The sequence below is a fragment of the Macrotis lagotis genome, chromosome 6, assembly GCF_037893015.1.
Source record: "Macrotis lagotis isolate mMagLag1 chromosome 6, bilby.v1.9.chrom.fasta, whole genome shotgun sequence".
Lineage (NCBI taxonomy): Eukaryota > Metazoa > Chordata > Mammalia > Peramelemorphia > Peramelidae > Macrotis > Macrotis lagotis.
Genome location: NC_133663.1, coordinates 185850087 through 185971558, shown reverse-complemented (window position 1 = coordinate 185971558; position 121472 = coordinate 185850087). Strand labels below are relative to the sequence as shown.

Genomic DNA, 121472 nt, shown 5'->3' with positions numbered 1-121472 from the left:
CTATTAATTTTGTGTGTGTGTGTGTGTGTGTGTGTGTGTGTGTGTGTGTGTGTGTGTATGTGTGTTGGATACCAAACTCATATGAGTGAAATTTGAAACAAAGATTTTCCCCCCCATTCAACCACTTTTCTTCTTATCCTGGATGCTTTCATTTTGGTCTGTGCAGAAGCTTTTCAGTTTTCAAGAGATCAAAATTATCTGTTTTATCTTTTGTAATTGCCTTTTATCTCTTGTTTGGTTAAGAATACATTTCTTTCCCCATTTCTGTGAAAGGTACATGATCTATTTTTCTTTTTTTATAGTATGATCTTTATATTAAAGGCATGTATCCATTTAGAAGATATTGTGAAATGTGGTCCAAGACTAATTTCTGTCAAATTGTTTTCCAGTTTTCCTAGCAGTTTTGATCACACTGGAAGGTTTTCCTGAGTTAACTTATGGTTTTTACTTTATCAAACACTGAGTAATTGAGTTCTGCTTGTTCCATTGATCTATCTCCCTATTCTTTAGTAAATACTAGAGGTTTTTGATGACTGCTGCTTTATGATATAGTTTGGAAGTGCTATTCCTTCTTTTTCCTGTACTTCCTTCATTGTCTCTCTTGACATTTTACATCTTTTTTTTTCCTTAATGAAATTTGTTATTATTTTATCAAGCTTTGTAAAATATTCTCTAGATAATTTGATTATTATATGATTAAAAGTATAAATTAATTTTGGTAGTATCTTTTTATTATATTGGCATGGATTACTGAATATTCTTCCAGCTATTTAGGTTGTTTTTTATTTCTTTAAGAATCATCACTTTGCAGGGGCAGCTAGGTGACCCAGTGGATACAGCACAGCCCTGGAGTTAGGAATTCAAATATGACCTTGGACATTGAATGATTGCCTAGCTATATGACCTTAGGCAAGTCACTTAACCCCATTGCATTAAAAAGGGAATTACTTTGTAAATGAATCTATACAAGTGTTTGTGTGTTTTGGGAAGTTGATCTCCAGAAATTTTATACATCTTTTAGTTATTTGGAATGGGATTTTCTTTTATATTATAGCTTTTTGTGTTTTGTTATTATTGAATTAAAATAGTTGATTTTTTGAGGGTTTTGTAGTCTGCAACTTTGCTGATAGTATTTCTCAGTATGTTTGCTAAGTCCCTGGGGTTTTCCAAGTAATCCATCATGTCATCAGCACATAAGGATAGTTTTATTTTCCCTTTAACCTTTCTTTATTCCTTTATTTCCATTCTTTTGCTTTATTGCTATTTCCAACATTTCCAGAACTGTATCAAAAAATAGTGAGGAAAGTGGGCATCCTTGCTTCATTCTTGTATTTTTGGAAAAGGTTCTCATCTATTTCCATTGCACATAATACTTGCTTTTGGCTTTAAATAGATGCTTTTTATAATATTAAAATAAGGTCCCACTCTGCTTATAACTTTGTGGGGATTTTAGCATAAAGAAGTATTATATTTTTTCAAAGGTTCTTTCTGTATTTATTGATATTATGTGATTTTGGATGTTTTGGTTTTTAATGTGATTATCTTGATTACTTTCCTAATGTTGAACCATCAGTGCTTTCCTGGTATAAAAGCCATTTGGTTATAATAAGTGATTTCTTGGATAAAACACTATAATCTATTTGATGACATTCTATTTTCAAGTGAAAATTTATTAATGATACTGACCTATAGTTTTCTTTTTTGTGTTTTATTTTTCTGTAGTTTAAATATAAAGACTATATTTGTATCATAAAAGAACTCTGTTAGGATTATTATTTTCTCTATTTTTGATAATCAGTTGTAAAGTATGAGTACTGACATTTCTTTAAAAGTTTGGTAGAATTCTCCTGTGAATCTATCAAGTCTGAAGTTTTGGGGGTTTTTTCTTCACAGTTTGATTTTTTTAATCTAATATAGGATTATTAAGATCTTTATTTGATCTTCTAATAGTCTGGATATTTTATATTTTTGAAGATATTCCTATTTTTCTTGAGTTCTTAGTTTTGTTATCATATAACAGTACAAAATATGTTCTGCTTTTTTTGTATCTTTTGATTTCTTTCTTGCTCATTTGCTATTTTATCAATTTGTTTTTAGCCTTCTTTTTAATTATATTTGCTAAGGTTTATCAATTTTTAAAGAACCAACTTTTAGTTTTATTTTTTATTTCTATTGGTTTTTGGTTTTCAATTTATTTCCCCCTCTAATTTTTAATATCTCTTCTTTTATATTTATTTTAGGTTTATTTACTTGTTGATTTTATAATGTTTCTAAATGTATATTCAGTTCATTAATTTTCTCTTTTTCAGTTTTGTTAATGCATTATTGCAGGGATGTGATTTTACCCCCCGAGGACTGCTTTAGCTGCATCCAGAAATTTTGGTATGCTGCTTCATCATTGTCATTTTCTTTTACAAGGGAACATTGTTATTAATGGATTTTGACATGCAGTAAAGATGTTCCATCCATTGAATTATTCCATCAGTTCATAAATCCAACATAAACATCCTTGAGTTGGACATTGAATTTATTCCATAATTGAAAAGAATGGTGTAATTTATTCTTAAAAATAAAAAAAAATCTCATAAATGTGACATTTCAATTACCAAAAAAAGATTTAAGGTTGCAGGGTGGGTTTTATAAGAGCCTTTTTTTCTTGACTTCAATAAAATTCAAAAAAGTACTTGCTTTTTGAGGCAGAATGGTCACAACCAGATGTTTTGGAGAGAAACTCTGGGAGATTATGGGTAGTTACTATGATTACTTTACAGAGCATTCTAGAAAAAAACAAGATGGAAGAGGCTCTGAGTTCATTCCAGGGCAGAAGTTCATTCCTCCAAGGCTCAGAGGCTTTGAGCAGAGAGGAAGGCATGGATGAACTGTTCCTCTATTTATGCAGAATATTTCTTCCTTTAAATGAAGACCAAAGATTATTATCTTTAATTTTTTTTTAAAAAGTCATTTTATGGATTACATTATTTTGCTATCTCTAATATTTTCTTTTTTCTTTAAGGCCATGTTTTTTCTCTCAACACATTCAATTTTGATATATGCATATCATGGAAACAAATGTAAAGACTATCAGACTGCCTTCTGTCAGAGAGGGGAGAGGGAAGGAGGGGGAAATTTTGTAAAATTCAAAACCTTGCAAAAAATTATTGGTAGAAACTACTATTGTATATAATTGGAAAACAAATAAAATATTTATATTAATATAAAAGAATGTTTTTTCCAGCTCCATAGAGTCAGAGAATCACTGACCATTCTCATTGTTCTTTCTGTGGTGATCAGGTCCTACATCCACTGAAGGATGTCACATGCCAGTCCTGAATATATGATCACTTAAAGAGCACTGGAAATAGAGGGAGGTAGAGTTAGTCTGAAATAAACATAATAGATTATTTTTCACTGATCTTAGCATAGAATCCAGGTGATAGAGGAAATGCTTCTGAGGGGCTACCTCACCAGAAATAAATTTGGCCTGCCTCAGAGGACCACTTTCTAAAGCAGCATAGAGGCCAACTCCCTATAGCCAGCTGACAGATTTCATGGTCTTTTTAAATGCAAACGTGGAGAAGGAAACAGGTTGACCCATATATTTCTATTCTTCAAAATGGAGAAGAAGCTTGTTCCTCTTTATCTCCATGCCTTTTCCTCCTTCTTCCATAAAAACTCACTAAATCAATCCTGTCATGTCCCCTCCTGGATTTTCTCTCCATAACATTCAGGGTTGTGCAGAATAGGATTGCCATGCCTTTCAAGACAAGATTATATAGTTATTAAATGACTATTAAGAACTAAACACTCTGATGGACACTGAGGATACAAAGACAAGAACTAAACAGTTCCTGCCCTCAAGGAGTTTACATACTACTTGGAGAAACAAAATTACATATATAAATATAAAATATTAATAAAGGAAATACAAAGTATTTCTAATAGGAAGGGAGAGAACTAACAGTAAATGTGGATCAGGAAGCCCTTCTTGAGAGATGTTTCATTGGAGCTAAATCTTGAAGAGAAGCAAAAGCTGTGTGAGAAATAGATATGAGGAAGCAGAACGTCTCAGGCATAGGGACAAGCACTTGGTTTTTTTGAGGGTTTTTGCAAGGCAATGGGGTTAAGTGGCTTGCCCAAGGCCACACAGCTAGGTCATTATTAAGTGTCTGAGGTCGGATTTGAACCCAGGTACTCCTGACTCCAGGGCCAGTGCTCTATCCATTGCGCCACCTAGCTGCCCCAAGGGACAAGCACTTGTAAGGGCAAAAAATCAAGTGATGGAATGCCATATATGGGTAAAATCAAGTATTCCAGTTTGAAAAAAGCAGGAAGGTTGTAGAAATGAGGGGTTGGCATCAGTTTGAGAACAGATTTAAATGCCTAACAGAGGAATTTGAATTTTATCCAAGAGGCATTAGAAAGCCATGGAAACTTTTTAAACAAGGGAACAGTATTGCCAGTTCTAGGGATATCCATTCGGCAGGTAAGTGGTTGGATTGGAAAGGGTAGATTAAAGGCAAGGAAACCCATGAAAAGGTTATGGTAACAGTTAATGTCAGAGTTGAAGAAAGCCTTAACTAGGGTAGAAGACTGCGAGAGTAGAGAGAAGCTGATAGATTTTTTAAAGAGGTTAAATCTGCTAGTCTTAACATCAGATTGAAGGTACTAAATGGTGGTGAGTGAGGGAGAATGAAAGTTGAGCATGACTCCAAGGTGATGAAGCTGGGTGACTATGGCACTTGTTAGGGGAATAGAAAGCACATAATAAGCTTTGTTTTGGACAAGTTGAATTTGAGATACCTTTGGAAAATCAAAATGGAGATGTTTAATATAGGATTGAAAAAGACAGCAGTACATGATGATTTAGGAGTTGTGCAGAGAGATGATAATTGAATCCATCGAAACTGATAAGATAATCAAAAGAGTATAAAGAGAGAAAAGGTGCGTGCCTAGGACAAATATCTGTGGGATACGGAGGGTGATCTTTAAAAAGGAGACTGAGAAGGACAAGACACACAGGAGGAAAACCTGAGGAGAAAGAGTGTCACTAAAACTCAAGGAGAAGAGTATGTCCAAAAAGGACTGAGAAAAGGTCATTTGATTTAGCAGTACAGAGATATGCTGGAGACAGGACATTTTGTAACACTGGAGAAAGTCAAGTGGTAGGGAGATACACAGTAATAGATGGAAGCCAAACAGATGTTATTTGACTTTCAATAGAAAAGGTCCTAGTCAACCAAAGGCTCCTCAGAGGAACTGGTTAAGGAAATTACTTTTTTAAGTAGCACTGTAGATTTCAAACTGCATCATAAATACTTGACAACAAAATGTCTAAGGCAAATAAATAGTTATCAATGGCATCAGATGTTGAAGAGTCAAGAATAAAATGTTGGGTTTAAGTCAGATAATCATTGATAATCTTAGAGAAAGTACTTTTAGTCAATTGGCAAGATTGGAAGCTTGGTTGCAAAGGAATAAGAACGGAGTGTGAGGTAAGAAATGTAAACCAGTTTTCTGGGAATGTGACTGGAAGAAAGAAGGAATATAGGACAATAGCTTGTGAATAGGTCAGTATCAAAATTTTAAGGATGAGAAAGGCCGGGGCATGTTTGTAGGAAGTTGGGGGTGAGTGGGGAAAAAAAAGGTCAAGTTGAAAAGTATAGGAGGTGATGGAATGAAGATTAGAATGAACCTTGACAAAGAGAAGGTACATCTTTTTCTCCAAGGTGAGAGCAAAAGAGGAAAGAATGAACATGATTGAAATGGAATTATTGAACTGTTTAATTATATGGTCATTTGAAGTGAAAGAAGGGAGTCTTTCCTTCTTCTAAAGTCCTGATTTTTATTTTATTTTTTATTTTTAATTGATTATTTTATCTTATTTTTTTCAATTACATGATATGGTAGTTTTTCAGTATTCATCCATTTGCAAATTCATAAGTTACACATTTTCTACCACCCTCCCTTCCCTCCCCCCCCTCCTTGGCAGCAAACAGTGTGGTAAAAATTGGACATATACATTTGTGTTTACATTTACATATTAGTCATTTTGTATAAGAATTAGGACTAAGGGAAAAGAAAGAAAACCATGCATTATGGGCAGCTAGGTGGTGCAGTGGATACAGTACCAGCCTTGGAGTCAGGAGGGCCTGAGTTCAAATTTGGTCTCGGATACTTAATAATTGCCTAGTTATGGGACCCTGGGCAAGTCACTTAATCCCTTTGCCTTAAATAGATACAAATTTTTAAAAATAGAATTAAAAAGAAAACCATGAGAGAACATACTATAAATATTCAGGTTCCATTTTTTTTTCCCCTTCTGGATGTGGATGGCATTGTTCTTTTTTTTTTTTTTGCAAGGCAAACGGGGCACAGCTAGGTAATTATTAAGTGTCTGAGGCCGGATTTGAACTCAGGTACTCCTGACTCCAGGGCCAGTGCTCTATCCACTGTGCCACCTAGCTGCCCCGATGGCATTGTTCATAATAGGTCTCCTAGGGTTGTTCTTGAGAAGAGCTGCATCCATTATAGTTGATCAAGTCACAATGTTGTTAATATTTTTTTGGTTCTACTCTCTTGATTTGGCATTAGTCCATGCTTCTCTAAAGTCCAACCATTCATGGTTTTTTATAGAACAATACTCCATAACATTTATAACTAGTTCAGCCTTTCCTCAATTGATAGGCATCCCCTCAATTTCCCATTGCCACTACATAAAGAGCTGCTATATTTTTGAATATGTGGGACTTTTCCCAATTTTTTTTATAATTTCTTTTGGATATAGGCCTAGTATTGATATTACTGGGTCAAAGGGTATGATTAGTTTTATTGCTCTTTGGGCATAATTTCAGGTTGCTCTCCAGAATGACTGGATCAATTCACAATTCCACCAACAATACATTAATGTCCCAATTTTCTCACATCCTCTCTAATATTGAGCTTCCTTTTTTGTCATCTTAGCCAATCTGCTAGGTGTGAGGTGGTACCTCATAGTTATTTTTAATTTTCACTTCTCTAATCAGTAATGATATGGAGCATCTTTTCATTATGACTATAGCTTTAATTTCTTCATTTGAAAACTGCCATTTATCATTTGGGGAATGATAAAGACCAGATTTTTAAAAGTTCTATCTCTTGAAGGGCATTGCTGATAATGAGATTGGACCTTTTTTTTTAGGTTTTTGTAAGGCAGTGGGGTTAAGTGGCTTGCCCAAGGCCACACAGCTAGGTAATTATTAGGTGTCTGGGGCCAGATTTGAACTCAGGTATTTTAAAAGTTTAAGATGTCAAGAGTGGCTTTCAGGACAGCAACAAAACCTGCAAGAAGTCAACCTCACCTTCACTCATCACAGCTTGGCAATGAATAGAGTGAAGTATGCAAACAACAACAATGACCAAAGACAATAACATCAACAATCACTGGCACCATAATGATGATGACAATAATGACAGACTCAGCAAGAATAATGAGCACAAGATAGTTCACAGTATGAACTATCAATTTAGGCATGAATCCTAGTAGAAGGGCTAAAACTCAAACTTTTTTTTTTAAATGAAACAATCTCTATTCCTTTTTTTTTTTTTTTTTTTTTTAGTTTTTTGCAAGGCAATGGGGTTAAGTGGCTTGCCCAAGGCCACACAGCTAGGTAATTATTAAGTGTCTGAGACTGGATTTGAACTCAGGTACTCCTGATTCCAGGGCTGGTGCTCTATCCACTGAGCAACCTAGCCACCCCATAAAACTCAAACTTTCCATGGTTCATGCAACATCCAAGTAGACTCCAGTATTTTTCTTATTTTTATACATCTCCTACATTTCCCAAACCACAGTATTTTGCCTTCCATCGGGCCTAGTCAGATCAATTATCATAAATACCCTATGCCTGAGCTGTTCTTTCTCAAGGATCAAATTTAAAATGCCATTTTTACTATTATAATTAAAAAAGAAAAAGTTTAATATTTCTCTAAGACATTGTTTTAAATGTCTAATAGATACACAGGTGATTCTTCACTGAATATATGAGACAAAGCAGACAGTAATAAAACTATTTGTTAAATTTATTATAAACATAAAAATGTGCTGTATATAAGAAACAAATTTGTTTCATGCACAAATCTACTTTCTATTCTGCATTTCTGAATGTGAAAATGTTCACATTTATTGGTGCTTATTAGGTTCAAAATAAAAAAATTAACTTTAAAAAAGCATTCCTACTTCTTTGGTTGGCTTACTGCTTTGCAGGACTCGAGAGGAGTAGTGAGTACTAGAGAGCATGGACTCTAGAATGTCTAGAATGTGGGCTGGGTATGGACACCTCATTTTAGGCATACCGATGCTGGAGAGGTTGACCAGGGATTTGGTTTCTGTGGTTGCTACTAGATGAAAAGAATGTTAAGAGTGTGAAAAGTTGTTAACAATAGATAAGGGATTCTTGAAGGGGAATTAGAATAAGAGTGGTTGGAGAAGGGGTCATACTAAAGTAGTCAGGGATAAAAACACTCACTCAGAGAGCAAGGAGTGAGAGATTTTTGCTTCAAATAGAAGGAATCTTAGGAAAGGAGCTGGAGATTTGTGTGACCTATATCAGGGACCAATCAACTGATGAGGCATCCCTGCCCTCAATGGTTCTGCCCTAAAAGAGCAAGTGAGGAGTCAGTGAGGGTTCTAACCACCTCTGTTTACCCATGGGCCAAGAGCTAAGTTTCTAAGTGGTAGATGAAAAATGTAAGATGGTAAATATTTAACACCACTACTAGGTTTACTTCCAACGGTGATTAGGGAAAAAGGAAAAGAACCTATATGAGTTTTTTTTTTTGTACTTAAAGATTTTATTTATTTTGAATTTTACAATTTTTCCCTTAATCTTACTTCCCTCCCCCCACCCCCCACCCTCACAGAAGGCAATTTGCCAGTCTTTACATTATTTTCCATGGTACACATTGATCCAAATTGAATGTGATGAGAGAGAAATCATATCCTTAAGGAGGAAACATAAAGTATAAGAGATAAAAAAAAGAGATAACAAGATCAGACAATAAGATATCAGTTTTTTTCCCCCTAAATTTAAGGTAATAGTCCTTGGTCTTTGTTCAAACTCCCCAGTTCTTTCTCTGGATACAGATAGTATTCTCCATTGCAGACGGCCCAAAATTGTTCCTGATTGTTGCACTGATGGAATGAGTGAGTCTATCAAGTTTGATCATCACTCCCATGTTGCTGTTAGGGTGTAGTATTTTTCTGGTTCTGCTCATCTCACTCAGCATCAGTTCATGCAAATCCTTCCAGGCTCCCCTGAATTCCCATCCCTCCTGGTTTCTAATAGAACAATAGTGTTCCATGACATACATATACCACAGTTTGCTAAGCCATTCCCCAATTGAAGGACATTTATTTGATTTCCAATTCTTTGCCACCACAAACAGGGCCGCTATGAATATTTTTGTACAAGTGATGTTTTTACCCTTTTTCATCACCTCTTCAGGGTATAGACTCAGTAGTGGTATTGCTAGGTCAAAGGGTATGCACATTTTTGTTGCCCTTTGGGAGTAAGGAACCTATATGTTCTAAAATGTTTATAGCAGCTTTCTTCGTAATGGCAAGACTAGAAATTGCAGGGATGCCCATCAAAGACTGAATAAATTGTGCTATAAGATTGTGATGGAATACTATGATGCCACAAGAATTTATGAGCTCAATGATCTTAGGAAAATATGGAAAGACTTGCATGAAATAAAGAGCAAAATGAACAGAACAAAGAGAATATTGTATACAGGAACAGCAATATTGTTTTAAGAATGACTTTGACAATTCTAAAGATTTGTTATGGAAAATACCATCCATATCCAGAAAAGGAACTATGAAGTTTAAATGCAGACCAAAGTTTAATATCTTCAATTTTTAAAAGTTGTCTTATGTTTTTTCTATATTTTGATTTGATTCTTCTCTCACAACATAACTAACATGGATCTGTGTTTAGCATGATTATACATGTAGGGTCTATGCTGTATTGCTTTCTGTCAGGGGCAAGGGGGAAAGGAGGGAGGGAGAAAAATGTAAAACTCAAAATCTCAATGGATAAATGATTGTTGAAAGCTACCATTTCATAAGGGGCAGCTAGGTGGTGCAGTGGATAGAACACTGATCTTAGAGTCAGGTGAAGGGGAGTTCAAATTTGACCTCAGACTCTTGACATTTACTAGCTGTGTGACCTTGGGCAGGTTACAACCCTGATTGCTTCACATTCACGGTCACCTGGCCAGTGGACCCAGATGGCCCTGGAGCATAAAGTGAGGCTGGTAACTAAGCATAGCAACCTCTCTCTCAATCCAATTTACATTCATGATATCATCTCCCTGACATCATGGTCTTCTTCAAGGACAAACATCATCATTTCATGCATTTGGAAAAATAAAGACAAACTATTTTTACTAATATAAATACCCAAATTAACTATAAAGAACATATGAAGAAAGACACTATCAGTAGTCAGAGAAGAAATGATAGCTTTATAGGAAAAATATATGTGTGTGTGTGTGTGTTGTGTGTATGAGTGTGTGTATATATATATATACATACATGTTTATATACATACAACATGTTTGATCTAATGGTGGCCATCTCTAGGGAGAAGGGGGAAAGGGAAGAAAGAAGAAAGAATAAAAAGAAAAATGAAGTTTACATAACTATTGTATATTTAAAAAGGAATAGCAAATTGTACATAGAGCTACAGTTTCACATGCAATTATTTTTTAAAATTATATTAGGAAATGCTTTATTCTATAAATTTAGAAAAATTTTAAAAAATGGAAAGGTATCCCTGGGAGTTGGGATGCCTGGGGCACAAATCAATTATAGGAAAAATCCCAATATTTCAGGTGATGAGAAACAAATAAGAAATACCTATTTACACATAATATAGGCAGTCACCTGAGTTCTCAGGAGCAAAGGTTCCCATGACACCTTAGAATTGCTGTGATTAAGGACCTAGGATGGCTCAGAATACCTTTCAGAGCAAGAATTCTGCTATCTTGAGGCTGAGGCCTGAGGACAGGAGATCCCTGCAGGGCCACTTCTGGTGTTCATCCTTTGTTTTTGAAGAGGACCAATGATGTGAGAATGTTGTCTGGACTCATGAGTGAATAGGATTTAAGTGAGGAAAAATTGCAGTCATCAGCCTCTCTCACCCAGTCATCAGAGTCCAGTGGAAAGATGAGAGTCAAGACAATGACTCAGGATTTCTTAGATTCTAGCAGAGGGGACAACAAAATTATAGGTACCTGGGGGATTCCCTGAGTAGCTCCCAACTGATTATTATTAATTTTAGTTATTCTCTGAAACTTGTCAGAGAACATAAGCATAGCAGTTAAGAGTTACTTCTGTCATGGGAAATAAAAAATTATACTACTTAGTACTCGGGCCATTCAGTGCTCAACCAATTTTTATTTTTTAAATTATTACTTGAGAGTAAAGGGTTTTCACCCCCACTTCAATTATTGTAATCAGAAGACCCAGTCTTAATTGAGTTAATAAAAATAAAGTATGAGTAAATACATTTTAATCAACTGGAAAGAACCATAGTGACTTTGGATTTTTGGATGAAAGATGACACCAACAAAGAAATATCTTGTGACTGGCTGAAAGATTCAAACATACCTTCTTTCAGGATATCAAATGATTTAACATTTGTAAAGTACTTAGCAAAGGGCCTGGTACAGGGTATGCATATATCTATTTTTTCCCTCTCTAATCCTCTCTCCCATATGTACTACAGAAAACCAGTTGGGAATCAATATTCCAGGCAGCAAGTCAGTTGAAGGGAAGCAGGGAAGTACTCCTGAGAGGAAACTGCTCTTTGCAAGGGTCACAAATTACATTTGTAAATGTTTCTTTTTTCATACTACCCCCTCCACATGATCAAGTGGTCAGTTAGCAGCGGCTACTGGAATGACCCTAGCAATAGCCAATACCAACAGATTGGGAGCTGAGAACAAAGCTAAACACACTAAGGAAAGAAGTTTCAGGACTACAAGGGCACTGATCCTTGAAGCTCAACAGATAGCTGCACCTGAAGGGAACATCGTAAGAAATTCTCATGAAAAGGGGTAGCTAGTGGCACAGTGGTCAGAGCACCAGTCCTGGAATCAGAAAGGACTCAAATTCTGAGTTCAAATACTCAATCAGATACTGGATATACTAGCTGTGTGACTTTGGGCAAGTCACTTCATCCCATTGCCTTGCAAAAACTGAAAAATAAAAAGGAGTGAAATCTCATGAAGAGGCCTTCAGTAACCAGGATATGTGCTTTTACTCATTGGCCACATACACTTTTTCCAAGCTTAAGCCCATTATCCTTAGAGACCCTTATTTGTGCAAGAAACAAGTGCAAAAAACATTTCTTGTAAGAACTTCTTGCTATATTGGCTAAGTAAACAACCTTTCTAATGTTAGAATGTGATTTCCTTCCTAGTACAAAAGATTCATTTTTTTGTCTTTCTAGGAATGTTTCCAACATTTTTTTTTTCACTTATGGTTAGTATCAGATTTACAGAGTAGGTCATCTTGGACTTCATCTTGACTTCCTTTGATCTTTGGAATATATTACTCCATTCCTCCCTGTAATTTCTGGTGGGTGCAGAATAGTCTGTTATTTGAATCTTTCCCTTTATAGTTGTAGGTCATCTCCTGGTTACTTGCAAAATTTGCTAGTGGCAATGATAAATATTGCTATCTGCAACAAAAGTTGTTTTTTACCCCCCCTCTACAGTGATTTGTGAATTCCTTTAAAGGGCACTATTAGGACTATATTGGTGCTGTATTAAGGTTCCATTACCCTTTCATTTGCAATCTATTTTTGTACTGAGAAGGTTGCCTTAAGAGTTTAGGTTTATTTTCCTGGGACTGTTTTCTCTTCCAGATTGCCCTTCACTTTCATATATTTGGATTCCCAGTTATCCTCTTTTTTCTTTGATGAAGCATGATGATTCAAATTTTTCTAGCCTGCCAATTATTTTTACTGGGCAGGTCATAAATTATTTTTCCAATTCTTAGCTCTCTTCAGATCATCTTGGATCATCCTCCTGTGGGTTTCATGATCTCCTAGAAATTCACAGAAGCCACTTTCCCTCCTGCTATTAGACTTTTTCCTGTCAATTATGTTTTTTTTTCTTCCAAGATCTTTGGTAATTCTAGTATTTTTCCTCCATGTTTTCCCCTTTTTGCTTACTTTCTGATGGCCTTCCCTTTGAGGGCAGTTTTTCTAGGATTGAATCTCAAAAGCATCTTAGACTCTTCTCATGCCAGACAATTCCAAATTAAGCAGCATAAATTATTTTTTTGGCAAGGCAATGGGGTTAAATGACTTGCCCAAGGTCACACAGCTAGGGAATTATTAAATGTCATACTTGAACTCAGGTCCTCCTGACTCCAGGGCTAGTGTTCCATCCACTGTGCCACCTAGCTGCCCCCAAGTGACCTCTGGAGGGGACAGGACTGACCCTACCTGGATGTTGGGCTCTTTCCCTCAGGCTTAGTGGAGTGCCACATAGCCACATTCAGCCTTCTCCCCTTCTTTTCTTCCTTTCTCGGGTTGAACTCTTCCAGCACATTTTGATGCCATGCTATTAGTCTAAAAAAATTTCTGCCCTTGTCATCTTGTTAGCACTGATTGGGGCAAGTCCTGTTCCAAGTGCTGCAGGTTGGCAGTTGTGCTGCTGGGGCTTTTGTGGATGGCAGCAGAGGGGGCAAAGAATGAGCAAATAGAGGTTAGAGGTAGGAGAAACTGCTTTGTCTCTGGAATTGAATTCCTATTTTGGAGGTTTAAGATGTTGGGAAGATTGGAGAAAATGTCTAGTCTTCTGATTGCTTTGTCTTTTAATGCCTAGTACAGCAAATGACATATTAGGTTCTAAATAAATGCTTAACTGACTTAATATACTACAAAGGATAGCTATGGATTAGCAAAAGTAGTATGTTTTAGTAAATGTAAGTTGTTTTTCTCTACATTGTGGTCATTATGCAAACTGTACACTTGGTTTTTTTGCTCTATCAATTCAGACCAATCTTCCCAAATCTTCGTGAATTCCTCATATTCATTTTATAGCACATTTTGTTTGATTCATATCCACAATTTGTTTGACACTTCTCCCAAACAATTAGCGCTGAATATTGTCTTGTATTATATACTAGTGATTGCTGGGTCAGAGTAACTTTTAAAAATTTATAGTCCTAAACATTGTGCTGCCACACTGCTATTACAGTCTGCTACTTTTTCCATTTCACACTCCTTCCTTGATCTTTCATTCATTCATCATGGAGACTGAACTACCAAATATGATGGCCTCATTCAATTCCCAGGTGGCTGTTACAACTACTTGGGTATGTAAGACTCTACATGAATATAACATATATATTCTATTTCATAAATGAATGAAAAACAAGGAAGCAAAAGTCTGCCCCAAAGCAGCTTTTGATAGGGAGGACTACAAATGAAGGGGATTGGAATGAAGAGAAAAGGGAAGGGCTCTGTTAGGCTGTGCTGTGGCATTGTTTGAAAATGGTGTGGCAGGGATGGTGGGAGGAAACAGAGCTGGCAGAATGCAGAATCGTTTGGGAATAGCTAGGAAAAAAGTAGAAAACTCAGCTAATAAAGCCCAGAGTCCTAAGGGAGGAGCGGAATACCACAGTATAAGCAGCATAGCTTGGAAATGGCTAGGAAGGCACATGGCCTTGTTCTGGGCAAAATATTGATCCCTTATCCTCCAAATGTGATAATGACCATCTCATGCAGGATACTGTTTTGAGTCAAGTCTAATTTAGGTCAGGCTAGTCCAATGGTTGAGAATTGGGACAGGAATGCAATCAGGCACTTGGGGGGGGGGCATAAAATGTTTGATGAAGAGAAGTTTACTCAATCATAAAAAGGATCAATAAGGAAAAGTTGATTGAAGCGAATGGGAGCTCCCTTCTGCTTCCCCATCTGTCACATTAATGGTAACCTCCAGAGCTCTCTGGATTCTGAGAGTACTGGGAACTCTGTCAAATCTGAGTAGGATCAACATGCTTTTCAATACTGCACGAGGTCAACGAGACACACCACTTTGTTCAACTCCAAATCTTCCAGGCATGAAAAGAACTCACTTATTGCTTTAGAGAGAAAGCAATCAAGCCTACATACAACAAAATGCTGCTCCAATCACATATAAAAAAAATATCCTAAATGATGGCATATAGCAATGATGATTTCTGTTCATATGTGTGACTGTTTGAAAAAATGAAATTCATGAATACATAGTACAGATAACCTTGTTTTATCCATTTGGGCTAACCTATCATAGGTCCCAAGATCTTTAATATTTAAGAGAGGGGATTGTTTAATTTTTTTTGTCTTTTTATCCCAAGTACCTGGCATGCAGTTAATAAATCTTTGACTGATTAAAGTGAGAAGATACAAAGAGATACTAGTCTCAACTTTTACCAGATAAATCATATATGTGATTAATAATACCAAAATCATGTACAAGATCTTGAGTCCTCAAAACTATAAACATTCACACACACACACACACCCCTTATAAGCTTTATCAGGTTCTTAAAAGTGTATAGTAAAGATTTGTTTTAGAAGAGCAGAGTAGGAAAATTTGCCCCAGAGATAGATTATGGTTTAATTATTCTGTATAAAGAAAAGTCACATTTTTAAATGCACAAGAATATTTTCAAGATCTTTCTTTAAACAAATTTATTATATGTACACTCCTAGCCTCAGATAGTTCTTTTTTTAGACTTCTTTAACAAGAAATTCTACACATTAAAAAAAAAACATTTCTACATAACCTTTACAAAGGTTTATAATGACAAAATAATAGTGCCTCTAAAATTTTAATAAATTGCTTTAATGAATAAAATGGAATTCTCTGCAGTCTAAAAAGGAGTCAGTCTAAGCAAAACCTAAATTCTACTGGCATATTCATTCTAGAACAAATTAAAAAACAGAACACTGAAAAGCTTTTCCTTTTAAATAAATTAGCACAAAAATAGCACAAATGTAAAAAAATGAAAAGTCTGATGTCACATTTTCACTTCTATTAAAGTGGTTTTCACAGGCTGTGAAAGCAAATCCGAATTTGTAGAAAAGCAACACTGCAAAATGATTAAAGTACTTCCATATTTCTATTTTGTAGTTCCATTTTATAGCTAAAACTCTGAAGGAAAAAAGAACATTCTTGTCACTTTTACAAAAAAGGTGTAAATTATACTAATTATTGGGAGGAGAAGAAAAGGGTGACTATCCTTAAGTAAATTTTATATATATACAAATCTAGATTTACAATAAACATCAGCACTAGCAATTTATTTTTTAAAATAATTCTTCAGGGGCAGCTAGGTGGCGTAGTGGATAAGCACCGGCCTTGGAGTCAGGAGTACCTGGGTTCAAATCCGGTCTCAAACACTTAATAATTACCTAGCTGTGTGGCCTTGGGCAAGCCACTTAACCCCATTTGCCTTGCAAAAACCTAAAAAAAAAAATTCTTCAAAAGAAATACAATTCTTTTTAAGGGCAGGAGTCCCTAATACAATTAAAATATTTTACTTAAAAACAAAACCATACACAACTTTTTACAATTGTAGCTATTGCATAAAAGAGTTATAATTAGAAATATTATTTTAAAAAGTTGATGAGCCATAAATTACTACTAGTTCTAGCTATCTGCAAGGCTGATAAAATCTTAGGTTTCCCAAATATCACAACTGCTCATATTATTCATTCATTCTTTTAATTTTTCCTTACAGTATTTTTGCATATCAAAAAGTTTCAGGAGGTAACTAACATATGTATTTAAATGTTTGTCAACATGGCATTCTCTATAGGATTTCTCAAATTTTTTCAAACTGGTATGATACTGGTCTGGTTTCCAGATAATAGTTTCATAACTGCCAGGAGATAAAATAGCCCCAATTTGCATCACTCACATGTCACTTTAATATACCAGAAACATGAATAGAGTAGTAAAATGTAACCAAACAATAGGGTAATATTTGGAAATTTTGTCAAGTTTATTATAAACAAATGTAGATGCAATTCACTTTCTGAAATATATACATTTCTCAATTATATATTCTTCTGAATTTTAAAATTCTTATAAATTTGGTTTATCTTGTTGACACAAAACACAAGATGTTTTTATTTCTACTGCTGATTAATTTTGAATTGACATTGGCTACTAACAAAATTTTTAATTTTTTTTCCTGTAGGATAGTTTCCATTTAAAAGTGACACACCATTTAGTAAAACAAATCATTTTCTCGTAATAAAGAGAATCACCACCTAGTCTGTCAATTTGTAAATTCATACTTTTTACATTTCCTAAAACAGAGCCTAAAAAAAGAAAATTTTCTTGAATCATAGCTAGAATTTGGACATTCTAAAAAAGCAAAGCTTTAATCTGACCTCTTATAGAATAATATATGAATATGTAAATATTTAAATTAATAAAAGTGTGTAGGGATTCTCTTGGCATAAAAATTTAATTTTCAAAACAATATTTCAAAAAACCCCCCAGAGATTCAAGATAATGTACCCTGATCAAAGATCATTTTTACTAAAGAATACAGTCAAATACTCAAATGAAAGCTCAAACATATTTTTAAAAAGAACACTGTAACATTAAAACGAATATTTAAAGGAAGAATAATAAAAAGCCAACAGGCACTATAAGATAGTCACCTCTTTTTAGAATACAAATTTTGAATATTTTAAACATTAAAATTAAGTTTTCCCCAAAATCTGCAGGAAATTTACACCATTTGTTTTAATGATAAATACTGACATACAGATAACAAATCTAGAAATTAAACAGGTAAATTTAATTATTTTAACAGGGTACCACAGGCACCATAAATAAAAAATATTTTAATTTTTGTTTTCTACCAAAAAAGGTAAATAAATAGATCAATTAACAAGTAAACTTGGGAAAAAGGCACATCCAGGCAAAATAGTCAAGGCGATTTGCATGATGCATTATTTTCAAAGCAATTCTACTGTGCATAATTTAATCTAAATGAGTTATTTTAGAAGATTCTAAAACATGACAAAGCATATTTAGTAAGCTGTGCAAAAATCAAAACATTAATAATTTAATATAGTCTGTATTACTTTAAAATATATGTAAGGCTCATAAGAAGGTACATCACAAATTCCTGCAAAGAGATTTAGGTTGTTATTTTTAGAAAGTAATGTATTATTCTTAGATGAATCTTTTGCTTTCAGGTACTTAATCGTCTTTCTGGTCTTGGCAAACACTTCATAATTGCAGCTTTCCATAATGCTGGGGCAAGTAAAAGGCTTAAAGTTGTTACACTCAATATAAGAAGGTAGACCTGAAAATGAGAAATACAAAGTCATTACTTCTTTATGATTCACATAAGTAAATTAAAGAATAGCACCAAAGTAGATTCTTGGGCTAAAATAGGATGTAATTATAATTCAACACTTACAAGTATATATATATTATTTAATGAATTACAAAATAATTTTATAGACTGGAACCTTACTATGCCTCTTCCTCTGGTCTCCTTTTTAAAGCAAAATGCCTCAAGAAGTTGCCCCTTTATTATTTCTTGGTTCTCTTAGATGAGCTGAAGATGAAACTTCATTTAAACAAAATTTCATTCTAAAAGGTTAAATTTCAGTGTATAGTAATATAAAAATAGATTTACATATGTTATATATTTAAAATATATAAGGAGATGGACAACTGTGCAATATCCACAGAGTCAAAGTCATGAGCCACATTTCCAAATGGTCATGGGAAAAAAAAAAGATGATGCATTAAAAAAAAAAACCAAACCTGCTAGTTTCCAATGGTAAGCTATACCTTAGAAATAGAGGATATCACTAGGTACATTGTATCACTGAGTAAATGTATACTTGGAAGAAATGGTACAATTTTGTGATGAGAATTGAAATAAAATGAAGAGTTTAGACTGCAGGACTTTAAAAAAATTTTTTTTTTAATTATTTAAGGCAATGGGATTAGGTAACTTGTCCAAGGTCACACAGCTAGGCAATTATTAAGTGTCTGAGGCCAACTTTGAACTCAGGTCCTCCTGACCTCAGGGCTGGTGCTCTACCCACTGTGCCACCTAGCTGCCCCAGACTGCAGGACTTCTGAATTTCACTTTTAAGATCTAAATCTGGAAACAGGTCTTTAAGGAAAAATATTTGTATTTTCTTGAGCTTGAACCCATATTAAGGATTCCTGTTGTGAGGGCTATCATCATAGATGGAGAACTCCACACAAACCATGTGAAGACCAAGAGGATGAAGGCTTGGAGCACATTGTAAGCATATATTTTTTAGATTTATGACAGAATATGGACAAAAACTGTGCAGAAAGAGATGATGTGGATGGGTTACAACCTGAGTCAAGGGTCAAAAGTGAATGACTGAAGTACAAGAAAACGTTTTATTCTGATTTTATCCTGAGTTACAGTGTGTCCTGTTTGCTTCAGGAGGAACCTAACCTCCTTAGGGAGCAAGATTCTATACTCAGGTGCTAACAGTTTCCTGGGAATGATCATTTCCCATTACAAAACCTTGGGGCTTTCCTGGGTGCAGAAACCATCAAAAGGACATGACAAAAGTGCAAAAGTTGACCAGTGAGGCTTAGTTGGGAAGAAAAAAAAATGGCAGTTCTACTAGTGATTGTAGATTTAGAGCTGGGAGTAGGGAACCTGGAGGTTAACAAATCCAACCCCCTGATTTTACAAATAAGAAAAGATGCCTGGAGGAGGTAAATGACTTCCCAGGGCATATCTGAGGCAGAATTTTCTAGTGTTCTATCCACTATGTCAAATTGTCCCCACTTATTGATTGTTCTTGGAATGAGTTGAAGTTGATTTTACTTCATCCTTGACACTGCTCAATGGAGCAATGGACCTGGGGTCAGGAAGACCCGAGTTCCAGCTTCAGTTACTTATTTTGTGACCCTTCACCTGTTCGTCTCAGTTTTCTCATCTGTAAAATGAGGATAATACATACAAACACTGGGTTGGGTTGTTGGAAAAATCAATAACCTATGAAAGGCACTTTGCAAATCTTAAGGTAATCTAGAAATGCTAGCTCTTCATATAGTTCTTTCAAACTTGATGCTAATTGCAAGCTCAACATATTTCAACTAAAGGTAAGCATATTCAAAAGGACCAAAAGGCTAGGCAATTCTAAGTTAGTCTAATAATTTTACTATGGGAAATGAATAAATGTTTAGAAAGAAAAGGATTTGTAAAAATGCTAACCATTGTGAATAAAATGAATAATAGCAACTTACACATGACAAAGCCCTTTCTTAACTAAGATCCTGAAAAGAGTTTCCCAGTGCAGGTGCCTTTGTGTTACCAATGCAGTGGAGAGAACAAAACTAAGGCCAAAGGATGGAAGGGAAGAGAGGCAGATTTTGGCTCCTTTATTTAACTTTTCTAGATCTCAGTTGTTTTCTATTATCTGTATTTTTATTGTATGTATTTATAGATGTATTTAATATCTCTCTCATTAGAACGTAAAGCTCTTTGTGAGTGTGACTGTTTTGGCCTTTGTCCTTGTCTGGCATCTAGTAACACTTCATAAATCTTTGGTAACTGACTGAACCAAACAACTTCTAATGTACCTTTCAGCTCCCATGAGATAGGTATTCCAGGTTATTATAACTCTCACAACCACATATGGGCAAACCTGCCCAGACAGGTTAAAGGACTCAATATGACCACACAGCTAAGTCTCTTTTCTTTTTCTTTTAAAGAAAGATTTTATTTTTTTTTGTTTTACAATTTCCCTCCCTTCTTGCTTCCCTCCCCCCACAAAAGACATTCTGTTAGTGTTTACCTTGGTTCTATGTTATACATTGATCTCAGTTGAATGTGATGTCTCCTTTCTCTAAGTATAATATTCATTTTACTAAACCAAAATGCATCTAAGGGCAAACAGCCTAATAGCAAGAGGTGTATAAACAGTAGAATGGATTTCTGGAGATGGTTTTCCCCTCAAAAGAGGTTTCCAAGCTTTGGTTCAAGAGGAAAGGCTATGGGGGCAGCTAGGTGGCAGCAGTGGATAGAGCACTGGCCCTGAAGTTAGGAGTACCTGAATTCAAATCTGGCCTCAGACACTTAATAATTACCTAGCTGTGTGGCCTTGGGCAAGCCACTTAACCCCCTCATTGCCTTAAATTAACCCCCCCCCCAAAAAAAAACAAGAGGAGAGGCTGTGGATGTACAAGTCTCCTCTAGAAGTTTGCTCACAGTCAGCAAGGAGGAGGATAGTGACAGACTGTACCACCAAGCAGAGCAAAGGGTGTGAAAGGGTATGAGGCAGCCACACCTTTCTTGTGGAGCATGGAGAGGTCATGGTTCATCTGATCCCCACCAGGAGGAGTCAGACATGGTTCCTTAGAGCTAGCTCTCTACATACTGTTCCTTTCTGGGCCCATGAAGCTAAAAGTATAAGCAGAAGGAAAATAGTAGATAATATTTGAAGGATGATGTAAATGTAGGTTTTATAACTAATATTACAAATTCCCATTCAACTATGGGTGGGTTGGACAGAATGTGAAGTTCTTCCTGTTTGTTTTCGAATGGGCCGTGCTACAACTTTGCAAATACTACGATTCTATAATATTCCTATTTTACAGAAGAAGATGAGGAAACTTGGAGGGGCTAAATGATTTTGATTTGCCCAAAGTAAAACATAAATAAGTAAATGACTGAGAGAGAAATTAAATCAATCATCCTCATTTATCCTCCCCTCACCAGAATCATGGCCATGTGGAAACAACCCAGGTCCATATCCTTCCCTGCTATCACTTCCAAATCATGTGAAAGCAGACCTTCCTTCCCTTCTAAGTCTCTTTTATGTATCCTTTCCATTACAATGGAAGTTCCTTAAGGGCACAGACTGAAATGCTTGCATTCATATATCTATTTAAAAATAAGTCTTTTGGTATATCACCAGCTAGACACCTTACTAGCAGTTTTCCTATTCATTTATGTATAGGCTGGGGCTGAATATTCTCAGTATAGCAATGCCAAAGTGGAGCTTGTTCATTGTAGCTTGTCTGTTTTGTATATGCATCCAATACTGAAGTTAACAGTTTAGAGTTTCCTGGTCCTCTGTAGCAGGTATACAATTTAAAAGTATACCAGCATCAACAATAGAGGCTTTTTATAAGCAAATAAATTTATGTTTAAATGACTATCCAACCCACTAGTGGTTTAAAAAGTTTAAAATGAGGGGCGGCTAGGTGGCACAGTGGATAGAACACCGGCACTGGAGTCAGGAGTACCCGAGTTCAAATCTGGCCTCAGACACTTAATAATTACTTAGCTGTGGGGCCTTGGGCAAGCCACTTAACTCCATTTGCCTTGCAAAAAAAACAAAAAATAAATAAAAATCAAAAATAAAATAAAAGTTTAAAATGTATGTGATTTTTCACTGTATATTAGTGAAAAAATTTCTTGAAATAATAGTGTTAAGTTTTGTCTTTTTTAACTTCTAAAAGATTTTTTCTTTAATAAAATAACAATCAGTTAAATAACTAGGAATAATAATTATTTTTTTCTTTCTTTTTTTTTTTTGCAAGGCAATAGGTTTAAGTGTCTTGCCAAACACAGCTAGGTAATTAAGTATCTGAGGCAGAATTTGAATTCAGGTCCTCCTGACTCCAGGGCCAGTGCTCTAATCCTCTGTATCACCTATGAATAATAATTAAGATATTTAACCCAATCAAGTTTTTATTGGATGTTAAATATTTTAATCTTAAATAATTTGTTATTTTACTTTTATAATAAGGAAGGGGAAGCTTTTCTCTCTGAAGAGCCACTTCAGAAAAGCTACTTCACTTCTCTGTCATTGTGGAAGAAAGAAAAAGATGGAATAAATTACAATAATAGGAGAGAAAATATGGATTAAAGGAAAGAAACATAGATAGTTACATATAATAACAGAGAGGGAAGAGGGGAGACAAAGGGTTTCATTAGTTATATGAAAATATAGCAGGTGACAAAGGGAATAAATACAAATTAATATGCCTATAGTAGCTAACTGCAAAGCTCTTAGGAGCAAAAATCCTATACTTAGTTAAAACTATAGCTCTTTTGAGGGGGAGAGAAGGAAATTTTAAAAAGCATAGATTCTAGACAAAAGAATGATAAGTGCCATCAGTAATGTTTTAAATTTTCATCTACTTAAAATGTTTAAGTCTCAGTATTTCTAAATATTTTATTTTAAAAGGAGAAATCTAATCTACTTTAGAAAACAGGGAACATTCAGGCCTTATGGTTTTTTTATCCCCTATTTCTAGATTATAAAAGCCTAAATTATATTATCATTAAATCATATTATCTGTCACATGGGCTATGGGTTTCCTATTTTACATCTCATAGTGAACAAAAGAGGAATTTCAAATTCAAACTGATCTTAAGAGATGAAACACAACTAAATTTCCCAGAACTGCTATTATTTGGAAAACTGGAAGAAAATCTTTCAAAGAACAATCTGTTGATTCAACTTTAAAAATAAGCAGAAGTAAACTAAAAAGCAACAAAACTACTTAGAGATTGTGAAGTGTAGTCAAAACAATTCTAGATTAGTAAGTAGTCAAGGAACCTGGGTTTCAATCTGGATTCTGTCATGTTACTTGAGTGATCCTAGGCAATTCACTTATCCTCTTTGGTCTCAAGTTTACTCATCAATAAAAACAAGTTGGGACCATAAGACCTTAAATTCACTTTTAGATTTAAGCCTAAACCTGTGATCCTATTTGCAAATAGCTAGGGAGTTATTATGTCAATAGAAAATAAAGACATTCTAAGTAGGATTAACAAGTAAGTTGTATTTCAGAAACTATTTATTTATTTATTAGACAGAAAAAAAACCTTTGGTGCCAGATAAGATTCTTAACTGGAAGGAATTTTAGAATTCATCTAGTCTAACCATTTCACTTTATATATAAGAAAATAACATCTTATTATAAAAATTTAAATGATGGTAGAGCAGTGATCTAGTCAACTGGGTGAGGAGTCAAAGATGAGCTAATAAAAATTTACCTCTCGTGAGATGATTCCTGCTCTTCTTGCTCTACTTCCCAGAACAAAAGAAAACTCACTAACTTGGGCCAGTCCAGCTGAAACAATCCATTTGATGTACTGACTGTTCTTCGGTAGAATTAGAGATAAGACAAGCACTGCCAAAACAAACTTTGAGAGCAACATCTATATTATTATTTTTGAAATGTTCAAAGAAGAAACTTGCAAGTAATATGTAGAAACTACATAGGAAATATAGAAAGTCAAGTGTTTATATATATATATATATATATATATATATATATATAAATACACACACACATATATATACAGATATATATGTATGTATGTATTCCAACAATATATTTAACTAAGATTTCATCTGTAAATATACTTTACTTTCTTAAAGTAATATAAAGTCCAGTTAGTAGGATTATCAAATCTAAAAAATATATCAGTCTGGACTGACAAAATAGCACTAAAAATGTCCTTCCATCAATAGTCAAGTGTCAAGACCTATCCCTCAATCATGCCAAACTCAGTCTAATCTGGTATATGATTTTGATGATGACAACCCAAATCCAAATAGTACTGATTACTAGCCCAACAGAGTTAATTGTTTTTTTTTTTTTAAACCAACAACTAGCTTCTGTGACAAAATACAGCTACTCAAATTCTGGTTGTTGATAGCAACTAACACCTATACTTTTTAGGATAACATAAAACATTTTAATATAAAGAACCAGGGTTTTAATCTACTTTCCTCATCATACCAACCTCTGGCCTGTAGAAAAAGCAATGGCTCTAAATGGAGAGGATCTGGGTTCATATCCTTCCTTTAAAACTGACTTCACTTTATGGTATGACCTTGGACAAATCACTAACCTCCCTGGATCTCATTTTCCTCATTTGAAAGGTGAAGAGATACATCAGTATTTTCAGAGATCCCTTCTAGTTCTAGATCTATGATCCTATGATTATCACTATTATAAATCCAATGTCCATGCTGGGATTATCAGACTAATATAAAACAACATGCCAACATGGTGCTCTCTTTCTCAGACCCTCTTGGAGTCTGGGAGGCAAAGCCTTCTCTGTTCACATATGCATTGCCTACAAATGAAGAACATGAAATGTGAGAACTAAGATGTCAAAATAGTCAATAAATTAAATATAATGCTAGAAAGTTTTTGTTTTTTTTTTTCTGCCAAAAGATAACTCCAAATGCAAATATCAGTAGAGAAACTTGAATTCTAGTCCCATGCCAATAACTAGATTTGGAATCAGAGAACCTGAGTTTAAACCTTGTGCCAAATTCAGCAAAAAAATTTAAGCTTATTGTATTTCAGTTTCCTTATCTTCAAAAGTGTTAGATAATGGTGGCATTTGGGATTATTATTAGCTAGGATTATTAGACTATGATTCAATGATCTATCTCTACTTTTCTTTTTCTTAGTAGCCAGAACACCTGGATTTAAACCTAATTTACTATATTTTCCTAGATGTTATTTCTTTTCTAGAAGTCTATCTTTTAGTCTGTAAAATGGGGATAATAATATGTAATCCAACGCTTTCACATTGGTGTTGCAAGAAAAGTGATTGATAAACTATAAGCACTATGCAAATGTAAATGATTATGATTATTATCAAGAAGAAATTTAGAAGACAGAGCTTTAACAAAATGAAAGGATAGTACACATTTTGCTGGAAATGACAAAACTATTAATAAAAATACCTTCATTATCACCACTGACAAGGTAAGGAACATCAAAACAGTGAGTTCATATATTACAAAAGTGGGAAAAACATGGAGACCTGTGAGAAAAAGGAAGAACAAATTAATTTCTTAAAATTTTATATAACTAAATGGGCTACAAAAGTTTTACTTTTAAATTTCTTAATATAACTAAAACATTTTTATCTATATAAACTGTATTTAAAAGAATATCCAAAACTTTCTTTTAAACTGATAACTGCCATAAAATAAATTGAAGGTTTGAGATTTTCTTCCTATTCCCTCCTACTTGAATGACTAAGCAATCATTAAATGTTATCAACTTTACTTCCTGTGCATCCCAATTCTAACAAAAGATTTTTTTTGGTCAATGTAACTAAACCAAATTTAACTAGGAAAACGCTTGCCTTTTTTTTTTTTTAGATTTTTCAAGGCAATGGGGTTAAGTGGCTTGCCCAAGGCCACAATAATTAAGTGTCTGAGGTCGGATTTGAACCCAGGTACTCCTGACTCCAAGGCTGGTGCTCTATTCACTGCACCACCTAGCCGCCCACATTCCTTCATCTTCTGAAAAAAAATTGATTCAGATGAGAAACAAGCTCTTAGTCTAATTCTCCTTCATTAATCATTTATAATCGAAACAGAGATACTTATTAATGTCTGAAAAGAAATAGAAACCCACAAGGAAACATGAGAATCTTTTGGAGAAAACTATACTGTATCTATTGTCATACTTTCTGTATTCAATTTTTATTCATAAATTCTACAAAAAAGCAAGAAAAGTATTTGCCTTCCACTGCTCCCTTAACACACAGCCAGAATACCACAAAATCCTTCCCCCTCAATACTATTCTGCCAGAGGTTTCTCTAAGTAGAACACCTTTTTAAACAAATGAATGAGCATTCAGGGGTTGACACTGGCTGACTCAGAACTACTTAGTGCTCACTCATCTATTCCTGCCCAGTTGATTCTTTGTTCTTTATCTCTCCTTATCAGATGCATCTTCCTGCTTTCCTTAGAATGAGGACACAGGACCGACTGCTTCAATGTACCTCCTCTTCCGTCAATTTTCTTCAACAAATACTTAGTAAGTATTTGCTCAAAGTAAGGTAACATGCTGGGTTCTTACAAAGACAAAAGCAAATAGTTCTTTCCCTCAAGGAGCCTGCAGTCTCCTACAGGGAATTTACCATTTAAACAAATAACTAAATAACTTGTTCATTTCAATAGTAAGTGCTAACAACCTGGAGAAACCAGAAAAAAACTTGTGAGGGAAGTTGAATGGAGCTGTGCTTCATAGTTCTAACCATTGGAAGTGTGGAATAACTCATTTTTAGACATGTAGGGAGCACACGTGAATGGAGAGGGAATGTCCATGTGGGGAACAGAGAGGAGCCCAGTTTGACAAGAAGGGAGACTATATGAAGACAAGTGATCCAGGACTAAATAAATAGGTAGGTGGAGTATGTTTTCTTCTCAGATGCAATGTGGAGTATGGAAGATTTTTAGGAGGGTTGGATGACTATCAATTATGCATAAGAATGTATGGGAGAGGGAAAAATTTGGCAGCAGAGAGACCAAGTGGGAGCTACTGCATCAGCCTTGGTAAGAGGAGAAAGGGTCTTAATTAAGAAGACAAGTGAGTGGAAAAAAGTGGAAGGACACAAGATTTATTGTGATAGTTAAATATACTAGAGAAACTGGGAAGATATATAGGAAGACCTAGCTAGTCTTTCTTTGGAGTGAATTATAAGCCCTAAACTTGAAAGTTGAAGAGAAACTTAGCATCTTCTACATGCTTCTCTTCCAGAATTCTTGATTTCATTAAACCTTATATCTACCACAATATAAACTCCTTAAAATAGAAAACATATCTTATTATTTTCTGCACCCTCTACAGTACAGAATATAGTAGAGTAAGCACACAATATTTATATGAGTGAACAAGTGAGAAGTTTTAGAAAATCTAGATTCTAATTATTTTTGTCATAGATTAATTTGGCCATTTTCTAATCAATCTAAAGAGGCAACAATCTCAAAGATTACTGATATTTGCCAAGGGAGGTGGCTAAAAGAACTGAGATGCTTAAATATTAGAATGAAAATATATTAGAATGAAAATACCTACCAGCAGGGGAAACATGAAAGAGAAAAATGAAAACAATAAAAATAGCAATTAAAAGTAAGCTTTATAGATAAAGGAGGTTTTGACAAAGAGGGAAGTATTATCTCAATAGTGCAGAAATATAGAGACAGTTTTTGGGCTTTGGGAAAAGTAAATGATCATTCTTTTTCTGAAAAAAATTCAAGTAATTAAAAGTTATTAAGAAACTAGTTATAACAAGAAGCATATATATCACCTACTGATAAAGTATTTAAGAAAGACATAAAAACCAGTCTCCTTTATATAACTCTAAAACAGTTTTACATATCACTACACTTCCAGATTTTACTTGTAACTAATTGCTTTTAACATTGTTTTTTAGATTACAGTCTTTTTTTCTATCCTTAAGCCAAAAACATTCTAAAAGAAACTATTAAGAAATAATCATGAGGAGTGTATTTGAATCATTTAGCCCCACCAAAAGCATTGGCTTTTGGATCTAATAAACAAAAGTTGAGGGTTTTTTCCCCTATTTAATTCTACCTGCCTGATATCTAAATAAATATCACATCACTAGCAGATTAACTTAGAAAAGGGGGCGGCTAGGTGGCACAGTGAATAGAGCACCGGGCTTGGAGTCAGGAGTACCTGGGTTCAAATCCGACCTCAAGACACTTAATAATTACCTAGCTGTGTGGCCTTGGGCAAGCCACTTAACCCCACTGCCTTGAAAATTCTAAAAAAAATTAACTTAGAAAAGTCCCACTTAACCCCATTGCCTTGAAAATTCTAAAAAAAAAATTAACTTAGAAAAGTCCCTAAAATGACTTAAGCTTATTTTTGATTAACTTAACAATTGACCACAATGAGATGATTAACAATACTATCTTTTGTATAATGAGAGCTTAATAACTCAAGCAAAAATATGTAAATTGTTATTATTTTATAAGAAAGCAATATATTTTAATTCACAGAAAAAACCCTCAGATATTTAGATTTTAAAATATAGGATATTAATGGATTTTTTTTTTAAAGTAGGCAATGTCGGGGCAGCTAGGTGGTGCAGCGGATAGAGCATTGGCCCTGGAGTCAGGAGTACCTGAGTTCAAAGGCAGCCTCAGACACTTAATAATTACCCAGCTGTGTGGCCTTGGGCAAGCCACTTAACCCCATTTGCCTTACAAAAACCTAATAAAATAAAATAAAATAAAATAAAAAGTAGGCAATGTCTCCACTATTAGGAATGAAATTAATCCTGAAAAACAGGAGAACATATTTAAAAATCTTGCATAATTATATTTAGACTATAAAATTCTATGAGAAGATAGGAGTTGCTTATGCTCTTCATAAAGGCATGAATGTTTTCCCTGATTGCTAAGGTTATCAGATATAGTCCTATTTTGCTTTTCTGTTATATATAAGAAAGATTGTTATTAAATTCAAATATCTTGTTAGTCTGAATGCTAGTAGGAGACCAGAGCATTCTTTTTGTTTGGAAAGCAAAACAAGTTTGATACTGACATTTCATTTTCCATGTGCTGAGGCATGAGTCAGACTCAGTTTCTGAGAGATTTCCCCACTTCCACTCTCCAATTTATATTCATGTCTTTGGTGCAAAGGATTGGGTCTCCCCCAAAAAGGTTATACGTGTCAGAAAAATAATATGATAATAAATAATATAAAATAACAAATAATAAATTAAATTAAATTGTTTTGATGAAAATATAAGTTACCTATAGAAGCAAAGAAAATGATGGCCAAAAAGTCCCGTATAGGTTCAATATAGGACACAATTTCTTCAGTAACCATATGACCTTGAGAAGAAATCAATGCTCCAGCCAAAAAGCAACCCAATTCCATCGAAACATCAAGAAGCTCTGTAATCTGTCAAAGAAGATTGGAAACTTATCTTTTGCAGTGTACAATATAGTAATCTTTTATCCTAAGTTTTTAATTCCAAATTACAATTACAGATAAAAGAATGTCTAAATTTTAAAGTATTTCATGTAAAAAAAACCACCTTCCCTATTTGACAACTTCTTATTAATTAAAAAAAGATAAATTATATACTAACAGATATCTACTGACCAATGTATGGTAAAAAACAACTATCAAAATGGATTTTTAAAAACAATTATTTAGATAACATTTTTAGTCCATATTTTACTAGTTATAAAAAGAAACTAGCTCTTGAACTTCACAGATCAAATCTAAATAGGGAAGGCAGGCTAATACAATCTATTTGTTCTCCTGATCATTCCACATCTATTTTATTAAACAAAACAACATTATTTTCCCTTCCAAAATAACCTACATGATTGCTACCTAGTGACATGTAGTTAAAAACTATAATTTCAACTATTAAGTTTTTTCTTAGAAGTTACAGAATGCAGAATTTTAATTTAAACTGGGTTAAATCACTGCTCATTCTCAGTAATCTTTCATGCAAACTATATATAAGTAAAAGTTATGCTTTTTGAATGTAGACTTTATAGGCTATCCTGATCACTCATGAGTCAAAAGAATTAGATTTAAGGTACACATGTATTGACATTTATCCTCCAATCAATTTTTTTTTCAGATGAAGTATTTTTCACTTAAGTAGTGAAAATCTAGAAGAATAATGAAGTAAAACTTGATTAAAAAGAAAATAGTTAAATGCCCTTAAAATAACTGAAACATTATTAATATAGAATAGCATTGTGAATATTGAGAAATACTTTCCTGAATACCTTGGAAATGTTGTTAGTCCCCTTTCCTTGCCTGAAAATGCAAAACAACTTTCTTTCCCCCATTATCTTTTCCCATTAGAAAGCAGATAAGACCAATACTATTTTTACATAATGTTAAACATCTTTTGGATAGTCAACAGCAAGAGAAATGAAAAATTATCTTTTGGAAGTGTCTACTTTTGAATGAATTAGAAACAAAAAAAACCTGACTATATAAAATATTGTTACAGTTCTAATTCAAATGTTGTAATTCTAGAATTATGCTTGTGCTGTTCTAAATTTTCACTCCTCTCCAATTAAGTTTTTGGAGGTTAAAATTTCATTGGCACTTCAAACCTCTTCTCACAGAATTTTATTGGGAAGACTGATTAAAGGCATTCTTGAATCTGAGACAAATTACAACTTCTAAGAAAAAAAGCATATTGTCTAGATTGGGGATTCTTAATTATGTAGTTAGGATGCTGCTATACAATGCCAGGGTGGATCTAATTTTTTCCCTTCCAAACAGTGAACTCCCAAGAACTGTAATGTTCTTGCTTCCTCTAGAAACAGCAACCTGTAGAAAATTATATGTCGCAGTTTTGGATGGAAGATGGGACAGTTACCATCTTCACGTAATGTAAAAGCAGTAGTGTAAACTGATGAAGCATTTTTGTTTGGAATATGTGAATTGAGCAAATAAAGACCACATTGTTGAAGAAAAAAAAAAAAGAGTTGCTAAAGTCCCACCTTCTCCAAGAAGTCTTTCATGAGCCCCCCAACTACTAACGGCTATCTATTAAGTACACAGTGTTTTGCGTTTTGCTGCCATGCAGGGTCTGTGAGTCCCTAAGAACAGGGCTTGCCTTCCTTCTATCCCCAAAACATAGGACGTACATGTTTGTCAGAAAATAGGCTCTTATTAATTGCTAGTTGAATACTTATTTGAATAATTAGCCTTAGGAAGAATAGAAAAAAATATTAGCACAAGACAAAGCGAGAAAGATTTACAAGTACTAAGAACAGACGAAATAGTTCTGTGGAAAGATTTTTAGACTTAGAAACAAGAAACCTGGCTAGAAATCTCACATCTGACACAAGTCAAGTCAAGAACCATTTATTAATCATTTCCTAGGTGCTGGGCACTGTGCCAAGTCAGTCTATTTAGTCTTCAGTTTCTTCATTTATAAAATGAGGATGATAATACCTCTAAGTCCCTACCACACAAGACTGTTGTGAGAATCAAATGCGGAAAATACTTTGAAAATCTTTAAAGCTATTGTTATTTTTGGTAAGGTTTAAAAAATAAGGTGACTGTGAGAATTAATAAAAGCAAAGGAAATACATATAATCAATAGTAACAGTGTCAATAAGATTCTGTTTTTGAAAATCTAATGACTAATATTGTAATGAATCAGATATAGAACTGTAACACTGTAACTATATAAATGTTGGTCATTATTATCCCATATTTTCTAAGAACAATACAACAAAACTGGACAAAATGCAATACTCTCATTATTTCCCTAAGAAATGGATTTTCCTTATTTGTCAATGGGATTATCTTTCTAACATCTTAGCCTAATTCCTTTTTAACTCTTCTCTCCCATATATTCAGTCTTTATTTATACCCTCTCTTCTGTATAGTCTCTTCCTTCTACTTTCAATCACACTGCTACCATTCTAGTCCCTGTTACCTCAAAATCTGATCACTGTTATACTCTACTAACTGAACTTTATATTTCATAATTACTATCAGATTAATATTCCACCCCAAAGGGATTCCCAAGGCTTTTTGGATCAAATCCAAATTCTCTATCCTGGCAGTCAGAGCTCCATTTTACCTCTAAAACTTAATTTGCCACTACTTCCTCACAAGTCTATTCTACTCTTATCAAGCTGATCTTGTAACTGTGCCAATATTCTCTCCTACCATCAAAAATTTGCTAATTTTTCCCCTCTACTGTAATAACCAAAAACAACTCTGTTCCTCTGAGGGAGGGAGAGAAAAAAACAACAACTTGTACTTATTTTTAAATTCAATTTTTATTATCAATATTTTCTCCACCTAGAATTTCCTAAATCTAGAAATCAACAAAGCAATAAATCAAGTCCTGATTTGTGGCATTTGCCAATTTCCAGGGTATAAATACTCAGTGAAAATTTAACAATTGGCTTTCACAAACTAGTACAAACTGACTCCAGCACATTACCATTCTTAGCTACAAAAATACTGTCCATTCCTCAACTTCAAGGTTTTTAATTCAAAGCTTTACCCTTCAATAAAGTATTTCTCAATTACTTTGTTTCACACTGATCTCTCCCACTTTGTATTTGGTGCACAGATGAGGTCTTGTGTTCTGAGCATACCCTATCTAACTTAGACTCTAATCCCTTCAAGGTTCTACAAATAGTAGAGAGATTAGGTATTTATTATTTATTGAATTGATAATATACTACCTATAATTGCTATTGATATTTTAATTCCTTAATATTAGTGCTTTTTCCATATACATAAATGTCTATGCTTTCATTCATTAAATCTGGAGGTAGTTGGTTAAAATTTTGGGTGATGAATTGAAGGTGATCCTTTAAAATTATATAACCAAGTAGAAAAGAAATAGAATCACTTCCATTTTAGAGAAGCTAAAATTACAGGCAAAAAATACAAGTGCATAAATTCCTTAAAGAGTTCAAGTATGTGAGATTTTTCACTTATTTATGCTACTTAATAGAATTCTATTCAGAGAACTGTCCTCTCATAATTAAGAAAGAAAAGCAGGAAAACATTCTAAGACGAGAATTTCCTCTTTCCTTGGCTAGTCTTCTTGTTGAGTTGTATCTGTCTTGACAAAGATTGCCATTTCCTTCTCTAGCTCATTTTACAGATGAGGAACTGAGGCAAACAGGCTTAAGTATCTTACTCAGGGTCACACAGCTAAAAACGACTGAGGCCAGATCTGAACTTACTTACTCCATTGTGCCACCTTGATGCCTTAATCTTTAACTAAACTGAGGCTATAATGTGCGAATTTCAGTGAATTTAATATAAAGTCCATTAAAAATATCAGTACACAGAATTTTAAAAGATATGCTTATTTCTTTTAAGATATTTATATTTTCAAGTTAGTTCAGGAATAAATTCAAAAAATTGTTTATTACAAGTTATATCTTTAAATGTCAACATTTATAAAAAAACTCTAATAGCTCTAAAATTACTTTCAGCTTATTTTAAAGGAATGAAGTAAAAACTTGCTTATTTAACATGTTTACAAAATATTCATTAAAGTCCAAATAATTTGAATAGATAATTTCTTACAAAAGAAGAGAGGCTTTTCTTCCCTTAAAAAAAAAATCATTTAATTAGTGAGCTTATCAAAAAAAAACCTTAAAAAAGTTGGAGGGATTTACTTTTAGCATATAAAAACCACACTTCTACTTTTTAGTTCAAAATTATCCTGACATATATAATGATATGAATTTGTTTTTAATTACTCATTAGTTTGGTCTCTCTCTTTTTTTATATAGAAACTGTTAAATTAGCTCACCTTGTCAAAGATAAAAAAAACCTAAATTATATTTTCTTTCATGATAATTATGTCCTTACAATCTCATGAAATCTATGTTCTTTAACAAAACATTGAAGACCTCACTCATTTTAACACGGGGCTCTACATTTCTGGTTATTTATTATTTTTATTAAAGGTAATGGAAGGTTTAATTCCATTAACTATATGATCAGTCAGTAGCTGGAAATTTTTTTTTGTTAAAAAGGAGTTACCTGAAGTGGAATTTCATAAAGTACTACTTTATTTCATTGGTTTCTTATCCCAATAAAAATGTCATTGTGGTTCTATATTAACATAAAAAGGACATTTTGTTCCCTGGAGAAATTACATATTTATTACTTTTAAAAATTGAAATCTGCACTGAAGTGAATGTACTTTATCCCAAAGCTAGCATTGTAAAATTGCTTCTGTACTATGGAACTTTTATTTCAAATGTGAAATTGTCTGAGTTAAGATGAAAAAGGGACAGATTTTAAATTGAAGGTAATGTGCCTCAGTGGAGCTTTTAAAGTGTCAGGTTAATAAACAAAGTTTTAGTTAAAGCATTTAAAAGAAAAATCTCAGGATTTTTTGAGATTTGTGAACTGACTTATTTTACTCTACAAATACTACAAATAATTTCTATTAAAGAATTTAATGCAATATTAAATTCAATAACAAGAAACATATTGGTCCAAATATAAAACAAAATACTCCCAACTTCTCCCTAAAATCCGGATTGTAGAAACTCTGATAGAAGTACTATTTTTCATTATATGTACTGCACCCACCAGCAATTTATTTTTAAATTTTCAAGGAGTTGTCCTTCTCAAGGTATGGCCTAAATCTGAACCAGTATGATAATATTTAAGAATTATAGAGTGATCCTTTAACAACTAAAAATAATAAAACATTTTCTTTAAGCAGAATATATAAATCTTCTCAAATATAAGAAAAATGTTTTTTTACTATGAAAATTACCATTAACATTAGAAAGATGAAGGCTGATACTCCTAAAACAAGGATTTCTTTATTTCCTTTGCTCTCCACATGCAGTTTTCGATAATATGGGCCTATAAGATAAGTCTTTATAACAAGACATATAAGAAAAACAGTAACCAGAGACACGAGGATTTGACCAATCAGTACCAGTATTCTCAGTATTTCCAGAAAAATGCTGAAAGGAAACAAAAAAGAAAAAATGTTATTCTACCTCATTTCTCCCATTTCTAATGATATTATGTTTCAATTTTATTAACAGATTAACAAATGCATTTTGAAATTCTGAAATGTAATTCATAAAACCATACAGGGGCTTATGCCTTGATGTCTTAACTTTACATTTTATATTGTTGTTTGAATCAAATATAGGATATAGAATTCATAATAAATTATATTGTTGGGACCAAAAACCTGTGTTGAAAAGATTTTCAAATACAAATTACCTGCTTTTTGGAGCAATGTTTGACATAGCAAAATTCCTACTCAACAAAAGAATTAATATACACAAAACAAGGTTTGACTTACATCCCAGAGTTACATAATTAAAGGAACCATAGCAACAAAGCAACTAATTAAACCTCTAATAGCATAATCTTTTATTCTTTAAATCCAGAATTCTTTTATTTTCCAGTGAATTTAACATAATCATTAATCCAAACACATTGATAATACTGTTTTACTTTGTCTAATCTCCAGAGTATGAAAATTTATAAGCAATTTTTTATTACAACCCAAAGAATCTAAGAAAGGCACCCTTTATTTTTTAGATATTATAATTAAAAAGCTTTTGTTATCTTGCATATGCTGAGTAAAGAGGCACTTAGCTCCCAGTTTCTGGCTAAAGAGATATTATGATTAATGGACTAAATACAGTACATCATACTTCATCATGGGATAATAGGATAGCAATTTATTTGTACAATCAGGCTTAAAGCTGTAGAGCTGGAAATACAAACAACTAGGGCAGTAGGATAGGAGACCAAAGTCTCCCTTGAGGCAGGGACCATACAACATAGAAAGCAAGAAAGGAATCAAGGACTGATAAGAGAGAGAAGTCAATAGGAAGAAAGACAATGACTAATTATCATAAATTTTAATCTATTTACCAGATATCTTCCAGGAACTTCTAAATGGTTTTTACCTATAGCTACAGGAGTTTTAATAAGATTCAGCCTCTAGGCTCATACTAGCAAAAGTGATATAGATGTCCAATTTGAATTTCTAACTTTATCTCTATATCCATGATTCTTCTAACTAGTAAATTCATCTTTTTAACCTTCACCTTCAAAACTACTGGAATTCTAATAAACCCTATACACTAAAATAGAAAATTCAGAATTTTTTAAGCCCCAATATCTATAGTAAAAGATGGATATCTGAAACTTAAATGCATTTACCCCTTAAATTTCTTTCTTTTTTTTAAATTTAAGGCAAGTGGGAGGGGTCAAGTGATTTGCCCAAGATCAAACAGTTAGGTAATTATTAAGTGACTGAGACTGGATTTGAACTCAGGTCCTCCTGACTCCAGGGCCAGTACTCTTATCCACTGTGTCACCTAGCTGCCCCTACCCCATAAATTTCTAAATTAAACCTCAAACTATTAAAAAAAAAACAATTTCTTAGCAACTTTATCTGTTTTTTGCTTATGAATTTTTGGGAAAGATTTATTTTATTCTGTAGGCTTAATTCAATTACTTGAAATCAACAAATAACCTAATATTAGTTTCTAATTGTTACTTGGTCTCTTTGATAAGTCTGTTTATTAGATGGAAAATCTGTGGTGAGTCAAATGCTGATTTTTTTTTAGGTTTTTGCAAGGCAAATGGGGTTAAGTGGCTTGCCCAAGGCCACACAGCTAGGTAATTATTAAGTGTCTGAGGCCAGATTTGAACTCATGTACTACTGACTCCAGGGCTGGTGCTCTATCCATTGTGCCACCTAGTTGCCCCCTAAATGCTGAATTTTTAAGAAACAAAAAAGGCATAACTGAGAGGTTAACAAATGTAACTATTCAAAGTTGGAAAAGGGAGTTTCATTCACCACAGGTTCCAAAAAGTTACCCATGAGTCCTCAAGTCTATCTGATAACTGAAGCTTTTTTAGCTACTCTACTTTGTGTGAAGGAATGATCACATTCCCTCCCATATCCTCCAGCTCATTCCCACTCTCCTCTTTGGCTGGTTGCTTCCTGCTGCCTACAAGTATGTGATTCACTCATCCCCAGGAGCTATCATCCTCCATCTCTCCTGTCTTTTGTGCAGCTAGGTCGGGGTGGGGAGATAGAGAACCTGCCCTGGAGTCAGAAGGCCCTAAGTTCAAATATGACCTCAGACACTGACACCACTGACACTTCCTTGCTGTGTGACTCTGGGCAAGTCACTTGACTCACATCCAAGCCATCTCCAGTTATCCTGATTCAATCTGGTCACTGAATCCAGATGACCCTGAAGGAAAAAGTGAGGCTAGTGACTTGGCACAGCACCCCTTCACTCAAATCCAGTTCACATACATGTCAATACTCTTTTCTCTTAGCGTCTCTAGGCTTTCAGGACATTGCTGTCTCCTGGGCTTCCCTGTATCTACCTGACCACTCTTCTTATCCAGCTTTGCTAATCTTCATTTATATTATACCTACTAGCAGTGGAGTCTCCCCAAGGCTGCTATGACCCTATTCTCTTTTTCCACTATATTACTGCACTTGGTCAACTCATAAGCTTCCATGGATTCAATTTTCATCTCCACTTTAAATTTTCCTTTCATCTTTCATCTAGTTGGTTCTCAGATCCATGTCTAGCTCTATTTTCTTCTGACCTCTGGTCTTACTGTCCATTGGACAACTCAACCTGAGTACCTGATAGACATCTTAAACTTAATGGACCAAAACTAAACTTCTCATCTTCTCCCCTCAAGCCTTTCCACTTCCTAACTTCTCATACCCTCACCCAGATTCACAACGCAGATAACATCCCTAACTCCACTTCTCTCACAATCTGTTGTTGGGTCTTATTGACTCACCTTTACAGCATCTCTGTTTATGCCTCTCTCTTAAAGCTGCCTTTTCATCCCCAGGGACAGACTGGAAGAACCTGATTAGTCTCCTTGCCTTTCCAGTCTTCCTCCTTATCAGGCCCTTGCTTCCACAACTCTCCCCAAACAGGATGCTTTGACTCTCCCCAAACAGGATATTTCATCTCTTGAATGCCAGTCTTTTTATCAGTGTCTGGAATTCTCTCCCTCCTCATCTCTTTATTTTCTGGTTCCTTGGCTTCTTTCAAGACTTGGCTACAGTCAACTTTACCAGAAGTCTTTCCTAGTCCTCCTCTATTCTGAGACTTCCCTGCTTATCCTCTAATCCAGTCTGTGTGCATCTTGTCTGGTCTGTCAGATGGGCAGCTCCTTCAGAGCAGGCTTTCTCTCTCTCTCTCTCAAGCTCCCAGCCCTTGGCATGACAGCTGGCACACAGTAGGCACTTAATAAAGGATTTATGATTTGACTTTTGTGATGAACAAGATCTTTTTGAATGTTGAAGTGTTTCAGAAGTCAGTTCTTTATGTGATAGTCACACTTTCAGGGACCATGGGGCATCATATATAAGGGGCTGGCTGCCCACCTTTGGCATTCAAGTGCTGTCCTGGAATGAACTAGCATGTAAACTTTCAAGGTGCCAGACACATCTCCAAGACTATAGAGTCAACATAAAGTTTCTCACATTAATGAAACCAGAGTCCTGAATTCTGACCCCTCTCCCACTTCCACCCAAGAAGTCACACTATACATATCAATATTTTAAACTGACAGTGCTGCCTGAACCTTTAAATTTGTCTTTTAATCACTTATATTATTAAATATTATACCCATAAGATGTAGAACAATAATCAGACTCTTATGAGTATCTGGAATTGAATCAGTAGCCTGCTGTAGAGAACTCTCAGATAAATCCTAGGGAGTCACCTAGGGCCCAAAGTCCTAAGATCAGGGCTACCATTAAGACTAAGTGTGAACACAGGTTCAAGACCATCACTGGACCTTGATCCTTTTTTAAAGGAACTGCCTAGCAAAATCTGCTATGGATACTTCCTTTTGTCACCTGCCTTTTCATTTTCCATACTTTCAATATGAATTTTTTTATCCCTTTTTAATATGAATTCTAACCACTCCCCAAAGATGAAGAAACTCTAGCTTAAAGTTTGGGGATTTATTTTTACTAAGATGGAGAATGATAGAATTGCAAAAATCATAAGCTAAAACATTAGAAATATAGACATTTATACCTTGATAAGACTTTCATTTTCAATAATAATTCATGAAAAACCAATATAGTAGGAAGTATAATAAAATTTAACCTGGAATATGTATTTGCTCCTGCTTGTATAAGAGTTGGCATAATAGCTATGAATAATCCAAGTTGTACATCTTGCATTACTAGCATGCCAAGAAGCACACTGCTGTAGTCAATGTCACCTGTTTGAGAATAAAGAATAGTATTAAAAATCGGGTTTAAAGCAGCATAAAATATCTCACACATTTTAAATGCTTTCATCCTGATTTGCTTTTTAATTTTAGACTAAACATTAAAAGGTGTTTTCCCCCCATATAAAATGTAGACTTTAAAATTTATTTTTTTCAAAATAAAATAGGGCAGCTAGGTGGCCTTGAGTCAGGAGCACCTGAGTCCCAATCCAATCTCAGACACTTAATAATTTCCTAGCTGTGTGACCTTGGGTAAGTCACTTAACCTCACTGCCTTGCAAAAATTAAAAAAAAAACCACAGGAAAAAATAGCAAAAAAATCTTTTAATAAGGATGAAGTTAGGATGAAGTTAAGTTGCTTATATCATTTGCATGCCTACAACATCATCTTTTCATAAGTTAAGTAATATTACTGAGGATTATTTTTGTATTTGAATCAACAAAAAAATTTATTCAGTGTCAGAAAGGTGGATAAGCAAGCTTTCTTAATCCCTATTTTGTTCTTCAAGCTAGTCAAAATGGCCTGACCTATATCTCAGCTTTCAAATCAGTCTAAACCCCTAACTAGGCTCAAAGTCTTTTTGTGAACAATAGCAGTTTTCCCATTATAAAGCTATCATTGTTTGTACAATTGACATAAAGCAAAAAGAAATCGTGAAGAAGAGAAGGTAGATTTGAACAGTGAGTAATTCAGAAATAAAAACGAAATGCAAGGGGAAGAAGAGAGAAAATTAAAATAAAAGAATAATAAATGGTCTGCATTTTGAAAAGGACCATTCTGGTTTTGATATCTACTTTTTATTATACCATATAACCATAATTATCCTGAATTTACAAGCAGTAAATTCTATTTCACATACTTGAGTTTTATAGATTTGATAATGTAAAATACTGGCAGTAGTACCCAATTTTCAACCAAAGAATCTGACAGCCTTACTTGAAACCATTAGTTAATCAAATGTATCATCTAAATATACTTCCAAATTCATATATTTGAATAGTAGTGATTTTTTTGGGGGGGAAATGTTTTTTTTTAAGGAAGAATTTAATGTGTATTTTGCAGGAGATTATGTGTATGTAGGGATTATATTCCTAAAACTACTTTTGTGATTTATGATTCAATCCCTACTTTTTTTTTACACATACACTATCACAGCTAAAAAAAATCTCACTTAAGGTTTAGTTCTTCACATTGATATTGATTAAGAGAAAAGATAATAGATTCATCTAGTTCATCATTTTGTAGAAGAGAAGGGCATAGAGGTCGTTAAGCAGCAAAGCTCATATTTAAGCCCAAGATTTCATTCAGTAATCTTTCCACTGTATTAGGAATTCATCCCTTTCTATCACCCTCTCCAACCTCAGCTGTATTGGTTTTGGCTCCCATGGCACTCTATCACACACGGAGACACAGAGACACACACACACACACACACACACACACACACACACACACAAACACATAGAGACACACAGACACATAACACCCCCCCCAGCATCAACAGTTACCCAACTCATCTCAGATATATTTAGCCAACCCTTTAAGTTTGTTAGTTCTTTTAAAAAAGATTTTATATAAGTTAGAGTACCAAATTGAAATCTGAGGGCCTGAAACAATCCTTGTTAAAATTTAGATATCGTTTACATGATTTTTGTCATGCTCTCAAAACTCCTCATAACTACAAAAATTCACCAATCAAGTCCTGGAAACAGTTTTTAGAAATACTTTAGAAAAAATAGCATTTTTATCAGTTCTTACATAACTTAAGAATATTAAACATCAATAGTAGCAGACTTGGCATCATAAATCATATTTGCATTATATACTTTTTATAATTTAAATTTTTTTCAGGACTATGAACTGTCCAAATTTATGGAGTTATATTTTTCAAAGTTAGTAGTAGATAAGAATTAGATGAGCTTATAGATGATTAGTTAGATTTGTAATACAACCAAAACTTTATGCACTCTATTTGTAATTGAAAAAAAATTCATTTAATAGGATATCACCTACCTTCTTTATCACCTCGGGCACTACCAACAAGAAACCTGGACACCAAGGGTGTGCTTGATAAGGATAAACAAGTAGAAATAAAAACACTTTGTGTTGGTCTGATTTGTAAAAAGTGTCCCCACAATAAGCCAAATGAAATCATTAGGAATGTCATATAGCATGAGCCTTGCAAGGAGATCTTCCATACCTTAAAGAGAACAAATTTATTTAAATATTTTAATAACCTAATAGGATATCTCCTTTCCAAAGCCTGAGATGCTACACACAAATAAAACTGGACTACACATTTAAATCATGTACTTAACATAGCAGCACAATTTCCTCACCTAGCAACAAACAATAGAACACATGCTTACTAACTATGACCTGAAACAGTATGTTGGAGTTAAAAAAAAAGTAGTGAATTTGTAAATCAGGAGACCTGAGTTCAAGCACTGATTCTGCCACATACTGTCTGGGTCAACCTTTATAAGTCATTTAAACTTTTAGCCTCAGGTACATTGGGGACCCGGGTCTAGCTTATAGAATTGTTTTGTATATCAAATGAAATAATGAATGTTACAGAGCTTTGTAAATCTTAAAAGTGCTAAAACTGCATAAAGTGATCTGTAGCACTGATCCAAAGTACTCTAGGAGATAAAAAAGACTTCAATAAACATTTATTAAGGGTCTCCTATAAAGCAATGTTCTAGGTTCTTGTAGATACAAAGATAAACAATGCCACTATTCCTACCTTTAACACACTGTAGATAATAGTTTCTGACCTCAAGAAGCACTAGTCTAGTTAGAAATTCCAAACTACAGAGACTCTCCCTTTTAATTTATCCACAAATATGCTCCCTCCAATAATGCAGATAGCAACCCATTCTTGGCCACCTGTGAGAATCCTGTGCAACCATCAAACCCTTGTGGGTGGAGGTCTTCTGGCTCTCCCGACATCTCAGGAGGAAGCACCCAGGCTATCTGTCACAGAGTCCCTGCTTCTACCACTGCTATCTTCCAGGCTTACATTTCTCCTTCATGCTGTTTCTGGGCATGTTTTCATTTTTATAGAGTTCAGTTTGTACATACTATCAATTTACAAAACGTGAACAGATCACGTAATAGATAATGACTTTACATAATTATGTGTTTAATATAAATGATGAGCAGTGCTGTGACTGGGAGTTCCACTTCTCCTGATCCCCTAGCTGTGCCATACTGGACATATCACTGACTTCTCTAAGACTCTAAGGGACCCCTAATATTTCCCATTGTGCTTCATGTCATGTCCCTAATACTACTCTAGATTTTACCAATGGAAACCTGCAGGTGGCAAAGGTGGTGGGGTCGTCTAACTTCTGATAGGCACTGGCAGTATGACAACAACTAACTCAACCTCTTAGTTCCTTACAAGTTCCTGCAAGAAGCTAAATTGCAGCATAAATGACAAGGTACATTGGTAAGAGTTTCTTTTGCCTATCCTTCATAACAATGAATCATGGTTCTGGTAAAAATAATCTCTATAGATATTGTAGAAGTCATTATTGAAGTTACATACAAGCAAAGAGGCACTAGATTAAACAGGTATCAAGAATTTGAGACAAATAATAGATTCACGTGTCATACTGATTATACTAATATTTTGAAAATATTAAAATAAATCTTCCATTTTATCAAACAGATTTGCTTGGGTGGACTAATGAAAATAGGTATAGAAAAAACACAAGGGGTAGGATCTGAACTGATAATAAAGTATATTTGATTTCACTGGAACAAAAATGGCCAAAGGGAACTTTTGGCAGTGCATTTTTCACTTAAATACCCACCTAAGAAAACACAGATTCAACAAATCCCAAAGTAGCAATTTTATATTAATTCTACAAAAGAACAATAAACTGAAAAACTGTTTCTATTTTACTTTTAAAGGTTATTTTTGAATTCAAAGTTTACAATACATTATAAAGAGCTGCTTAAAATTGTACTTTTGTTTTGATTAGGAAAACAAAAAGAAATGTTTATTGATTTCCACTCTGTCCATAATCCTAGCAAAAATACAATATGACATATAAATCTTAGTCCCTGCCCACAAGGGAGTGTCCTTCTAGCTTTAAATCTATGATCCTAATTGTTAGAGAAGCTCAAAGGAAGAGAGTATTTCAGAAAAGGGAATATTTAAAAGAATTATTTTAAAAAAAGAAACTCTTCCAATTTAAAAGTAATCTGTAAGAAGATGCCTATTTAATTATTAAGTATCATATTTCACTAAAAGACTAAGATTCTCAGAACACTGAATGACCACAAGGTGGCACTAATGACTTTTGACAGTTGGGGTATAAAACAAAATGTGAAATATGAATTGCATCAGAAACTTTTGAAGTTTGCAGGACAGAATTTACTTCATCTAACCTCTCATTTGAGATAAGAAGCCCAGCAGAATGGTAAATGATGCCTGACTCTTTGCCCAGTGGTTTTCACTAACCATGAGTAGGCAACATGTGATCTAGATATGGCTGTGAGGCCAAGGAAACAAAATATGGATAAAAGTATAGAGGTTGAGAATATATAGAAACATATGTAATATACTCAAATTGATTATGGGTATTTTCAAGATTTAGAACACAGCAGTTTTCAATTCTTTATAAAGTTCATGTCACTTGAATGAAACCAAAAACCCCCAAGATCATCTAGCTAAAATTGCTTCCCTAAATAAAGTAGAATGGTTCTATTTTTGCTTAGGTAAAATGAAATGGCGTTAAGTACAAGAAGTTAATTTAATTTCACAAATATCCAGTTACTATTATTTACCAAAAAAAAGGTCTGTGTTAGAAGTAGGCATACAAGTATCTTTTAAAATGATTTTTAATTACAAGGTACTCGCAAAAGAGATAAATACTTGTGCCCTCACTCCACTGATGATTAAAAGATCATATCACCTCAAACTCCTCTGCATAATTCATGTCCATATTTTCCCATTAATCCTCCACAGAGGCAACATCCAAAAAGATGAAAAGAATCTATTTTAGAATATCAAAGACAAATCTTGCTGCAAGATACTCTACTTTAACCAGAAGAACATTGTACACTGTAACAGCAACATGGGTTTGATGATCAACCTTAATGGACTTGCTCATTTCATCAGTGCAATAATCAAGGTTTTTTTTAGGGTATCTGCCATGGAGAATACCATATGTATCCAAAGAAAGAATTGTGGTGTTTAAACAAAAACAAGACTATTACCTTCAATTAAAAAAAAAGTTTTATTATGTTATGTATTATGCAATTTTGCGCAATGTATACAGAATGAAAACAATGTAAAGACCATCAGATTGCCTTCTGTGCGGGGTAGGGGTAGGGAAGCAAGATTGGGGAAAAAAAATTGCAAAATCAAAAAAAAAAAGAGATAAATTTTACTCCTTTTTCAAGTTTTAAATATCCTTGGCAGTGGGGCAGCTAGGTGGTGCAGTGGACAAAGCACCAGCCCTGGGAGTCAGGAGTACCTCGATTCAAATCCGGTCTCAGACACTTAATAATTTTTTTTTAGGTTTTCTTTTTCCAAGGCAAACGGGGTTAAGTGGCTTGCCCAAGGCCACACAGCTAGGAGCACCTGGGTTGAAATCGGTCTCAGACACTTAATAATTACCTAAAGAGTGTCATCTGTATCCAGATAAGGAGCTGTGGAGTTTGAACAAAGTTCAAGGACTATCCCATGCAATTTAGAAAAATACAGATATTATTGTCTGATCTCTAAGGATATGACTTCTCTCTCATCACACCCAATTTGGATCAAGGTACAACATGGAAACAAAGTAAAGACTGACAGACTGCTTTCCGTGGGGGGGGGGGAGTAAGATTGGGGGGGAAATTGTAAAACCCAAATAATGTCTTTAATAAAAATTAATTTGAAGATGGCAACAAGAAGGGATGGAGTCTTAGGAGCTGTCTGATAAAACTCATCAGCTAAGGACTCTAACTAAACTTTCGAGAGACAGAACCCACAAAGGGACCCAGTGAGGCAGTTCTCCTACTCAAGGTAACCTGGAAAAGAGCAGAAAGGCTCTGCTCCCCGGGATCAGAGAGGCAGCCTGCCAGAGGGGTGGCCCACCAGAGCCAAAGAACTTCAGCCTCCCGGAAGCAGCCCCAGGGCGCTGGGAGTCTCAGCTCACAGCAGCGAGGGAGTCTCCTGAGCTGCACCCCAAGGAGCACCGGGCACAAAGTGGGGGAACAGCAGGAGACCTCTGCCCAGCCCTCGGGGCACACAGCCAGCAGCTTGGTCTTTCTGCAGCCCAGAGCCGGAAACAGAAGCAGGAGCCTCCAGGGCATGAGCCCATTGAGCTGAGGGAGGGGAGTGAAGAGAAACTGCTCAGTCCTCTGCACCTGAAACAGGACTCTGGAGCTCTGACCACATTCAGATCCTGATCACAGTCTAGGCCCACCCATAGAACAGCAGGCCCCCCCCCCCACCTCAGCCCCGTGGTAAAGAGGGGGCACATATGGTCATTCACAGACCAGGAGGGAGGACAGAGCCTCACACACTGAGACCCTTGTGGGAGTGTCCCAAAAGCTCAAGAAGCACCCCCAAACCAGGCCCAGGCTGGGAAAATGAGCAAGCAGAGAAACAAAAGGAAGACTATTGAGAAATATTTTGCAAATGAGCCCAAGAAGGATCAAAATACTCAGCCTGAAGATGAGGAAACACAAACTCCTGCATCTAAAGACTCCAAGAAAAACAGAAATTGGGCTCAGGCTATGACAGAGCTCAAAAAAAACTTTGAAAATCAAATGAGGGAGTTGGAAGAAAAACTGGGAAAAGAAAGGAGACAGAGCAGGAAAAACTTGAAAATGAAGTCAGCAGCTTAGTCAAGGAAATCCAAAAAAATGATGAAGAAAATAGCATGCTAAAAACCAGCTTAGGTCAAATGGATAAAACAGTTCAAAAAGTTATTGAGGAGAAGAATGCTTTAAAAAGCAAAATTGGCCAGATGGAAAAAGAGATAAGAAAACTCTCTGAGGAGAACAAATCCTTCAGACAAAGAATAGAATTCAGGGAGATTGATGAATTTACCAGAAATCAGGAATCAATACTTCAAAACAAAAAAAAATGAAAAATTAGAAGAAAATGTGAAATATCTCATTGAAAAAACTGATATGGAAAACAGACTTAGAAAAGATAATTTAAAAATTACTGGAATACCTGAAAGACATGATCAGGAAAAGAGCCTTGACATCATTTTCAAAGAATTACTACAGGAAAATTGCCCTGATATTCTAGAAGCAGAGGGCAAAATAGAAATGGAGAGAATCCACCGATCCCCCAGAGAAAGAGATCCCAAAAAAACAACCCCTAGGAATATTATAGCCAAGCTCCAGAACTCCCAAGTCAAAGAGAAAATATTACAAGCAGCCAGAAGGACACAGTTCAAATATAATGGAGCTGCAGTCAGGATCACACAGCACTTAGCAGCAACTACATTGGAAGCTCGTAGGACTTGGAATACAATATACAGGAAGGCAAAAGAGCTTAGAATGCAGCCAAGAATGAACTACCCAGCAAGGCTGAATGTCCTCTTCCAGGGAAAAAGATGGATTTTCAATGATCCAGGGGAATTTCAAATGTTCCTTTTGGAATAGCCAGAGCTGAACAGAAGGTTTGATCTTCAGATACAGGACTCAGGTGAAGCATGGAGATTGGAGGAGAGGGGGGAAACATGAGGGACTTAATGAGGCTGAACTGCATGTATTCCTGCATAGAAAAATGACCCTGATAATACTCATATGAACCTTCTCAGTTAATAGAGCAGGTAGAGAGAGCTTTTATAGTTGAAGCACAGGAGAAAGCTGAATTCGAAGATAAAATATGGTATAAAAATGGAGTCAATAGAAAAAAAAGGGAAATGGAATGGGAGAAAGAAAAAGGAGAGGGAATAGTCCAAGATATTTCACGTAAGATTTTTTTTTATTACAATGAGCTATTGCAATGATATGGAAGGGGGGAGGCAAGGGGGAATGAGGGAACCTTTGCTCTCATCAAAGATGGCTAGGAGAGGAAACAGCATATATACTCAATGGGGTATAGACATCTGGAGTAAGAAGGAAGGGGGAGCAGGGGGAAGGGGTGGGGATGTCAATAAAGGAGGAGAGGATGGACCATGGGGGGACAGTGGTCAGATAGAACACATTTTCTTTCTTACTTCTTGCAAGGGGCTGGGATTGGAAGGCCTGCCCAGGACCATGGGGCCAGTTGGATTCTGGGCCTAAGGGGTGGTATGGGGGCTCAGGGCTTCTTGGCCCCAGGACCAGCAATCTGTCTGCTGAGCCAGTCAGCGACCCTACAGCAGAGTCAGAGTGAAAGGAGAGAGAAAATAGAGTACATGGTAGCAGAGAACTAAGAAAGGAGGGAGTTGTGATCAGCAATGGCAAAGTTGGAAAAATATGGAAGCAACTTTTGGGATGGACTTATCATAAAGAATGAGATCCACCCATGACAGAGTTGTTGGTGTTGGAACAAAGACTCAAGCACATTTTTTGTTATTATTATTTGAGGGAGGGTGCAGGGCAGGTGGGGCTGGATGGCCTGCCTGGGGCCACATACCAGGGTGATCTTTGGGTGTCTGGGGCCAGATTTGGACCCAGGTGCTCTTGGCTCAAGGGCCAGTGCTCTGTCTGCCACCCAGCCACCCCTACTATTATTACTATTTTTATTTTATTTTAGGTCTTTTTTTTCTTTTTTCTGGTTTTTGCAGGGCAGTGGGGATCGGGTGACTTGCATGTCACATGGCTGGGTGATTGCTGGGTTTCCGAGGCTGGATATGGGCTCCGGTGCTTATGGCTCTAGGGCTGGTGCTTCGTCCATTGTGCCACCTGGCCATGCCTATAATTATTACTATTTTTTTTAATTCTAATTTTTTTTCTCTCCCCTTTACTTTTTTCGCCCAAGCAAGTCTATCTATATTCATGGGGGAGGAGGGGTATTTTGTTTACTTGTAAAAAAGATTATTTTATTAATGTAAAAAACATTTGTACAAAATGAGAATAAAAAAATAAATTTAAAAAGAAAAAGCTTAAAAAATTAATTTAAAAAAAGAAAAACATAGTGTAGACAAAAATTGAATGAGAATTCTTGGAAGAGATGAAGAAAATTTTTTTTAAAAGAGTTAAATATGTTCTTATAAATGAAATAAAAACATGATAGGGAAAAATTGAAAAAGAAATAAGAATTAAAGAACTCAAAGGGAATAAAAGAGATATAAAACCTGGTTTAAGCAAAAAATTGATAAAAAAATTAAAATGATCAATTAGAGGCCAATAACTCCATAGGATAATAATTAAAACAAAGTATTCTCCCAGTAGAAACAATTGTGGAAAAGAGATAAAAGAGAAAAAAATTAAAAACTGAACTGCCATGAAAAGAATCTAAGCATTTTATTTCAAGAAATCTTAAAAAAAGAAAATTTCCTAGATTTTTTTAGAACCAGAGAACAAAATGGAAAATAAAAATAATTCACTGGTCACACAACCTATTCAAAGAAACCTTAAAATGAAAAAACCCAAGATCCACATCTCCAAAATCCAGTGTATCCAAGTCAAAGGAAAAAAATATATAAACAGAAAGAAAGAATTCAAATACCAGGGAGCCAGTCAATCTCATACAAGAGATAGCAACCACCGATATGAAGAAGTGCAGATCTTAGAGAATCATATTCCAGAAAGCAGTCTCTCCTTTGCTTTGACTTAGATAGAAGGATCTTAAAAAAAAAACAACACTACCACCCTAAAAAGGGGGACAGGAAAGAGACAGGAAGAGGGAGGGGACTGAATGCGGGTAAATCTCATTACACCAAGAGGTACAAAAAACCCTATGGTAATAGTGGGGAAGAAGGGAGCAGAGGAGAAACACCTGAATCTTCTCATCAGACTTGGCTTAAAGTCAACCTACACATACTCAGTCAACTTAAAAAACATCTAATCTTTCAAGTATTAAAAGGGGAAAAGGGGAGGGGGGGACAGAGAAAGGGAAAGGGAGTGGGAGAAATAAGGGGAAATAACAAAAAGGAAGGGAAGTGAAAAGGGAAAAGGGAAAGGGGAAAGGGGAGGGTGTGATATAGGAGGGTAAACACACTAAAGGGGGTGGTTTTCAGAAACAAAAGACATTGCACAGAGGCCTCCTCCCAAACAAATGCAAACTACTTCTGCCTCAGGACCAGGCCTGTGAGCAGAAGAACCAGCCCAGCTGAGGAATGACCTCAGGCCAGGGTAAAGCCCACCATTGATTGAAGGCAAAAGAATTCAATAGTTTCAACTCCTGCCTTCGGGCAAAGGGAGAAGGCTTCCCAACCAAGGTCACAGACACTCCAGAGAGGAAAACCAGCACCTCCTACTGGCCAGACAGAGAAACTGCACTCAGTAAAGCCTTTAGAGATGCCAAGCCCAGGTGAGCCCTTCCCCCCCAACTCAAGGTCTTAGCATAATGAAGAAGGGCGGAAAGGTGGATCCATAAAAAAATTCCTAGAAGGGAAAGACCCCAACTCAGAGAGACCTGGATTCTGAGAAATGTAACTCTAACAGAGAGAATACACCTAGCCAGAAATGATGGACATCCATGACCTATCCATGAGAATGCTATCTAATGGGATGTAACTGGCTTTAACCTGACTTGGGAGGAAGACTCTAATAACTCTCAGGAATTTTGACTCTATCCAATAGAATATACTGAACTAGAAGGGACAGAAACTCAGAATTGTCTATGACCTAGATAGAATGATCTAAAAAAATACGCTACCTCCCTAAAAAGGGGGACAGGAAAGAGATGGGAGGAAGGAGGGGATTGAATGGGACAAATTTCATTACACTAAGAGGTACAAAAAATCTATGGTAATAGAGGGGAAGAAGGGAGCAGAGGAAAAACACCTGAATCTTCTTCTCATCAGACTTGGCTTAAAGTCAACCTACACATACTCAGTTAACTTATAAAACATCTAACCCTTCAAGTATTAAAAGGGGAAAAGGGGAGGGGGGGACAGAGAAAGGGAAAGGGAGTGGGGGAAATAAGGGGAAATGAGAAATAACAAAAGGAAGGGAAGGGAAAAGGGAAAAAAGGGAAAGGGGAAAGAGAGGGGAGGGTGTGATACAGGAGGGCAAACATACTGAAGGGGGTGGTATTCAAAAACAAAATACTGGGGAATATGGATAAGAGGGGGGGAAGGGGGAAAATACAAACAGAGGGAACATAGCACAGAGGGCAATAAAGAATTAGTAATCATAACCTTGAATGTGAATGGGATGAACTCTCCCTCAAAATGTAAGCAAATAGCAGAGTGGATTAAAAACCAGAATCCTACAATATGCTGCTTACAAGAAACTCATTTGAAGCAGAGAGATGCATATAGAGTAAACGTAAAAGGTTGCAGCAAAATATATTTTGCTTCAGCTGAAGTAAAAAAGGCAGGGGTAGCAATCCTTATCTCAGACAAAGCAGCAGCAAAAATAGATAGAGTTAAAAGAGATAAGGAAGGAAACTTTATCCTCCTAAAAGGTACCATAGACAATAAAGTCATTTCAATACTGAATGTATATGCACCCAGTGGGACAGCACCCAAATTGTTAGAGGAGAAGCTGAAAGAATTCCAGGAAGACATAGACAGCAAAACTCTACTAGCAGGAGACCTCAACCTCCCGCTATCAGATCTAGAAAATAAAATCATAAAACAAACAAGAAAGAAATTAGGGAGGTAAATAGATATATTGTTAGAAAAATTAGATATGGTAGACTTATGGAGGAAACTGAATGGGGATAGAAAAGAATATACCTTTTTCTCTGCAGTACATGGAACTTATATAAAAGTCATATGCAATACTGGGCCAAGGAGATATAGACCCAGAGCAAATTGGAAACTGAATAACCTCATTTTAAAAAATGAGTGGGCCAAAAAACAAATTATAGAAAGAATTAACCATTTTATCCTAGATAATGATAATAATGAAACAACATACCAAAACCTATGGGAATCATTCAAAGCAACTCTCAGGGGATATAATATAGCTCTAAATGCTTATATGAATAAATTGGAGAAAGCGGAAATCAATGAACTAAAAATGCAACTAAAACAATTAGAGAAAGAACAAATCAAAAATCCCCAATCAAATACCAAATTAGAAATTTTAAAAATTAAAGGAGAAATTAATAAAATTGAAAGCAAAAAAACTATTGAATTAATAAATAAAACCAAAAGTTGGTATTATGAAAAAACCAATAAAATTGATAAACCTCTGGTCAATTTGATCAAAAAAAAGAAAGAAGAAAACCAAATTGCTAGTATTATAAATGAAAAAGGTGAACTCACCACCAATGAGGAGGAAATTAAAGTAATAATTCGAAATTATTTTGTTCAAGTCTATGCCAATAAATTTGATAATCTAAGTGAAATGGATGAATATTTACAAAAATATAAGTTGCCCAGGTTAAATGAAGAAGAGATTAAATACCTAAACAACCCTATCTCAGTAAAAGAAATTCAACAAACCATTACTGAACTCCCTAAAAAAAATCTCCAGGGCCTGATGGATTCACAGGTGAATTCTACCAAACATTTAAGGAACAATTGATTCCAATCCTATATGAACTCTTTGGAAAAATAGGGCAACATGGAACTCTGCCTAACTCTTTCTATGAAACCAATATGGTACTGTTACCTAAACCAGGAAGAGTTAAAACAGAGAAAGAAAATTATAGACCTATTTCCCTGATGAATATAGATGCAAAAATCCTAAATAAAATCTTAGCAAAATGACTACAACAAGTCATCACTAGGATAGTACATTATGATCAAGTAGGATTTATTCGAGGAATGCAGGGTTAGTTCAATATTAGGAAAACTGTTAGTAAGGAGCAGCAATTACAGAAGAAAAAGAAATTAAAGGAATTAGAATTGGGAAGGAAGAGACAAAACTCTCACTCTTTGCAGATGACATGATGGTTTTTACCTAGAGAATCCCAAGAAATCATCCAAAAAACTACTGGAAACAATCAGCAATTTTAGCAAAGTTGCAGGTTATAAAATAAACCCTGATAAATCCTCAACTTTTCTATATATGTCTAGCAAGAAACAGCAGGAAGAGCTAGAAAGAGAAATCCCAAAAGTAACCTCAGACAATATAAAATATTTGGGAGTCTATTTGCCAAGACAGACTCACAATCTTTTTGAAAACAATTTTAAAACACTACTCACACAAGTTAAATTAGATTTAAATAACTGGGCAAATAGCAACTGCTCATGGATAGGTAGAGCTAATACAATAAAAATGACAATTCTACTAAAACTAAACTATCTGTTTAGTGCCCTACCAATCAAAATTCCAAAAATTACTTTTACGAGTTAGAAAAAATTGTAAGTAAATTCATATGGAGAAATAAAAAGTCAAGAATTGTCAGGAGCTTAATGAAAAAAAGTGCAAAAGAAGGTGGCTTAGCCCTACCTGATCAAAAATTATATTATAAAGCATCAGTCATCGAAACTGTTTGGTATTGGTTAAGAAATAGAGTGGTGGACCAGTGGAATAGACTAGGTGTAAAAGCAGGAGATGATTATAGTAATCTGCTGTTTGATACACCCAAAGAGTCTAGCCATTGGGATAAAAACTCCCTCTTTGATAAAAATTGCTGGGACAATTGGAAGTTAGTATGGAAGAAACTTAGATTAGACCAACACCTCACACCCATTACCAAAATAAGATCCAAATGGTTACAGGACATAGACATAAAAAACAATACTATAAGCAAATCAGAAGATCAAGGACTAGTCTGCCTGTCAGATCTATGGAAAGGGGAACAGTTTATGTCTAAGGAAGAGTTGGAGAACATCACCAAAAACCAATTAGATGATTTCGATTACATTAAATTAAAAAGTTTTTGCACAGATAAAACCAATGTAACCAAGATCAAAAGAAATGTAGTAAAGTGGGAAACAATCTTTACAACTAATGATTCTGACAAAGGACTCTTTCTAAAATATACAGAGAACTGAGTCATATTTTTAAAACAAAAAGCCATTCCCCAATTGACAAATGGTCAAAGGATATGCAAAGGCAATTTACAGATGAGGAGATCAAAGTAATATATAGCCATATGAAAAAATGCTCTAAATCATTAATTATTAGAGAAATGCAAATTAAAGCTTCTCTGAGGTACCACCTCACACCTCTCAGATTGGCCAGTATGACCAGGAAGGATAATGGTCACTGTTGGAAGGGATGTGGGAAATCTGGGACACTATTACACTGTTGGTGGAGCTGTGAACTTATCCAACCCTTCTGGAGAGCTATTTGGAACTATGCCCAAAGGGCAACAAAAATGTACATACCCTTTGACCCAGCAATACCACTACTGGGTTTATACCCTGAAGAGATGAGGAAAAAGGGTAAAAACATTACTTGTACAAAAATATTTATAGCAGCCCTGTTTGTGGTGGCAAAGAATTGGAAATCCAGTAAATGTCCTTCAATTGGGGAATGGCTTGGCAAACTGTGGTATATGTATGTCATGGAACACTATTGTTCTATTAGAAACCAGGAGGGTTGGGAATTCAGGGGAGCCTGGAAGGATTTGCATGAACTGATGCTGAGTGAGATGAGCAGAACCAATAAAACACTACACCCTAACAGCAACATGGGAGTGATGTTCAACCCTGAAGGACTTGCTCATTCCATCAGTGCAACAATCGGGAACAATTTTGGGCTGTCTGCAAAGGAGAGTACCATCTGTATCCAGATAAGGAGCTGTGGAGTTTGAACAAAGTGCAAGGACTATTCCCTTTAATTTAGAAAAAAAAAACCAGATAGCTTATTGTCTGATCTTGTTACCTCTTAGACTTCTCTTTAAGGATATGATTTCTCTCTCATCACACCAAATTTGGATCAAGGTACAACATGGAAACAAAGTAAAAACTGGGGGGAGGGGAAGCAAGATTGGGGGAAATATGTAAAACTCAAATAATATCTTTAATAAAAATAAATTTAAATTAAACACGAGTAACTTAGTGAAACTGAATATAATACTACAGAGATGGTTCTGTAACATATTACTGATGAGAAGACAAAACTTTGAAATACAAGGAAGACAAGAGAAATGTGAAAAGTTAAACAGAAGCAAGAAATTATAAAGAACTGAACAAGGATAAACTGCTTAATTCAAATAAAGGGAGATGATTCTTGTCTTTCTTGAACTTTGTCATCATCAGGGAGTCTACTTAGGGCCAGGGAGTAGTTCTGTTATGTTTTGGTGATCTTAAAGAAAGCTAGAATGGGAAGGGAAGAAGAATGAATTAGGGGAATGAAAGGAAGAGGAAAGTTATAGAGGATTATTTTACAAAGCATGAAAATAGAAGTCCACATAAACAAGGGATGGAGTGACAACTGGCACTTGGACCTACTCTCATCTGAAATGGTCAGAAAATGGAAGAATACACAGATACAAAGACTCACACGCAGAGCTGGGACGCAAAAATACATTTCACTCAACAGGGAAATGTTTGTCCTTCATTTTTGAAGAAGACCATCAAGGGGTGATGCCATGACAAGCACCTTAATGGGATTTGAGTGAGGAGGTGCTGTGCTCAGTCACCAGCCTCACTTTCTCCTCCAGAGTCACGTGGATCCAGTGGCCAGATATGAATCAGGACAACTAGAGATGGCCCTGGATGTGAGGCAGTCAAGGGCTAAGTGACTTGCCCAAGGTCACACAGCTGGTAAGTGGCAAGTGTCTGAGGCTGGATTGGAATTCTTGTCCTCCTAAATCGAAGGGCTAGTGCTCTATCTACTGAGACACCTAGCTGCCCACTCAACAGGGAAGTAGAAAGGGGAGAAAGTGTAATTAGAGGGAAAGTAGATTTGGGAAGGGATTAATCTCAAGGAAACTCTAAAGATGTTCAAAAATATTTATAATATTTTTTTTTTTAGTTTTTGCAAGGCAATGGGGTTAAGTGGCTTGCCCAAGGCCACACAGGTAGGTAATTATTAAGTGTCTGAGGCCAGATTTGAACTCAGGTACCTGACTCCAAAGCCAGTGCTCTATCTACTGTGCCACCTAGCCGCCCCTTATTTGTAACTTTTTTGCTGGGACCAAGAAGAGGAGACTGAGGAGATACCCATCAATTAGGGAACAGCTAAACAAGTGATGGAATATCATTTTGTGCTGTAACAAATGATGAAGAGTATGTTTTCAGAGATAACTGAGGAGACACATAAACTGGAGAATAATTTATGGTACAATAATACTGTAAAGATGAAACTTTGTTTTTTGTTTATTTTTGTAATGCAATGGGGTTAAGTGACTTGCCCAAGGTCACAGAACCAGGAAATTATTAAGTTTCTGAGTCCAGATTTGAACTCAGGTACTCCTGACTTCAGGGTTGGTGCTCTATCCACTCCAGCATCTAGTTGCCCCAATGATGAAAATTTGAAAAACTAAGAACTGTGTTAAGTTTAATGATCAACTGTGATTCCAGAGGACTAAGATGAAATATGCCACCTATTCTCTTTTAGAGGGAGATTAAAGAATGAATACAGAATGTAAGTTTTTTCTTTCTTTTTTAAATTTATTTACACATTACTCAAATAGCCTTTTTTATTTATTTATACGTTACTAAAATAGTCTTGTAAGACTAATAATGTAAGAGTAAGCATAAGCTCCCTGCCCTATAAAAATAGAAAAATCTCACACACAAAAAAAAAAGGAAAAGAAAGAAAAAAAAAAGATTGTACTTCAATCTGTGTTCAGATACTATCAGCACTGTCTCTGGGGTAGGTTGCATTCTTTATCATATGTCCAGCAGAGAAGTTGCTTCCAAAATTTTCCCCACAGTTGCTATTACTGATTTTATTTCCCTCCTTCCCATTTATTCTATTTTCTCTCTCTTTCACTTTGTCCCTCCTTAAAATTTTGCAGTGGGGCAGTCCAGTGGCGAGTAGACAGAACACTGGCCCTGGAGCCAGGAGGACTCAAGCCCAAATTCCACCCCTGACCACCAACAACCTCCCATCTATGTGGTCCCCAACTCCACCACCTTGCAAAAAAAACAAAGTGTGTTGTAACTGACTACTCTTTCCTTTATCACTTATAGCCCCCATCCTCTCCTCCTATTCCCTTCTCCCACCCCTTTCCTTCTCTTTCCTTTTGGGTAAGAGATTTTTATATCTTATTAACAGTATATGTTGTTTCCTCTCTGAGTCATTTTTGATGAGAATGAAGGCTCCCTCATTCCCCCTCACCTTCCCCCCTTCCACTCCATTGCAAAAGCTTTTTCATGAAATATCTTACTCCATTCTACTTCTCCTTTCCCAATTTCCCAATACAATCCCTTTTCACCCACTGACTCCATCTTTATAATATTTTGCACCTTTCATATTCAGCTCTCTCTTGTGTCCTGTCTGAATAGGCTCCTTCTTTCACTGCTTTACTAATTGAGATGGTTCATTTGAGTTATCAGTTATCTTCTTCCCATGTAGGAATACAAGCAGCTCAACATCATCAAGTCCTTCATAATTTGCCCTTCCCCTCCACTCTCTCTATGCTCACCTGAGTCCTGTACTTGGAGATCAAATTTTCTGTTCAGCTCTGGTTATTTCAACAGAAAAATAGGAAATTCCCCTATTTCATTGAACGTCCATCTTTTCTCCTAGAGGAGGATGTTCAGTTTTGCTGAGTAGTTCATTCTCAGTTGCATTCCAAGATCTTTTGCCTTCTGGAATATCATATTCCAAGTCCTAGGATCCCTTAATGTAGATGCTGCCAGATCCTGTGTAATCCTAACTGTAGTGCCATGATATTTGAATTATTTCCTCATACTGTTTGTAATATTTTCTCTTTGACTTGCGAGTTCTTGAATTTGGCTAGAATATGCCTGGGGGTTAATTTTTTTGGATCTCTTTCAGGAGGTGATCAGTGGATTCTCTCAATGTCTATTTTATCCTCTGCTTCTAGGTTATCAGGACAATTTTCCTATAGACATTCTTTAAAAATGTAGTTAAGGCTCTTTTCCTGATCATGACTTTTGGGGAGCTCAATAATTTTTAAATTATCTCTCCTGGATTTTTTTTTCTAGGTCAGTTGTTTTTCCAATGTGATAGTTCACATTTTGTTCTAGTTTTTCATTCTTTTGGTTTTGTTTTATGGTTTCTTCCAAAGAGCTTTCTTATTTCCTTTTCCATCTGTCCAATTCTGGTTTTTAAGGTAATCTCCTCATTAACTTTTTTTTTAGGTTTTTGCAAGGCAAATGGGGTTAAGTGACTTGCCCAAGGCCACACAGCTAGGTAATTATTAAGTGTCTGAAGCTGGATCTGAACTCAGGTACTCCTGACTCCAGGGCCAGTGCTTTATCCACTGCACCACCTAACTGCCCCCCTCATTAACTTTGTGGACTGCTTTTTCCATTTGACTTAAATTGGTTTTTATAACATGTTGTTTTCTTCATCATTGTTTTGTATCTCCTTGACTAAACTGCTGACTTGGTTTTCATGTTTTTCCTGCATTGCTCTCATTTCTCTTCCCAATTTTTCCTCTACCTCCCTTATTTGATTTTCAAAATCTTTTCTGAGCTCTTCCATTGCCTGAGCCCAACTCCTACTTTTGTTGGAGGCTCTGAATACAGAAGCTTAGCCTTTGTCATCTTCTAAGTATGTGTTTCGGCCCCAGCAAGTGGTCAGATTATTTTTTCTCTTTTTACTCATTCCCCTAATCCATGGTTTTGATGTGCTTCCCAAGATTTTGAGTGTTATTAATACACTCCTGCAAGGACCTCAGTTCCTTCATTGTCTTATGAGAGGCTCTGACTGCTCTCTTGCTTGTGCTCTGGTTTGTGGATGGCCACAAGCATTGCCCTCTGCCCTGGAGCTGTAAGGAAGGTCCCTGCCCTATGGCAATGGGGGACCCCAGACTGTAGCCAGGATCTGAATATGGACAAAGTCCAGCCCCAGGGATAACAGAGAGACCTTGACAGCCTCCCCTAACCCCCTTACCTTCTGTGGACTGATTAATCTGGAAACAATGGTTGGGTGGTTCCCTGCTGGGTGGCTCTGCAGGCCTGCCTCCATTACTGGAAAGGGCCTATGTTGAGGGCCATGGCTGCACTGGGGGCCACTCTGGCCTGGGTTCTATGCTCATTCTGACAGAATTTTCCCCTGCTGATTTCAAAATTGTTTGGTGATACCTGGGTTGGGAAGTCTGGATACTGCTTCTGCTGCCCCGAGCTGGTGCCCCCAGGGTCCCAGGCACCAGTGGGGTGTTCCTGGAAGACAGTTCATTCACAATGGCACAGCAGGACCCCGGCTGCACTGCTTAGCCTTCTGGCTCTGATGGAATAGAGAACAGAGCCTTCCTATGGATCTTCAAGTTACCTCCGGCTGGAGAATTGTTTCACTGGGTCTTTCTGTGGGTTCTGTCTCTCCAAAATTTAGTTAGAGTCATAATTTTAAGGTTTTTGGAATATTTTGGAAGAGAGCTTCTGATTCTCTCTTTTTTAAAAATTTTAATTTAACTTTTATTTTTGGCCATGGGGTTAAGCAACTTGTCCAAAGTCACACAACCAGGCAATTATTAAGTATTTGAGGCCAGATTTGAACTCAGGTCCTCCTGACTCCAGGACCAGTGCTCTATCTACTGTATTACCGAGCTGTCCTAGAGATTCTCAAAGAGGAAATTTGTTTTGCTTTATTATCTATGTTTGTGGGTTTTTTCCTTCTATTGGGTGGTGGGGTTGGAAGGAAGAAAAGGTAGATTCTGGAGCAATTTGTTGAGAAATAGGAGAGAATGGAATATGCATGTAGAGGACAAGGGTTTGTCTTACTAAGAAGGGCCACCTCTTCATTTGAGTCAGGGTTGAAGTAAAAGATAGTTGGGGGGAAGTCTCTGAATTATGTGAGATGAGGAGGAGGGAGAGGGAAGTGTTACTGGCAGATGGCATAAATTTTCTTCAGTGAATATGAAATATGAACAAAAATGTTCTCATTTGAAGGGTGGAGTTGGAGAACCATTAGAGGTTTGAGAAAGGATGAAACGGTTTGGAAAAGCCACTGAGAGTGGGAAAGTGAGCTAATCTGAGAGGTGTAAAAAGATTGCCTTGCAGCAATGACTTACTTGAGGTTATGCAACATAAATTGGTACAATTCAGCACAATTTCATAATTTTCTCCAGTTTCATTCAGCAGCACACACACATAGGAGGGAGGGCAGCAGTGGGAAGGAATGATACAAGGCTGAGGTTTGATAGGGTATTGTTGGTGATATGCTAAAGGGGCAAGGGACTCGAGAGAAGATTATACGAAGTTAAATTGGTTCATTACGGGGTCAAAATGATGAAGGGAAGATAGTGTAGCTAGGGCAGGGATGATAAATCTGAGAAAGAACTGAAAGGCTTAGGAACTGTGGAAATCACATGGAGAATGAAGAATAGAGTTTAGAGTTGAAAGTCAGGGCAGGTAGGTGGCGCAGCGGGATAGAGCACAAGCCCTGAAGTCAAGAGTACCTGAGTTCAAATCCGAGCTCAGACATTTAATAATTACCTAGCTGTGTGGCCTTCACCAAGCCACCATTGCCTTGCAAAAAACTTAAAAAAAAAATCTAAAAAGAAGATTGCAAAGAGTTGCACGTCAGAAGCAGATTATGACCAGATAAGGAATTTCCATTTAAGAACAAAGAAATGATGCATTTTGGGATAATGGCAAGGTCATAGTAAGACCGTCTTTGTGTGTGGCTGAGGAATGATGGAGTAGGTCATGTGAAGTGAGTAACTTCAGGAACTAAGAATTAGGATATTTGAGGGAGTCTCAATATGTATGATGAAGTCAAGAATTGAGGAGGAGAGATAGATTGTGAGTCTTACACCGAACACAGAAGAAAGAAGGGGAACGTCTGTAAGACAACAGTTAACAGAATTTTGATCAGGTGTGAGATATGTTTTGAATGAGCCATGATGAAGAAAAGATGCAATGGTAGTGGAGAAAAGACCTGGAAGTGACTATGGGAAAGAAGTAGTATTCCAACTCGTCCATCTCAACCAGTGAGGGAAAAGTATAGCTAATGCTGGAAAGGGAGGTCAGGAGGAAGCCAGGTTCAGAGAGCCAGGAGATGGAAAGAGTGGGAAGGGAAAAGAATGGGAAAGCAAATCAACTTGGCAGCATTATAGATAATTGCAATTGGATTGGAAAGAGGAAAGGCTTGATTGAGGACAGGAGATCATTTACAAAGTTATTGAAACAGTCAAGATTAAAGATGATAATGGTGGTAGTTTCAATAGAAAGTAGAGGGTGTTGCAGAAGTGAGGTATTATAGAAGTACAATCAATAAGGTAAGATAACAAATTGGATTTGGCAAGTGAGGGAACTGTGTGATGATCAGGTATTGATAGATTTAGCTACTCTGAACAATACAGTGATGAAAAATAATTCTAAAAAACTTGTGATGGGAGCCGCTAGGTAGCACAGTGGATAGAGTACTGGCCCTGGAGTCAGTAGTACCTGAGTTCAAATCTGGCCTCAGACACTTAATTACCTAGCTGTGTGGCCTTGGGCAAACCACTTAACCCCATTTGCCTTGAAAAAACCTAAAAAAAAAAACCTGTAATGGAAAATGCCATCCACATTCAAAAGAACTATGGAGTGTGAATGCAGATCAAAGCATACTATTTTCACTTAAATTTTTTGTTTTTGTTTTTGTTCTGATTTTTAGGGAGAGAAAAAAAACTCAAAACTTTACAAAAATGAATGTAGGGGGTAGCTAGATAGTGCAGTGGATAACGTACCGGCATGAGAGTCAAGAGGACCTGAGTTCAAATGTGACCTCAGACACTTATTAAGTGCCTGGCTGTGTGACCTTGGGCAAGTCACAATCCCATTGCTTTAAAAAAATAAAATTTTTTTAAAAATGAATGTTGAAAATTATTTTTATAGTTTTACTATTTTACTATTAAGAGAAAAAATGAGTTTCAAGGCAAAAAAAATTTAAACCAGGATAACTGAATGGTGGTGCTTCAACATAAATAAGAAAGTTAGGAAAGGGATGGATTATGGGATAAGGAATGAAGAAAAGAGATTAAGAGCCTTGTTCCTGATATCCTGAGTTTGAGGTACCTAAAGAAAATCATTAGAAAAACATCCAGTAGGTAGTTGATTGAGATGGGATCAAATTTCCAGGAGAGACTAGGGACTGGAAGTTATCTGGATAGAGGTGAATACTGAACCTATGGCAGCTGATGAAAGCACAGAGAATGTAAAAAAAGAGAACAGAATCCAGGTAGAACATTTTGATATATCCACAAATCCAGGGCAGAACAAAAATGGTGATACATCAAAGGAACCTGAAGAGAGACCAGACAAGCAAAGAAGAAAGAAGAGAAGTAAGGTAATAAAGATCCAGAAAGTAGAGAGTATTCAGGAGGAAAGAGCAGTCAATAATATCATATTTTGCTTCCAAAGAATTATGGCTATCTGAAAGTGATATGGAATCCCTTGGAAGGTAGTAGATTCCCCTTAATTTTATCTCGTTAAGGATTCTTGTTCAGTTACTGATTAGTCTAGATAGCCTTTGAGGTCTCATCTGATCTTGAAATTCTGTTATTGTGATTTATTCAATTTATTTATTTTACATGTAAGGAAACAAACTAAAAAATGAAACTAGCTTGCTGCAGGCCTCACAGATGTTATTAAGTGGCAAAGTCCCAATCTGAATCCTAGTATTCTATCTTCAGATTTAGTATGGTTTCCAATAAATACATCACATCACCTACAGATAGTAATAGCAATAAGATGTAGTTGAGATGAAGAAAACATTATTAGATATTAGCAGAATCAGAATGTCAGCACTTTAAAGACAAAAATACAATCTTTAAAGTAGCAGCTTTTAATTTATTGCCAACTTAATTTCATTTCCATTGCTAAAGAACACAGTACTAAAGGAATATTTCTTAGAGTGGGCTAGTTAGAAGAGAGTAATCCCTCCTTTTAAAATTTTATAACTCCTCAGATTCATAGTCTTAATTACTATTCACTTTTTAAATACTTTATGATCATGTTATATATTCTGAAATTACTCACAGGGGTATATGCCATTTAGAATTTTATTTCCATTTGTAAAATAATTTCTCAACTTTTGAAAGTTCAAATATTCAATATTGACTATATTATTGCTCAGTCACTATCTGAAGTCTGATCCATTTAAATTTCTAGATCTCATTTACATACAATTTCTTCCATTGGGATGTGATTTCCTCTCAATGTTAAGAGCTGTTTAAAGCAACTAAAACCACTTGATTATATAGTTTGAAGTATTTCACAGTTCTACAGTGAAAAGTTTTAAATAGTCAAGGGGATGAATGGTTCCAAAACACTGTCCTAAGGTATTTCAGGTACACAATATGATCTAGATAGCAAATTTTCAAATACCTTTCTCAACTTTTCTGGGGAAAATTCCAAGCCAACAAGAAACAGAGTAAAGAACACACCAAATTCTCCTAATGTCTCCACTTGCACAATAGACTGTAAGACAAAAATATAAAAATATCATATAAATTATGATAAATATATGAATATAAATATATGTACATATTTAAATATAATTAATACATGAATCACATGTGATTGTATTAACATATAATAAATGAAAATGAACCTATATTTAAAAGTTTATTACTGGTTGATCTAATGACCCTGTCATATTACTATGATAAAATATTAAGAGAGATGAAGTTCCCAGTAAAAGCAAGTCTCCCTTATTTGAGATAAATTCTTTTCAAGAACTAAAACTGTTAGTAAATATAAATATAGTAAATACATAACTGATAGCCAAGTAGTTTACTTCCAAATGTATTTTAACAAATATTAGAAATAAATTAAACATTTTGAACAAAAAGAACATAAAATACACTTTTAACTTGGGATTTCTAAAAAAAAAAATTCTTAAAATTGAAAAGCATTTTTGAAACTGCTTAGAAATATAGCTAAATAAAAATGTTTTTACAAATTCATGAATGTAATCTAAATCAAACTTATTGACATCATGAGGATTTTTATAAAGGAAAACCACTGAGATTTACATTATCACTGCAAAAGGAATTGATACTCTTTCCCTGTTTTCTCTCAATCAAGTGACACCAAAAATATAATCAGAACATAAGGTGTGCTTTTGACCAGGAAGGAATGATCAAGATTAATCCCTTTTCTACCAGGCAAACTTTCAAAACCTTGAAGGCAATTCTGTTTTTAATTGTTATCTAACAGGTCTCAATAACTAAACTCCCTCTCTCACTAAGGATTGAAAAGAGTTAAGTAAATTCATTTAATAGGTTAATTGTGACTGATATAATACACAACCCTTTTCCCCTCTATAATGATTTTTTTTATTGTTGCATGAACTTACTATTACTATAAATATATAAACAGACAAAAATATAACCAGACTATAACATATAATGTAGTATATTGTACACTTTCAGGCTGAGCAAATTTAAACAAAGTACTGGCACCAAAACTGAAGAGGAAAGGTCTATAATGGCTTGATGGGAAAAAAAGGGGGAGCAGTGTGCAAGAAGGAGAAAGCCAGACTGTGTCTATGAGCAGCCGCCAAGACAGGAAAGATGAGGGCTAGGGAAAATCCTGGGGTATTGTGGAGAAAGCATTGTGCACAAAGTAGCCTGTCTCCAGAGGCAGGAAAGAGCCATGAGATGAAGCCACATGACAAAATTCACAAGTGACAATTACAGGGGAAAAAAATGTCTTCAGTACACAACTCTACTCAGTTTGTCCCACTTGTGCAAAGACAAGGCAATCAAGCCAAGGTTTCTGGACAAAACTAAATGCATCAATGAGGATAGAGGAAAAAAAATTGCCTATTCATCGACAACACACACACACACACACACACACACACACACACAGCCACCTCCAGGAGCCAGTTATTCTGGTTTATAATTAATTTTTAAGAGGAAGGGAGGATTAAGTACTTTAATAATTAGATACTAACATCATTCATTGTTTTTTGGTTTTTTATATTTTTATTCACAGTTATAATCATTGTGTATGCTCTGTTGCTTCATTTTGAGCAACTTCAGATGAATCTTATGATGTTTCTCTTAATTCCTCATATTTTCACATCTTTTGTAGCAGGAACAATAAAATTGCATTCTTATAACAGTTTGTTCATTCCTGCATCACTGAACACAAATTTCATTTCTAGCTTTTTTGTTATCACAAGTACCACTATTGTTATAAATATTTTGGAAGGAATTGAGCAGTGATTATCTGGAATGATAATTCAAAACAGTATTTTATTTTTGTTCAAGATTCCTATGTTAACCAAAAAAGGCTCAGTGACCTATGACAGTTTGGACATATCTTGTCTCTCTAAGCCAGAAATGGCTTGAGTATTTAAAAAATGCCAAATTAAATTAATTAGCTTTTTGTATCAAGTTTCAAAGATTGCAAATCACTCTACACAAGAGATCTCATAGAATCTCCACAACAACCCTATGAGGACTGTGCTATTATTATGCCCATTTTACAGATAAGGAAACTGGAGCTAAGAGAATTTGAGTGACTTGCTAGGGTCAATATGACCACTAAGTTATAGACAGACTAAGTGTCTAAGATAGGATTCAAACTCCTGAATCATTTCCTGGCAGACTTATTCCTAAAAAAAAACAGATAATATTTTTTTTCTTATAGCTAAATATTCCTATGCCTGACAAAAAAGTCAATATAGGCCTAGGGTTACTTCTCTTCAAAAAACTTCCATGGTCATATAACTAGAAGTGAGAGAACTTTTACACCCTTATAGAAAAATTATTCAGAGCATAAAATACCTCCTAACTGAATGTCTACAGCAGCTTTGTATAGTCTATTATATATGGTAAATCTTAGTCTTATATGACTAAAGTCAGAAACAAAGTTAAATTTCAGCCCTGCCAGATCAACAGCAATCCAAGGAGGAGAAAGGATCTCTGAGAGCAAAGAAGGCTATCCTAAGACCTGTGAGCCTGGTTAGAAGGATGTTTTCCCTCCACTTATCTTAGTGTCCAAGAAGTAAACTGTATGGGACTAGTGGCCCAGTTTGTAAGAGAGGAAGGTTATTTCTTGAGAGCTGTCCTGATAATAATTAAAACAGTATGAATATTTCAAAGGAGGAAGGGAATTGGTTATGCCTTCAATGTCAGTGGATCCTTAGCAACAGGAAAAAAGCAATTTTCCAATTCATAAATATTCAAAGGATATGAACAGCAGTTTTTAGAGGAAGTCTAAACAGCAATAAAGCAATAGTCATGTGAATATAAATTATTTAAATCACTAATTAGAGAAAAATATATTAAAACAACTTTGAGGTACCACCTCCATCCATCAGTGGGGCTAACATGATAAAAAAAAGGAAAATTAGCAAGTGTTGGAGGGGTTATGGGAAAATAGGTACACTAATGCATTGTTGATGGACCTGTAAACTAGTTCAACCAATCTGGCAGATAATTTTGAATTATGCTCAAAAGGCTATTGGAACTGCATACCTGTCAGCCTGGAGATATTGCTATTAGGTCTATAATCCAAAGAGATCAAAGAAATAGGGATAGGACTCATTTGCACAAGATTATCTGTAGCAAACCAAATAACTGAAAATTGATTGGATGTCTATGGCTAAACAAGTTGTAGTATATGGTGATGGGTTTCTATTGTGATCTAAAAAATAATGTTAAGAGAGTTTCTGAAAAACTTGGGGAGACTTGTACAAACTGATGCAAAGTGACATGAGCAGAATCAGGTGAATCATTTATATAGCAGCAACAATACTGTAACCAAGTTTGAAAGACGATGATACAATGATCAACCACAATTCTGAAGGACTCATGATGAAACATTGTCCACCTCCAGATAAAGAACTGGTAGACTTGGAAGGCAAACTGAAGTTTATTTTCTTTTTTTCCTTTTTTTCTTGGGAACCTAGCTAATAGAGAAATTTGTTTTGCATGACGACACAGATTTGTATTTTGTGCTTTTTGGTTTTTCTCAATGTGAGACAGGACGAGGAGAGAATTTACATCTGAAAATAAAATTAAGGGGAAAAATAAACAAAGATAGAGAACTCTGTGCTCTAAAATAAAAAGATCATGTTCCTTGCTGTAAGGGTAGAGCTGAAATTGGACTTGCTACAAGGTCTTGCCTTAAGGGTAGAGGTGAAATCAAGGTTCTATTGGTCAGTGAGTTTTGAGAACAAATCAGTAATGCCAATAAGGTCAGTATTGAGTGTCCAACTTGGGAAAAACTGGAGGATCCTCACATTGGAGAACAGAACATAAAAAACTGTCTCAACAGCCAAGATTTCTATCTCATCCACTAGGAAAATGAATCATGCCAATTTTGGCCAAATTCTTGGACAAAAAGGACTTGGCTAAAGTTTTTTGTGTATGTGTTTTCCCCAAAGGATTCTTTCATCTTTAGCTTTCAATCTAAATTAAGACTTTACTTAATGGATTTTTGGTTGGGAATAAATATTTCTAGCAATGGAAATGTTTGTTTTCTGTGAGTCAGTATTGATACCAGTTCAATAAAAAGTGCTCATTTTTTTAATAGAGCTGAAAGTAGGTTAAAAACATTGTCTTCAGTGATCCCAAAAGTATAGAAAGAAAAAGTTCTGTAGTTTGAAGTTTCTTCAACGAAATGTTATCTAGGTTTAAGAATCATTTAAGAAGCAGGTTTTTTTCTTTTAACTTTTCATTTAAGCTTGGAAAATAATGTAGGTTGCTGAAATTGTGTCTAGCAATTAAGTAGTCACAAGGGAAACTGCTAAAATACTTTTATAACCAGATTACTATTAACCACAAAAGTAGCTGCTAAAAACCAGGGCCTTCAATACTACATTCCATTATACTTTTGCTTTTACAGACTCTTTTTTTAATTTTTATTTTTTTTTTAAGACAATGGGGTTAAGTGACTAGCCCAAAGTCACACACCTAGGCAATTATTAAGCATCTGAGGCCAGATTTGAATTCAGGTCCTCCTGACTCCAGGGCCTAGCTTTTACAGAATCTTAAGCAAAGAACAGAGTAACTCTGCGAGTAACCTCTCCCCTGACCAAACAGGAGAATGTGCCAGGGTAAAGTGATTGTGACTTTATAATAGTGTCCCTCACTGCCAGGAAAAAAACAATAATAACTGTACATTTATTCTTGATGAATACCCTTCTGAAAAGAATTATGAAAATTTAACTGAGAATGTGAGATGTATTGGGTGAAATAATCAGCTACATTTAGTGATATGTATCTTTACCTGTCACATCCTTAATATGTGGCTACAAATGTATTTAAGAAAGTGTTTCCCTGCAGTTTATGACCAAGGAAGAGATGGAGAACATCACTAAAAACAAACTAGATGATTTTGATTACATTAAATTAAAAAGATTTTGCACAGACAAAACCACTGTAACCAAAATCAAAAGAAATATAGTAAAATGGGAAACAATCTTTACAACTAGTATTTCTGATAAAGGACTCATTTCTAAAATATACAGAGAACTGACTCAAATTTTTAAAAAAAACAAGCCATTCCCCAATTGGCAAATGGTCAAAGGATATGCAAAGACAATTTACAGGTGAGGAAATCAAAACGATCCATAGTCATATGAAAAATTGCTCTAAATCATTACTTATTAGAGAAATACAAATTAAAGCTTCTCTGAGGTACTACCTCACACCTCTCAGACTGGCCAATATGACCAGAAAGAAAGGACAATGATCAATGTTAGAAGGGATGTGGGAAATCAATGTTAGAAGGGATGTGAAAATCTGGGACACTAATACATTGTTGATGGAGCTGTAAACTCATCCAACCTTTCTGGAGAGCAATTTGGAATTATGCCCAAAGGGCAACAAAAATGTGCATACCCTTTGATCCAGCAATACCACTGCTGGGTCTATACCCTGAAGAGATGATCAAAAAGGGTAGAAACATCACTTGTACAAAAACAGCAGCCCTTTTTGTGGTGGCAAAGAATTGGAAATCAAGTAAATATCCATAAATTGGGGAATGGCTTAACAAACTATGGTATATATATGTCATGGAACATTATTGTTCTATCAGACCACAGACCATATTTTAGTCCAACTTCCTCATTTTACAGATAAGGAAACTGAAGTTCAGAGAGCCTAAGGAGCTTGTATAAGGTCCTACAAGTAAGAGGCAGAGAGAGGATTTGAAATGAGGTTGTCCGACTCCCAACTTTCCACTAGACCTACTGCTCATTCACAATCACTTGTCAGACTTTTGGGCTCTCAGATCCCTAAACTTAATTCACCTCCACTCTTCTCCCTATGATGGCACAGAAAGCTCTGGTAGCCATGCCAGAGCTTTTGGAAGGGTTTCAGGATTCACTGATGGCACCATCTGCGGAATGAAAGCCCAAAGGAAGGAGGTGAAGGTGAAGAGATTAGCTATGCAATTGGTGGTAGCATGACTGTCCTTTCTGAATGTAAACAGTTCACACCTGGGTTAATTCTACATGGCAGGATATAGTGATCAGAATGGGAAGGGGTCAGGAGCCATAAGGTCAATGCTTAGGCCTTGATCTGACCCTGATGAAGGTTAAAGTCCTTTCAGCACCTCTCCTGGGTAGGTGGGGGGGGGGGGACAGGCAAAGAAGGAGGTAGAAAATCTTACAATTCATTCTGCCTAGAGATTTATAATTATCTATTTATGTAAAAATAAAAGGTGGAGGACAAGGAAACTGACTTGCTGTCAAAAGAGTAGTAATGCTGCCAAAGTGCTCTGAGGGAAAAAAAGGCTTCCCAAAGTACTGCTGTCAGTGCTTGGTAGGGATGTGGCCTTGGGCTGGCTGAACTGCCCCATGTTGGGGCATTCTACACAGCAATGGAAATCAAGGGACTGGCTCGAACTGGCAGCTGGGGAGCACTTCACTCTGCAATGGGCTTTCATGTCAATCATCTCATCACACCCTCACTATGTCCTATGAAAACACTAAACGGGAGTTGTGTGTCTAAGGTTGCAGATGCATTAGCAGAGCTGGGAATAAAACCTCATTCTTTCCCTATCCCTGGTCATGTCCAGCTTAGTGCGACTTGAGAACTCTGAGTATGCCTCCTGATGCCCATTCCTCTACTGAACACAAAAGGACTTCTCAAATGTGCTCTCATCAGGCTGTATTCAGACTGGCTCCCAAGATGGAAGTGAAGTGGGAAAAGAAAATCACTAAATAAGTTCAGTTCTGCTGAGACTCGTGTCACAGAAATGCCTTCTCAAATAGACATGCTCCCCATCTCAAAAAAATGGTGAAGAGAATTCTACTAATGGAAGATTTTGCCTCTAGGGATTTTTTTTTTTTTTTGCTTTGCATTTGAAAGTCATTTCAGATACAAGGAAGAGAGGCAGAGAAGATTGTGACACAAAGGTGGGTGGAATGCCTCCACATCCTCCTTTAACTTAAGGAAGAACCCCAATTTTCACCAGTTCCTGTTCTGAAAACAGGTGAACCCTTTCTGGAAAGTCTTCTGTGCATACTTATCTCTCGGAGAAAAGCAGGTGAATTGCTGCCCCACATTTTCCTTCTCTTCAGACTCAAAGCTGATCTCTCCCTGTTGCTATAAGGTGTTACTGTAAGCTTTTGTGATCACTTTAGCACTCTTCCTTGATCAAGACACACTTGCCCCTGATTGAAGGGGTTTTCACTAGCTGTGCTCCAGGCCTGAACTGCCTTCCTTCCTCTTCCCTGACTTCTAGCTTCCATGTCCCAGTTAAAGTCCCATTTTCTAAGAGAAGCCTTTCCTGATCTCTCTCTCTTAGTGCTAGCTCATTACTGCCAATTTACAGAGGTATTTACCTTTTTGTCTGCTCCATTAGTCTTTTTTTTTTTTTAAAGATTTTATCCTCCATTAGTCTTTGAGCTCCTTGAGAGCAGGGGCTCTCATTTGCCCTTCCTCCTATTCCTATACTTCACACAGGCTGTGGCACAAGGTATTCACTGACTGACCTTGCTCATTCCTCAGGAGTGGCCAGGCAGTTCAAAGACTCTAGAGTCCCTTCTGGCCTCTGGTCAGAAAGTCGAGCTGCTCACTAGGCACATCCATGTGAGTGGTCTCTTGAAAGTCTGAGCCTGAACTCAGGGACTCCAAGCAGTCCAACCTGTTCTGGGGGAGCCCAGTTACATCACAGTGGACTTTCTAAACTTGACAGTCATTTAGTAGCAGTATGTTCAAATTTTTAAAATGAAGAAATAGCTGTTGCAGTACAAGATTTGTTGGACTCAACAGCAACAAAAAAGAAAGCATACTCTGGAGATGAGTTATAGAAATATTGGAAGAACTGGTCTATGGATTCAAATATGCATTAACTACAGCTAAGGGGATCAGATTGCTTATTTGCCAGATGACCAACAGAATAATGTTCTTTTAAGTCTGACAGCCTTGATCCCAAGCAGCTTTGTTAATCAGCATAGCCCTCTGGGTATTTCATATGAGTAAAGGATTAGCTAGAGATTCAATTATATTTAAAAATGGGAACTTCTTCCACTGAATAGCTTTCTATACCTCAATTCAAGGAAATGATCCAACTCTGTTATGGCACTTGGCATAATTCTATAGCCTTGTCATTTCACCATTTTGCTGCATTCATCATATTAAGGCAAAAACAGAGAACTCCATATTTTGGATCAATTAAAATAATGTATTATGCTAACTAACTGATACAAAAATCAAGACCTAAAATAATCAAAGATTATACTTTGAAAAAACTGCAAATAACACAAAAAGGAGGAATTGTGTAAATATATTTAAGAAGAATTAGAATTTTAAGAATATTTTTTTAGGTTTCTTTTTTTTTTTTTGGAAGGCAAATGGGTTAAGTGGCTTGCCCAAGGCTGGACAGCTAGGTAATTATTACGTGTCTGAGGCTGGATTTGAACTCAGGTACTCCTGACTCCCGGCCAGTGCTCTATCCACTGTGCCACCTAGCCGCCCCTAATTTTAAGAATATTTTAAAGGACAAAGGAAATTCTTGTATCAATTTATGTACCCTATCCTTCTGCCATTAAAATCCACCTTTTCAGTACAAGAAATACTATTAATAAATACTATTTAAATCTAAACTATCTAATTTTGATCTTTTGTATGAGGAAACAGATTAAAGATAGAAACTGAAAACTGACCAAAGAATTTTTAGTCTTCTTTATCCTTTGAAGGTCTGCTATTCCATTCCAAAGGATTTTTTTTAAGATTTTTTTTTTGCAAGGCAAATGTGGTTAAGTGGCTTGCCCAAGGCCACACAGCTAAGTAATTATTAAATGTCTGAGACCAGATTTGAACCCAGGTACTCCTGACTCCAAGGCTGGTGCTTTATCCACTACGCCACCTTAGCTGCCCCCATTCCAAAGGATTTTATTATTCCAAGGAGATTTTTGATATTGCACTCTAGGAGGAGACCCAGGGATTTCTAGAAGGGAATGGTTTAGGAAGGAATGAAATGGTTACCTAGTTATTCAACTATTCTGCAATATCCATCCCAAATGGTATTCTTACATGTCATGATTTTCTTCTTTGAGAGTCTTTTAAAAATTTTCTAAAAGGGCAGCTAGGTGGTGCAACGAATAGAGCACCAGCCCTGAAGTCAGAGGGACTTGAGTTCAAATCTAGCCTCAGACACTTAATAATTACCTAGCTGTATGACCTTGGGCAAAGCCTTGCAAAAAAACTAAAAAACAAAACACAAAAAAATAACAGTTGTTATTGGGACAGACATTTCCATGACAGAAATGGATTATATATTAAATTAATATTAAATAATATAAAATCATTTAGTAAACTTGTGTCTACTAAAATATGAACAGGTTGTCTATTCCAAGAGAATATAAAAATAAGTACCTGGAATGTAAAGACTATTTCTTTCCTGTGTCTTTGTAAAAAAATATAATACAGAGATATTTAGCATAAGCAACAGAAGCATTTTTAGTCTATTTATTAGATAATTTAAAAAAGAACATGATTATTTTTTCTATCCTGATTTTCAATGCAATTATAATTGAGAGTTTACTTTAAATAAATGTATACTAAAAAAATAACTATTTTGAAATTTCTAAATCAGATCTAATTAAAAAAAAAAACAAACTACAGAATTGGGTGATTTGACCACTAAGAACATTAGGATGACTTCTGAATAAAACAGTAATAAAATTGTTTAAGGGAAACTACTTAATGAGTTTAAATGCAAATTCTTTTTTGGTATTTAATCATCTCTTACATATCTTTTCAAATCAATTAACTATTGAAATCAACATAAACGTTATTCTTACCTTAATACTGTTTAGTCCTGAGGGTCCCAGTAATACACCACAAATAATGTAACCAAACATTGTTGGCAATCCTATCATTGTACACAGCCATCCACATGGTAAAGATAACATTCCTATGGTTACAATGTCCTAAAAAAGAATATAATAAAAAAATTTAGTTGAAAGTATGACCCTTCTAAACACTTTCCCTGGTATTGTTCCCCTGATATTATAATACAAATATAAGGAGGCAGTTGTATATATATATTTTTTAGTTTTTAGTTTTTGCAAGGCAATGGGGTTAAGTGGCTTGCCCAAAGCCACACAGCTAAGTAATTATTAAGTGTCTGAGGCCGGATTTGAACTCAGAGACTCCTGACTCTAGGGCCGGTGCTCTATACACTGCACCACCTAGCCACCCCAAGTTTATATTTATTTAAAGTTTATTATTTCCAGTATGAGAGTTAAGAATTTAAAGAAAAAACATTTCCATCATATACCTAATGTTTCTCATACCTTCCAGTCAAATGCCTTCACCTAACAAGCAGTCAGAAGATATTCCAAATGTGGGAAACCACAGATCTTTTTCTTCTCTAACCCTCACCAAACAGCAGACTCCTCATCTCTAGTGAATGCTTCTCTACTATGCTTCCCATGATTCAACTCTCATTCTTAGATTCTCTAATCCTCTTGGTTAGTGATCATACACTCTTGTCACTGCTCCCAAATATCCTCAGAGCTTTGCCATTTGCTTACTTTCCATCTAATTTGTCCTCTTCTACACTTCCTTGAGCTCCAGTCTTGTCTTAGCATTACTCTTTTGGACATCCTAAAGTGGATACATTGTAGACATTTGGTACTTATAGGAAAAGGAGATTGGAGGGAACAGTACTTAAGTGATATAAGATAAAGAGGAAGTCCTCTTTGTGAATGAATGGCCTTAATATTTTCATTGATATAACAACTGAGTCCTTAAGAGAAGGGACATAATGGGCAACTTGAAGAGATATGAGAAGGTATGAAACAATTACTGGGATAAGTTAGAGAATGATCTGGTTAAAGAGGTATAAAGAACTGTCAATGTGAGATGAAATATTAATTTGTCATAATATAATACAAGTTATATTAAATAGTTACTCTTTCATTTACCCCAGGCATTATGCTAAGCTAATATTAAACCAAAAATAACAGAACTTATGCCTCCAATGAACTTATATTCTACTGGATATGATTGCTATCAATCTATTTTATGAATTCACAAACTTAGTAATTTGTTATAGAGCTTGAATAACACAAATGTTTTACATCTCAACTTGATTCTTAGATGATTTCAATTATCTGAGGTAAGTCAAAATTTTCAAAAAACAAAATAAATCATTCATCACTTTTTAAGGAGGAAAAGTAGGGTTCAGAAAAAGGATTAAGTATAATGCATTTAATACCTTCAAAGAAAAGTTGGGAATTACTGCTGTATCAGAATTCTCTGCAATAAGAAAATTTCTAATTTTTTTATGTATTGTCTAGATCATGAAGTCCAGCAACTCTAGTATACTTAGGCTAACAAAACTAGAAGTACACAATTGTTAAAAAAAGAAACCACACACACACGTATATAAAATCCTACCTTTATAAAGTGGTGATCTGCTCGAGGAATTGTTGAATCTTTGGGCTTAGTCAATATATACTGATTGTTTTGGGAATCAATTAGCATACTAAGACCCAAATTGTCTTCTACTTCATGTTTTGATATATTTCTTTTAGAATTTGTCTCCTCCTCTTCTACTCTCAAAACTGCCTCAAAATTGACCCCTCTTACCTATAAGAATAAATAAAAGAATGATCAGTATTGCACATTTAAAACTCCTCAGAAAACAAGTTATGATTTTTTCAGATAGAAAATTAACAAAATTGAAATTAAAAATGAAAGATTAATTCCAATATAGCTATTAAGCAAAAATTTAATTATGTTGTAGAAAAATGATTATCCCAACTTATAAGTTGAAAAATGCACCAGCATGAATATTATTAGCTTAATGATTTTTTTACTTTCAGTCTTATCAATCTTACCTTTGATTTTCTAGATTTCTAATTTGATGCTCAATTGGGGATTTTGAATTTGTCCAATTGTTCTTTTTTACCATTTTGTCGATGTATGAATTTAAAGAAATAAATTTCCCTTAAGTACTAGCTTTAGCCAAATCCATAAATTTTGGTATGCAGTCTCACTGTTGTCATTCTCTTTAATGAAATTACCAATTATTTCTATCATTTGTTCTTTGACCCACCTATTCTTTAGGATTTGATTATCTAGTTCTGAACTAATTTTTAATCTATCTTTCCACTGCCCTTTGTTTAATGTAACTCTTATTGCCATTATGATCTGAAAAGAATACATTTAATATTTCAACCTTCTTACATTTGATTTTGAGGTTTCATTACGTCATCAATTTTTTTTGTGCCATGTGTTACTGAGAAAAGGCATATTCCTTTATGTTCCCACTAAGAGAACAGAAGATCTGTCATATTTAAGTTTTCTAATATTATGTTTACCTTCTTAACTTTTTTCTTATTTTTTTGGTTGGATTTATTAAGTTATGAGAAGGTAGACATTATACCACTGGTGCATATGCTTAGTATTGATATTGCTTCACTGTTTACAGTACCTTTTAACAAGATTTAACAAGACTTTCACTCCATAGGTCTATTTTTGCTTTTACTTTGTCTGAGATCAGGATTGCTACCCTTGCTTTTTTTACTTCAATATTCTCTTCTTCTACTTCAGCCAACTACTGTGATGGATCTAGGTGATATATTCAATAAGATTAAAGCTTTTAAAATGTCGTTTTCTTCTCAACTGAAATTATTCAATTTCAAATTTTTTTGTTGCTTTTTACCTTTTCTCCTGATTTTTGCCCTTACTCAGCTAATCAATGACCACCAACATCCAACTGCAAGATTTTTATATCATACATACCTTTCAAGGTCCAAAGTCAATTTTCAGTAGCAGTTTTAGTTTTTAATTGTATCTTAGGGACACTCATGCAACTACAAAGCATGGATTCCTGCTACAGGTATTTACTGAAGCTACATCCTGAGATCTTTCTCCCTTTTTGACAGTACTCTCCCTCTTCTCCTACCCTCCCCCATCTATTCTCCATAGTTTGCTTCTCAGACTATATATATATTTTACATATGTATAATATATATTTTACATATATATATATGTGTGTGTGTGTGTGTATATATATATATATATATATACATATATATATATATATATATATGTGGAATTGAGTCATAGGTCTGATAAGACTAAATGATTAGTTAGTTCTTGTCCTAAGAAGACCAAAATGACATCTATATAAGACTGTAAAAGAAGAGTGGGAAAGAGGAAATGGTCTTTTAATATATATTTTATGATAAGTGAGGCTAACTATGTTTATTGAAAAAGCAACAAATAGGAAGGGAAAGGTAAGAGAATAAGCATTTATATACAATCTACCTACTATATGCTAGGCACTCTAAGTGCTTATGATTTTATCAATGACTGCAAGGTAGGAACTTTTATTATTATCATCCCCATTTTACAGTTGAGGAAATGAGGCTAAAAGGAGGTTAAATGACTTGTCCAGAGACCCACAACTAATTTAAGAGTCTGAAGCTGGATTTGAATGCTGCCTCCTGACTACAGGCTCAGCACTTTCTCCACTGTGCCTTCAAATATCTTAAAGGTGACACATGTTATTCTCTTTGGGAGATCAAGTCAAACAAACATCCTTCTATAGAGGATAGTTAAATTTTCAGAGCAGTATGTTAAACTAGTCTAAATTTGAATGTAAAAAACCACTTGACAATATTTCATTTAATTCAATGTGAAGTTCAGATATGTGAAAAAAATTTATAAATCTTTTCTATCATATTACTTACTGACTTATTGTCATCAAAAGCATGTTCCTCTATTTCTTCCTCTAAACGATCTGCTGCCTTTCTTACATCTTCAAGAATTTCATCAAGCATGGATAGACTTTTGTTCTGATGTTGCATGTTTTTAAGGGCTTCAACTTGATGCTTTTCTGCTGCCAGAAGCTCAACATATTCTGTTTCTTCCTGATCGGTTTTTAGAAAATTAAAAATGAGATTTAAAATAACATCAACAATAAAAACTGAGACAATGACTTGTTCATAACAGTTTAAATCATTTTCCCAGAATTGAAAAGGAATTAATCACATTGACTTAGTTTTACTGAGAGTTCAAATTTTAGACATTCAACAACTGTCTTTTTATTTTTAAGGTTTTTGCAAGGCAAAAGGGGTTAAGTGGCTTGTCCAAGGCCACACAGATAGGTAATTATTAAGTGTCTGAGGCTGAATTTGAACTCAGGTACTCCTGACTCCAAGGCTGGTGCTCTATCCACTGCGCCACCTAGTTGCCCCTGTCTTCTTAACAGCAGTTGTGAATGGACTAGCGTGTGTAATACTACTCTAAGTCCACCCACAGGTTGTGATTTAATTCTTTTGGCACAATCAATAAATTCTTGTTTAATGGAGTGATGGACTGGAGCTACTTTTCCAGGCACTAGAGACACAAAGATGAAGACTCTGTCTCTGTTTACAATCTTATAGGAATGATAAACATGTACACAAATCATAACGATACAACAAAATCAATCAAAGAACAAGTATGTGTTAAAAGCATACACAGAGCTGTGAGCTCTTCCACCTGGCGTGCACTTGCCTCCTCCGCCTCCAGGTGCGGCACCACCACCGCGTCTCTCTCTCTCTCCTAAGGGTTTAGACTTGCCACCTCTGAGTTCACCATGGATGACGATATTGCTGCTCTCGTTGACAATGGCTCTGGCATGTGCAAAGCTGGCTTTGCAGGAGATGATGCCCCTCGGGCCGTCTTCCCTTCCATTGTTGGCCGCCCAAGACATCAGGGTGTGATGATGGGCATGGGCCAGAAAGACAGCTACATGGGAGATGAAGCTCAGAGCAAGAGAGGTATTCTGATTCTGAAATACCCTATTGAACATGGTATTGTCACCAACTGGGATGACATGGCAAAAATCTGGCATCATACTTTCTACAATGAGCTGCATGTAGCCCCTGAAGAGCACCCTGTGCTGCTCACAGAAGCTTCCCTGAACCCCAAAGCCAACAGAGAAAAGATGACTCAGATTATGTTTGAGACCTTCAACACCCCAGCTATGTACGTTGCCATGCAGGCTGTGCTGTCCCTTTATGCCTCTGGTCGTACCACTGGTATTGTGATGGACTCCAGTGATGGTGTGACCCACACTGCCCATCTATGAAGGTTACGCCCTTCCTCATGCCATCCTCCGTCTGGATCCGGCTGGCCGTGATCTGACGGACTACCTCATGAAGATTCTGACCGAGAGAGGGTACAGTTTCACTACCACAGCTGAGAGGGAAATTGTGCATGACATCAAGGAGAAGCTGTGCTATGTCACCCTAGACGTCGAGCAGGAGATGGCCACTGCTGCCTCCAGCTCCTCTCTGGAAAAGAGCTATGAGCTCCCTGACGGGCAGGTTATCACTATTGGCAATGAGAGGTTCTGATGCCCAGAAGCTCTCTTCCAACCTTCTTTCTTAGGTATGGAATCCTGTGGAATTCATGACACTACCTTCAACTCCATCATGAAGTGACATCATGACATCCATAAGGATCTGTATGCCAATACCATATTGTCTGGTGGTACCACCATGTACCCAGGCATTGCTGACAGGATGCAAAAGGAGATTACAGCCCTAGCCCCCAGCACAATGAAAATCAAGATCATTGCCCCACCTGAGGACAAATACTCTGTCTGGATTGGAGGCTCCATCCTGTCATCTCCTTCTACCTTCCAGCAGATGTGGATCAGCAAGCAGGAGTATGATGAATCTGGGCCTTCCATTGTCCACCGCAAATGCTTCTAAATGGACTGTTTGTGTTTGTTTTTGGTTGTTTTAGTTATTTTTTTGTCAAAAGGGTGTGATAATAGCCCAAAAAAAGAGATGAGATTGGCATGGCTTTATTTGGGGTTTTTTTTGGCACTTGACTCAGGATTTAAAAACTGGAACAGTGAAGGTGATGAGCAGTCTAAGTATGTTGGAGGCAAACATCCCCAAAGTGCGTCTTCAGGACACTGATTGTACATTTTTTTTAAGTCATTCCAAATAATTGTATAATGTATTGTGACAGAGTTACTTGCCTCTATGAAGGCGGCTATCCTACTCTTAGAGAAACAGCTACTTAAAACATCCAGAAGGGGAGTGGGGAGGGGGGAAGGTACTAGTATTGCTTTTCATGTAAATTAATGTAATCCTTTAAAAAAAACTTTTTGTGTCTTCTGCCTTAATACTTGTTACTTTTTTTAAAATTGTCAACCATCATGGATGGCCCCCTAAAATCCCTCCCTACCCCCAACATAGATGTGAATGAAGACTTTTTTTGCAGTCTCCCCGGGAGTTTAATACAATTGGTGCCAGTACTTGGGGGAGGGGAGGAGCTTTACCTGTACACTGACTTTAAGACCAGTTCAAATAAAAGTGCACACGTTAAAAAATCTTAAAAAAAAAAAAGCATACACAATGGATGTGTCAGGCACTATGCCTGACCCATAGGGTTGCTGCAAAACAAAAACCTAAATTCATTCCCACCCCCTAGGAACTTATGATCTAATAGGGGAAATAACTTGTATATAAATAAAGCACTTGAGAGCAGTATGAGCAACTAGGGGGCCTGGAAAAGCTTGTTCTGAAAGTAGAATCAGAGCTGATTTGTTGAAGGAAGTTAGGGAGGCAGAGAAGAGGAAGAAGAGCATGCCAAGCCCAGAGGCAGGAAATCAAAGAATAAGATGACCAGAAAGGTAGGAAAGGACCAGATTGAGAAGGGCTTTAAAAGACAGAGAATAGGGAGCAGCTAGGCGGTGCAGTGGATAGAGCACCGGCCCTGGAGTCAGGAATACCTGAGTTCAAATCCGGCCTCAGACACTTAATAATTACCTAGCTGTGTGGCCTTGGGCAAGCCACTTAACCCCATTGCCTTGCAAAAACTAAATAAAAAAAATAACTATATTAAACAAAAAAAAAAGATATTTATCATGGTGGCTAAAAGGGAGTCACACAAGTTGACTGTGGGTGAGGAGGGAAGAAGACTAGAAGACTGGTCAGGTACAGGAGAGAAGGGGATACACAGAAAAGCTCTCAGGAAAGTAAAAAAATGATAAGATTTGGCTACTGACTATGTATCTGAGATTTTAGACTAAAGGATGACATGTAGATGGAGAAGTGGACGGCTGGAAAGATAGAAGTGTCCTTCACAACAGAGGGGTTGAGAAGGAGTGCTGGGGGGGGGGGGGAAGATAGGGAGTTTTAGACAGGAAAAAGAGTTCAAAATAAAGTATTAGAAAAAGGCTGAGAAAGGAAGAATCACTTCCATTGGAAGTCTTGGAAGGTGATAATGAAAAAGCTTCTTTAAAGAAGTAAGATCTAAATAGGAATTTGAATAGAAGGGTTTTAATAGATGAAAAACAATAGGCAGGAGTCATTCTAAACCTAAGGAACATAGGGATAACAGGAATAGAAAAGTTGAAAATGTAAACATTTACATTATAATAGTGTTAGTTACTACAGGATAATGTAAAATATTTGAAGAAGAATAGTATAAAAGACTAAGAAAGTTGCTAGGGTCTTGAATACCAGAAAAAAAGTTTGCATTTCTGAATACCATTGAATTTTTCTAAGTAAAGAAGTAATGCTATTGAGGAATACACAAAATATCAGGATGATGGAAGGGAATTGGATATTAAAATAGTAGGAGAGGTAATAACGAAGATCTAGACTAAAGTGAGCTTAACAAGAAAAATTGGTTACTCAGTAAGCATTTTTTAAGTGTCAAGTACAGTGCTAGGGAGAACAAAAACAACAGATAAAGCAATCTCTAATCAAGGAGTTTACATTTCTAATTACTAACAGAGGAGTTAATGGTCTTATACAAGTATATACATATATATATTATAAAGAAAATAAAGACAAAGTAATTAAGGTATTTGAAAGGGAAGGCAATATCAGCTGGAAGCAAGAAAGACTTCATGGAGAAGGTTTTTTAAGAGCTACAACTGCTTCTTAAAGAAAAAGGGGGATTCCATGAGGCAGGTCGAAGAATGAACATTCTGGCATGGGGGAATAGTGGAAAGTCACTGAGATGGGAGATGTAATAGAAAGGAGGGAACAGATGTGAGAAATAGCGTAGAGGAAGAAAAGGGTTCAGTAATACCTTGGGTAAATTATATAACCTCTTTGAGCCTCAGTTTTCCCACCCACTGTATGGATAGTTACTTGGCTATCCATCCCCTCTCCCTTTACATATATCTTACTGATACTCTTAAAAGTAATTTGTCAGGGCGGCTAGGTGGCGCAGTAGATAAAGCACCAGCCCTGAGTCAGGAGTACCTGGGTTCAAATCCGGCCTCAGACACTTAATAATGACCTAGCTGTGTGGCCTTGGGCAAGCCACTTAACCCCATTGCCTTGCAAAAAAACTTTAAAAAAAAGGTAATTTGTCAACTTTCAATGCTTTATAAATGTCAGCTATCCTTAACTTGCTATATCCTGTAGTAACTAACACTATTACAATTTATTCATTGTTATAAATGAATGAAAAGAAAAACCTGCTAGAGTGAGAGAAAATTTGTACATTTTATTCATGAACCTTGAAAGATACACCTTACAAGATACAGGTACCTCACTCCTAGGCATGAGGCACCCCTTAGTCTCAGGAGTCAGGTAATTTATTGTCCTCAGAAACTCTTTCCCCTCCCTCTTGGATGTTCATAGGCTCTCAGAGTTTGAGTTACAATCTAAAAGTTCTGCCCATTCCATGATATGCCCCTAATATGACTCCCCCCACATCATCCAACACATATGCTAAAGAACCCCAATCGTCACAGGGGGTGTGTGGGTTAATATTCAATTACCTAATTGCCCAAACTCAGTAGCATTAGGTCGAGATCTCTAGGTGACTCTTGACCTTTGGAGTTTGGTATCCTTGGAATGGGATTAGGAAGACTCTTCCAGTCTTGTGATTGGCTGGGCCATTCCCCCTTTGTAATGGATTCCCTAAGGCTCCCCTCAACACCCAGTGAAGACCAACACCCTACATTTCTCACAACTCCCCCTTTTTCTTTTTAATAACAACTTGGTCTTCATATTTCACCAGCAGTAGCTTCCTCAAATTAATTCATAAACCTCATCCTTGAAAGGACTGACTTTCCCTATAAATATCTTTACCTCTTCCTTATTAGAACTGTATACCTGTACTAATTTGCTGAATACAATCTTGTACTATGAGTTATTAACTGGATCATACATGGGAGACTCACACAGCTAATGGGATTCTCCTTAGGGTCAATAGTAAGATACCCAGTAACTGTTTCCACCACGAACCAGTAAACCAATTCATCCAAGAGGTACTAAGTGGACTTATCCAGGTTTGGAATGGAACCTGCGCCAACTTTCTAATATCCCTGGTTATATTCTTTACCACCTGCCCACTGTCATCTATCTTTAGGCAGCAGCTTGACAAGTTCATTTTATCACAGACTACTCCTTCCTTGGCCAACAGGTAGTCTAGTACTAATCTATGTTGAATACTCACCTCTCTTGTTTGCCTGACTTGGGTAGCCGGCATGTCCAAGACCCTAGCTGTTTTAATGACAATTATTTAAACTATAGCTTGGAGTCTTATTAGCCTATTCAGGATATAAATTGGGGTTCCATAGCCCCAACTCCCATCCTGTTCCAGGTAGTAGGCCCTTAAGTCTAGATAACTCCCTGACCAACTCTTTGAGGACAACTGGGTCTAGGCAGCAGTCCTATAAATCCAATAATGTCCCTCTAGTGCTAGTTGGTCTTCCAGGAATAGTTTCCAACAAATGGATAATACCGTTCCTCCTCTTTACTTCCAAAGGGCCCCTCTTAAATAGGCCATATAACCATGATAATAGGTACATTTCCAAAGTTGCTGTACCTCCTTCCACTGCAAGTTTTTATACCAATGTCTTTAGAAAGGTCTTCCTGGCTCCAAAATCCAAACTAAATTCCTGATTTTGTGCTGTTGGATCAACCCTAAGAATACCTAATATAACTAGTGATGATGCTCCTTAAATTCTCTTTCTTACAAATGGTCATTTCAGCACATTCCTTGCAAGTCCATACTAGCTTATAATCAGTTTCCCTTAACAAATGCCCCAGTTTGCACATCTTTACAAGGGATCCAGGTACAATAATTAACCTCACAGGAGTCTGAGGTCACCTATCTCTAAGTTGTACAGTCCTGAATATACGTGCCCTGATTCTGGACATGTCCAGATATTTGCTACTCCCCAGGCAAATATCCTGGCCAGTCACTTATAAACAATAGTCACCCTGAACTGATTCTGTGTCACAGTGCACCTCTGACCAGGGACTGAGAATCTAGGCCAGACCCAGGGGTACCCAAGGCCAATTCTCAAACTGCTGTGAACTATGGCAAGTCCAACAGCCACATCAAAAGACTGGGCATTGACTTCTGCCAGCTAGACTCTCCTCCCACCTTTACTAACACCCTGTTGTCTAAATCAGAGATAGGACTCATTCCCTATACAGACTCACATAGCTATAATAATGCCACCCAATAATCTCCCTCTTTCTTTCTCAATGGAGAACATTTTTACCTGGCCTCCCCTCTTCCTTTCCTGTAAAGAGAAGGGCATAAGTAGGGGTGTCACACTTACAGAGTCAAGGGGAAGTTACAGATAAACAATGTACACATAGGTGAGAGATGGTGGAGATAACCGGTCCAGTGTCTCATCTCTCCTCTTTTCTTCTCTTCTCCCTTGGAGGCAACCAATGTCCTTCAGCAGCTTCTGAATCTGTTCCAAAAAAGTCCTCTCCAGCTCTGACTCCTTGAGACCTTGTCTTTTGGTAGAGAAACTGCTTAACATCTTATTCAGATCAAGACATATGTTTCCATCACAAAACAATGAGATTCTGCAACTTATTACAATTTACATTTTGCCTTATTGCCATATTGACACACATAGTTCACTTTTAACACAAACTTCCATTAGTAGTTTACTACATGAGCAAACTCACAAGCTTGAGTCAATGTGATCATTCTCAGTGGGAGTTTGCTCCATACACACACATTCCACAGTCGTCTTTATTCTAAAAGTACCCAACATCTTTAAGGCTTAAGCACTCAGCTCTCCAGTCTCCCCCCCCCCCCCACGGGTGGGTGGGGCACTTAGGTACTCAGTCTAGGGTTCAAGTCTTAACCAGATGGTGGATTCGATCAAGACCACTACATGTCCAACCCACCACCCCTTCCCCCAACCTGGGGAGAACGCATAAGGACAGGAACTCTTCCCTCCTCTAACTTCTCACTCTTTCCCTTAAAGGTTCTTTCTTCTCTTGAACTTCTTCTAAACTCTTTCCCCAAAGCACAACCTACTTTTGTTTTCTTTAAGAATCCCCCTCCCCTTTCCCCAACTCTGCACACCTAGCAAAGTACCACAGTACCACCAGGTGAGGGAGGGGCTGATTTCCATGTGGGGGCCACTTCACAACCACTTCCTTCTCCTCTTAGAATGATCTGGAAGCCACTTTACAAAGTTCCCAAAATCCTGGGAGAAAGCACGGAATCTTTCCTAGACACTCATAAGGATAAAAAAATCTTCCCTCCTAGAATTTTTCAATCCTTCCCTTCTCTTAAACTCTTCTAAACTCTCCCCAAACCACAGCTTTTTCTCTTTACAAATCCCCCTCCCTCCCCTTAACTCTACACACCTTGCACAGCAACCACTGGCTCAGTGAGGGAGGGGCTGATTTCCAGGTGGAGGCCGAGGCATACTACTTCCTTCTCCCCCACCTTCTGAAACTCCTGGGCCCAACTCCCAGCCATCCCTCTTTTAAAACTTGAGCTGGGTCCTCAGACCCTAAAAGAGACACTTACACAAGACATAGAACAAATACACACACACTCCCTCAGGAACATTCAAACTCACACAGCATTGGATCCAGTTGGCTTCCTTAATTTAGAAAACATTTCTTTTTCTCCTCTCTCCAGACTTTCCCTTTCCTCCTGGACCCCACTGTTAGCCTCTTCCTCTCTAGGAGAGGCCAGAGGATCCCACCTATGGTTTTTTTTTATCTTTTTCTAACTTGCTTAGACATAATTTAGCATCCCCAATTATCCAGCATGCTGCATATTCCACCTCCTCTTTATTTAAAGGTACCTTATGGTTCACTGTTCATCTGACCCAAACCTTGGCCACCAGACAGACTTGTCTTTGGATTTGGATTTGTGGCCATTCAGAATAGCCGTATCTGATAAACTTACTTTTCTCTTTACCCTGGACAGCATCCTTGCTGTCCCAGATAGCTCATTTCCGACCCAAAGACTTCTCCTTGGGTATTGGATAGGAGGGGGTCTCTTCCTCCCCTCCCTGAGGTGCCTTTTCAACCCCTGGCCTCCCATCTAGGACTTCCTTTCCTGAAATTGTCCAAAATCAGCCTCGAAAGATAAAAACTGAAGTTTCCCTACCTTTCTGGGTCGTTTCCACAATTTTCCATCACTCTCCCCATCAATGGCAGGGTTTCAGGTCCATTCAGAGATCCACCCAAGGGAAGCCCAGAAAAGAAATGAGGATCTGGCTTGAAATCAAGCTATGTGGCCTCCTTCCCCTGGTCTCTTCTGGGGCTTCCTTGAGGTGTTCTGAAGATCTGGGACGAGCCCCCAAATTGTTATAAATGAGTGAAAAGAAAAACCTGCTAGAGTGAGAGAAAATTTGTGTATTTTATTCACGAACCTTGCAAGATACACCTTACAGGGTGGCTAGGTGCAGTGGATAAAGCACCAGCCCTGGAGTCAGGAGTACCTGTGTTCAAATCCGGCCTCAGACACTTAATAATTACCTAGCTGTGTGGCCTTGGGCAAGCCACTTAACCCCATTTGCCTTGCAAAAAAAAAAAAAAGACAGTTGTTGGTGCCTCACTCCTAGGAGTGAGGCACCCCTTAGTCTCAGGAGTCAGGTTAATTTATTGTCCTCAGAAACTCTTTCCCCTCCCTCTTGGATGTTCATAGGCTCTCAGAGTTTGAGTTACAATCTAAAAGGTCCGCCCATTCCATGATATGCCCCTAATATGATTCCCCCCACATCATCCAACACATATGCTGAAGAACCCAATCGTCACAGGAGGTGTGTGGGTTAATATTCAATTACCTAATTGCCCAAACTCAGTAGCATTAGGTCGAGATCTCTAGGTGACTCTTGACCTTTGGAGTTAGGTATCCCTGGAATGGGATTAAGAAGACTCTTCTAGTCTTGTGATTGGCTGAGCCATTTCCCCTTTGTAATGGATTCCCTAAGGGCTCACCTCAACACCCTGTGAAGACCAACACCCTACATTTCTCACATTCATGAAAGGGATAGGTGAATCAATTGCCTATAAATTCACTCATTATTCCAATCACTTCTCAGACCAAAATACTATGCCTACTACATTCCTGCCACTTAATTTAAACATGGCACTGGTAATAAATGACAGAACAAGGATTTGAAGCTTCTGATTTCAAATTTATGGAATTTTTCCACCATTCAACACTGCCTGCCTCAGATGACATCTTATCCTACATTTCTATAGTATCTATGCCAGATACCAAAGTTCCTTCTTTCTCTAGGTCCCATATTCTTTTCAGGATGGTTTTGTTTTAGATCAGCTAATGTGAAAAGATAAATTCTACATACATGTGGATGTGGACACATAAAAGGATTAAGAGAGACAGCGCAGGGGCAGCTAGGTGGTGCAGGATAGGGAGCTGGCCCTGGAGTCAGGAGGGCCTGAGTTCAAATGTGGGCTCAAGACACTTAATAATAATTACCTAGCTGAATTGACCTTGGGCAAGCCACTTAAACCCATTGCCTTGCAAAAACTTAAAAAAAAGAGAGAGCAAATGAAGCAATAATGCTCAGCATGAATGATACATTAACCTGATAAATTCTAAATAGATGCCAATATTAGTTTCTGTCTATTTGTCTGTCTCTCTCTCTCTCTTGCTCTATATGAATTTCATCCCTTTTCCCTCTCATCTTGCCCAGACTGGAAATGCAGGGATTACTCAGACCCAATTCCACTACTTATCAGGAGGGACTCCTCAGCCAACCTTATATGCTCATCCCTGCCCCACCTCAGGTTCCACCACATGGAACTGGATACTATAGCTTATAATTCTGAGCTTAGGAGATCCTCCAGACTAAGCCTCTTTGTAGTTGTTATTAGAGGCATGTGCCATCATATCCAGACAATATAGTACATTTATAGAAACTACTTGCTTAGATTGGATATTGGGAAGAAGAGGTAAATGTGCAAAGGGGGGCATTCTCGTGTAGAGTTTGCAACAATAAGCTTATTTTATCTGATGGAAACAACATTTGGCAATGATTAACATTTATATTCAAATGGTTTGTAATATGGAAAAAAAATTTGTGAATTAGGTTACAAAATTATTAATGACAATCAGACAATTTGGTGTTTTAGGCTGGTTTTACACTGGTTTTAGGAATTCAAAATGCTTTCAGTCCTCACTCATTGACTGGAAAACTAAAGCAGAAGGAGCAATAAACCATTGCTTGTTTACTAGCTATGTACCCAGGTGGATTCTTACATGGAACCAGATTCAAGAAGTTAAGAAGGAAATGAAGAATAACCAGAACCTGGGCCAGTTATTTTCCAGTCTAAAAAAAAGGTTAACCAAGATGGTTAAGTTTTCCAGGAGAACACTTTGGCTAGAATAATTGTTTAATATCCAGGCCATGACTCACTGAACTCCAGTATCACCTGCTACATGAGGCCTTTCCTGATGCCCCAATGGGTTCCCTCCATAACCATTTTGTATTTATTTTGCATATACTTATACATGTTGTTTTCTCCCAATAGAATGTAATCACAAGAGCAGAGATGATTTTAATTTGGCTTTGTATTCCCAGCATCTACTACAGTACCTGGCACAAACCAGTCATTTAACAAAAGCTTGATTCATAGGATATCTAAAATAAATTTTTTTATTTAAAGATGAGGAAACTGAGGCCTGAAGAGGTTAAGTAATTTGATCAAAACCACAGCTGTGACAGATGTAAAAATGAAGGATTTTTTTTTTTAGGTTTTTGCAAGGCAAATGGGGTTAAATGGCTTGCCCAAGGCCACACAGCTAGGTAATTATTAAGTGTCTGAGACCAGATTTGAACCCAAGTACTCCTGACTCCAGGGCTGGTGCTTTATCCACTGCACCACCTAGCCGCCCCAATGTTATTTATATCCTTTGCTAAATGTGTCTCCAATACAGGTAGGGAGTGAGAAGTTAAGAGGGGATGGCAGAAAGAAAATAGTCAGGCTCTAGAAAGAACAAGGAAATATGAGTCAGAGCAGGGTCACAAGCTGCAGGCTATCTGCAGAGCAGAGGTGATAAAAAGGAGCCTTCACATCTCCAGCATGATTACACCAAGGAGACAAGTGATAGTTCACAATATGGGGGCTTCATTCTATCTATCGAAGCTTTTCCCAGTTCTAAGGGATGAGGCACTAGCTGGACTAGAGAGGAAAGGTTCAATCAGTCAGGTGCTGCTAAGATAAAATGAAGCCCCTAGGATACCACATTCTCAGCTGTCACATTTCCCTGATACATCTTGCATATCCTTCCTTTCCAGAAAAGAGTATGACCTCCAGTTAAGAATTACCACAAGTACCTGCCTCATCTTGAAGCATTACAAGCTCCTTTCTTAGTCAGTCCACACCTTGAAATGTCCTTTCTCTGTGGGCAGCTCCTGGTCAATGACAGAATTTCCTCTGTCATAGAGGAGTCAGACATTCATCTATGAAGAATCATATGGCAGGAGGCCTAAAATCCCCAAACCTTAACTTGTCCTTTACCATAGTCAAGTAAATATGCACGGTTATATATAGATTTTCCTCATAAAATTTGATCATGTAATTAAACATTTCAATATTGAATCAAAAGATTAATAAATGATATTTAATCTATTTTAATTTTAAATTGCAATCACTAACAGTCTAGTGTAGTCAATATTGTAGAGTTATTCTAAAAACAATGATTTTTGATTGTGGTTAAAAATGTTCTTTCAAGGATGAGTCAACAATTAAGGAAATTTAATCGTATTTTCAGAAACATGAACAAAAATATTGTGAATTATACTGTAAAAACTATGATGGATACATATTAAGATATAAAATTAAACACAGCATAAATAAAATATCTCTGAAAATAAGTTTTGTTCTCCCATATATTTTTTTTAGTTGGTTTTTTTTTGCAAGGCAATGGGGTTAAGTGGCTTGCTTAAGGCCACACAGCTAGGTAATTATTAAATGTCTGAGGCTGGATTTGAACTCAGGTACTCCTGACTCCAAGGCCAGTGTTCGATTCATTTCATCACCTAGCCGCCCCCTCCCATATATTTTCACTCTAATTTTCATTAGTAGAACATAGGCAACGTAACTTAAATCACAAGTACTAAAGTTTTTGGTAATATGGAATGCATTGCATATTTCATTATCCTTGGAAGCAATATTATATGTGAGAGTACTAAGATATTAAAGAAAAAATGTTCTCCTATATGTGATACTTGAGAGTATTTATTTTATTGTAAGCAGATAATTTTTGTATCTCCAATGAAGTATTAACAAACTGAACATTTTTTCTTTGTGTTCTCTGTATTTCTTCCAAGCTCAAAATAAATAGAAGCATTTTCTTTGTGAATACTTAATAAAATCTGAAAGAACTAACCTTTATTGCAGCTTCCCTCAAAGCCTCCAGTCGTTGCCTGCTACTTTCTTTCATGTTCACAACATCTTTGTAATCTCCTTGCAGGGCTCTTTGGAGTCCATGGATAGCTTGAAAGACTGAATTCTCACTTTCATTCAATTCTTTTTGGAAAATTTCAAATGTGTGTACCTGAAACAGTTTCTCTTCATCTGACAGTCCAGCATTCTTTTCCACTGCTCTTATTGCATTTTTTAGTTTGTTAAGAACGACATTCTTCTGTCGAAGGAGACCAGATAATTTTCTACAACTGTCTAGAACCCACTGTTTTCTCTGAGTAATAGCTGCTCCTTTCCCGCGATGCAACTTTATTGCATGTTTTGCTACATCTTCATGTTCTGCAGTATATACCATCGAATGAAATAGTGAAATTAAAATCCAAAGACTAATTCTTCTCATTACCTTCATGATCCAAGTTTGCAAAGCAGGATAGTCCAAAGATGGATGTTATTTAAAATGTGCATTTTAACACATGTTGGGCTGAAAAAGATAGTACATACAATGATTCATTAATATGGAATGAAGACAACAGAATGCCAAAATTAATAATCTATAACAGAAAAAAATACATTAGCCAAATAAGGTTACTTGCTTAGAAAGATTAAAATTCCTTCCATATCTGTTAAAAGATGATCTAGTCTTGGCTGTGAAATATTTTAAGAACTGATATACCCATAAGAAGTTTTATTTTTTTAAAGTTTATACATTTTAAATGCAGTCTGTAATAATTATCTGCTGTCCATTCAGGAAAATCTATTCCCCAAAAGTGCAGACTATCAGAATTCTGAAGCTTAAGAAGAAAAATTTTCATTCTCTTATACATTAATACTATGCTCACCCTTCATTACTCCATTTTGAATCCAAATCACAAAAAGCATTCTTTCTATACACATATCTCACACTCTGCTGCTTTAATATTATTTATCTGCTTCCATGAAATTAACTGATCCTGTAATGTCACTTTACAATATTGCATTTTTGCAGAACCAAGTAGGCAAGGGTGCCTGAAGTAGGTGCTTAATAAAAATGATTTTTAAAATGACCACTTGCAGAATCACCCCATTATTCACAACAGAAAATTTAACAAAGCAAGAATTACTATTAAAAACTTATGGTGGCCCCCACACACACATATACCCCAGCACAGAGGCTCAGGTTTGACCCTCTGGCACAAATCTGCAGATTTGGGAGCCTTTTGCGCTTGGGGATCCTGTAGTCTCTCATCTGGCCAGCCCTTCTTGATCCTGGAGGCTTACAGAATGATCCTGGGCGTGGGCCTCAACGTCTACAACCTCTACGCTCCGTGTTGGGGGGCTTTGGGCTACCAGGACCGCTATGTGGCTGACATGAGCAACCTCTATCGCAAATACCAGTTCAATGTGGCAGTGCTGCCCCCAGGAAATCCCATCCCTGGAATGGTCAACTGCATCAATGCCACAGCTATGTGTGTGTGTGGCTGAACCAGGACGATGTGAGGCAGGCCCTCCACATTCCTGTATTCCTCCCCAGTTGGGAACTTTGCAGCACCCAGGTGACTTCTCAATACCAGAGGCAATACATGGATATGACTCCCTTCTACCATGAGTTATTGCAGAACAACATCTGTATCTTAGTGTACAATGGGGACAATGACATGGCCTGCAACTTCCTGGGAGCTGAGAGGTTTGTGGTGCTCCTGAACCAGCCTGTGATGATCCCCTATCAGCCCTGGTACTATAAAAAACAGGTTGCTGGATTCTTCAAAGAATATGAGCAAATCACCTTCCTCACTGTCAAGGGATCTGGACACATGGTCCCCCAGGACCGCGCAGCTCAGGCTCTGAAGATGTTTGAGTCTTTTCTCAGGAACACCACGTACCTGTGATTTTCCTCTGCTGCTGATACAACTCAGGCTGCCCATTACTAATCCTGAGATAGTAGGCCTGGGTCCTTGAAAAGCTCCCCTGATTGGCAGCCAACCCAGCAATCCCAGCTCAACAATCCTTTGCAAGATTTCAAGGACTAGAAAAGATTTCAATTTCAGCAATAAAAAGAATGAAGCTCAAAAAAAAAAACTTATGGTGGAGAAAGAACTGTGGAGTTTGAACAAAGACCAAGGACTATTACCTTTAATATAGGAAAAAAAAGTGTTATCTTATTATCTGATCTTGCTATCTCTTATACTTTATGTTTCTTCCTTAAGGATGTGATTTCTCTCTCATCACATTCGATTTGGATCAATGTATACCATGGAAACAATGTAAAGACTGGCAAACTGCCTTCTGTGGGGGGTGAGGGGAGGGAAGTAAGATTAGGGGAAAAATTGTAAAACTCAAAATAAATAAAATCTTTATAATTCAAAAAAACCCCAAACAAACAAAATTTATGGTGAAGGGGCAGCTAGGTGGCACAGTGGACAAAGCACAGGCCCTGTAGCCTGGAAGACCTGAATTCAAATTTGACCCTAGACACTTAATCATTACCTAGTTGTGTGGCCTTAGGCAAGCCACCTAACTCCATTGCCTTACAAAACCCTAAAAAAAAAAATATGGTGGAAGTGGAGCCAAGTTAGCAGAGTAAAAGCAGGGTCTTGCCAAGCTCTCCCCCCAAAACACTTCAAATAGCCTTTAAAAATAATGAATAAGTAAATTCTAGAGTCAGAACCCACCAAAAAACTGAGTCAAACAATCTTCCAGTCCAAGATAACTTGGAAGAATCTGCTGGCCCAGGGTGAGAGAAGAATGCAGAAAAGCATGAGTTGCAACAGAGCAAAGCCAGAAAGAGACCATGGGGCAAATGGGTCAGGGGCAGCAATGGTAATTTCCAGACCTCTCAGCCCAGGGATTGTCAAGGACAACTTGGAAGGTTGTCTGCTGCATCAGGGTGAGACTGAAGCACAGTCCAGTGCAGGCCTCAGCTGTGCAGACCAAATCCCAGCAGTCCAGGAGTTGGCCTTGGGAGTTGCTAAATCAGCAAAGGCAGCTGCTTCCACAGGTCTCAGCCCATGGATTCTAAGGGGGTCAGAAGGAGACTGCAGGGGTCTCTTGGCTATCACTGAATCAGGGTTGTTTCTTTGTGCATACTTAGATCCAGGTCACAATTTGGGGCCCAGTCTAGGCAAAGGAGCAGAGGTACAACAGAGCTTACTGATGCAGTTGTAAGCATGGACCCACCTCACAGTTCCAGAGCAGAAGGGAGTGCTTATGGTCGCTCACAGACCAGAACACAGAGTACCAAACTCTCCATAGATCAGAAGACCTTGGAAGAATTGAAAACTTGAAAATTCCCAGAAGTACCTCTGAAAAAAGCTACAGAAAACTCAAAATCTTGGGATGATGCACCTTCCAACCCTGAAAGCAGAGCCCCACCTTAACAAAGAGTAAAAATCAAGTTATAAGCTGGGAAAATGAACATACAACAGAAGAAAAAAATCTGAACAAAGACAGTCACTATGGTTATATGGAAGATCAAAATACATTTAGAAGATAACAAAGTCAAAGCTTCTACATCCAAACCTCCAAGAAAAATATGAATTGGCTCCAGGCGTGGAAGAGCTCAAAAAGGATTTTGAAAACCAAGTGAAGAAGGTAGAGGAAAAATTGGGAAAAGAAATGAGGAATGATGCAGGAAAATCATGAAAACTGGGTCAGCAAAAAAATACTGAAGAAAATAACATCTTAAAAGCCAGACTGGGGCCAAATGAAAAAAGAGGTTCAAAAAGCCAATGAGAATACTAAAGTAGTTTTCTATAAGAGCCATTTCTCAATTGAAAATGATCAAAAGATAAGAACAGTTTTCAGATTATCAATGCCATCTACAGACATATTAAAAAAAAAAGTCCTAATTCACTATTGATTGGAAAAACAACTGGAGGACAATTCTGAGGTATTACCTTAATATACCTCAATGAATTGGCTAATAAGACAAAATAATAGTAAGAGAAAATGACAGACGTTAGAAGGAATTTGGGGAAGATGAGAGATTGGAGAAGTTGTGAAATGATTCAACAATTCTGTAAATTCTGTAAAGCAATTTGGAACTATGCCCAAAGGAGTATAAAACCAAGCCTACCCTTTGATCTAGCATTGCCACTATTGGATCCAAGTTACAACAACAAAAAAAAAAAAAACAGGAAAGAAAAGGATCTATATGTTTAAGGATATTTATAGCTGTTCTTTTTTTGTGGTGAGGAACTGGAAATTGAGGGGATGCCCATCAATTGGGAATGACTGAACAAATTGTGGTATGTGATTATGATGGACTGCTATTATGCTATAAGAAATGATGAACAGGGGGTGGCTAGGTGGCGCAGTGGATAGAGTACCGGCCCTGGAGTCAGAAGTACCTGAGTTCAAACCAGGCCTCAGACACTTTGTTTTAATTTCTTTTTTTAAGTTTCTTTTTTGGGGGGGGGGTATGTTTATTTTCACAACATGACTATTATAGTAATGTTATGCATGACTATACATTTTTAACCCATATCAAATAAATTGCTTTCTCAAAGAGGGAAAGTGGGGTGCAAAGTAGGGTGAGAATTCAGAACTCAAAATTGAAACAAAAATGAATGTTAAAATTTGTTTTTACATGTAACCAGGATGGGGGGAGAAACTTAAGATGGAGGGAAAGGCTATCATTTTCATGCCACGGAAAAAACAAAACATGGTTTTTCACCATTAAAAATCACAAATTATTTTCTTCAGTTTCTAATATCAAGACAATTTTGTTATGATACAAAGATAGTGAAGAAGTGAGTTTATCAACCTGATCCCTTGTCAAGAAGGGCTCTACAAATCAAAACTGAAGTTTTTATCTCAGCTTATTCTACATACCAGAATAAAAGGAACAATTGTGTGCATAACAATTTGGAAATTTTCCAAGAATCTTAGGATTAAAGGACACTGACCACAAGGAATAGCATCAGTGGAAGACAATTTATCACAATTTTTCACCCTCTCCTGATTTCCCACCATTATCTTCCTAGTCACTAGGTCTGAAACTTGTTATCCACGGCCCTTTCCTCCCCTCTTCTCAATTTACCAAGTGCTAAGATCTGTGCATTCTTCCCTCATATTTCTCAGATCTATCCCCTTCTATCCTTACGTACTGATACTATCTTACCATAATAACCCAGCTGGATTCCTGATTTACTCTTTCTATTCTCTTATTCTCTAGGCTGCCTAGTCTTTCCAAAGCATAGGCATGCACAATGAACTCCCCTGTTCAAAAATCTTCAGAAGCTTCTTACATATATAAAGTAATTTTTACTTATGGGTCTATGGTGAATAATAACTGAGGAAATAATCTGAGCAATACGATTTATTAGTCAAACAGGAATAAAAAAACAGATCAAGACTCCCCAGCCAGTCCAAAAAACCATGAATACAGAGTAAAACAGATTTTTATGTTATTAATAACTAGTAGTCAGATAAGACTAAATAATTAAAAGAAAACAATTCAACAGGATACAAAATTAAGGATTTAGTATTGCTAATTGAAGAAAAGATTAGGGACTTTCTAAATTGGGATCAGGAGAATGAATAGGTGAAATAACTGAAATCAGAAAATAATGTAAACCACTTCCTTCAAGCATCTGTGTTCTATCAAAAGAACATACCATAACTATTGACCAGTACAGAGAAAGCTTTATTTCTTTGTCTCAACCTAGTCCTAGGTGGTTGAGAAGCTGGACCACTTTTACCTGCTGTTTAACTAATGACACAAGTTAGGCTGACAAGAAGTCCAGTCAGATTTGGAATGCAAGTTTCCTCACAATTACACATCTCAAGCAACACACGTTTTATCTGAAAAATTGGACCTCCCAGACTGAGTCTTTTGGGAAGTCAAACTAGACCAGCTTTTGCCTCAATTCTTACCTAGCCTTGAATCAATGAATGGGTATTGCATTAGATAGACCTGGTAAAGACCTTAGCTTAATAAGCTCAAGATCCACCATTGCATCCTGCAATGGCCAAATCGCCAGTAGTCCTTTATCTATCTTGCCATTGAACTCTATTGACTCCGAAGCATGACGACTTTTGTGTTGCCCTGCTTCACTTAAATCGCTTGCAAGTCAAGATATCATTCTCCAAATGTCCTTGGTCCTCTGTGAGGAAAAAGGATGAATAAACACTACCACTACCCCATTCTTAGCCACTTATTTCACAATAAGATACCCCCCCCTTCCCACTCTTCTATGTGTTCTACATTGCAGTCAAACTGGTCTGTTATTCCCCAAAATATGTAGTGCATGTGTTTCATTCCTAAAATAACTTTTTTCCCTGAATTGTTAAAATCCTTTACTTCCTTCAAGGTTCAGTTCACATACCATTACTGAAGGAAATTGCCATTTTCCTGGGTGTTAGAACTTGCTACCTATTACCATGTTATTTATGTACTTAAATACTACATCTACTAACAGAACATATATTTCTTAAATTCAGGAGGAGCCACTAAGTAAAATTTAAAGTATGTCAGATATAGAGTCAAATGATTGATTTAAGTCCCAGTTCTGATCCTAACTACATGTTTGACCTTGGGCAAGTCATTATCTTCTCTCAGTTCCTCACCTGTAAGTTAAAGGACTCAAATGCCTATCAACTGAAGAATAGTTAAAATAAAAATGAATGTAACAAATTCAGAGCTGTTGGCCAAAGAGTAATTTTTGTCTCAAAGAATCATCTTTAATTTTTTAATCACTTTATCTTTTTTATTTCCAATTCATTTAATTGTCCTTTAACTTTTTTTTTTTAGGCTTCTGCAAGGCAAATGGAGTTAAGTGGCTTGCCCAAGGCCACACAGCTAGGTACTTATTAAGTGTCTGAGACAGGATGTCCTTTAACTTTTAAAAATTCCTCTTGTATTTATTTTTAGGGATATAATTTTCCTTTCAAGTCTGCTTTAGCTGCATCCCATAAACATTTTCATAATGTTTCTTCATTTCTTTGATGGGATTACCAGTTGTTTCTCTAATTTCTCTTTTGACTCACTTATTTAGGATTTCAATATATCTTCATTTAAATCTGTATATTTTGTCCTCCCTGAATGGTTACTATTTTTATTGCATCATGTCCTGTTAATGATGTGGTCACTCATTCTATTTTTTTACATTTCTTTGCAATATTTCTGCAAAGACCCCAAGACTTAAGTCTGTAAAAATTCCATACATATTGATAAATATTTCAGCAGTATCATTCAGTAAGTATTCTAGTTCTTGTTTTCTCTAGTAATTTGTTCACATCCATATCTTCCTTCTTGTTTATCTTTGTTAAATCTGTCTAAAAGAGACAACAGAGTTTCCTTCTATTTTTCTGAGTGGGTTAATTTTTCCTTTATGAAAGCATTTGAAGAATATTTAATACTGATATTGGTTTGTTGCCTGTGATTTCTTTCAGTGTGCAATTTCTTTTATCTGTTATAAAATGTTTTTCCATTGTATGCAAGTATAATTGCAACTTTTTTTGATTATCTGACATATAATAAATGCTATTTTGATGACTTTTTTACTGTCTTTTGGGGAATATATTTCTTATAAAACAATATTGTAAGGTTTTATATTCTTATTCTATTACACTTTCATTTTGCTGAACTATTTCATCCAATTAGGGCTAAAATTATGAGTTAGGTATAATAGTCTTCATTTGTCTCATACATTGTACATATGGTGCATATATAAAATGTACATTTTTTCCTGAACTAGGAATTGTTTCTATTCCTCTTTGAAGCTGCCTTCATCTCATTTTGCTTAATTTAAGACAATTATATTCCTACAAGCTCCCACATTTTTCCACTCCTATTATTTTTTCCTTCCTTTTTCTAGTCTTAATTCTTCCCTCTTTTTTTCTCACTAAAATGTCCCTTCTCTCTACCCTTTCACTTGCTTTTTTATTTACTTTTTTCTAAAAAAGTATTTCCTTTCCTTTTTAAACTTTTGTCTATTCTAGACTTCTTTTTGCAAGGCAAATTTATAGAGTGCCTGGCTATCAGACACAGTGGTAAATGACTTAGTAAGCAATGGGAATATAAAGAAAGGCAAAGGAAGTCTCTGCTCTCAAGCAACTCACAATCTAATGGATAAGACAACATGAAAATAACTAGGAATAAATAAGATGTATACAAATAAATTGGAGACAATCAACAGAGAGAGACTGGGGGGAAAGGAAAGGTATCTTACAGAAGGTGGAATTTTAGTTGGGACTTGAAGAAAGTCAGAAAGTCAGGAGACGGTTTAAGAAAGGAGAGCATTCCAGGTACAGGCGAGAGTCCGTGAAAATGCCTCTAAAGGGAAGGGGAAGACACTTCTATAGTACTAATATTTGGTGAACACTGAATTCTCTCATTTTGACCCTCACAAGGGAGATACTTTTATTATTCTCACAGAAGTTAAGTTACTTGCCCAGGGTCACAGCAGAATCTGAACTCCAGTTTTCTGACCCCACCTAGTCAGAGGATGAGACATTTTATACAAGCAACATAAAGGGGCTGATGTCACTAGGAAAGGTAAGATGGGCCAAGTCCTGATTAAGTTAAAGGCTAGAGGATTTTATAGTTCACCTTGGAGATGACAGTGAATCATTTACTGAATGGGACTAAGGGGAAGAGGCTAATATGATCAGACCTGTGTTTTAGGAAGATTTGACAGCCAAGTGAAGACCGCCTAGAGAGGAGAGAGATTTGAAGCAAGCTCTCAGACCACACTGCAATCGTCCAGATATGACCTGGTATCAGAGAAGAGGTTACTTAGGTAAGGCAGAGTAAAGAGTTGAGAACAATGCCTCAGTTTCAAGGCTGGGTGACTGCATGAGGATGGTGTGCCCTGGACAATAATATGGAAGTTTGAAAGGATGAAGGGTGGAGGAAGGGATAAAATAAATTTAATCTTGGATATATTTTTAGCTGTCCAATACACAACTGGAGATGAGTCTAAATATGAAAAGATTGGTAAGAGCTAAATGATCAGATCTGAGGATCATCTGCATATAGATGAAAACTGAATCCATGAGAGATGATTAGATCACCAAGTAAGGAAGTCCAAAGTAGAAGGTAAGGAAGGTAAAGAAGGTAAAATATTCCAGGGCATAACCTTGGGAGACACTACTGTTAAGCAAGAAGGATTCAGGGATTACATTACTAGGTCCATATGCCAATGAAATGCAAGAAAAACAGGACCCAAGTACAAAAATATTTATAGCAATTCTTTTTGTTATGGCAAAGAATCAGAAACTAAGAAGGAATTATGATATATGAATGTTAAAGAATTAATTATTAAAGTGATAGTTTCCACCCTAACAGCAACATGGGGGGGGGTGATGATCAACTTTGATGGATCCGCTCATTCCATCAGTGCAACAATCAGGGACGATTTGGGGCTCTCTGCAATGGAAAATACCATCTGTATTCAGAGAAAGAACTGCAGAGTTTGAACAAAGACCAAAGACTATTACCTTTAATTTAGAAAAAAAAAAAACCTGACATCTTATTGTCTGATCCTGCTATCTCTTATATTTTCTGTTTCTTCCTTAAGGATATGATTTCTCTCTCATCACATTCAATTTGGATCAATGAATGGAAACAATGTAAAGACTGACACATTGCCTTCTGTGAGGGGTGGGGGAAGGGAAGTAAGATTAGGAGGAAAACTGTAAAACTCAAAATAAATAAAATCTTTAATAATAAAAAAAATAAAGTGATAGTTTCAGAGAAACCTGTTATATATATATATATATATATATATATATATATATATATATATATATATAATCTGATGCAGAACCTGGAGAACATTTTTTATAATCACAGCAGTATTGTAAAGACAAACAACTCTGAAAGACTTAAGAATTTTCCTTAATGCAATGACTGTCTCACTATTCCAGAGTATCGATGACAAAGCATACTAAATCTCTTGAGAGATGATGGACTCAAGTTTGAGACATGGATTTTATTGGATATAACCAGAAAGGGAATCTTATTAGAATTGTTTTTATTTTCCTTTTCCATCGGGGAAAAGGGATGAGAAAAGGGGATGGGGATAAGACTGACAGGAAAAAGAGATCACTGAAACATTTCTTTTAATGTACAGAAGTGAACAGAATTAGTGAAAAACAGAAAAGTTTTGAAACCTATATAATGAACATACTCGAAAAAAACAATTAACTTCTATCTATATTATAGATTCACCATTCTATATACAAGTATCTATCATATTATACATATAGAAACAAATTCTCATTTTATTTGGCATTTATTAAATTCAGAATAAAGAAAAGTTACCCCCTTCAAAAATACCCTATTGTACTTCTAGCAGTGTAAGAGTTTTTATTTAAAAAGTGTTAGATTTGAAATCTCAATACCCAAGTTTCAAACCCCTTCTTTTCCACTTATTTTGTAATTGAGCAATTCATTTCAAATCCAGTGCAGATGAAGAAACTAAAGGTCTCAGATCCATGGAGTGAAAGGATCTGGGTTTGAATACTATTCTGCCAGTTATGGCTAGATCTCTTAATCTCTCAGGCTCTCATTTTCATCATCTGTACATGGGATGGGGAAGAAGGTTTGTAACAGATAACTCTGAAGTCCCATGTGGCTATAAACCTGTATCTTTGTGTTCTTTTGCCAAAGCCTCTTAGGCACAGTCATCCCAACAAACTGGAAGGAACAGGAACTGCTAATGACAATTTGGGCATAGAAGTAACTGAAGGGAAAGAAAGAAGACAGAAAGCCTATAAAAAGCAGTCTAAGACTTCAAAGCAATTTGAGGCTTGCTTCTTCAGGAAGCAATGAACCTTATCTACTGCAAAAGACCCTAGGGCCATCCTTGTATTATAGTATAATGAAATAACTAAGGTTCACAGAAATGAAATATAATCATTGAGAAAAAAAGTAAAATTCTTTTTTCAGTTTATGGCTTAAATTGTAGGGAAATGTCCAATCTATTTTAGAAATATTTCCACCCAAATTGATTAAAAACAACTTAGTACTTACAGGATAAATTTCAGTCATTGAGAGACTTCACTTACAAGTAAAAGCTTCATTTTCTCACTGATGTGATTAAATGAACTATTATTTACATTACCTAAGTTACCTAGCTCCAAAATACAGCTTTAACTCCAAATGTCATAAACTTAAGTAAATTCTAAATAGTAAATAGAAATCTACCACCCAGATTTTGGAAAATATTTGATCTATCACTTGGATGACTCATTCAACTGTCCTCTGCCCCCTCAAATACTAAATACAACATCAATGATTTGAACTAGGAATCTTAAAAATCATTTAGTACATCTTCATTTTTACAGATAATGACTTGCCACAAAGCTAATACTGGAGGTTGAATTTGGGCTTTTTTTTTTTTTTGCAAGGCAAATGGGGTTAAGTGGCTTGCCCAAGGCCACACAGCTAGGTAATTATTAAGTGTCTGAGGCCGAATTTGAACTCAAGTACTCCTGACTCCAGGGCCGGTGCTCTATCCACTGTGCCACCTAGCCGCCCCTGGAGGTTGAATTTGAATCCATGTCTTTCTGATTCTAATTCCACCACTCTAGCCACTATTACATGCTACCCTAAAAAAGATTAGAATTTCATGTTCCAGAAAAATTATTCTGAACTGTTTGCATATGTTCAACTCATTTCTATGACCATTTTTTATGCCTCCAATGAAGGATCTCTTGAGTTATCTGGCTATTCCAATGACATACATAGCCTAATGGATTTAAGGAACATTTGTATCAATACTTTGTATCATAAATGGGTGCTAAATTGATACAAGTTACTATAATAAATTCCACTTAATTTAACTCTAGACCAATTTTATTTTCATAATACTTCTAGAACATAAATGACTAGAAAATAAGACAGCCTAGTGTTACCCAGGTAACTAAGATATATTAAGATACCCAAAGATAGAGCTCCAGCATTAGAACATTTTTTTATAGAACAGTCAAGATCATATAGAAAGGATAAGAAAACATGGTTTATTCTCCTACCATTAATGATGGGAGTATAAAGAAATATTTCAAAAACTCTATTACCAACATTAAAAATATTAAATTTTGTAGTTTTGGGTACTCTCTCTACAATACCTCCATGCCTTAGAAGACAGTCTTCATGATTTGCCATGGTCTTTCCAGCCCACCAAACCCATCATTTTGAATTACCATTTTTTTTGGCCATTTTAAAAAAGTTATATGTTATTTTTTCCCCTCAATTACACGTCAAGATAATTTTTAGCATTCATTTTTTCCATATTAGTCACAGTTGTGAATGAAGGAACAAATTAAGAAAAAAAAACTATCAAGAATAAAATATAGGTGGCTATGTGGCACAGTGGATAGAGCACCGGCCCTGGAGTCAGGAGTACCTGAGTTCAAATCTGGCCTCAGACACTAATAACTACCTGGCTGTGTAGCCTTGGGCAAGCCACTTAACCCCATTGCCTTGCAAAAAAAAAAAAGAATAAAGTAAAAAAAATGCTTTGATCTGCAATCAAGAGTCCAACAATTCTTTATCTGGATGTGGATAGCACTTTCCTTTGTGAATCCTTAGTATTTGGCTAGAACTGCTGTGTTCCTGCAATGCAGTTAGTTTACATGACAAAATAAAATAATTACATTTGTCTATTTGGAAGTAAAATTCCTTTCACTTCTACCCCACTACCCCTTCAGGAACTAGTTAAGTGGTTATTATTCAAGTCCAAACTTTGCTGATATCCAGAATGACAAAACATTGGAGCTGGAATAGACCTCAGTAGTTGCCTTGGTCCAGTCTCTTATGGAACAAGCAATCCCCTCTATTTTTGCTTTAAAACCTCTCAAAAACTTTGTATGGCTACTAGTCACTTGAAATGATCTAGACTTTAAGAACCCAGAATACCTCCAAGTCTTATTACTAAAGGACTTGAGTCCTTTGAAGTTTATACATAGCTATGAAATTTTAAATTTTATTATGAAATGTCCTTTTACTTCCAAACAAATGTTAATTATTCTGTCGTGTAAACTAGCTGCATCAGTTTCAATGGAAAAATTATTCAACATTAGCTTCAGTTGGACTCATAGGCTTAATATAAACAATTAACAAAATTTGATATGTAAATGCTTACAAAAATGCTTATTTTTGCAATCTTTACTATAGCATATGAAATCTTTTTTTTCCTTGATAGGGTCCAAAGTCAACCAACTTAATACTGAAAACATTCTAAGAGGCCACACCCACAGTTTTTCCACAAACCATAGGGCACACCCTAAAAAGAGAGTTGGTGATTTGTTAACTTGAAAAAAGCTATGCTACAGTAAGACTGCCTCTTCTTGTATAAGAAAAACATTTTCAGTATATCCTGGAACAAATAAGAAGTACTATACAGTCAAATTGGTAGCTTTAGTAAATTTTTATAATTTAGGATAATTGTTGTAGTTATAGGTCTATTTTCAGCTTTTGCAAACTAAAGTATAACAAAAACTCTTCTAATAAAACTAATAAGGAAAAATAAACTACCAAAAATCATGTTATACAAAACTAAAGATTCAAAATGATTAAAAGCAATCAGATTTTAACATTGTATAAAGATATTGGCCCATTATATGAAAAATTCTTTTGAAATATTCCATTAGATTTTTAATCACCTGTACTAAATATTTTAATTTTAAATGATTCAGAATTTCATTGGATCTAGTTTCATACAGTTTCATCTTAAAATTACTCCCTGGGTCTAAAATTAGGTATCTCTCAGGTCAAGGCTTAGCTCCCATGTCAGTTCCTACAGAAAAGTTTTTCTACCCTTTCCAGTTGATAAAATTCTCCTATCTTCAAATCATCATGTGTATTTGTACATGGACATGTTTCATGCCAATAGGAGAATGTCAACTTCTTTGGGTAGGGTCTCTTTTCATTTGTTTTGCTTTTGTAGCCCCAGCACTTTGTTGTTCTTCCTATACAGTCATTTCACTCCAAATCTTTGTGTCCTCATTTGGGATTTTCTTGGCACTCTGTCATCTCTTTTTATAGATGAGGAACTGAGGCAAACAAGGTTAAAAACTGGGCCAGAATTATGTAGTTAGTATCTAAAGCCAGATTTGATGAGTCTTCCTGACTCCAGGTCAGGCACTCTATTCATTATGCCACCTTAGCCCTTAAGCACTGAAGTCAACCAAGACAGACCTCCGCTAAAGTTCAACTTCTGAGACCTATTTATTTCACTACAAAACACTGTCACTGTATTCAGTAGATGCTTAATATTTATTAGATTGGAAAGAAATGGGTAATGGTAATTCAGGTAGCAAGAGTGAAAGGAAGCGTTATTTTAAAACCATGAAGACCCACATCTATATATGACATATAAATCAATGGCTGAAAGGAACCTCAGAGACCAGCCCCACCCCCATCTTCCTCATTTTACAGATATGGAAATTGAGGCCCAGTAAAGTTAATAAAAGTAACAGCTAATATTTCTTTAGTGTCTTAAGATTTGAAAATCATTTTACACATTCTATGTCATTTGAACTTAACAACCCTGTGAAGCAGATCCTAATCATCGACATTATACATATGGACACAAAGGCTGGTTCAGGATTATTATCAGAAATGGGGTTGGAACTCAGGTCTGAATCCAGAGTCACTGTCTAGAAAGGTCAAAAAGAAAAGCATGAAAGATTGAAGAGGAACTAATCATTTACCTGAGGGCTCAGGAAGCTTCATAGAGAAAAGGGCATCAGCAGGGTTTTCAAGAAGCTGATGCTTGGAAAATTCCATTCAAGCCAACAAAAATGGCATATACAAATATGTGGAGGTCAGGAAAGGACAAAATAAGCTGAAATATCCAAACATTCCATTTAACTGGATGTAGAATGTGCACTCTTATCTGCTATGTCACCTCACCTGCCCATTTACACAGCAACTGGAAAGGAGGGAGAGACAGATTTTGTAGGGCCTGAATGCTGCTGGAATAGAGTTTACATTTTATCCAGTAGGTAATAAGGTATTACCAAAGTCTGCCTGACTATAGAGATTTAATCTGAATTAAATTTTTGTTGTGGATAATCAAGAATAATACAGAAAAATCTCATTTAAGAGATCACTAATCGTTCTATAACAAGAATTACCAATATACACAGAAGCACAGTGAAAACATATATATATATGTATACTCATATTAAAAACTTAAAATAATTGAAATTACAGATTTCTTATCTGTTGGAATAAAGTTGGAAAAGAAAGGTCCATTCAACAACTCAAAAAAGCTAAAAATTAAGAAATCAAATAGTTAAGAGAAATCAGAGTAACCTCTTCCTACTCTTTTATAGAAGAGGTCAGCCTTCCTATTTATGTGAAAGGGCTTTCAGAAGAGGAGGGATAGGCACATAAGGGGAAATCTAGGGGGTTTCAAAACAAAAGATATTAATACAAATTTATTTTTCAAAAAGAAATCAAATGCATAGTTTTTGAGAATCAGTTCAGTTTAACAGTAGAATTATCATCAGATCAACTCAAAGTCTTCTTTGATGAAAAATCCAGTGGTACTAATAAAAATCAGGCTCAACACTAGTAATCAAGTTTTTTTTTATTTTTTGCAAGGCAAATGGGGTTAAGTGTCTTGCCTAAGGCCACGGGCTACGTCATTATTAAGTGTGTGAGGCCGGATTTGAACTCAGGTACTCCTGACTCCAGGGCCGGTGCTCTATCCACTGTACCACCTGGCCACCCCAGTAATCAAGCTTTTAGAAAAGATTTAGGTTTTTTAGCAGGGATAGTCAAAATGTGAATTCCTAAAAAGTGAAGCTTGATGAACAATGAACTGATATCTGGGAGACCTGAGATGGAGCCAATTTATAAGATATGAAGCAAATCTTTGAACTTCCTAAGTCAGAAGGGTCTTCAAGGTCCTTTTTAAAACTCAAACTTCCGTTATCCACCTTTTCTCTCATCATTTCAACTATACCAATTTTACTCTTTCCATTTAACCAGTCTCCACATCTAAAATCAGATGAGCCATCTTAGTCCAATACTGTTCAACTTCATGAATGCTCAAGGGGTGCCAAGGACTTTTAAGGAAGAAGGTAGTTGTTTTTTTTAGGTATAGGGCCGATATTCATTCCAGTGCACCTAAGAAAACGGAAGGAAAACCAGGCCAAACCATAAAAGCCCTCAAGACATACATTCACAAAGGCCACTATAAACCATTATAAACCATCATTATATTCTCCCAATAGGATACTTTTTTTTTGTACTTAAAGATCTTATTTATTTTGAGTTTTACAGTTTAGCGCCTAATCTTAAGGAAGTGGGAGTAAATGGATAACCCGGGCCGGCCCGGCCCCAGCCGCCACGGCTCGGCCGTCCCCGGGGACTGCGGAGGGGCGGCGGCGGCGGCCCCGGCCGCTGCTCGGGTGCTGGCCGGGCACGGCAGCCCGAGGGCCGGCACGGGGCGCCCCGCGGCCCCCGGGGGGAGGAGGCTGTGCAGACGCGCACACTAAGACGCCGGGCCCAGGCCGGAGCCCGTCCCCCGTGGCCCCCGGAGGTCTGCGCTCCGACCCCGGCCTCGAGCCCCGGCCCTAAGTCCGAGCCAGGGCAGGCGGGGCATGCACAACGCCCGCCCCACGCGCCCCCCACGCCCGCGTCCCGGGCGGGCGGGGGGAGGGGCGGCTCGCCGGGCCCAGGTAGGCCGTGGTCCTCACCTCCTCGGGAGGGCCTGCTCGCTCCGCCGCGGCGCCCGCCTCGGGCCCAGCAGTCGGGACGGCGCCGGGCCGGCCGGGGCTGGAGGGAGCAGCCGGAGCCCGAGCAGCGGCGGCGCGCTCCCCCTCCAGCATCTCTCCGCCAGGTGAGGCGGCGGCGAGGGCGCGAAGTGGCCGCCGCCGTGGCTCCCCGCCGTGGCTCCCCGCCCCCTCCCCAGCGGAAACGGAATCCCGGCTGGCGCTGCGGCCCGAGGCTGGGGGCGGGGCGGCCCGCTGACTCCGCCCCCGCAGAGCGGCGCCCAGTGAGGGCCGGGCCGGGCCCCGCGGCCCGAGGTCCCAGGCGGCGGGCCCTTGGGGGAGGGGAGGGGAGGGGGCGCGGAGCCCGGCCCGCAGGGAACCCGAACACAAGCCGGGGAAGCGCGGGGGGCCAAGGGCCGGAAGTGGGGCCGCCCGCAAGTGTGCCCACACGCAAAGTTCTAACTCCAAAAGCAGCCTGGGAGGGTCGGCCCGGAAACCGGAGAACGCCACCGGAACAGCCGACGGGACGGCGGGGAAGCAGGCATCTAGCCGAGCGCCGAAGGAGAGGCGGCCCGGACACCAGCCAACTGGAGTTCCGGGAAGCATTAAAGCAGCCGCTAACATGCTAAAAAGAAAGTTGAGTGACGAGGGAAAAGATGGAGAAAGAAATGAGAGCGATCCAAAAAAGAGATGACAAGACAACTAGAAGTGTAGAAAGGGAAGTTCAAAAACTTTATATTAAAAAAATTGAATTGGAAATTAGAATTGACCAAATGACCGATTCAAGTAATAAATTCAAAATTCAGAAAAAAAAGAAAATCTGAAATATTTCATAGGAAAAAGATTGAGGAAATGAAATGTAAGTAACATTAAACTACTTGGAACACACAAACAAAAAAAAGAAACCTAGGCTTACTTCAATGAATTATAAATCTGCCAGATAGCTTAGAACCAGAAGGCAATAGAAATTGAACAAATTAGTCATCTTCTGAAAGGAACTACAAAAGGAAAACTCCCAGAAATATTATAAATAAGATCCAGAGCTCCCGGGGAAAGGGAATAATACCAGAAGCAGCCATAAAAAATTTAAGTACCATGGAGTCGGAGTCAGAGTCAGGATCACATAAGTTTTAGCAGAGAACTAGACTATGATGTTCCAGAAGGCAAAAGATCTAAATTAACCTATCTACCAAAACTGAGTATAATCCTACAATGGAAAAAAAAAATGGATCTTTAATGAAATAGAATCCTAAGCATTCCTAATGAAAAGACCAGAGCTGAGTAAAAAAACCAGATATACAAACACAAGAACCAAAAGAAGCATAAAAAGGTATATGAGTGAGAAATAATAAGAGATTAAGCAAGGTTAGAATGCTTATATGGAAATAGAGCATACAGAATCCCTCAGAACTTTGTCAAGACAGTCCAATGACAACAATGCACCTGGGTAGGTAACTATCCAAAAAAAAAAAAAACAAAAGGCAAGGGTAGGAAAGAGGCATGCACTGGGAGAGGAAGAATGGGAAATATTTCACATAAAAGGAGTGCACAATTGAGGGGGCAGTTGAAGGGGAATGGGAGATTTGGGAACCTCACATCTGAATAAGTTGAGAATATACATATACATTTGAGTATAGAATACATCTTTTTTTTTTTGTTTTTTTGCAAGGCAAATGGGGTTAAGTGGCTTGCCCAAGGCCACAACGCTAGGGTAATAAGTGTCTGAGATCGGATTTGAACCCAGGTCCTCCTGACTCCAAGGCCGGTGCTTTGTCCACTACGCCACCTAGCGGCCCCTTATAGAATACATCTTAAGCAACACAAATAGAAAGGAAAGGGCTAAAGTAAGCAGGAAGAATAAGAAAGTAGGTATAAAACAGACTTTTTTTTTTAGGTTTTTGCAAAGCAAATGGGGTTAAATGGCTTGCCCAAGGCCACCCAGGTACTCCGGACTCCAGGGCCAGTGCTTTATCTACTACTCCACCTAGCCGCCCTAAAACAGACTTTTTGGAGGGGAAACATTTAAAAAAAAAAAGAGGAAAATATTATAAGAGGAAAATAGCAACCATAACTGGTAATGGCAATGGAATGAACTTGATATTAAGAAAAGAGTATAGCAGAATGGATTAGAAACAAAAAATCCAACAATATGCTGTTTTTAACAAGAATTGTATTTGAAATAAAAAAAAGATACACAAAGGGTTTAAATAAGGGGCCAGAACAGAATTTATTAGGCTTTTGCTAAAGTAAAAAAGACTGGGAAGGAAAAAGCAGTCATGATCTCAGAGCAGTAATTCAAAGATAGAGAAACTACAAAAGACACCAGAGATCAGTATCAATACTAAACATACATATATATATATACATATATATATATACACCAAATGACATAACATTTAAATTCTTTTTTTTTTAAGGTTTTTGCAAGGCAAATGGGGTTAAGTGGTTTGCCCAAGGCCACAAAGCTAGGTAATTATTAAGTGTCAGGGATCAAATTTGAACCCAGGTACTCCTGATTCCAAGGCTGGTGCTTTATCTACTACGCCACCTAGCCACCCCACATTTAAATTCTTAACGGAAAAGTTAACAGAGTTACATGACAGTAAACTATTAAGTGTGTGGTACTTCAATTTTCCTTTCTTGGACCTAGATAAAACTAACCATAAAATCAAAGAAGTTAGAATTTTTAGATATAATAAACCACTGAAGAATAAACCTCTGAATGGTAAAGAAAGGTATACCTATTCTTAGGTATGTATAGCACCTTCACATAAATTGACCATTAGGACATAAAATCCTCACAGGCATTAAGAAAAAGTAAATCTTTTACTGACCAGATTGCAATAAAAATTACAATAAAAGGCCTTTGAAGGAAAATATTAAAAATTGTAGGAGTGGCTAGGTGGCACAGTGGATAAAGCACCAACCCTGGAGTCAAGAGGACCTGAATTCAAATCAGACCTCAGACACTTTCTAATTACCTAACTGTGTGACCTTGGGCAAGTTACTTAACTACATTGTCTTGCAAAAACAAAAAGAAAAAAAGGATAATGACAACAATGGGGCAGCACACTAAAATCTGTGGGATGTAGCCAAAGCAACACTTGTGGGAAATTTTGTATCTTTAAAAATATATCAAAAAAGTAAAGAAATCAACAAATTCGGAATGTTGAAAAACTAAATTAAAAACTAGATTAGAAATTGAAAATCAAAAGGAAAGATTAACAAAATCATAGGGAAAAAATAAAATTAAAAAATTAGGAGTTAAATTTTTGGAGAACACAGTAGATGACCCATTAGTTTGATTATTTTAATTCACAACCAAAGTTTTTATTGAGATATTTTGTCCAGTTATATGCCAATAAAACTGACAAAATAAATGAATTGGAAAAATAGTTATAAAAATATTAACTACCCAAATTAATAGTACAAGAAAAAGAATTCCTATGTAGGCCTATTTTTAGTTGGGTTTTTTTTAGTTTATTTTTTTTTGCAAGACAATGTGGTTAAGTGGCTTGCCCAAGGCCACACAGCTAAGTAATTAAGTGTCTGAGGCCAGATTTGAACTCAGGTCCTCCTGACTCCAGGCCCCATGCTCTGCACCACCTAGCTGCCCTGTAGGCCTGTTTTTGAAAAAAAAGAAATTGAGCAAGCTATAAATGAACTCCCCAAAGGGGAAAAAACCAGAACCAGATGGATTTCTGAATAAATTTTATCAAACATTTAAGGAAAAATTCATTCCAATATGTAAACTTACAAAAAAGCATCCTAAAAGATTCATTTTATGACAAAAACAAATTATAACTTTAATAGATGTAGAAATTTTTTTTTAGTAAAACACAACACCTATTTCTATTTAAAAAACACTAGAAAGGGGCAGCTAGGTGGTGCAGTGGATAGAGCATGGGCTCTGTAGTCAAGGTCCTGAGTTCAAATGCAGCCTCAGACACCTAATAGTTAGCTGTGTGATCTTGGGCAAGCATCTTAACCCCATTGCCTAGCAACCCCCTCCCCAAAATCCCCCAAAACACTAGAAAGTGTAGGATTAAACAAGAGTTTTCCTTAAAATGATATCTAAATAAAATCAAGACATAGCATTATCTTTAATGAAGATAATCTAGAAGCCTTTCTAAAATAAGACCAGGAGTCAAACAAGTATATTTATTATACCATTACTGTTCAAAATTGTACTATAAATGTTATCTATAACAAGAGGATAAAAAAGGAATAAACATAGCAAGGAGGAAACAAAACTATCCCTTTTTTTTGTAGCAATGATAGTTTATAGAAAGACAATGAGAGTAAAAAAAGTAACTGAAACAACTTCAGCAATGCTGCAGGATATAAAAGCCACAGAAAAATTTGCATTTATGTAAATTACTATCAAAATCCAATAGAAAGAGGGAAATTCCACTTAAAATAACTAAACACAGTAATGATAACTATTGAGGCACACAGGAACCATATAAAAAGAATTACAAAACACTACACAAAGGTAGATCCAAATAAATATAGAAATAGTAATTGTTAATGGTTAGGTCTACTAGTCAATATAATTAAATGACACTCTTCAGATTATTCAGTGCCATACCAATCAGACTATCAAAGGACTCCTTTATAGACCTAGGAAAAAAGTAAAATTAATCTGAAGGAATGGACAAAAGGTCAAGAATATCAAGGGAATGAATAGAAAAAAGAGGTGGGGTTGTAAATTGAAACAAAATTGACAAGGAAGCAGCTGATCTTAACGATCTAAACAATTTGGAAGCAAATGCACAGTAACCTAGTGTTTCATAAACCCAAGGATTCCAGCCATAAAGAGCAATTACTATTAAACAGAGCAATGGGAAAAGTAGAAAACAATTGCAATGGAAACAATGTAAAGACTAACAGACTGCCTTCTGTAGGGAGGTGGGGGGAGGGAAGCAAGATTAGGAGAAAAATTGTAAAATTCAAAATAAAATCTTTTATTTAGAAAAAAAGGAAACAATTGCAAAAACTAGGTTTAGCTCAATATTTCACATTGTATATATTATTAAAAGCTCAAAATGGATACATGATTTAGACATAAGCAAATTAGCACCATGGAAGAAATTACCCATCAGATTTATAGATAAAATTCATGAACAAACAAAACATAGGGAGGTCTTTAAGAAGTAAAATGGATGATTTTGATTACATAAAAAAAGATTTTCTGCAAACAAAATCAGTAAACTTCACATTAAAAGAGAAGTAGAAAATAAAAAGCAGAAAACTAAAAATACTTTTGCAGCAAGTTTCTCATTTCTAAGATATATAATGGAAGCAAGGCAAACAGTCTTAAAAACTAAGAGTGCTAACCTAGTTAAAAATGGTCAGGAATTTGAAAAATAGTTTTCAGAAGATAAAATCCAAACTATCAACAGTTATATGAAAAAATTCTCTAAATCATTAACAATTAGATAAGTACAAGTTATTATAGTTATTAAAAACTACCAAATCCCCATTAGGTTGGCTAAATTGACACAAAGGAAAATGACAAATGCTGGAGGAGCTTTGGGAAAACAGGTTTTTAATGCACCGTAGGTGGAGCTGTAACCTGGTCTAGGCATTCTGGAAAATAATTTGGAATTATGACTAAAAAGATATTAAATTGTACATACCCTTTGACCCATTGATACCAAAGAAAGTGGAAAAGGAAGGATAGGCATACAAAGGGAAATTAGGTTGTTCAAAGCAAAAGATATTAATAAAAATTTATTTTTCAAAAAAAAATCAAATGGGTAGTTTTTGAGAATCATTTCAGTTTAACAGTAGAATTAACATCAATCACATCAACTCAAGTCTTCATTAAAGAAAAATTCAGTATGGTACTAATAAAAATTAAGCTGATAAGTGATAACTAGTAATCACGATTTTAAAAAAGATTTGGGCTTTTTGGCAAGGATTGTCAAAATGTGAATTAAAGGATGGATGTTTTTAGAAAACCCTGGGGAGATTTGTATGAATTGATGCAGAGTGAAATTAGCAAAACCAAAACAATTTGTATAAATTGTAAAAATGAGCAACTCCGAGAGATTTAGTAATTTAACACTGACCTACCACCATTCCAAAGAACACGTGATGGCCTTTCTAATCAACTCCAGCTATAGAAGCCTTGGACTCAAGCCTGCAGAACAAAACCTAATTACTTCCTTCTTTTTTTTGGACTTGGCTAATGAGGGGAAAGGGCTTTGCAAGACTAGATATTGTAGTAGTCTTGATTTTCTTGCCTCTGAGGGTGGGGGAAGATTGAGAGGGAACTTGGAAATAAAAATAAAATTGAATTTTAAAAAGTAGAATGTTCGAGAGGTCGTCACTGAGGTCCCTTCCAACTATGGGGTTTAGGAAAAAATCAACACTTTCTTCCAACTACATTTTAAGAGTATAAATAAAAGTGATAATTGCTTTACTTGTATACCCAAGAATTTATAAAGTGCCAATTCAGGGGATAAAATTTACCATTTTGGGGGAGTTAGAATACATTTCCCTTTATTTCTGAAGTTACTGCTTTACAAAGTTTTTTAAAAAAATTAAGTGGTTGGCTGATGCTGGAGGAGAGGGTGCTGTGTCCCCTGGGTCGGCCGCGGGGGATGCGGAGCATGTCGGGAGTTGTAGTCCTCTTCCCCCGCCCCGGCCCCGGCAGCCCGGAGTGTCCGAGTGCTCCTAAGGCCTCGGGGGGAGCGAGAAACGGCCGCGGAGCCCGGGGCTGGCGGCCTCCCCGCGGGCTGCGCCGCCCGAGCCCGGCGCCCGCGGCGACCCTCTCCGTCCTCAGGGCGGCACAGACTCCGGCAGCCCCGGGCGTCGCGGCCTCGGCGCCTCCGCCGGCCGGAGGGGCGGGGTGGCGGGGGCTGCGCCTGCGCGGGAGGCGCGAGTGGCGACTCTGGGCGGAGATGTTGGGCTTGAGCGCTGATGTTAAAATGGTAGGTGCCCCGCGCCGGCGCCCGCGGCCGGCTGCCGCCCGCTCCCTCCCCTCCGCGCTTCTCCGCCTGCGGGAGCGTGCGGCGAGGGTGCGGCCGGGCTGCGGGCGGAGGAGAGCGGGGAAGGTCACGGGGGGCCCGGCCCGGGGGGGGGGGGGGAGGGGCGGGGCCTGGGGCCTGGGGAGGGGCGGGGCCTGGGGCAGGGGCGGGGCCTGGGGCGGGGCGGGGCGGCGGGGCGGAGGAGAGCGGGGAAGGTCACGGGGGGCCCGGCCCGGGGGGGGGGCTGGGGAGGGGCGGGGCCTGGGGCGGGGCGGGGCGGCGGGCGGAGGAGAGCGGGGAAGGTCACGGGGGGCCCGGGGGGGGGGGCTGGGGAGGGGCGGGGGCAGGGGCGGGGCCTGGGGCGGGGCAGCGGGCTGAGGAGAGCGGGGAAGGTCACGGGGGGGGGCCCGGCCGGGGGTGGTGGAGAGGGGCGGGGCCTGGGGAGGGGCGGGGCGGGGCGGCGGGCGGAGGAGAGCGGGGAAGGTCACGGGGGGCTGGAGAGGGGCGGGGCCCGGGGCGGGGCCCGGGGCGGGGCGGGAGGTGCGAGCGCGGCGGCCGGCCTCGGCCTTGGCCTTTTTTGGCCTTGTGCGTTCCCCCCGGCGGGTGGGGCGGCCTCCCCGCCCCTCCTCCCGGGGTCTCTGCCCCCTCCCGGGCCGGGGGCGAGGGTGGAGCCGTCGGAAGCGCCCGGGGCCGCGGCGTTGGCTCCGACTCCTATTCGCCGCGCCCGTGGGCTGTACTTGGCGAGGAGGTGAGCGCGGGGAGCTTGCGTGTGCGTGTCCGTGTGTGGAGAGAGCGCGCCGAGGGAGCGGGAGAGCGCGGGGAGAGCGCGGGCGGCGGGGCGGGGACTGGACTTGTTAGGTTATCCAGATACTTTGTGTTTCCCGCGGGTCGGAACTTTGTAGAATTTATAAAGGGCTTTGGGTCTAGGCTGTCCAAAAAGAAAGGGAAAAATCCTTTGGCTAATCCTTGCCTCCAAGCCCTACGTTTGCTAAATTGTGCTCTGGAGAGATTGGGAAAATTCCCCCCTTATTTGACTAAAGAAAAGAAGCCGCTGTTTGAATAGAGCGTCGTTTTGATCCATTTTCTGGACTCTATCGTAAGCTGAAAAGCCAAGATAAAGTGTCTGGGAGGAAGTAAAGTGATATAAATGGCATTAAATCTTTGGTTTCCAAAGATTGCACAGTAGAATTTTTCTTAGTGTCGTACCTCGTTTTATGCAAATAGATGACATGAAAAGTTGTATGTGAAGTGGATCATTTTCAGTTAAATCGTTGTAAAACATAAGTTCGATATTTAAAAATCTCGTGAATGCTTTGTAGAGCACATAATCGTTTCCATTTATCTTTGCTCTAAATTGGGATTGCTTGAAGTAATTGTAATATCTAAAGAAACAAATGATGACATATTCTTTTTAGGTCACATATTGTATTTTTTGAGACAATGTTTTTGACTACAAGAATACTTACTTTAATGAAAATTATCCAGCAGTTGGTTGCTGATCGGTTTTAGTTGTTTAATCTGCTCAACTGTGTAATTAAGCCTATGAAAGAATTTTCAATGATGTCCTATTTAAGTGGCTTAGACAATTTTGAGTATTTATACTAAAGGCAATCTCATATTTTTTTTCATGGAAACTTTTGATATTCAGAGAAGTTAAGTGACTTGGACAAGGTTTTATAATTATGTTTTTAGGATCTAGTGTCTTGACTATTTCAAGAATTCTGTGCTGAGTCTCCAATCTTAGGATCACAGATTTAGAGATGAAAGGGAAACCTTAAAGGTCAGTCATCTATTCCTACTACCTCATTTTAGAGATTAGAAGCATTGAGGCTTAGAAATGAAATGACTTCATTAAAATCTATGGGTGGTGGTGGTGATGGTGAAGTGGATAGAGTACCAACCCTGGAGTTGGGAGGACTTAAGTTCAAATCCAGCCTCAGACATTTGACACTTACTAACTTTTGTAACCTTGGACAAGTCACTTAATTCTGATTGCCTCGAATCCAGGGCCTTCTCCAGTCTCCCTGATTCATATCTGACCACAGGACCCAGATGACTCTGGAGGAGAAAGTGAGACTGGTGCCTTATCTAGCACAGCACCTCCTTACACAAATCCAATTCATGTGCTTGTCATGCATGGCATCACATTCCTCATGTCATGGTTTTCTTTGAGGAGGAAGGACAAATAAATACAGCAACAACAACTTGGGCAGTAATTGGAAAAACAGTGCCCTTTCAGTCTAAAATTCAGTAAAATGACAAAATATTGTGGGAAATGGGATGCCTACAATTTAAAAAAATTTCTAAATATATCTGAAAGCAGCTTAATACTTATTCATTTCACTTGTGCAGTGAACAGATTCACTGATCACACTACATGGTTTTTAACAAACTAACTATTCCTGAAATGAACTTAAAGGGTCAATGAGCTATACCCCCCCATCCCTAATTGTGCTGTATCAGCATGAATTTCAGTGCTTGTAAACTTCACTATATTAAAAATCCAGGAAAAACTTTTATTTTCTTTGTGTAATTCTTTGGAGTTGAAAAACTTCACATTTTTGTTTACTTTGTATTAAAATTCCTGATCTTGGCTCTATTGTTCTTGATTAGTATTTTTTTCCACTCTCTGTGGTATAAGCTTATTCTATGCCTACTTTCGGTAGGCATTTGTGTTTTAAAAATCTGTTTAGAAAGATATCTTTGAAATTTAAATTTTTATTTTTCATTTTCTATATTCATGATAGCTACAATAATTTCTAAAATTTTAGAATATTTTAGAAATTTCTATAATCTTAAATTAGAAATCTTGATATTATTCTTCAGAAAAATTTTGTGCATACCTGCACTAATTTAAGAATATCAGTTTTCTAATGGGCCTATTTTAGACTTTTTAAAGTAACACAATTGAAAATGAAATGTGTAAAGGATAAATTATGTGAAAATTGATTATTGATAAAATACTTGCTAAAAGTCATTTTAAGAGGTAGACTTTACATATTTGTTACTATATAGATGCTGTCATTTCAATTTTCAGAAGAATGTGCAGTCTTTTTAACTGATGAAGAACAAGGCTTTGTCTTCCTGTAATTCTGAAGTGAAAGTTGAGTCACCATACAAGAAAAATAAATCCACTTAAAATATAGGCATTAGTAATAGAATGCTGAAACAAACTACTGGATTAGCTTCATTGGCTTTCCTGCTTCTTTTGCATCCCAAAGCATAAGTTTAAATCATCTCAGAAGGACAAGATCCGTCAGTTTATGACATTTACCCAGGCTGGTGAAAAGACTGCTATATACTGTTTAATGCAGAATGAGTGGAAACTAGAAGTGGCAACTGACAACTACTTCCAGAACCCAGACTTGTACTACAAAGAATCCATGAAAAATTCAATAGACAAAAAGAAGTTAGAACAATTGTATAACAGGTATAAAGGTAAGTATGGATTTTAAAATATTTATATAAATATTGCTAACGTTTTAGGATCTCTTATTAAAAGGATATCATTTTTAGGATAAAATGTTTTAGGATATAACATGACAATATGTAAAACAATTCTTTATGGTGCCATTTTCATGATCTCCTAATATTCAATTCCCAAAACCCAATTTATTTAATCAGACAATTCATTCAAAATAGGGTTTTTCCCTACTTCTCATGCTCAAGCAAATTCATCAGGGCTACAGATTGTCATCATTACCTTTATCATTAACAACAAAAATAAATTAGAGCATTTTGTAAAGAATCTTTTCATATACTTCATGTTTTGAATTGATCTATTGACTTAATTGGAAAGAAATTGCCATTACAATGGAATGTGAAATAAATTTTGTTCTAATCGTGTAATTTCATTACATAAGATTTTTTTTCTTCAGTTCCTGTTAAAGATACTTGTTTTGGAATTCAAAGAAGAGGATTCAATATTAATACTAGCCATTGTTGAATCTTTGGACAAAGCTACTTTGAAAAGAAATGATTTGATATTGTAATCAATCTGTGGTTGAATTTTTTTTGTTTTCTTGGTTTTTTATAGTTTAAAAATGAATTGATGTTTAGACAAAACCTTCCCAACCCAAATGTGGTGATGAATATAACAATAAATATCCATGACTCTTCTTGGAGGGTAGCTTTCAATAGTTTGAAATATTTTGATAAAAATAACTTGATGATTTCCAAAATCCATATAAATTGCCATATCTATCCTAAGGTTTATTGTTGGCATCCAAGAGTAAAATTCCTATTTTTAATGAACAGATTTCATTGGGATTTTTTTTCTTAATATTATCTTTTAAATTCTAAATAAAAATCAGCCAACATGAATAGTTCAGTATACAAAGAATGAAAGAGTTATTATATACGAAATTGTAAACTGTTACATAGTTTTTAAAGTGTGTCTTAAACATGACAGTACTAAAATTGTCCTATTTGTGTCCCATTTTGAACTTTATTGGTTTTAGAAATATTTTTCAAGTTTTATGTACATTTCTTTTGTGTCTGTGTTTCCATCACTGTCCATAGACATCTTCCCACCCCCAATAGAGGCATTGTCTTTTAACAGATTAATATAGTCAAGTACAAAACAAGTCAACACAATGTTCAGACCTAAAAATGTATGTCTTAAATCACATCTATCCTATCTTCCCTATTTCATCTCTGCCAACTCACCCCAATATTGGAATTTATACTAAAAAAATTCAAAAACACAATTAAGGAGAAATGCCCCTGCAATTAAGCCACCTTAAAGTTTTATCAAATATTGTTGGTCACTATTTTTCTAAAACTATTTCATTGCTTGGATAATATATTGACCTAGTTTTTCCATCATTCTGAAGATAGGCAAAGTCATGTGCATTTTGTGAGATCAGAGCATCATAAATCAGTTTATAGTGACTTTGTATATGTTTTTAGATACTCGTCTTTACATATGGAAGATTGAGGTTGTAGGAAATTGTAATACAATAATTAAATTATACTATCAGCAGTAACACAGATGTAATAAATCAAAATATAGTTAAATGACTAAAGTAGAATTTTTCCTTTAAAAAAAGCACCCCCACCTCCTTTGACAACACAAAAAATGTACACACAATAAATTTTGAAAAATTATTTTCTTAGCCACTACCAAATTATTATTAAATAATTTTTAATATAAATATTGCCAAGAATTTTTATTCTACACACATACACACAGTTTATGCATTGTGTTTGCTGACCCAGGTTGTTTCTTGACCCACAACAATTGATAATGAATTTCTATCATTTTTTTCTTCCAGTTTTAGTTCCTGGTTCTAGTGGAAATGTAAACTTGTTTTATTCTGTCAGATTATGCTATAAATAATATATTTCATGAACATATTAAACTTCACTTGATTTATTCATGCCAGGCTATTTTCACTGATAGTTTGATAGTTACTACACAATTACTATACAAAATTATTTCTAACTAAAGCCAAGAAATTCATTTTTGAATGAGTAAACTAATCTTTAATTTTATTTCTAAATTGGAAAGAGAAAAATTATTTGAACTGTTATGTTCTGACTTGTTAAAAAAATAGTTAAGTGAAAGAACATATATTAGTCTTATTTAGTATTTTGTTTTTTCCTTGTTCCAAATAAAAACAGTTTTTATATTCATTTCTAACACTTTGAGTTCCAAATTATCTTTCTCCCTCCTGACCTCCTCCCCCTGCCTCCCCCCCATTGAAAAGACTAGGAATTCGATAATAGGTTACACAAATTTTGGACTCTTTTCAAAATTATATAATAATGTTATTATATACTTTAATTATGTTCTGTCATTAGTAGTGGTTATTTCTATTGACAGGGTAGCTTTTTTGTCACTTTAATAATTTTGGTTTATTCTATAAAAGTTAATTTGTTTTATTTTCATCTTCTGTTCTTCAGAGCAAATGTAATACTGTTGTTGTTGGTTTTTTTTTAGTTTTTTGCAAGGCAATGGGGTTAAGTGGCTTGCCCAAGGCCACACAGTTAGTTAATCATTAAGTGTCTGAGGCCAGATTTGTACTCTGGTACTCCTGACTCCAGGGCTGGTGCTCTATCCACTGCGCCACCTAGCCTTCGCCCCCCCCCCCCCCCCAGTGTAATACTGTTTTTTGTAAGGTTTTTTTTTTGCAAGGCAAACGGGGTTAAGTGGCTTGCCCAAGGCCATACATTTAGGTAATATTAAGTGTCTGAGATAGGATTTGAACCCAGGGACTCCTGACTCCAGGGCCGGTGCTTTATCCACTGCGCCACCTAGCTGCTCTGAAGTGTAATACTTAAAAAAAAGATTCCCGGAGGGGGCAGCTAGGTGGCGCAGTGGATAAAGCACCGGCCCTGGAGTCAGGAGTCCCTGGGTTCAAATCAGGTCTCAGACACTTAATTACCTAGCCGTGTGGCCTTGGGCAAGACACTTAACCCCATTGCCTTGCAAAAACCTAAAAAAAAAAAAGATTCCCCTTATCTTAGATATTATTTTATTAGGTAAAAGTTGTTTTTGACTTATCTTAGGTTCATTGTTTCCTATAAATGACAAACCATGGCTATAGCTGTGGGGTTCATAGCACCATCAAACTGTTTTTTCCTTTATGGTAACAGTTTATGATGATAAAATTCTTCTTTTTTTGTAACTTTAAATACAGACCCACAAGATGAGAATAAAATTGGCATTGATGGAATTCAGCAGTTTTGTGATGATTTAGGCCTAGATCCTGCCCATATCAGTGTTCTTGTGATAGCATGGAAATTCAGGGCAGCTACTCAATGTGAATTCAGTAAAAAGGAATTTATGGATGGCATGACAGAGCTGGGGTGAGTAAATAGATGACCTCTATAATGCAAAATTGCTGTCTTTTTTACTTATGTCTTCACCATTTTCTTAACCATCCCATGGACATCAAGTTCTTACAGCATTCCTGTAGGTCTCTTTTGTGTCTTCTATATTGATCTCTTTTAAGTGATGTAATTGGTTTCCCTTTCATTTCCACCTTAATGATCTGTACATGTCAATATTTTTTTTTGTCTGAACATGTAACTTCATTGGTATAGGGAAGTCCTACTAATGAGAAGTTTCCTCTTCCAATATACATCAGGACTTTTATGGTTTTAGAATAACCTGGGGATAAGTTAAGTGATTTTTCAAGGTCATAGCCAATGCACAGTGGCAGAGGCAAGACTGATGCTAAACTAAGTCTTGTAGACTGACCTGCTATGCTGCTTCTCATTAATAATCATTGAGATTTATGTATTGATTTCTAATGTTTAACAGAATAAAATTCAAATGAGGGGCAACTAGGTGGTACAGTGGATAGAGCACTGACTCTGGAGTCAGGAGAACATGAGTTCACATGCAGTCTGAGATACTGATACTTAGTAGTACTGTCACTTAACCCCAGTTGCTTCCAAAAAAGAAAGAGAGAAAGAAAGACAAATGAATTTCATTTATAACAGCTAGATATTTGTAAATACCTATCAATTTTCATTTATATATGAAGGAAACCTAAATTTAGAGAAGTGAGTTTTCCTATGTGTTAAAAATGAGATTCAAATCTAGTTCTCTCCTGAATTTTTTTTACCAAACTAATGCAGCTTTTTATTCAGAGATTAGCCCTTTTCTCCTTAAAAATCATTTATTCACATCTATATTTTTTCTCCTAACTTTGAATCCTTATAGAATATTTTATTTTCCCTGATATGCACCATTATTTTACTTTATTAAAAATTACATTATTTTACATTAAGATAAAATTTACAAAAAAAAATATTTCGCTAATCTGTTAACTAAAACGGTACACTGCACCATTGAATTACAGTCCTTTAAGAATCCCTTAATACTTCAGATTTTAAAGGTAGGAACTTTAATTTTTAATTTAAGATTTTGTTATGTTGTCAAGCATATACTAATGAAAATTGATGAAATTATATAATTATCTTGTATTTCAATAATGGAAATGTTAACCTGTTTTAATCCTCTTACAGGAAAAATACTATTTTGGGGGAAACCATTTTGAAATTTTTGAATTAGGAAGCTTTATAATAA

The 121472-nt window shown here is 36.6% G+C and overlaps 2 protein-coding genes and 1 pseudogene across 11 annotated transcripts in view; 2 read left to right on the top strand and 1 right to left on the bottom strand.

The window, feature by feature from the left end:
- Nucleotides 1-18116: 18116 nt before the first annotated feature.
- TMCO3 (transmembrane and coiled-coil domains 3) lies at nucleotides 18117-106524 on the bottom strand. 2 transcript variants are annotated; one of them, XM_074192105.1, is made up of 13 exons: nucleotides 106440-106524; nucleotides 89767-90282; nucleotides 76851-77030; nucleotides 74548-74739; nucleotides 72945-73073; nucleotides 63056-63148; nucleotides 41652-41838; nucleotides 39511-39628; nucleotides 35148-35343; nucleotides 29641-29791; nucleotides 25803-25882; nucleotides 24089-24238; nucleotides 18117-18373 (listed from the first exon to the last, which is right to left on the bottom strand). In XM_074192105.1, exons 2-13 carry the CDS (start codon nucleotides 90208-90210, stop codon nucleotides 18260-18262), a joined length of 2034 nt encoding a protein of 677 aa, XP_074048206.1. In that variant the 5' UTR covers nucleotides 90211-90282; nucleotides 106440-106524; the 3' UTR covers nucleotides 18117-18259. The 2 variants fall into 2 exon arrangements, with proteins under 2 accessions (XP_074048206.1, XP_074048207.1); XM_074192106.1 differs by lacking the exon at nucleotides 106440-106524 and adding an exon at nucleotides 91661-95225.
- On the top strand, nucleotides 77735-78961 carry LOC141491302 (actin, cytoplasmic 1 pseudogene; annotated as a pseudogene).
- Nucleotides 106525-113337: 6813 nt separating the features above from the next.
- Nucleotides 113338-121472, top strand: part of DCUN1D2 (defective in cullin neddylation 1 domain containing 2) — a 25151-nt gene continuing 17016 nt past the window's right edge. For 5 of the 9 annotated variants that reach the window (XR_012469556.1, XM_074192096.1, XM_074192103.1 and 2 more), the window contains exons 1-3: nucleotides 113338-113395; nucleotides 116653-116869; nucleotides 120076-120244. Coding sequence is in view for 8 of the 9 variants with exons in the window: in XM_074192096.1 (XP_074048197.1) it covers nucleotides 113366-113395; nucleotides 116653-116869; nucleotides 120076-120244 (416 nt within the window). In the remaining variant the exon portion in view is untranslated. Of the gene's footprint in view, nucleotides 113396-114036; nucleotides 114180-116446; nucleotides 116870-120075; nucleotides 120245-121472 lie in introns of those variants that run through there. The other 4 variants (XM_074192100.1, XM_074192104.1, XM_074192098.1 and 1 more) reach the window with 4 other exon arrangements.

What these genes read in the sequence shown, in the direction of transcription:
- TMCO3 (XM_074192105.1), bottom strand. Translation starts at nt 90,210, where the DNA reads ATGAAGGTAATGAGAAGAATTAGTCTTTGGATTTTAATTTCACTATTT. An exon ending in CTTTTGATGACAATAAGTCA is followed by an intron (nt 74,740 to 76,850) that starts GTAAGTAATATG and finishes TTATTCTTATAG; the next exon opens with GTAAGAGGGGTCAATTTTGA. An exon ending in GGAGCAAATACATATTCCAG is followed by an intron (nt 35,344 to 39,510) that starts GTTAAATTTTAT and finishes GTTTCCTTTCAG; the next exon opens with CATTTTTCTGGAAATACTGA.